General features: G+C 41.9%; 3 protein-coding genes and 1 long non-coding RNA gene across 10 annotated transcripts; 2 read left to right on the top strand and 2 right to left on the bottom strand.

The window, feature by feature from the left end:
• Window positions 1-10,081: 10,081 nt before the first annotated feature.
• TAL1 (TAL bHLH transcription factor 1, erythroid differentiation factor) lies at window positions 10,082-24,159 on the bottom strand. Of its 3 annotated transcripts, none has more exons than XR_014014298.1 (5): window positions 22,700-24,159; window positions 18,825-19,262; window positions 17,412-17,506; window positions 13,047-13,721; window positions 10,082-12,750 (listed from the first exon to the last, which is right to left on the bottom strand). XR_014014298.1 is itself a non-coding variant. In XM_081223156.1 (5 exons), exons 3-5 carry the CDS (start codon window positions 19,259-19,261, stop codon window positions 13,267-13,269), a joined length of 987 nt encoding a protein of 328 aa, XP_081079282.1. In that variant the 5' UTR covers window position 19,262; window positions 22,700-23,323; window positions 23,789-24,159; the 3' UTR covers window positions 10,082-13,266. The 3 variants fall into 3 exon arrangements, 2 of the variants coding, with proteins under 2 accessions (XP_081079282.1, XP_081079283.1); XM_081223156.1 differs by having other exon boundaries at window positions 10,082-13,721; window positions 22,700-23,323; window positions 23,789-24,159; XM_081223157.1 differs by lacking the exons at window positions 18,825-19,262; window positions 22,700-24,159 and adding an exon at window positions 18,358-18,690 and having other exon boundaries at window positions 10,082-13,721.
• A 16,231-nt stretch (window positions 24,160-40,390) lies between these two features.
• STIL (STIL centriolar assembly protein) lies at window positions 40,391-105,261 on the bottom strand. Of its 4 annotated transcripts, none has more exons than XM_081223887.1 (19): window positions 105,247-105,261; window positions 104,816-104,919; window positions 94,254-94,756; window positions 92,099-92,185; window positions 88,634-88,741; window positions 86,493-86,605; window positions 85,986-86,173; window positions 84,795-85,042; window positions 82,162-82,245; window positions 80,535-80,621; window positions 74,741-74,891; window positions 71,912-72,021; window positions 65,761-65,875; window positions 63,652-64,620; window positions 57,897-58,062; window positions 56,477-56,708; window positions 51,297-51,510; window positions 49,544-49,794; window positions 40,391-41,812 (listed from the first exon to the last, which is right to left on the bottom strand). In XM_081223887.1, exons 4-19 carry the CDS (start codon window positions 92,140-92,142, stop codon window positions 41,023-41,025), a joined length of 3,870 nt encoding a protein of 1,289 aa, XP_081080013.1. In that variant the 5' UTR covers window positions 92,143-92,185; window positions 94,254-94,756; window positions 104,816-104,919; window positions 105,247-105,261; the 3' UTR covers window positions 40,391-41,022. The 4 variants fall into 4 exon arrangements, with proteins under 4 accessions (XP_081080013.1, XP_081080014.1, XP_081080015.1 ...); XM_081223888.1 differs by having other exon boundaries at window positions 51,297-51,507; XM_081223889.1 differs by having other exon boundaries at window positions 65,773-65,875.
• Window positions 105,262-105,574: 313 nt separating this feature from the next.
• CMPK1 (cytidine/uridine monophosphate kinase 1) lies at window positions 105,575-139,138 on the top strand. Its single transcript, XM_081223138.1, has 6 exons — window positions 105,575-105,895; window positions 131,337-131,483; window positions 135,220-135,372; window positions 136,624-136,700; window positions 136,944-137,040; window positions 138,058-139,138. Exons 1-6 carry the CDS (start codon window positions 105,725-105,727, stop codon window positions 138,097-138,099), a joined length of 687 nt encoding a protein of 228 aa, XP_081079264.1. The 5' UTR covers window positions 105,575-105,724; the 3' UTR covers window positions 138,100-139,138.
• On the top strand, window positions 105,907-128,809 carry LOC308609504. Of its 2 annotated transcripts, none has more exons than XR_014014295.1 (3): window positions 105,907-106,251; window positions 125,736-125,858; window positions 128,601-128,809. It is a non-coding gene; the product is annotated as an uncharacterized lncRNA (long non-coding RNA). The 2 variants fall into 2 exon arrangements; XR_014014296.1 differs by lacking the exon at window positions 105,907-106,251 and adding an exon at window positions 119,426-120,425.
• Window positions 139,139-144,179: the final 5,041 nt, after the last annotated feature.

Here is a 144,179-nt window from a genome sequence, read left to right as displayed (position 1 = left end):
GGCGAGGAAGTGCCATAGGCAGTCTTGCATTTCAGCAAGATCTCTCCAACCACAGCTTGAAGAATGGGTTAGATAAGGCAGGAAGCTGTAAGCAGGCTGTGTATGGGGGTAGGGGAGTAGGGGCGCGGGAATCCAGGAGAGAGATGGTGTGGCAAGGCTTAGAGCAGTGCATGGAGAAAAGTGGGAGGATCAAAGATCAATTTAAGGGGTACAACTGGCAGGCTGCGGTGACCGCATGGATGCAGGGAGGAAGGGCCTCCAAAGAAAAGAGTTAAGGCAGCACCCGTGTCCCCACCTTGGACAATGCTTGGATGTTGGTGCTGTTTTTTAAACCAGAGAATACTAGAAGAGAAGCAGTGAGGAGAGAGCATGTATTCCTTCATTTAACAAAACATTCAAAGTGTCTGTTCTGTGCCAAGCACTGTTCTAGGCACTACAGCTACGCAGCCCTGCTCTGGGGGAACTCACATGTTAGTGGATAAGACAAGCAATGAGCAATGAAACATATCCGGGCTTCTAGTGCAGGCAGGCTGAGTTCGCAGGGCCTGGGGGACATCTCAGGATGCAGCTAGGGGTGTTGGTCTGGCGTTCCTGAGAGAGATCTGAGCTGGAATTAGAGGTTTAGAATTTAGCAGCTCATGAGTGGTGGCTGAGGCCTTAGGCAGAGATGATATGGCCATGATAGGGAAGGATGAGACATCAGGCTGGGACCCAGCCTTAAGAAATGCCCTAATTAATATGGGGACATGTGTATGCATATGGCTGATTCACTTTGTTGTGCAACAGAAACTAACACAGTATTGTGAAGCAATTATACTCCAATAAAGATCTATTAAAAAAACAAACTAATTAATTAATTAATTTTTTAAAAAAGAAAGAAATGCCCTACTAAATGGATGGAGGGTGGGTCTCCATCTGAACTGAAGGGAAGATAAGCCGCACATACGGCCTTTATACCCTTACGATCTACAAGCATCAGGCATGCCTCACATTTCAGGGCCTTTGGAGTCATGTAACTGATTTTATTTCATCCTAACTAAAACTGTTTTCTTCCCTTGTTACTAATTTTGCCATTGGTCTATTAAATATTTGGAGAAGCTGAGCTTTCAGCCTGAAAAGGAGCAGCCTCAGAGGGCTCTGTCTCCAGATCAGAGAGCGAAGTTGTGCTCTGTGCCCTCTGAGCGCCGAGCTGGGGATGATGAGAGGAGTCACACAGAGGCTGGGTTTGGTTCAGGGAGAGAAAGCCTTGTCTAAAAGAGCTGTCTCGAGATAGCAGAGATGACTCTGAGAGGTGCTCAGCTTCCCATCACTAGAGGTGTGCAAGCAGGAGCTGTGAGCTCGCAAGGGGGAGGTAGAGCACAGCAAGGGGCAGGGGAGGGATGCATAGACTCCATGCCTAGTCCCTGGGGACCAGGAAGTGTGAGTTGAGGGTCAAGACCATCACCCACCAGTAGTTTTGTGATCTGAACAAGTCTCTTCATTTCTCTGAGCCTTCGTCTCCCAGTAGTGCTGCAGCAGATTGGTTGGAGGATAATGCACCTGAATACCTTGTAGCTTTAGATACTTGATAAATGTTAGGAGCTCTCAGATCTGAACAAGGTGTCAAGTGTTTGAGCTGTACTGCCCTGTCCCAAACCGCTCCTTTTTCAGAACGGAAGCACCAGCAGGGTGGAGAGGGGTACATTCTGCTGGCCACAGGTTCACCACCTCTAACTCGGTCTAGAAGGAACCACACCCAAACTATCGGGCCACTTCATGCTTGGAGCTTTTATCTGAAAGGTCAGACTTTGACCTTCAATATGGAAATAACTTTCAAAGGCTGCACGCAAAAGTTAAACAAAATGCAATTGCAATTTCACAGTTGGGAAAAGAAAAACATGGGTTTTTTTGGGGGGCTGTGGTTTAAGGGAGGAAATACATGAAAACATTCATTGGTGACCTGGGCTGAGTTTGTGTTTGTTTGTTTGTTTGTTTTCTCTTCCTGTTCTTTTTTTAAATTATTTTTTATTTATTTTATTTGGTTGCACCGGGTCTTACTTGTGGCAGGCGGGCTCCTTAGTTGTGGCATGCATGTGGGATCTAGTTCATTGGGAGCTCGCAGTTTAACCACTGCACCACCAGGGAAGTCCCTCTCTGTTCTTTCCAGATTTTCTATAACAAGGAATGTTTGTTTGGGGCGGAGGATAGGGGGCAGTGGAGAGAGACCTTGTAGTTTAAAAATAAAATAAAATGTGCATTAAAAAGGCAAAATCAAGTTACTTTTCCAAATTTTTACTGATGCCCTTAAATAGCCCAAAAGTTAACCCAGAGCCTTTCTTTGCCAAAGAATCCATCCCTGGCCAGGCAGGGCCACTAGAGTTCTGTGGAAGAGCCCAGTCTGTATATTATCTGGCTAACTGGAGGCTCCCCCCACCATACTCTTCTACAGAGGCCTCTCAGGTGCCAGGACACACACAGGAAGTACCTGGGTCCTGCCATCCAGCTCAGTTCATGGTGACAGAGAGGCATGTCCCATCAGTGACGCTGCCACTTCTGGAAGGAATGCTTACTGTGGGCCAGGCACTGTACCAGGCGCCTCACAACAGTATGAGGGGAGTGTTATATCCCTGTTTTACTGACAAGAACACTGAGGTTCAGAGAAGTTAAACGCGTTAAGTAAATGGATCCAGAACTTGAATCCACATCTATTTGATTCTAAAGCTCTTAAGCATACATTACAATGCCTCCTCACATAAACAAAACAAAACCAAACAATACTAAAAAGCAATGAGCTCTGTGAAGGAGGTATACAATTAGAACCCCAAAGAAGGAGCTATTAAACACCTCTGGGAAAAGGAAGAATCAGGGAAGACTTCCAAGAAGAGGTGACATTTGAGTTGGGCATTGAAAGATGAATAGGAATTTACCAGAATGACGTAGCACACAACCAGACAGAATGGATGTTCAGTAGATATTAATTTAATCAACTAATAGAGATTTTAACTGAATTTACAGATGAAATAACATGATGTCTGGGATTTGCTTCATAATAATCCTCTTCAAGGACAGGGAGTGTGGGGAGGGATGAAGGTATGAATGAGAGAAGAGTACCCATGTGGACAACTGTTGAAGTTGGTGATGGATTCCTGTCATTTATTATATGATCCTCTCTATTTTCATGTATATTTGAAAATGCCCACAATAAAATGATGGTAATGATCCATTTGTGCCCACTCACCCCAAGGATCTGATGAAATAACTCAGTAAACATTTACTGAGCACCTGTGTACCCCACGCACACACTGGGCCTGACAGAGGCACCAGTGACACACTGTCCCAGCAATGACCAGCTCACAGACAAATAGGGAGATGAGGCCAGGATTCAAACATGGGCAGATGGCAGGCAGCACCCAGATATGGTTCAAGGGGCTCTGTGAGTTCAGAAATAGGAGAGACCCCGGTCCGGGGCGGGGCGGGGGGGTGGACCAGCAGATGCAGCCTCAGATAAAGTTTAACACACAGAAGTGTTACTGGTGGTGGGAGTCTACAAGGAGGGCATCTCGGGTTTATACAAAGGCTTAGAGGAGGGAAAGTAAGGATGGATGTGGAACACTTGGGGAGCTCAACAGGCCCTTAAGAGAGTTTGGAGGAGAGAGAACGGGGCCACATTTTTCGCTCGGATCTTAAACTAGCCTATTTTTTTAGGATACTCCCCGGAAAACACAGCTGGGGGGTGGGGCACAGGACCATAGTTGCTCCCCCTTCCCTCCCCGAAACCCTGTCCACACCCCCAGAGCACGGGGAGCCATCAAAGTGAGTGACGGCAGGCTAATCACGGCCACTTGGGTGTGAGGAGGGTCCCTAGTCTCTCTCTGAGGACCCCAGCATGGACAAGTGCAAGACAAAAGCGGTGCCTCCCCCTCCTCGCCTGCCACTGCCTTCATTAGCATCAGACAGAAAGCCTGCCAGCCAGCCTCCCCGCTTAGCCGCAGCCGGGCGACTGGACCGGCAGCCCAGCTTTGGCCGAGCCCCAACCGAGCAGATGTGAACCCTGAAGGGGCCTGTGGCCAACCCTGGCCCCCCTCCTCAAAAAATAACCAAGCCAGGCAATCCCCACCCGGCTCTGCCCACCCCATAAGCCTCTCCTTGCATTGCCCCACGGAACCTGCTGCGGCCGCCAAAAAGCCAAAGGGAGTCCAGTAAGCGTATGATCCCTGAATGACAACTCCTAGGGCGATGGAACCTGAGGATCGTAGAGACATCAACTTCTACCTGTCATTAGACTCACGGAGTCGAATCACAGCATGTCGCCCCTTGTTTGGACCGCTGTTCTAGAATGCGTCATTGCTCAACAACAGAATTGCAGCCTCAGGACCTAGAGTCTTGAGCATGGAAGGCAGGTAGCAGGCATCATAGCTGTGAGGTCCCAGGAGGTCCTGGGAGAGATTGCCTGGGGGCTTGGGGCTGGGAGTGCCAGTGTCTGTCTGGATCCCACCTATTCAGGGGTAGTGGGGAGGGGGCGTGAGAGTGATGAGGAAGCCTGATAGCCCATTGAAGACGGCAGCTCGCGGGGGACTGATGGAGAAGGGGCGGAGCGCTGAGAGAAGGCACTGGGGCTGCCGGTGTGGGAACGGCCAGAGGGCAGAAGGCCTGGCCCCAGCCCCCCTCCCCCCGCCGAGATCCCGCAGAGCCTGGGACCCGGGAGCATCACAGGTCCCAGGCTGCTGGGGGTGAGCTGGGGAGGGCTGAGGACCCTGGGCTCCCGGGTCTCAGCTGGCTGGGCTGTCACCAGGCATGGGGTGGGAAAGGGTTTTCTACCCTGGTCCCGTAGCTCCACTGGGTCTCAGAAACGCAAGGGTCTTGCAGGGGGCAGGGGGTGGTGGCAGTTATGGGATAAGAAGGGGGTGGGGGCCAATTGAGGGAGGGGGTGTTATCTTCAGATCACCATCTGCAGAACTGAGACTGAGTCAGGAGAGATTGTGTCTCCCCCGTAACAGGGACTCACAAAATAACATATAACAAAACCTCCCCCCAACAGTGTATGGGGGGGCGGCCCTCCTCTGATTGCTCCTCTGAGTAGGCTTACACTAACAGCCAGGGACTGGGTGGTGTCCCTCTCAGTAATCCCGGCAGTATCCAGGGGCTCATCTGCATTGGGGTGAGGGAACGGGATCCCAGCTGGGCTTCTCTCTCAGCCGCTCGACCTTGGCCAAATCGCTTAACCTCTCTGACCTCGGAGTTTCCTCATCTGGGAAATGGGAGTGACTGTCCCCTCACACCGGGTTCTTGGGAGGAGTCAGTGAGATGGCAGAGCTGAAAGCACAGCCCTTCGGTATAAACTGCAGACACTGAGCACAGGTGAGGCTGACCTTGGCGACCAACATCTTCTTCCCAAGCTCCCCAGGTCTGGGGCCGGGGGAACCTTGGCCTCGCTCTACCAAAACCGGCTCTTCCCTGAGGGGATGGCAGTTTAACAGGTCTACATTAAGGTTAATTCAAATTAAACAAAAGTAGAAATTCAGTTATGCAGTTGCACTAGCCACCTTTCAAGTGCCGGAGAGCTGCACGCTCTGATCGAGCGGCTTCCATACTGGACAGGGCAGATGGATCATGCTCAGTTCTGTTGGACCGCACAGGCCTAAGGGGGTGAGACAGCTCCAGGTTGGGGGTCAGGACAGCTGGGTTCTAGCTCCAGCTTAGTTCCTAGTTCATGCTGAGTTTAGACATTCCCTTTGCCTCTTGGAGCCTCAGTTTCCCCATATGGCAGCCTATCCCACACTCTGTGCAAGGCAGAGCAGAGTCAGTGCTTGATGAGGACCTCTTGGTTGATCCTATTGCCCCGCTGCCTTGGATCAGGCCCACGTGGAAACAGGTGGTGGGTGAAGCCCTGCTCCTGTGGATGCTGAGGGAACCATCTGCCCACCCACAGGCTCTGGCAACTCCAGAAAACACCCTGGAGTTCCGAGCTTGTCAGGCCAGTCTCCCTGAGTCTCAGCGTCTCAGACAGTTGTCTCCAGGCCAGCAAAGCCAGAGCCAGGAGGCAGGCCATGCAGAGGGCCAGTGTGTATCTCTCCGTGGGCTTACACAGGCCTGAGTCAAGCCTGAAGACCCCAAACTCATCCCTCCTAACGCGGAGAGAGGCCCAGGCAGGCAGGGCCTTGGACAGGAGGCGGCCTCAGGGGCTGGTCCAAAGGGAAGGGGAGGGGAGGCACGGAGAGCAGAGAGTCAGAACCACGCTATCAGCACTGCCCGTCCTCCCCACTTCCTCTCTTCGAACGGATCACATCCTGTTATTGTGTGGACAGAGAAGGCCAGGAGCTGGGGAGGGAGGCAGGGCTCGGACCAAGCGAGTGGGGAGAGAAAGGAGGAGCCAGAGGGAATGTCCTGGTGGGCATGGATAGCTCCAGCAGCCCAGCCCTGCCCCAGGTGGCCTGGACAGGAGTAGGGCCTCCAGGACGGAGGACCAGCATCCCTGGAGCAGCTTGCATCTGCCATTGAGAGAAGATGCTGGGGCTCGGGACAGGCTGCGGGAACCTGCAAAGGCACCTAGAAGAATGGAAATGACACGGTCTCTAGGAAGCCTTCCCCAGCCTCCTCCCAGGCTCCTTCAATTCAGCAAACATTTACTCTGGGCCTCCACTGCCAGAGCCAGGTCTCCCACACCCACTGGTTTTCTCTCTCACAGCACTTGCCTCCAGGGTTGTCATACTCTGGATCTCTTCCCCTACATCTCACTTCCACCCATCCTGCAAGCCCCCTGAGGACAGGGACAAGGAAGATCCCTTGCTGGCTCCCCAGCATTGCCCAGCATGGGGCAGGTCCAGAGGAATTCCTGCTGCTGTGAATGATTAATGTTCCCACTTCCCCTCTGCCCTCTTTCTCTCTTCTGCCATTCCAAATACAGCCCTATCCCAAACCCATTTCCAGCGAGAGTAATGGTTCTTTCTACAAGACACAAGCACTTACATATATTATTGAAGTCCCATGACAGTCTTGTAAGATACGTGTTAATAACTTCATTTAACAGATGAGGAAACTGAGACTAAGAGAGATTAAGTGATTTACCCAAAGTCACACAGCAGGCACAAGAAGCGGCAGCCCTGGAACTTAACCCCAAAGGCCAGGCTCTTTCTGTGGCCCTGCTGCCTTTCCTGCTCAATCCCATTCCTGTCCTGCCTCTCCCTCCCTGAGCTGACACCACATCAACTGTCCTCACTGCCCGCGAGCCTGTCCTCAAGCCGAGCCTGTCTGTAGCTATCGGCAAGCTCTCCAGCGCCCACACTGATTGCTCATGGTCCTGGGCAGATTGCTGGACAAACCGAGCTGCTATCTGCCCCCCGCCTAGCACAGGCCCACCTGCTCTAAGAGCACTAACTACCTATTGGCTATTTCTTCTTCCTCTCCTGAGGGGCCCTGAGCACTGGCTCTGGATCAGACCTGAATTCAAATCCTGTGTAATCTTGGTGAAGCCCATACCCTCTCTGGGCCTCATTTCCTCCTCTGGACAATAGAGAGGGTGCCTGGGTGATCTTGACTGACTCCTGTCCTTACAGTCATGATGGCTGAGCCTCTACTGCTGGACACTGTGCCCAGCACCATGGCCCGTCCCCAGCAGTCTGGTCACACAGCCGGAGGGGGAGAGCTGGTTGCTGGGGAACACTTAGTTGTTTTGCAAGCTGGGGAAAGGGGAGTGGGCAGCATGGGGAGGTAAGGCTGCTATGAGCGGACCAGATCATCAGCTTCCTGATCTTCATTATCCCCACCTCACCCCAACCCGGATCCAGTACGAGAACCAGGCTAGGGGGGCCCAACCCAAGAAAATACATACCCCACCTTCCTATCCACCAACCAAAGCAGCCCAAGGTCCTCTGCCAGCCCAAAGGGGCAGAGCTGTCCGTCTGCCCCTGACCAGCCCAGGACCATGGTTTTAGGCGGAGGGCATCTTTGCAGTAATGACCCAGCCTCCCACCCATCCACCCCTCTACCCTTTCATTCCACACTGGCCTCAACACCGAGCTGAGAGATTCCATGCAGGGGAACCTCTTCATTCAACAGATGTTGAAAGGGCCCCATACCGGGTCTGACACAGGGCGCTGGAGGCGAACAGACAAATCAGGCACGGCCTCACCTTCAAGGAGCTCGGGTTTTAGTGGGAAAGCAGATAAGTGGACAAGCAGACAGAGAGTGAAGGAAGGCCTGTGGGGACACAAAAGAGGCAGCTGACCCCAGTGAGTCAGGACAGTCTCCTGATGCTGAAGACAACTTACCTAGATGGAAGGAGGGTGAGAACAGAGGATGGATAGAAACCAAAAGTGCAAAAACTGGACAGATAAAAATAATTGTAGCAGGAGCAGAAAGGCTAGTGAAACAGGAGCAGAGAGAACGAAGGGTGGGGTGGTGAGAAATGAGGCCGGAGAGACCATTTGGGCGAGGCCCTGTGGCCGCCCCTCCCCCTCACAGGCACAGCCTGTGGGGGTGGGGGACAGGAGGCCCGGCCCTGCCCTGCCTGCCACTGTCCATGGGATGTGTGGCCCTGGGAAGATTCCTCTCCTCTCTGGCCTCAGTCTCCCCATCTGGAGATGGGGCACCAGCCAGCCTGGGCAGTTGATGGCCTCGTAGTCTCTGCCTGGTGGTCACAGAGCTGACGGGCTCTTCCTGAGCTCTCTGGACATGGACTGCCTCTCTCTCTCCTGAGAAAGGTCCTCCTGGAAATAGGTGCTCCTCCCTTCCGATTCTGTGTCCATGACAGTCAGACTGTTGCCTCCACCCCTCCCCTGCTGCTGTTCTCACCAATGCCACCAGCGGCTTCCACGTTGCCAGATCCAGTCAGCACTCTCAGACCTTTTCTTGCTTGCCCTCTTGGCTGCCTTGGGCTTGGCTAACCACTTCCCCCAACACCCTTTGGCCTCAGCCTCTGACACATCACACTCACACTCTGCCAGTAGCTCTCCTACTCCTCTCACTGCCCCGCCCTGTCTCTCTCTCATGTCCCTTCACCATGCTGCTCTCACCACCAGCGCCAAGACCTGCAACCCATTCCCACTGGTGTCCCCATCCCATGACTGAGCTTCACCATCTCTCTGCCCAGGGACCTCCTTGCCCTGGGCTGTCGAGAGGCACATTTGGCATCTTTCAAAAGCCAAGGAGCTTCCCTACAGGCCAGAGCAGTATCCCCATGCCCTGTTGTGCCTTTGCCCTCCTAGCAACGGTTGGAAGCACCCCCGGAACAGGGGCGGCCAAGATCGGAGCCTGGCAGGATGAGCAAGGCTCACCCCAAAAGAGCCAAAGTTATCTGTGGGCCCCTTGAGCTCCCCACTTGGCACATCTTCTTCCCTTAATACTAACCACCTTCTAACCTACTATACAATCAACATATTCATATGGCTGTGTGTGTCTGTGGGTTACTGTCTCCCTCCTAGAATTCAAGTGACACAAAAACAGGGATCTTGGTTTTCTCCACTGCTAGATCCTAGTACCTAGAACAATACCTGGCCCAACAGGGGCTCAGTAAATATTTGCTAAATGAAAGAAAGAAAGAAGGATTGGTACTTCGTTGGAAGTGCCTACCTGACCTACTGAGGTTCCCGAAGATCCAACGGTCTGCATGCAGAGGCCTCACCGGCATCCAGAGTCCCTGCCTCTGAATGGTGGCTCTCTGCCTGAGCCTCCACTCACTGCTCCCGAAGCCTCAGCCTCTGTCACTGAGCCCCACGTAAGACCCGCACCCCCAATCCTCAAGAGCAGCCTCCACTGAGTCACTGGGGAGCCTGGGGCCATCCTCTGGTGAGAACTTAATCTGTCCTGAACCTATGATAAAAGCCACTGCCCCGGCCACGGAGCTGAACCCGACACGCAGAGAAGACTCTCCGGGCCGAGGCCCCATGCCCGAAGTGTGCGTGCACAGCACTGAGAAGAGGCCCCCCTCCGTGAGGCCTGGCAGAGGAAAAAAAACGGAAACCCTAAGGGGGGAGCCTCAGGGTAGAAGGTGGGAGCCCACCCCGGGAGAACCCATTTCAGGGGAGACAGGTTCGTGCCACGCCTTTCCTTTAATGTCCCAACTCTCAGTCCTAGGGGTGCAACATGCAAGCACGGAGTCTAGGCCCCTTTGTAAAACTTTTATTTAGAAATCTTCCCAATATATCCTTATATATATACACACATCATCACCACATGGGTTTTGTCGCTAAAGAGTCACACGCCCAGTGTTGGCCTCTGGGCTGTACAAAGGTCAAGGTACCTGGAGCGGTTACTCCTCTTCTGCAGAAAAATGCAGAGACCAACGCAATGCATCACGTACAGTACAACATTGACGGAAAGTGCTGGGCCCGCCCGCAGGAACGATGCGCTATGTACATGGGCTGGGGGGCAAGCCTTCGGCGGGGGCCACGTACCATTGACATCACAAGTACGACACGACCACCCCCAAAGGCCGAGACCGTTGTCGGCTGACTACCGATGCTGTGCCCTTTGTTTTGCTTTCGGAAAAGGATAAAGGTTGTACCATCTTGTCGTTTGCCACTACAAATAAAAGAATACGAATTTGTCTTAAAAGACGTGATTCCCTCCAGTCATTAACAATCATCTTTGTCCTCCTCATGTTTTTTTACATTTTTTCCTTTTTGTACAGATAGTATTCTTGGATGGAGAATGTTCATGGGTGAAGAGGAGGCAGAGGAAGGAGAAGAGTATGGTGGGGGGAGGTGCTGGAAATGAAAGTGAAAATTATGGATCTTTTCAAGTTCTTAACAAAGACACGAAGCTTTGCCCACCCCTATCCAGGCCTGTCTCCGGTAGCTGCAGTACTTTTTACATATTCTGCCTCTGTTCCCATCTCTCTTTTCTAGCCTCCCTCCTGTGCCTTGCTTTGGAATGAGACTGAAATGAGGTCAATCTGGAGAGATAAGGATAACCTAGATAACTTGGGATAAAGTGGTTTAGAACCTAAATTACCCAAATGCTATGCAGACAGGCAGACTGGCCCACTGCCTAGGTCCCGGACTCAGGGTGGGAAACCCCACTGCAGGAACGGTAGTGAGGGGGACAGAGTTCCGTAGGGTCTCAAAATGCTTCTACTTTCATGATTCCATTCAGTCCACACCACAGCCCTAGGAGACAGGCCAAGCCAGGGTATTTACGAGAAATTGACCATCAGAGAGAGAACTTTTCCAGGTCACACTGCAAGTCTGAGAGAAGAGGAAGCCAGAAGCTGGAGTTCCTCATAGAATGTGTGATCCATCTCCTAAAACCCATCCACCTATGCTCACCGTGGCCACTTTTCACTCCCAGCTCGAATTAACCCACCGGAAGCAAACACAGTCTTAGGACCTAGAACAGGTGCTCCATCTTTAGACAGATGGGATTTTTCACAGGAGCTTCCAAGTATCAGAAAGGAATGAATCCTAATGTTCATCAAAATATGATTGGGGGAGGCGCTGAAATGGGACCGAGCGAGTGCTACAAGGGTTAACCATGTTGCTCCCACCCCCACGAACTGGACCTCTCACAACTTAAAAGGAAGGGGAGGAGACCAGGGATCATTCCCCACGGGCATGTGGCTGTCCCCAAGGTCCTGCCATGGTGAAGGCGAGCCACCAGGCTGGAGCCCATAAGGTGTGAGGGCCTTTCCCGACAGCCGCGGCGATGGTTCTTCCACATTGCTATGGACAGGGCAAAGTCAGAGCATTGTTTTCCCTCTGGCCTCAGAGGCAGAGCCCGGTCAGAGCCGGCTGGGGTGACTTGAGGGCACAATGACAGGTATGTAGGACTTGTGTGCAGTTTGTTCCAGGGGCTTGGGGTGTGGGTCACAGGCAGGCCTCGCCTTAAGAAAACCATGTCCCACCATCTGGATTGACACGGGAGATCAAGGAGGGGGCTGCAGTCCACTCTACAAAAGGATTCTCCACTTTACCAAGGGACTTGTGGCAGTATTTCCTTAAAAGGTGAAGATAAGGATTTGATTTACAAAGACATCATGTACAACTTTGGGTGGGGAGCACTCCTACCGCATCACGCCAGCCTCCCATACACACCCTTGATGACCAAAATTTGTGCACTCAGGGATGCCGAAGGTTCTGCTAAGTGAACGTCAATGTGTTTGGGTCTCTGCCAGGGCTTGGTCTGTCACTGGGCTCCCCGGGCCCTAGAAGTGGGGCTAGATCCTGGGTCATATCAAGACCTAGAGATCCCACAAATACCTGAAGTCAAGCGAAATCCCAAATGCCAGGAATTCATAGGACAGAGTTTGTTGTCGATTCAGTTTCAGGACACAGACCAGACCATCAGCAAACAGACATCCTGCAGCAGGGAGGCCCCTCTGAGGAGCTAGGAGAACACGAGATGGGGCCGCATGTCTACTCTCAGCACCAACACACACCGATCAGCACACTGGCATCTGCTCCCTGCATGAACAGCGACGTGTCGCTGAGGACGCAGGCAGGTAGCTCTGAGACACCACCACGATGTGAAGCCCACGTGCCCCAAATAGCTCTTGCTCAATTTCACTCTCATCATTTCTCCTTTGTCTGCCTTCGAACAAAGCTCACAGGGCACGCTCACAGCCGCAGACTCAGTCCCCACAGCCACAAGGATGAGGAAGGCAAGTCTCAGTGGGGAGAAAGCAGAGCTTCGATCCCCAGGGCAAGAAGTAAGGGCTTCTGGGTTTCTGACCCTCTGGCCCAGCTAGTCGAGAGCAGGCTGTCCACTGGCTGTCTTCTTCAACCAGGCCCTGAAGAAGGCACCTCGAGGCTTGTGACTCTCTGCAGCACTGGCAAGCTGGATGGACCAACAGGGGCCTGGGTGAAGATGGGGCTCAAGAAATGGGCAGCTATTGGGTACCTGTATATTTGGATAGTGTGGCCACAAAAGCCACCCCAGAGAGCTTGGGAGGGGCTAAAGGCAAGGCAGAGGCTGCCGGACGCCTCAGGAGAGAGCTGACAACCCCAGGTCTCAGCCAAGACAGGGCTCCTATGTGCCAGGCCAAAAGCAATGCCACTCCAGCCTCTTACTTGAGAAGTCTTAGGGATTTGGAAATGGGGGAAGACCGTGCCATCTTCATAAAAAGTACCTACCACTTTGCTCCATTTTTCTGTTCTCCTACTGAGGCAGGAAACAGGAAAGCCAGCCCCAGAGGCAGCTGGGACTTCCCACAGTTCAGACATCAAGGAAAGCTCATCAAAAGTCCATGCCCTGCTTCAGAGCTGCCCAATCCTCATCCCACCTGCCCTAAAGCCCATGGTGCCCGTGGCCTGAGGGCACCCTCCTGGCTGGTCCTGGGTGGCCCCAGACCCATCACCGAGGGCCGGCTCCATCCGCGGCGGGCAGCATGGCAGGATGGAGGCTGCGGGCCGTGTGCTTGGGTGCCGGCTCTTCCGTGTAGCTGTCCGGGCTGGCTGCCCCGTCCAGGGAGCTGCCACAGCTGGAGTTCGGGGACAGCACGTCCTGCAGGAGGTCATCTGGAGGTGCAGCGCCCCCTCCACCACCACCCCCTCCACCAGCCCCCACCGCAGGGTCCTTGCCAGGTTTGGCCCGCTGGCTGCCCTCCTCCTCCTGGTCATTGAGCAGCTTGGCCAGGAAGTTGATGTACTTCATGGCCAGGCGGAGGATCTCATTCTTGCTGAGCTTCTTGTCTGGGGGATGCGTGGGGATCAGCTTGCGGAGCTCAGCGAAGGCCCCGTTCACATTCTGCTGCCGCCATCGCTCCCGGCTGTTGGTGAAGATGCGCCGCACGACTTTGGTGTGGGGACCTGGAGGTAGGAGGACAAGGGTTAGGACAGTGGGTTGGGGATCCCCCAGGGCATCTTCTCCTGTGGGGAAGTGGAGAAGCCATCCACCTGGAAACTTGGGAAACCTAGAATGCCCTCTTTCCTTTTACTCAGAAAACTCTTTACTTGCCCTTCCAAACCCTGTTAATCTGTTTCCTCCTCTCTGAGAACTTCCCTCAACCCCTCCAGACACATCTAACCAACCACCATGGCCCTATAATCCTGTGATCTCCATCACTCTTGATCATCACTGTATGTTTCAATGTTTGTCCCCCTCTCTGAGCTGTGAGACATTTGAGGACAGGAACCATATATTATTCATTCATTCATTCATTCACTTGTGCTAAGAGGCCATATGGCACTAGTTAGAAAGATTAAACTCTGGAGCCAGACTGTCTGGGTTCAATTCCTGACTGTTACTCCCTAGACAGTAACTCTGGGCAAATTACGTGAACTCTCTGTGCCTTAGCATCATCACCTGTAAAATGGAGATACTACTAGTAACTCAAGTCGTAAGATTGTCTTGTGAATCTAACAACTGATACAGTTAAGGTACTTAAGATAATACCTGGCTCTGATGAAACATTCAATAAATGTTAGCTATTATTATCCATTCATCAGTTATTTACTGACAATTAGGCATTAAGGAATAAAGGTGCACAGAGTCCCTGCCCTCGTGGAGCTTACATGTTAATGGGGATGACAGATGATGAACAATCAGCAAACAGATAACAAACAAACAGGAAGCTGAATGTAAACGAAAGATGGAAAGGAGCTGCCATGTTTACCTGAGGTGGTTGGGGACAGCCTTTCGGAGGAGGTGACATCTATAAGGGAAGAACTTAAGGCCGAAGAAGAGCCAGCCAGACACAGGAAGGGAAGTTGGAAGGGCATGTGTACATGCCCTGAGCTGGAAAATGGCTGAAGCCAGCCCGGATAGATTAGTGTGGGTAAGATCAGAGTAGGCTGGGTCCAGATCCCATAGGGCCCTGCGGTAAGATGCAGGGATTTTATTCTAAGGGTGATGGAAGCACAGAGTAGGTAGGAGCTTAATAAATATCTGCTGACTAACTGATCATGCTGGCAGGTACGGAATGGAGGAGAGAGCAGAGAGTGGTGGGGAAATGACCTACACTGCGGGCTGTCTCCCCCAGGAGAGGAGTGGAGAGACAGCCATGCACAGGCATGGCCTGAGGCTCTAGGCAGGTGTCTGAGGTCTGCCTCCGTCTCCCCGTGTCTACAATGCACTGATCACAGACTAGAACAGTATTCACTAGCGCTCATGTACTAAGACTTGCAGAGCAGGGGCAGACACCAGCGTGCATGTATCGAGCATCTACGGTATACAAAGCACTGCACTAAATGTCCAAGCGTGACCTGGGATTCCCAAAGCCAGGAAAGGCCGAGGAGCACCCCGTTAGTGCTCCCAGGCTCCTGGGCTGAGGCGGCCGCTTCCTTCCGCAACCCTGAGGCACAGAGCCAGCTCCTGGCAGTCCTCAGGAAACTCTGAGCACTGAAGGAACTGCCAGTACTGGGATGGTTGCTTGCCCTCTTCTGATGACCCTGGAACCGGATCTCAGAACGTGGAAAGCTGGGTAGGAGAGAAGGCATCACCTAAGACCCATTGCTCATTTCACAGCTAGGGAGACGGCGGCCAGGACGGAGGCAGACCTCGCCTCTGCAACCCAGCTCATCCGTGCCGACACTTCCCTCTTAATCATCTCTGTCTTACACATATACACACCGGTCTTACACACACACACACACACACACACACACACACACGATGTTTCCCCCAGGGAGAATCACTCATCCTCTGCCCACAGTGCTTCAGAAGCTATCTTTCCAAACCCCAGCAGGCCCCAGCCCAGCTGACTCTTTGCCAAAGGCCAGACCCAGGCTGGGAAAAATACAGCACACCTGCTGGGCAGTCCTACCCTGGGTGCCTCAGAGGAAATAACTTGCTGTTCTCCGGCCTCCAGGACAGACAGAGGGGAGTCCCTCAGCTGTGCCATCAGGAGGACCACTGCTCTGTGGCTGAAGCTGGCTGATCTTGAGGGAGCTCCTAGGTGGGGGGAGAGGCATTATGGCTGCTGTCACAGTTAGAGCTACACAGACTCCAGAAGCCGTGCCTACGCCAAGCCAGGCCCTAAAAGCACTTTACCCCATTGCGTTCCTTCAACAACCTGTGAGGAAGCTATTATTCTCCCTACGTTACAAATGAGAAAACCGAGGCCCAGAGAAGTTCAGCAACAGGAATGCACATCGAGTCCTGGCTTTAGACCTTGTGTTTGCTCCACTTTTATGGACTCTTTTCGGTTAAATCTCTGATTTCAAAATCCTGTGGGCATATCCAGCACCCCTCCACCCTTCCCTTCACCTCCATTTCCGTCTATTCCTCTCTGGTCCTTTCCAGAGAACCACCCACCTCTCCACACCTTCCTCTTTCCTGAGTCTGTACCTCCCTCCATGTCCTCTGTCTCATGTTGGCAGGGCATAGAGTAGGTGCTTGGTAAATATTGGCATCATTTATGGGTAATCGCCTCTCTACACTCCTGCACTCCCCCCAAACCCTCACCCCTTGCCCCTTCTTCCGTGCCTGATTTCTGTCGTCTCTGACCTTTGTAGAAAATGCCTCTTCCCTGGGGAACTTCAGGGCTGGTCTTGCCTACTTCCTGTTTGGTACACCCACCTCCTGTCTCTAACCTAGCAGCACTGACACTCCAACACCCTTCCCTCCCGGCCCTACACCCCTGTGCCCCAGGCTGGCTGGGTCTTTTGAGATCTGTTCCTTGTCCAGATGCTAGCTTGCCTCCTCTCCAGAACACCACAGAGGGATCCCCTCCAGAAGCCCCAGCTCAATATACATCCCTCCCACCAGCAACTTGCAGAAATCCCAGTCTGGCTCCAAGGCCTCAGGCGTGCACCAGGAGCTCCAGGAAGTCCCTCGGCTCTGAAGAGCCTGCTCTCCTGCCCCCTGGTGCTGGGCCCCATCTACTACATCTAGTCAACCTTGGGAAGAGGGAGGGGGTCCTCCAAATTTCCCACTCATCCAACTCCTTCCCCCAAGTTCGGGGCCAAAGACTACTCAGGTAGTTCACATTAAAAATGCTGAGGCCTTTGGGGTGGGGGGGAGGGAGGAAGCAGGGTAGAATCTATGATGTCAGGAAGGGAACTCCGAGTCTCAGCTCAGAGTGTGGAAAAGGGGACAAGAGGGCCCCACTTTGCAGGGACCTGGGACAAGACCCTTAAAGGTGCAATTCCAGGCAGGGAGAAGACTTCAGACTCCAAAGAGGACTTGGGAGGAGATACAGAGAATCCCTGGAGGTCGGTGCTTAGAAACACTGTGTGTTTCTGCCCTCCCCGGGGGATCCTTACCAACTGTAGGAATGGAGCTAGAGTGGGGACTACAATTCACCGTGGAGGTTTGGGCTAAGCGCCACAGTGTGTCCGCACTCTCTTCCCAGGACTGTGAGTGTGGCAACCCCCAGCCCCACCCATGACCTCCCCTAGTCCCAGGTCAATAGGGCGAGGGCTTCAACAGCTCCTCTTGGCTCCAAGAGAGCTGCCCATCTATGTGAGACACCTAGGGAGTAGTCCCCGATGATCCCTCCTTCAGGGTTCTAACAGCTTGAGGGAGTGAGTACACAAGTGGGGCGGGGGTAGACTCACCATCAGTAATCTCCATCTCATAAGGGGAGGGTCTCCTCTTCACTCGGTTGTTGGTGGCAAACATAGGGAAGGCATCTGGCTCCCCAAAGAACCCACTGTGGGAGGGAGCAGGCAGATCACAAGATCACATGTGGGTGGAGGGGAGAGAGGGGCTCCATACAGATCCTCCCCACGTGTTCTTGAGCCCCCGCCCCAAAAAACAAGGGCAACCCTGGTCCCTTCACATCGGAACTGCGGATAGAAGGAGCATGAAACACACACACACACACACACACAACACCCCCAGCCTCTCTCTGTGGTGAGACAAACAAGGGGAGGGCGGCCACACACCCCTACACACACACACACTCAGACACACACACACAGAATTAATGGTGAACACATGGAGCAAACACAAAAATGAACATACACCCCCCACATACAAGCACACAATCCATAGACACCTCCGCTCCCAAACAGGTGCTCACACAGGCAGACACGGCCTTCACACCTGGCAGTGTGCAATTCCTGCACCACATGGGGGCACCCTGTCCCTTACCCCCAACTTCACCCCACCTTCACTCCAGCCCCATGGGGCCCAAGGACAGACAACAGACAGGAAACCCTGACTCAGCCCCAATGACATGCCCCCCCATCACCCACTCGACTCTCCGTAGCTTCTTCCTCCAGTGTCCCACAGATTCACCGACTACCCCCCACTGTCTCTCCCTGCCTCATCTTCCTGTCCCCACCCCAACCGTGCCTCCTGCTCTCCACCACCTCAGTGGCCCCAGCAGGGAAATGGATACCCTCACACCAAAGGGAGCACAGGTCCTGGCCAGAGATCGCAGCTAGGGGCAGAGGAGCTCGGGAGAGGAGGGAGGGATCCATTCCCCAGGCAGGCGCTGGCGGGGAGTTTCAGAGGAGGGAGCCCTCTTGCAAGCACCCTCAGATGCACATCTCTTACCTGTCCACCGAGGGCTGCAGCTTCCAGAAGAATTTCACAGCGGAGCGCATTCAGACACACTCCTTCCTGGTACTCACACTCAGACTCCTCCGGTCCACCCCACCACCACCACCACCACCACCAGGCAGCGCCCCGCGCGCGCTTCTGCTCACAGCCAGCCACATGCCGGTACTCACCCTCTTCGGCTTCCAAGCTCCCAGCACGCCGCGTTAACAAGGCACCTGCACACCGCCCCCCGCGTGCGCACACATACACACACACACTAGCAGAGGGCTCGTTCCTCACTTGCACGGGGGCTCCAGGCAAGACTTTTCCGACCCCGGGTGTAAAACTTCCCCCTCTCCCCCTCTCTTCGCACGCTCAGCCGCACTGCCCCGCCGGGAGGAGGGCAGCCAGCTCCCGACGTGCGGAAGGAGAGCCCCGGCGCCCATGCCTCCAGCCCACCCGCCCCTCCCGCCGGCCCTGACCTGCCGAGAGAAGCCAGCGGCTGGCTGAGGCTGTAGAGCAGCGCGCGGCCGGGGGCGGCGGGGGCCGCCAGCGAGGGCGGGCTCAACTGCACCATGCGGCCGTCGCCGGGCAGCTCTGCGGGGGCCGAGGCGGGTGCGGGCCCAGGAGGTCTGCACAGCTCGGTGGTGGGTACCCGATGGCGCGCTTCGGCAGCCGCCGCGTCGCGGCCCTTTAAGTCTCGCGCGGCGCCGCCCCCACCGGCGGGGCCGCCCCCCGGGCCGCCGCCGCGCGCGCCCAGCTCGATGACCGGGGGCTCCGCCGGGGCCGCGCGGCTCGTCTCCTTGGCGACGCCGTTCAGCAGGACCAGGTGCGGGGGGGCCATGCGGGCCTCGGCCGCGTCCCGTCCCTCTAGCGGGGGGTCACTGCGTGCCGCCTCGCTCGGCGGCCGCTCTGTCATCCTGCGGGCAGACAGACAAGCGGACATCCGCTCTGACCACCGCCCCCAGCCCATCCACGTGGGGTGGGATCGGAGCGGGGGGCGCGGGAGGGGGTAAAAGGCAGAGAGAAACTCACGCACCGAAACGTGAGAAGAAGCGGACAAACTTAGCGCCACGTGGACACACACCCGCCCGCAGTGCTGGGGCAGGAGGGAAAGGGGGCTTCTGGTTTGGGAGAAGAGAGGAGGGTGCCCGGGAGACAGAGACTGAGGGCCAAAACGACAGAGGTGGAGAAGGACGACAAAGACATTGGAAGAAAAGGAATACAGCCAGCGAAAGAAAAACAGGGGGGGGGGAGGAGGAAGGAAATGTAGAAAGAGGCGAGAAAGAAATATCACCCCGTGCTCCTGCTCAGGCCGCAAGGGAAGAGGAGGGAACAAATCCCCGACCGTGTTCTTCCCGCCCCCCTTTTGGTTTTGGCGGGGAACCTGTCGCGCGGAGGTGGGGTGCTTTTCGAACCTCCCTTGCCTTTCAGCAATACCTGCCCCCAGCCTACCGCCACACACATACACCCAGAAACCTGGTGGGTGTGTGTGTGTGTGCAAGAGGGATCAGAGCTGGCAGAGAATTATCCGGAGGAGCCAGCTCTCCCTTTCAACACATATTCACCCCTGCGGGGGCGGCGTCCGTCTACACTCCGCAAATCCACCTGTATTCTGTGTAGCCGCCAGAAACCCCAGTGGCCCTTTACTTTTACTCCTCCCGGGACTGGATATGGGACATAAGGAAGGGAAGATGATCCCGGCCATACCTCCCCATACACTATATATACCCCCCTTCTGCTCAGCTGAACTCAAAAGTGAGGTGGGGTCTAGAAGGGAAGCCTGCCTGAGGCAGTGTGAAGCCCCAACGTTCAAAGGGTGCTCCTGAAGCCCCAGGGGTCTGGGCTCCCATCCAGGAGTGTGGGGCGAAGGGGTGTCATGATGGCTGCTGAACTCCTCCAGCACTCCCCCATCCCCCTCTCCTACCTCGGTGTTGTCTTCTGGGAAGTGGGAGGAGTACCTCATATATGCATTTAAAAACACTGTGCAAATGCTCAATAAACATTATTATAGACTGGGAGACTGGGCCAGCAAGGAGACTACCTTGCCCAAGGTCACACTCGCCTGTTTGCCCCAGAGCAGGACTAGAACTCCAGTCTCGCTGTCTTTGTTATCCTCCCATATACACCCTCTCATATATCCTGCCCGCCCCCCTCCAGCCAAGGACAGTCCTCTCCTCCTCAACCATACTCCTGGGTGACCGCAGGCAGAGGCTCCACTCCCCACTACCTCTCCCTCCAGTTCTTCCAAAACCCGCCACACACACACACCCCACCCCGCAAGAATGAAAACAGAAAAAGTATGAGACTCTGTGTCCAGAGTGGGGGAAATGCTTGTGAGTTTTCATAAAACAATAAAAATATAATCAACTCAACAGGCTTCATCAGATGTTCAAAATAAGGTTTCTGCTGTTGGAATTATATAATTGGCGTATTTTGTAACAGAAAACAAATACACAAAAATCCAACTCAGCACCAAGCAGAGTCCGTCTGATCATTCCTGGCAGCCATTCTGCCACTGCACCACTCTGGACTGGAGTCAACCTGGGAACCATCCTGCCACCCCAGAAGAGAGACTGGACCTTCTGAAACCTCCTCAGGAGCTCAGCTCAATTGCCACCGGACACACAGCTGATGGAGAATCACCATTCAGATTAAGCTCCTGCCCTAGCTCTGCCAGCCCCACGGGCAGCGCCCCAAAACGACAAAATTCCCCCAGACCTGGTGTACCCTGGCTGCAAAGGCAGTAGGTCCGCAACACTTCACTGGAAACGAGTTTATGTTCCTGGTGGAAACAATAGGTCTGTCTGTATCCACAGAATGGGACCGACCGTCAAGACACTGCGGCCACTAGAAATGCACCAGAGGTATACCATTGGAGACTTCCTGGCTCCCCTGCAACAGTGAAATGCATTAGAAATATACCGTCCTCTGGCAAAACATACAAGCCCCAAGGAGCTGGCTCCCTACCTTACTGTCCCCAGGCACTGTTGTGCGCCCAGTGACACGTGCTTAAGTCCCAGCTCCTAACCGAGTGACAAACGGTTCACTCAGCAATTGCCAGAATGAGCTCAAGCTCTCCATATGACACATTTGTACCTTCTGATTAATTCCGAGACTCTGAGTAGGAGCAGATCCCAGAGGGGCAAGGGGAGCACGTATTTCAGATGAGCTGACTCTGGCCCCAAATGCCCTCTCCAGATGCCTATAAATATCTATATCTCTGAGCCCCCCCCACCAAACCTATGACTGGTCCCCAGGGGTCTGTGGTCAACCTCTCCCCGCCCCTCCCAGGACCTCAGGAAAACCCTGCCAGTTCATCTGCCACCAGGATCACCCAGGCCAGAGGGCCAGGCTCTCGAGGAAGCTGCCAGAGAACTCACAAGCACTTTCAGTGGTTGGTGACTAAACCCCATCACTTGGCTTTGGTTAAGATTATTAAAAGGAAAGCCTGAGTGATGTTTATTTGTTTTTATTAGGGAAAATGAAGAAGCGGGTGAGAAGATTTCAGATTTCGAACCGAACAGCACTAAACTATTGGACCATTACAACTCCTCTTTGTGCAACCAAGACCCAGCTCGAAGCCCCCTACACAGGCTCATCTCCTGTTGCCAGCCAGCCAGCCAGATAACTTCCATGTGTGTCTGAACATGACAGGGGAACCCGAAAGCTCCTGGGGGGCAGGCACCTGGTCTCCGGCAGCTCCCAATTCCCAGCAAGGAAAATTTCTTATGTGAAAACAGCCTCCGCCATGCCCCGGCTGGAGCCACCGCCTTAAACACAGCCTCTGGTCCCTGATACTGCATCCACACCCGCATGACCCACTGGGGGAGCCCCAAGCCTGCACGCAAACCAAAATCGCCCATGAACAGAACCACTTTCCCGCTGCTACTGGAGTGGAGGGGTGTTTGAACGCAGCCCCACCCTAGGCCTTAGGCCCCAGCCTGGGCCCACCCGAGTTGGGACTGCGTTAGCCAGGATGGCTGCGGCCTCCTTCCTGCCAGAGCCCCGGGCGCACACAGCCTGCGCTATCCGGATATAGCCGTCCCAAAGTTATGAGCCCTGTGAAACGTCCACAGAACCAGGACAGAGGGGGACCTTGGGTGAGGGGGGACTAAGTCCAACTAGCTGTTTTCACCCAGGGCCAGGAAAGGGCCCTGCTGGAAGCCACAGTGGCACAGAGGCCACAGTCAGTGGCAGAGTCAGATCCCGGATTCCCAGCTCTGGGTTCGTCCTCCCCTCCTCCTCCCCAGTCTGAAACTGGACTGTCCTCTGTCCCAAGCTTTCCCCACCTCAGGCCAGATCCCAAGGCCTTCCTGGTGACTGTTTCCACCAGGACTATTCCCCAAAAACTCACCTGGGGCATATTTAGAGAGAGCGGCCCCTCTGAATAGGATCTCCACTCCTCCTCCGGCGGGAGAGGGGCGGGAGCCGAGGTCCAGGTTGTGGAAGGGGGTCTTTGCTTTCCCCCTCTCTCACTGAGAGACCGGCAGCTAGGCCGCGGTGTGGTCCTGGGCGGTCTGCCGCGCCCAAAGCGAGTTTCCAGGAAAGATGGGGGTGGAGAGAAAGAGGGAGGGCGAGAGGGAGGGAGAGAGAGAAATGGGGGTCAATGGCTGGGAATTACCTCATGTCCTCGCCAACCCGCCCCGGGAATCGCCAGCAGCTTTCCGCCCCCAACCTGCAGGTGTTTGAAGCCTCCCCCGCACCCCCGTAAAAAAGAACCCTACACCTGACCAATCAGGAATAACTATCTAGTCCAACAACAACAACCCCGCCGCAGACTGCCCGGAACGTTATCGGACCCTCCAACCGGGATGTCTGGTTCAGTGTGGCCGTTTGTTTTCTAAGCAGACTCGTCTACGCCGTTGGCTCGGGAACCGAAGTCAGGCCGGAGCTGTGGCCACAGCGCGGAGTCGTCCGCAGCCTGGCATGGGTGGGTAGGGGGATGTGTGTCCGAAAAGGGGGATCCAATCTTCAGACCCTGGCCGGTGGGACAGAACCTCTGAGGACCCCATTCTCTCCATGACTCTCACCTGCCCACCTCCAACCCAAAGCGAAACCAGAACCCAATTCCAAAGGCTACTTTCCCGTAGGGGAAGGGATACAGTCTGAACGGCGCAGATCCGAGAGAAAGGGGTGGGTGGGGGGATATCTGATGTATCCCGGTCCCTTTTTTTCTTCCTACAGATTAAGGGGGGGGGAAGAGGGAGAGGAGGAAAAGAAAGAAAGGAAAAGAAAAGAAAGGGAAAAAGAAAGAAAGGAAAGGCCCTCGCCTTTCCCTCAACAATCCCTACACAAGATTTTCGATTTATCGGTATTCAGATCATCCGAGAAGGGGAGAATTTTAGTAATTCTTTTCAGCAATAAACAAGGAAAGGAGGGAGGGTAAAAATAAATCCAGTACTGCTTCCCAGGGGGTAGGTAGCGGTAGTGAAATTTGGTTCACCTTTTTTCCCCTCCCTCCGGAAGGTTTGTTTAATTTGTTTTGCCTAAATTGTCCAGTTGATGGTCACACATCGAAGTCTTGGATTAATTGCTAAGGCCACCTCGTTTTTGCCCCGGCTTTAGTGGAAATACAGTAATAATTATTCCCTGCGGTTTCAGTCCAATGCGGGAGGTTTTCTTTCTCCTCTTCTAATCCAAATGAGGGGGGAGGTGTGGGAACAAGGAGGAATCCAGTCATGCCCGGTGTCTGAGGTCGGGTTTAATTTTTGCTTTAGGACGGAGTCTCTGTGTTCGTCCCTCTCTCCATTTTCTCTCCCTACCACAAACCCAGCAATTTAAAAAACAGCGCTGGTGGGAGGAAACCCGCGCTGCTTTGTTATGGCCCCGAAGAAGCTAAAAAGGACAAGCCGCTTCGCTCCTGGACGATTATTTTAATTAAAATATGATGATGATAATGATGATGATGGTGGTGGTGGTAGTAGTGGTGGCGGTGGTGGTGATGATGATGACATTGGCAACCACAATAACTGGCAAAACAAAATCCTTTCTTTCGGAGCTAGGGCAGCACTGACCCCGTCCCTCCATGAAGCCCGGTCCCGGTCATCGATGTGACGGGTACCTGACCCACGCGGGAATGTCGCTCACCCGGGGAGGGGGTAGAAAAATGTTCCTTGGAGATGATCCCGAAGGTCCCCACCCGAGGCGCGAGGCCTGGAGAATGCGCCCATTGTCTTTTTCGGGCCTCTCCCGCAGACCCCGGCGGCCGTACCCGCGAAACTGACCAGAAATGGACGAAGCCTGAATGCGGCGGGAACCGAAGCCGGCGGCTACCGGCCTGAAGGCGCTGGCCTCCGCGAGCGCTGCTCAGCTTCCAGCCTGGAAGAGCCTCCCACTCACTAACAACCCCTCCAACACCGAGGCACAGAGTGGCCTCTGGACAGAGCAGCCGCTGATCGGGCTGCTCATCCAAGCCAACACTGGCTTCCGAATACATCATAATTTGGAATAAAACGTGAAATCCCTCTCCCCGCCCCCATGCCGCCTCCTCAACTTGCGCATCCATCTCTCGCTCGCTCGCCCTCCCCTCCACCCCCCAGCGATTTACAAACGCACTTCCAAAGGACACCAGCACACAGGCACACAACCCGGTGCGGACAGGGCCACACGCGGTCCAGCCCCATAGAAGCGAAGCAAAGTAAGCACAACCCAACACTGCCCCACAAGCCGACTCGGTCAGGCCCAAACATTGTCCAGCACGACACAACGAAATCGATCAAACGCAATCGCTCAGGGCCGCACAACCCAACGTAGTCAGGATCACACACGCCCGACACAACAACGAGACCATACAAACACAATCGCAAAGGCCAAGCGACCCAACACACATGTCGAGAAGGCAAACGAGCATAACTATATACAACGATGAAAACGCAGAAGGGCCTCGGAGAACTCAAATCTACACCCTAAAGAGGGCAAACACCATCACACTTGGACACACAACCTATCGCCTAGAAGACCACACTCAGAAGAAGTCAACACTGCCCACAGCTCACACACTCACTCTCACAATCCCACCGCATGCACACAACCACCAAGGAGAAATGAAAACCAACCACCGCCTCGCGCATTTCTGTATATTGCGTAAGGAAAAGGGGAAGGAAGGGAGTCTCCGAGGCGGGAGGGGCGGCGGCGGCGGCGGCGAGCTCAAGGGCGTCGGTGGAAAATGCCCCCCATCGAAAGAAACCCAGGGAAAAGGAGCGAAACCTCTTCAGCGAGCGGGCAAAAGAGGGAGGAACTGGATGGGGGATTCCGTGGGAGGTTGCAGGTTGCCTGACCCTAGAAAAAGGCCAGAATGCTCACGTTTTGCCGCTAAGGGGGTACGCGTGTGGCCATTTTGAGGCCTGGTCCTTAGTGCCGAGCCCTCCCCCAGCCCCCCCCCCTCCAGTCCCCACCTTCCGCGCCGCGGCGCGCCCGGCTCCTCCACCGCCGCGCTCTAATCCCGCTCACGTTCTAGGCCTCGTTAGCATGGGCCGAGGCGCGCGGGGGCCGTGTGTGCCGCGGAGATAAGGCACTGCCGCGGGTCCGCTCGCCCCCGATAAGCGCCTCGGCCATTACGGGCCAAATGATTCATTTTAATTTGGCAATTTCACCGGAGGGAGTGGGGACTGGTTGCGCGGCTCTGGGACCGTCTCCGTAATGCGCCACGGAGAGAGTTGGGCGGGCGCTCTGTCTAGGACCCGGCGGGTCCAGCCTCATTACTGATCCCGAGGCCTCTCGGGAACCCGGGCTCCCCACAACCTCAGTCCCTCGGCCTTCCAGACACATTTCTCCAACGACTTGCACCCCAGCAAGACCACAACACCAAAATGATCACATCCAACCCTTCCTTCCCTGACATTCATTCATACCAGTGTCCTGGATACCCGGATTTCAATGGGCAGTTTCTCTTATCCCAGAAAGCTCCCCAGCTCCCCAAGACTCTCACCCCCTTCAACCCTGGCTCTTTTCTGTTCTAAAATGGAGCCTGCTTGCCTGAATGTTGGGACTGAGGTCACACCCAAAAGGTCTATGGAGGCAGAACTGGTGTCAACGAAGAGTTTAAAATATCCATCCTCCTGAGTTTCAGGCTGAGCCCAGAGCTGGGAAACATCCCTCCCCTCATAATTTAACATTTTAATCTCGCTACTGAAGCAGTCTTCTGAGCACCGTACAAATATTGACTCATTTCGTTCTCATAAACAGTCCTAAGAGGTTGGTGCAATTATTCAGTTTACAGATGAGGAAACTGAGGCAGAGAGAAAGTAACTTCCCCAGTGTCACATATCTAGTGAGTGGTAGAACCTGGGTTTGAGGGAAATCTGGCACCAGAGTCCTCTGGAGCCCAGCTAGAGCCTAGGCTTGGAGGATGGATCTGGGCTCAACTCACTGCAGGAGCTGAGATCTGTACTGTGTCCTAGAAATCTGGGTTCAGTGAGGGGTAGGCAATGGGCTCAGCCCATGGAGGGTATCTGGGCTCATTCTTTTAGGGTGGAGTCCCAAAGTCACTTAGGGACTTCCCTGGTGGCACAGTGGTTAAGAATCCGCCTGCCAATGCAGAGGACACGGGTTTGATCCCTGGTCTGGGAAGATCCCACATGCCACGGAACAACTAAGCTCGTGCACCACAACTACTGAGCCTGTGCTCTAGAGCCGGCGAGCCACGACTACTGAAGCCCACGTGCCTAGAGCCCATGCTCCGCAACAAGACAAGCCACTGCAAGGAGAAGCCCGTGCTGCTCGCCACAACTAGAGAAAGCCCCCGTGCAGCAACAAAGACCCAACGCAGCCAAAAATAAATAAATAAATATAAGTCACTTAGTTCCAAACCTGTTTCACCTCAGAGAGCTGTTATGAGGACTATATAAGATGATCTTTAAAAGGTGGTGAAGGCAATAATCTGTGGAAACTTACCAGCCTGGAGCCCAGCATGACATCATGTGCACTTGCACACAGGAGTTCTGGTCTATCCTTATAGAGAAGGAAATTAGGTCATGAGGAGATGTGACTTGACCAAAGCTTCCAGTGACCTAGAGGAAAAGCCAAGACCCAAACTCAATTATCCAGTTCCCAGTCCACAACTCTATCCCCCATGCCAGGCTGCTTTGTCCTTCTAGCACCTCTGGTTTTGAGCTCCTTTTGGCGCCTGAGAATTCACAGACTGAGTCCCAGTCGAGGACTGAGCCCAGAGTGTGGCTGCAGTCTGAGTCTGGCCCCTCCTTGGCCATCAGGAAACTCTCCGCGAAGATACAGTTAATCCAGTGCAGCCTGTTCCCTCTGTTCCTCTCATGCTCTCTGGTGGAAGTCAGGATGCCATGTGGATACAGGTAACTTTTACAGAATTCCACGGGAGAAGGGCTACCCATGTCCTGAGGAAAAGAGTCTAATTCCTGGACTTGCCACAAGGCCTCCCCTGGCCCAGCCACACCAACTGCTCAGCAGGGACTCAGGGGACCGACCTCTGTGGTTTGCTCAGCCCCATCTCATACTCTCTCCCCGCGGCTCTAGCCACACATCACCCACCGCTATCAAAGTCAACTCACCCTCCATTTTGTGTCAGCCTCTGCCTTACCGCACCCTCTCCTCTCACATCCATCCTTCAAGACTCAGTCTTTCTGCTCTATCCTTCTTGAAGTCTCTCTGCAACGGGGGTTGGTTTTCATCTCTCTCTCCTCTGGTCCCTGTTGTCTTTGCTTGGTTGCATCACTAAATATAATTCTGAGTTCAAAGCCCAGCGCTGCCATCCTTGGGCTGTGGCACCACTGGGCCAGTCATTTCACATCTCTGAGCCCCTCCAAAAAAGGAGAGCCCATCCAGGGAATGCTTCTCTGAGAACTGATGCCTGGACTGAGATCGGAGAGTGTGTTCTGAGGGTAGGTAGAGGAGTGAGCATTGAGAACCTTCCAGGTAAGCCAAGGGCTGGAACAGAAGGGCTTGAGGTTCATGAAAGGCATAGAGAAGAGTCTAGTACTGGCTGGAGTAAGGCTGTGGACAATTCACAGAATTTGGGGGGGGAGGCGGCACCATTTTGTTCATTAGGTTAGAGGGGGTGCGGAACGTCCTATAAAAGATCAGCTTTGCATTTCTAGAAAGCTCTTTGGCTGCACGGTGGAGAAGGGGTATGTGGGGTGGAATGAGGTGGGGATACCAGTTCTGAGGCCGATGCAGTGGTCCAAATAAGGGGGATTGGAGCGTGGACTAGGGTGTCGCCAGGAGAGACGGCAAGAGGCAGATGCAGATGACATGTATTTAGGATACAAAATCGGGTTTATAAGAATTGGGTTTGAGGGATGAGGGGGAAGGAGAAATCCAGGAACCCTCTAGGTTTCTGGCTGTATTTGCCTAGATGGGAGTGTTATTCCAGGTGATGGGGGCTTGGAAGCCAAGGGAAACGGAGAGGGATTCTGCATTTGGTTTTAAATTTCTTGAGTTTAGGTGCCTTCGAGGCACCTACAGGCTGTTGGACAGGCAAGGCTTTTGTCAGCCCTGCCCAGCGGGGAGAGAGAGACGCGAGGGGAGGTGATGTTCCCCATCCCCCTCTATTCTCGAAGCTCCAGATTCTGACAGTCTGGCAGCCATCCTGACCTGTTCCCCAACTCCCTGCCTGGGGTTGGGGGCTCGTGACGTCTACACCCTCCTCCCTTTCCCCGTTTCCGACGGTCGATGGAAAAACGGAAACTGCGCGTTGAGCCGAGAGCCGCCCGAAATAGCGTCTGGTGCCTGTCGATCAGCGCGCTGTCCGAGCGTCCGGGAGCGAGTGACGCTGCCCACGGCCCCGCCAGGAAATGCCACCCCTCCTCCACCCGCCCCAAGCAGGGGCCTCGGAGGGGCAGGAAACCCGGAGCTCCTGGGCTGGGGATGTCGAGGGGGAGGGGACGTGGGGACCCAGACTTGTGCGTCTGGAGTCTGGTCCTGGAGGCAGCAGCCTGGAGAGAACAGCCTAGCCCGGCTTTGGGGCTTTGGGCCTGAGGGCGTCGTCGCCACTCTCCGACCTGTCCCCTACCCCCACCAAAGGCCGGATTCTCCCCCAGATTCGAGGCTTTAAATTTTTTTCAAGTGTTTCTGCCTACCCTGTCTCTGCGTCCTAGGCAATCTCTGAGCTTTCTCCCCAGAGCTTGTCCCCTGGAGGGATGCAGTGTGTGTGCACTGCTGTGGTCAGCCAGGTTTGTTTTCAGTACACGTATATGGTGGTACTATGTGCCAGGTGCTGTCCTAAACACCTCATAAATATTAATTTCAGTTAATCCTCACAACAACCCAGTGACTAGGGACTACCATTACCTCCATTATTGTAGGTAGCCCGTTGTGGCACAGAGAAGTTGAGCAACTTGCAGAGAACACCCAGCTGGTAGGTGGTGGAGTCAGATTGCACACCTAGGGAGGCAGAATGAGTACAATAGTCAGGCAGCCCTGAGTTCCCACCCTGCTCCCCAACTTGCCTGCTGTATGTTTCCAGGAAAGTTACTTAATCTCTGCGTTTCACTTTCCTCATCTGTAGAAGGGAGATGATAATTGTCTATACATCATACTGTTCTTAGGATTATTTTTAACAGTAAAAACTCTGATCTGAGATGTCATTGTTTCCCCCTTCTACCTCCATATGACCACTGTCTCCATTCCTTGCCCTGGAAGAACTTTGCCCCCTCAGTAAGCACATCTGAGCCCAGAATTCCAAGCTTGAGATGCGGGGAGAGTCATCTCTGTGCTGCCAAACCCAGCGCTGCCATCACAATGCTCAGGGACGGAAAGGACTTCACTCTAATTCAGTTGTTCTCAAAGGGGACCATCACCATCACCTGGGAACTTGTTAGAAAAGCAAATTCTCAGGCCTCACCCCAAGCCTGCTAAATCAGAAACTCTGGGAGTGAGGCCCAGAAATCTGTGTTCTAACAGGACAACCAGGTGATTTCTGATGAGCACAAAACTGTGAGAACCACTGCTCTGGTTTACAACCCTCATGTCGCAAAGACCAATGTAAAAGAATTGAATGTATTTAGAAAGCACTGTGCTTCCCAATGTTTTGAAGCCATTTCCCTTTCCCTAACCCATGCTTCGTACAGGAGCATCCAGAAGACCAGAGCTGCTCCCCAGACTTATAGAGCCGATAGTACCTAAGTGGGTCTGTCCTCACAAGGCGAGAACCCCACACAGCTCTGCCATCAATGATTTTGCTCCCAGAACTGTCAGAAAAGGACAGAAGAACATGTGTGCAGCCACCAGACCTCTCGCCAGCAAATAGTTGTTACTGGTCACCCAGATGGGGCCCTGGCCCTTGTGTAATGTAAATACTTGTGGGTGGGATCCTTGGATCGATGAGGGGGACTATATGTGCTGAGCACCTGCTGTGTGTGCCTGCATTGCTCCTGGCTTCTGCCTCTGTTGGTTACTTCATCCTCCACAATAACCCTGCTGGGCTGCTAATGTGACCCCAACTTAAGAGGTGAGGAAACATCTTACCCATGTCAGCTTGGACCCAATGTCCTTTTCATTCCTGTTGGCTATAAGGAAATATTTGCTACATTGGGAGAACTACTTAAAAATCTCGTGGTATGTCCTGGTTTAAATCCCTTGTGACCCTAAAGAAGATAAACAAATAGCCAAAATGTCATGGGAAGATGTGCAAACTTGCATTTGGGAAATGCAAATTAAAACTACAATGAGATACTATGATACATTCACTAAAATGGTTAAAATTTAAAAGGCTGACAATCCCAAGTACTGGTGAGGATGTGGAGCAACTGGAATTCTCATACACTGTTGAAGGGAGTGCAGAAATGACTCAACCACTTTGGTGGATCTTTAGCAGTTCCTTATAAACATGCAGTTTATAAACATACACTGACTTGGGAGAATTGAAAAACGTATATCCACAGGACCTCTTGTACATAAATCTTCATAGCAGCCTTATGCATAATAGCTAAAATCTGGAAACAATCCAAATGCCCAGCAACAGGTGAATGGATAAACTGTGGTACATTCATGCAATAGAATACCACACAGCAATAAAAAAAGAACCAAACTACGATACATGCAAGAATATGGAATCTCAAAAACATTATGCTCGGTGAAAGAGGCCAGACACAAAAGAGCATATTAGTGTCTGATTCCACCTATAGGGAACTCTGGAAAAGGCAAAGCTAATCTATAATATGACGGAGCTCAGATCGGGGTGGTGGGAGAGGGAAAATGACAGCAAAATGCACAAGGGAACTTTCTGGGTAATGAAAATATTCTATATCTTGATTGTGGTGGTGATTATATAAGTGTATGCATGTCAAAACTCAAGAAATTGTACACTCAAACTGGATGTGTTTTATTGTACATAAATCATGCCTCAATAAAGTCATTTATAAACCTTTTTTTGTGGCCCAGTTTCAATCGTATCTTGTCCAGGGAGCCTTCCCTGGTCAATCCTGCGTGGATATTTCCTCTCATCTCTTGCTCTTCTGATGAGCATCCCCGTGAACCCTCCACTACAGTCCAACTCGTGCTGCTCAGGGCCAGCACAGGAGGCATTCGTACGTATCTGGGGACACGAGAGGAACTAAATGAATGGTTTTTAGAAAAGTGACAGAGACATCTGCCAGGAAGTAGTGTCATTCCCTCTGACCCTCAGTTTCCCCATCTGAAATAGGGAAATGTAATGGGGTGAGAGGACCACAGGATCCCTCTCTCCCTTTTATCTCTTATCATTTCTTTCACTCTGCCTCTCATCTCTGCCACCTCTATCTCAAGCTTGCGCTCTCTGTCTCTGTCTCTGTTTCTCTCGCTGGGTCTGCTCTTTTTCCTGCCTCTGGTCCTCACTCTCTGTCTCTGTCTTAATCTACTTCTCATCTTTGCCTCCTTCCTCTTTTTTTGGTCTCTGCTCCGACTCTCACTGAGAACTCCAGTTCCCCCACAGGTACCCATACCAACAGACATCTCGGTTCCCTTGTCATATTTCTAACAAGTCAGACCTGATAGAGAGTTATAAGCTGGTCTGTCAGTTGTTCTGGGCCAGGGTGAGGGGGTGGGTGATGGAAAGGAAGGTGGAAAGGGAAGGGGAGAGTTTATAAAGTCACCATTTAAAGACACACATGGGCCTACGGGACTCTGTCACCAGCTCTGAGTCACCAGGAAAACACTGTGGCAGGAGCCCTCTTGTCCACATGGCCTGGGTCCTGTGCATGCAGCCCGGAACACTGCCACAGGGCAGAGCCTAATGGTGTGGTTAAGCATATGTTACTGACTGTTAGGTCAACCTAGGCTAGAGTTCCTCCTTGGCTACTCAGTAGGTGGTGTCCCTATGCAAGTTACATCACTTTTCTGTGACTCGGTTTCCTCATCTCTAAAGTGGGGGTAAAAATAACATATGATTCACAGGATTGTTGGAAAGATTATGAGACATATAGAAAGAACTTAGCACAGAGCCTAGCACCATCTGATACATAGAAGCTCTTATTTTTTATGAGAAGCCTCTACTTGGCACCAGCTCTGTATTTAGACCTAGGGATCCTAAGATGGAGGAGACAGACACACAAGCAAAGAATTATAGTGCAGCTTAATCAGTATGCTACTAGGGCGGAGTGTGCAAAGTGTGCTGGGAACCCAGGAGAGATTGTGTGTGTGTGCGCGCATGTGTGTATGTTTATTCTGCCAGGAAGGATAAGACCTGACTTTACAGAACTGGTGTCATCTGTCTTGCTCTGTGAGGTACAGGGGCAGATGACAGGGAAGAGTAATAGCAAGTACAAAGGCCCAGTGGTGGGAAGTGAAGGGCACAGATGGGGACAGCAAGCAGCTCAGTGTGACTGGCTCAAGTGATCCGCAGGGACTCCGTGGTAGATGCAGCGAGAATGGGGGGCCAGGGCTCTCCACATCGCATGCCACCCAGCTCCATTCGTTCATTTTATTCCACATTTGCTAAGCGTCTAGTTCGTGCCAGACAACATCTTAGGTGCCTGGGTGACAGAGACAAATAAGACATGCTCCCCTTTCTTAGACAGCATGCCCTGCCCTAGGGTAAGAAAGCTGGGCTCCTTCTCATTCTGTTACTAAAAGCCGTGGTGGGGGAGCAATCTCCTGTCCTGTCTGGAATTCAGTTTCCTCATCTGCACAGTGGGCACAGCCCCTGCTTGTTAGTCCATTTTAAGCAAACACTTTTGGAGTGGGAGTTCTGGACCCCGCGCTGGCTGCAGGGGATGGGAGAGGACGCAGAGCGCAGCTGGGCTGCCCGCAAGGAGCTAAGGCTCACCTTTAGGAGAACGGAGAGGAGTCGAATGAAATCATGTCCATGATCTAGGCCTTTGGCAGCACACAGTTGGGTACCTTGCTTCTCCTGGATTAGTCCCATCACTGTCTTGTTTTCCCAGGACCGTGCGCTGGGGCCCTGCTGCACAGGGGAGGCAGGAGGAGGCGGGGACAAGGGTGAACACCAGGTGAATCTCCTGGAGGAAGACAGAGGGAGCCAGGGACTCTGGTTGGCCTGGGACTTCCAGCAGAGCAGGAGTTCCTGCCTCCAGCTCCTTCTCCCGTGGCCCTTAAACCTCCCTGCATCGTGGTGCCGACCACATGCGACAGGTTTCTGTGTACCCCAGTGGGGGCCTCGGAGACAGGGACCATGTCTGGTTTGTCCATGTCCCAGCCTATCACAGAGACAGAGCAGGAGCACCACAAATGTATTTTGAAGAAATAAGAGCGACAGAGACAGAACTGGAGAAAGAAATTGAGGGAGAGAAACACCACCCAGCAGGAACCTGGGCCATGAACTTAGAGGAAACAGAACTGGTCAGCCCTCCAGCTTCTAGGAAACAGCCCCAGAGAACGTGCAAGTGCCCGTGTGTGGCCCTTGTAGGAGAGAGAAATGGTTCCGCCATTACATAGGCTGTGGGTCGCAGCCCCTTCCTGGGTGGCCCAGGGAATGCAGGCCTTGATGGGGGTGGGGCACTGGACTCTCCCTGGCTCGGTGGTACTCTCCATGCTGGGGGTGAGGGAGGGGAAGGAGACGAGAGTCACAGCGCACCCCCTGGAGGTGATTCTGGGCGTTTGGAACAAGTTACTCACCAGGATTGACTCAGCTGTGGTGCAGCCAGCATCTGTGACCTGGTATCACCTTATCAAGGTAGGAACAGGATCTTTAGGGAATGGAAACACATGCTTCCCTCAGCCCTCTGCTCTGAGGGAGGAGGAGAAAAAGGAGAAGAGAAGCCAGACAGGCCTATATTCAGACACTGGCTTCCACCGTGTGCCCCTTGGGCACAGCACTTTATCACTGAGTGTCCATTTCCTCTCAGGGATAGTCCCCATAGAATGCGCGAGTGAAGAGCGAGGGCTCTGGAGCGAGATTGCCAGGGTTTGAAACCTGGTTCTTCACATTGGCTGTGTGACCTTGGGGAAAATTACTTAACCCCCCTGTTCCTATTTCCTACTCCCTAAAATGGGGGATAATAGGAGTATCTACCTCATATTGTTGTTGTGAGGAATAAGTAAGCTAACAATGTAAAGGGTTTAGTACATAGCAGATGTAGTCAGTAACTGTTAACTATTGTTCTTAAGTCACTGAGTTGTTATGGTGATTAGATGAGAAAACAAATGTAATTGTGCTTTCCTCTGACCTGAATGATCCGCAAGGCAGTAAGCAAACTGTACTGACTCTGTAACAGGCAGTTTCTGATCTTCAGAAAGATCTCTAAGAATAATCTTGTCTTCCTTTCCCCCATCATATGCTCCTACCACAGTCCTGAACCAGGATCTTGTCTCTTGCTGCAGGTCTTTTCCTCTGCTTTTGTTCCAGTTTTCTGTGGTCATGAATACCTCTGTGACTGCATGAGAAACTGCACATTTGCTGCTGTTACCTCGCAGGGCTGGGTGAGGTCTAACGAGACTGAGTAGGCCTAAGACAAGTGTTCGATGAGTGGGATTCTGCACATATGTCCGTGCATGCATAGATGCATCTTTACAGTGGCAGGGTCTACCAGAAACCTTCTCTTTCTTGGTTTTGCTCCCAAGGGTCTAGCACAAGGTCCCAGACATAGTGGGGACATTCAACAAACCTTGTCCCTGTGACTCTTCATTGGACAAGGCAATCATACATGGTCCCTGCCCTCAAGAGGCTCCCAGCCGTGGGTACTCACAAGCAACATACAAGCTGGCTGTAATCATCTGGAAGAGGACAAAAAGAGGACCAGAGAGAGGGTAATGAGAAGTCAAGAGAGGAAAAAAAAACACTCTCACAAGAAGATTCTGGGAAGGTTTCCTGCAGGGTGGGGAGGAGTCGTGGAGCGCGGGAGCATCTAAGCTGCGTTTTGAAGAGTTAATAGGGCTTTGAGCCCATGGAGGGTGTGGAGGCAAAAGGAGCAATTGGAGTGTGTGTGTGTGTGTGTGTGTGTACGTGCCCGCGCGCACACAGAGCCTCTTCGTTCCTTTATGGTAGAAAGGGAAATGGGGGGTGGGGGAGGCGAGGCTAGGTTTGATGCTTGGTACCTGATTTACTGACTCAAATACCATGGCATATGACAGCATGCTCTGGGAGACTGGAGTCCTGAGTTCCAGCCTGAGCTCTGTGCTTACTGAGCTGTGTGACTTTGAGCAAGTCCCTTTTCTTGGGGCCCCGATGTCCTCATTTGTACAGTGAGGACCAAGTGATTTCTGAGGGCCCTGCAGCTCTGAATACCTGACATCGCCTTTTCCATTGTTTTTAATTAGTTCCTCTTGTCCTCCTGGTCCCAGACCTCCCGTGAAGAGGCAGGACACAGGGCTCTCCCCAAATCCGTCCTTTTCCTGGAGTTCAGCCTCTTACCAGGAGGTGGGAAAGCAGGATTTCCTGTGAGGATGTTTTCTGTGATCCAAACAGTTCCCGTTTGGGGAGCGGAGAGGAGATAGGGAACATCACCCAGGCCTCCAAACCCTAAGCCCCTTTCTGTGGGTTTGATGTTTTCTTCCACACTGGAGTTTGAGCTCCTTAAAGTCAGGGAATGTATTAATTCAGAGCTGGAGAAAGAGATGTTGGTACCTCTTAGAACAGATATTATTACTCAACATTTTGGTGGTGAAAACGGAATTCTTTTTAAAGTGTTAAATAATTAGGTATTACTAAAAGTAAGGAAATCTTTTCCTCATCGATGACTGTGGAAATCCTTCAAAATGCTTCAAGGTCCCATTCCAATGCTATCTCTTGCAGAAGGCTTTCCCTCCTCTGGACTTATAAATCACTCCTCACAGCCTATTTCTGCATTAACATTTCGTACAATCACAGAATGTTAGAGATACATGGCTAACCCCTTCACCTAAAAAACTGGGAAATAAACCTAGTGATATGAGGTGACTTGCCCAACGTTATGGAATTTTGAGCAGAGGGACAAGAGGAACCCAAATGTTGCTGACTCCTAACTCAGTGTTCTTTCTAGATGTGTATTTTTTCCCTTCCTATCTTTGGTTTCCTGCCCCCAACCCCCTCCTCCAATGCTATACCTATTCAGATCTCCATGCTTTCCAACAAGCTGTTCCCTCTATCAGAAATATCACATCTTCCCCTTCTCTTCCATATTGCTCCTCTAAGGTTTTGGAAGAACCTGGAGCATTTGCAAAATAACCGTCCTCTTAATATATCCTCACTTCATATAGTTTTATGATAAGCCCTGACCTCACTGTATTGCTTAATGTTTGCATGTGTCTCCCCCATTGGATCGAGATCCTACAGGACAAGTTGTCTTGTTCATCACGGTATGCTCAGCATCCCAGCCCAGAGCCCAGCAGAATCAACATTAGACACCTGCTGAATGACTAGGGGTATAAAAGGTGCCGGTGGGGAGAGGAAGAACGGAGGGAATGGCTGCTGCTGGGCTGGATGCTATGAAGGACTAGGTTGTTAACTATAAATGTGTGACCTTGGCCCACTTATACCTTATTTGTGTCCGTCTCATCATCTGTAGAAAGAGATTGATGATGTCTGCCATACATACTTCAGTTGGGTTTTGGTTGTGAGGATTATATGAGGAAATGTGTGGGAAAGCACTTTGAAGAGTGTGAAGCAGTCTGCAAATCTAAGACATTATCACTAAATTTATTTTGCAGGCATAAAGGTCTCTGTTAGTCTTGGAGCTAGGAAAGGTTCTGCCCTCAAGAGTAATGTCTAGGGGCTTCACTGGTGGCACAGTGGTTAAGAATCCGCCTGCCAATGCAGGGGACGCGGGTTCGAGCCCTGGTCCGGGAAGATCCCACATGCCATGGAGCAACTAAGCCCGTGCACCACAACTACTGAGCTTGCGCTCTAGAGCCCACGAGCCACAACTACTGAAGCCCCGCATGCCACAACTACTGAAGCCTGTGCGCCTAGAGCCTGTACTCCACAACAGAAGCCACTGCAATGAGAAGCCTGCACACCACAACGAAGAGTAGCCCCTGCTCACCGCAACTAGAGAAAGCCTGCTCACAGCAACAAAGACCCAACGCAGCCAATAAATAAATAAATTAATTAATTAATCTTAAAAAAAAAAAAAGAGTAATGTCTAGAAAACAAGGGCACAGAAAACTCTTTTGCTCCTCTAATTTCCTGGAGCCGTTACAGTACTCAGTAGCGGTTACCACGATGTAAAATCATTGACGTGAACTCTTTAATATTAAGAGCTGGGGTTCCCTTCTTCAGGACTGTTGACTAAAAAACCAGTAGTTTCTGGTCTTGGCTAAAGGGCAGGGGGACTTCTTGGCAGAAAATAAGGCCAGCAGCTTGGAGGACAGCACATACCTGAAATAGCACTGACTGTAGTATTCAAAATCATTCATTCAGCTCAAGATCTGTGTCTCGTAGGAAGCTCTTCCTGAATTCCTCAGGCCTCAGATAAATTGCATTTCTCGGTGGCTTAACAGGAGCTTGAGCTTGAATCTCTGGTAACAACTTATTTGTGTAAGTTACTTCCCTAAGGTCAGTCCCTCAACTATGAGGATGACAATCACCAGCTGGGCTCAGCCAGGAGGCGTAAATGAACTAAGGAATATGAAGTGCTCTGCACAGCGCCCTGTGAGCATGTAGGTAAGTCTTAAAAGATGGAAGGTATCGTGATTACACTGTTGTGGCTCCTCATAGTCCGAATCACTTGTTTTGGCTTTTCATCATACACTGTCTCATACTGTTGTGCCACTGTTTCCAGTGTGTATCTGTTTTCCCTAGAGCCTTTACAGCTGGCAAAGGCAAGACTTACGTCTAACATGTCTACATCCACTTCTCTGGAGTTTATTTAGCACAGGCAGGGAAAGGCAGAGGACAAGTGAGCATAGAGTAATTAACCATCAAGGGGCTCAGAGGTTGAGTGAAGGGACATCTGATGAAGGGGGTGGAGGTGCCGACTGGCCAGGACCTAGACTAATAGGTTTCTTTCCCAGGTAATAGAAGCTCCATCACCTCCTTACTCCATTTGACGTAGCGCCCACATATCTATAAACAGTATTCTGTGGGACTGGATGAAAGAAATTCAGACAAATGTCACTTGAGAGGCAATCATCTCCAAAGTCTTTTCATCCAACTTTTCCCGTATTAATGCTTTTTCCAAAGATGCTGAAAAGCTATAGTAGATACTAATTTGTCAAATAACTTCCAGAGTGAGTTCTCTTCTTAGAGAACTTCTAGAGAGGCTTCAGTGATGGTCCCTCTTCTCTGGATGTTAGTAGGAGACATGTTTTGTTGAATTAATCTGCAGTCTAAATTCAGTCTCCAAAACTGCTTAAGTGTCTTATCAGAGGCCTTGAATTAGATGTGCTAACAGCAGTGATGGAATTAAAGCCTTGGGTTCAGTTTTTATTGCTCAGATAGAGAGCTTCTTGTTTGATGTGAAAATTACAGGATTCCCAGAGATAATGGTATAGTTAATGAGGCTGTCAGTGAGTCAGCATTCTCTCAGTTTTTTAAATAATATGCAATATAAATTGTACTTACACTCACTTCTTGGGTGAAACACTGAGGGCTAAAGTTAAACAGAACACACTTGAAGTGGCGATGACAATTCCATTACTTAAAAATTTACTCCAGTGAAACCTATAAGTGGATTTTAAAAATATTTATTAAAATAACCGAAGCCCCAGACATTGCCTATGGGAACAAAGGTAAACACAGAAAATCACCATCAGTGACATTTCTATATCTTGATTTTAACCTGAAAGAGCAATGTAACAGGGAAGTGTACACTAACTGGTGCCTGGCTCCAGTGGGGAACAGCAGAGAGCATCATGTTGCCATACTTTGGCCAGCTAAGTATAAATTGTTTCATCAGATTATTACCTTAGAAGGCCCCAGCTGGGTATCTAGAGACCCAAGGTCCATTTCTTTCCAGTTTACATATCAAATTTTGATATAAGGCAATGACGTCTTCTTAATTTAACTTCAGAAGGAGAGCTTTCTCAAGTGAATGAGGACTTTTTCATTTACATTCAGAAATAACAATTTAAAACTTATTTTTTAAGAAGGTGAGGAAAGGAAGCAACTACTGATGCACTAAACAAGTTGGGTGGATCTCAAGGATATTATGCTGAGTGAAAACCAATTTCAAGAAATTACATACTATGATTCCATTTATATTAGTATTCTCAAAATGACAAAACTTCAGTGATAGACAACAGATCATTGGTTGTCAGGAGTTAGTGTTGGAGGGAGGCTGTATTTTAAAAGAGTAGAACTGGGGAGTTTCTTTGTGATGATGGGACAGTTCTGTATGCTGATTGTGGTGGTGGTTATGCAAATCTATAAGTGATAAAATTTCATAGTTACACACCAAAAAGTAAATAAATGAGTGCAGCAACTTGTGAAACCTGAAAAGTCTGTGGTTTAGTTACTAATATTGTACCCAATGTCAATTGCTTGGTTTTGATCATTTACTATAGTTATATATTATCATTGGGGGTTGCTGGATAAAGGGTACACCTGAACTCTCTGTATCATTTTTGTAATTTGGGGGGAGTCTAAAAAGTTTTTTTTTTTTAAAGTGGAGAAGGATATGCTACAGCAGAGGACAAAGGAAAGCAGTCAATCTAGACATTTTTATTAAGTTCCATTAAAAAATATTAAAACATCTGAAAAACTCACAAAGTTTATAAAACACACTCATACTCAATAATTTTATTATGTGATAGCTAGTGCTATATGTTGAAAATGTTACATTAACATCAACCCACAAGAGTGCAAAAGTTTTACTTCCACGGTACTTAACAAATATGCATCTTAAGACAACATCTATACTCCTTGTATAAAAGATCTTGTTACTTTTAAAAATAAAACTTTCCCCTTAAATTCAATAAGGGCTGATTTAGCTAATTTACTCAGGGTCATGATAACTTTATATTCTTTTGGTGATACTGGGTAGATGCAAAATGCTAGGAAAACAGACTTACTTTTCAAAATGTACAGTATAAAAGAGCAATTCAGATTCATAGTTGGATAGCATCTGCTTATCTAAATTTGTTGAAATAACTGATCTCAGGATTTGTTTAAAAAAAAAAAAATCCAGTGATGCTGAACGCCACTATTTGAACAAAGGGCACTTAGCCCTCCTAATAGCCAGCCATCTCATAGACAATCAGGTCATTTGTTCAGCTCTTTGCCATCAGCTGTTACCAAGAAACAGAGTGATGCCTAGAATGACTAGGAATTCCAAAACTATCAAAAGGCTCTGGCTTCCGTAAGTATCTTCAGGAGACATCTCATCCTCGTATCAGGAGGGCGGGGGAATTAAAAGTTTAAAATAGTTTTGGCAACTGTCTGAGACGCTTCACATCTAAGAAGGTGCCTACTGAATTCATACTATTCATTTGCTTTAAAGTATCAGAAGGTTTCAAACTTTCAGGAAAAATCGGAGCGTCCCTTACATTTTCTTTCTCAGGATGTTGGGTGAACTCTGCTTTTCCAGTTCGGAGTTTCACTGCAGGACTTGATTTAAGGTTCTTTAATATGAAATCTGGGTTTTCATTCAACTGTGGTGTTGCTTTTGGCTGCACAACTTCATTTGTAATATTTCTCAATACTGGCATATCTGTGTGGATGCCCATGGAGTCATGGTTACAACAAGTAGTTATCTCACAAGCATTCCTAGAAGGCTCTTTCTGACAATCAAGTTGTTCAGCTATGCATGTAAGGTTTTGATTCACTAAATGTTCACTCTTGGTATCTGTATTGTTTGGAGGCTCCTCTTCATCTTCACTATTGTCACTGCTTTGAATCAGTCCATATCTCTTCATGTATTTTTTGGTTGCAAATGACATGTTGTTTGGTGAAATTAAACTAAGGCCCACTGTGTTTCTGTCTGTATTAATATGTAGAAGACTAAAAGATGGGTCACAGTTATTTTGGTTTGATCGAGTGAGAGAGAGTTGTGACAGCTGATTTTCATTTAAATATTTCAGAGCTATAGCATTTGCCTCCATGCTCAAATCCACACCGTTGGGGCTTAAGCCACTCATGCCAACATTACCAAATGACATGCAGTTTAACCCAGAGATCACTGCTTCAGGGCTGATGCATGCCAACACACTGAAAGACAGAACAGAGCAGGCCATCATTTATCTTATTCTGAGTACTAAACAGTGTAAATATAAATATGTTCCATTCTATGAAGGTAACAGTAAGTCTTCAGCTTTAAGCTTGATGGTGCTTTTTATCTGAGAGCTCAGACATCTAAGTCTTGATGATCCATATACATTCAAGGAGTAACTATGATAACCTAGAAGGTAATCCATGATGCAAAGACTGAAAGTGGAACACAAATTAATTTTCCTAAATTTATATCAGTTATGGTTTTAAGACCAAATAGAAGACCCGAAAATGTAAAGCTTTTTAATATTGGTAAAATAAAACAAAAATAAAATCAAACAGAAAACACATCTGATAATATAACATTACAAGATTTGGTGAGTAGCTCAGAATATTACATTGTTCATAGTTGAAGAGATTCCATTTGTAATGAATGAAAAATATCAACCAGTCTCTGGTTATGGACATGTATGCGTGTGTGTGTGTGTATACACCAATTTTCTTTTGTTAGATATGATCCTCACTCACTTTGGTTGGTTGATCTCATTAACAGTAATCAATTGACTTGTCTTTTCCTGTATATCACATATACAGTAATAGCTGCTAACTTTTATCGATGCCTTATTATGTGCCAGGCACTCTGATAAACATTCAGTGCCTCATTTAATCCTTGCAGAAACCTTTCTCTGGGAGGTTGTCCCTATCAGGTATTTCAACCTTATTCTCCATTACAACAATTCACATTTCCCTTCCCCTACTTTTCTGTTTTCTCCTCGGCATTTATGGCTACCTATATACTTAACTCACATTTTTTATTGTCTAGCTCCCTCATGAAAATCCATGAGGGCAAGGGATTTTTTGTCTCTTTCCCCCACTACTGCAGTATCCTTGGTGCCTGGAACAGTGCCTGGCACAGGGTAGATTCAATAAATATTTACTGAATGAATAAAATAGGTATTATTATCTTTATTTTACAGTTGAGAAAACTAAGGAATAGAGATTTTAACTAATTTCCCTAAGTTGAACAGCTAGTAACTGGCAAGCTGAGCCCAGGTCTGCCTTACTCTCTGGGGCTCTATAACCACTGTTTCACTATACTGTATTCAGCAATTTGTATTTTGCTATCAGAGTTTTTCTATTCCCTAAAAATCAGAGTCCTCTGTGTACTATTATATTATATATAATATATATATAATATACAATATATTATATTATTATTATATTCTAGTCAAAGAATATGCTATGACTTTCCATACCATCCAACGAAGAAATTCAGCTGTTTTATACATGCCAGCCACTGCCTGCATCCCTACCCTCACAAAGCCCAAATAACTATCAGGTATTTTTATTCTCACAAGTACCTGAAATTTTGAAGAAACTATTTTCAACCATCAATATCCCCTAAAACCAGTGATGTCATTACCAAACAATGGAAGAATGTGCTTAATAATGCTGTTCTTTATAACTACCTTGGAATTCTTCCTCAACCTTCTTGGTATTTACTGCTTTGGAGACTGTCTTAATAAGATGGAAGAGACAGTACCAATCTATCTAGATACTATTCTTTTATGATATATTCATAGTGCTAATATCTTCTGAATATAAAGTCATTTTTCTACTTTCTTTGCCTATTTCCTCAAAATTATAAGCAATTTGCATATTAAATCAAACTTGTACATATTAAAAATATATAATATCTATAGATAATATTAATGTAAATAATATGAAAAGGCAAATAAAAACTTCTAATTCAAAATGTTAAATATTAAGAAAAAGTAGATCTAATTTGAATTAGATCTTTTTTTTTAAACCATTTTTAAAAATTGAAGTATAGCTAATTTACAATGTTGTGTTAGTTTCAGGTGTACAGCAAAGTGATTCAGTTATTTATATATATATTCTTTTTCAGTCTTTTCCATTATACGTTATCATAAGATATTGAATATAGTTCCCTGAGCTGTACAGTAGGTCCTTGTTGTTTATCTATTTTATATGCAGTAATATGTATACGTTAATCCCAAACTCCTAAACTCCTAATTTATCTCCTCCCCCCATCCCCTTTGGTAACCATAAGTTTATTTTCTATGTCTGTGAGTCTATTTCTGTTTTATAAGTAAGTTCATTTCTATCATTTTTTTTAGATTCCACATATAGGTGATATCATACGATATTTGTTTTTCTCTGTCTTACTTCACTTAATACAACAACCTCTAAGTCCATCCATGTTGCTACAAATGGCATTATTTCATTCTTTTTTTATGGCTGAGTAATAACAGATCTTTTATAGAATGGTTAGAAGATCTATATAAATCCATGAAACAATCAATATCAGTTCAAAAGGTTCTTCAGGTTTCAATGTCTAACACAGCTAGCTAGTTTCGATTTGGGGTCTGGAGGAAACACCATTACTTTGAAAACAAAACAAATCAATAATACTCAGAACAAATGCATATAGACACTAGGGTAATTAAGATGAAAAGCAAAAGTAGGCCATTCCACTAATCAAATTCTAAAAGCCTTGATCACAGATATACTATATTATAATCTCATTAGATATGCAGTCACAAAAGGATGATGAGAGTCTATTTATGTTTAAATATGAGTCACATGCCAACAATTAAGGGAATTATTCCAACTTACTTAAAGATGAAAACCAACCCTGACTATTGTCCTGTTTGAATCCCAATTAGTTACCTCCTACTTATCCTACATAGGGTTTTCAACTAGAGAAAACATACCATTTTCAAGTAGAGAGCAAGGAAATAACTAGAGAGACTGCTAAGGATCTGTTTTGAATTCAAAAGGTCACTCCAATTGGGAATATGCCTGTAGAGGCTGCTGCCAGTCCTCCATCTTCCCTACAATTTCTAGGTATGTATGGGACCTTCTTTCATTGTTTTCCTGTTTTTGGACCTTCTTAATCTGCAGTGTTATGGAACAGGAAAGCAGAAAGGAAATCTTCCTTCCCCTGTCTCAGCTACTCTTCTGGCTGGAAGATATGCTCCTGCAGTCCAGAACTGGAACATGAAATAAGTTTTCACATAGGTACAATGACAAAGGTAGCTGGTTTATAGAACTAGGACAACAACAGGCATTACAAGGATTATAAAGATGACTTTTCTGGAATACCAAACTATAATTTATACACTATTTCTATAGGAAAAATGTGTCTTAAATTCTAAACAACTGCCTTATGAACTTGCAGCACACCAACTATATTATACCAATATGTGTTAAAAGATAACAACACAAGGCCATAAATACTGACAATAAGTATTACAGAGGTACTTATAAAAATAAGGCATTCATTGTAAACTTCAGTGATGACCCGAGTAGTTTGGATTTCCTTCCTTTATCAATCCATGAAGACCCACCAAATGTGGTAGAGGCAATGAGGATTCACAGATAGATAAAACTCATAATCTTGCTGGAAAGTCTATCACAAGAAATTGCTATATAATTTATTAGGAACAAGGTACTCTGTGAGTACAAAACAGCAATATTCTGGTGAGGGGTCCCAGAAACATTGACAAAGGAGGTGACGTCTGAGTTCAGCTTTGAAGGATAAGGATTCTGGCAAGCAGAAAGATAAAAAAGAGCATCCCAGGTAAAACTAACAGCAAGGAACTTTGCAAATGCCAAAGATGGGTAAACTGGAATTTCGTAGAGAGTGGTAGGAGATTATACTAAAAAAACTAAGTTCAAGACAAACTGTGAAACAATGTGAATTAATTAGGTAGGCTTTAGATAGTCTTATGCTTGGAATCTCCTCTCAGCCTAAGACTACTGACAACAAAATATGACTTATATGTGTTAGAGAAATAGTTTCAGTGCAGTCTCATTTTCAATCACAATGATATATAGAACCCATTAATAATGCATAAAATATAAATTAAAGATAATTTAAGAATTTTTGGTCTAAATTAGCACAGATCTTTAAAATGGTCAATTTTAATATAGGGTAATTATAATACAGTATGAAAATATGCTAGGTACCTCTCCTATGTGCTTCCATGATATACTATATCCTTCCTTTTCATAGCAGGTATCAGAGTATTTTATAATTGACTATTTATTTGTGCATCTTCTCCACTGAACTATAAGATCTATGAGGGGAAAGATGTCTTTCCTAGGTTATCTTGTATACCATGATATTTCTCATAGCTGGCTCACAGTAGCAGCTCATTATATATTTATTGAAGTAAAATGAGTAAAAGTATTGGTGAACTACTAATACATATAGCTGGTAGGAAGGTAAAAATCTTACTCTTTCAGAAAGCAATGTAGTGACGGCCTTAAAATTTTCCTACCATTTGACTTAGTCTTTCCACTTCTGAGACTTTATTCTAAGGAAATAATCCTAAACCTAAAAAATGCAATCTTTGCAAAAGGATGTTTATCATAGCAATATTTAAAATAGTAAGACACTGAAAACAATTTGACTCAGTTCTGACAAAAGGGGAAGGGTTAAGTAAACAAATACTATGCCCTACTTACTGGTTTATTAGTTCCCCATTAAAGACGATGCTTAGAAGATGTTACAACAACTTTGAAAACATGATTATTTTCCAGTGTAAAACCAAAAACACTTTTTTGGGAGGGTATATACAGTATGGTCAAAACACAAAGCAGCAAAATATACACCACCGTTAAGACCCCACCAAAAAATTAAACAAGCAATAAGCATAGAGCAAAATAGTAAAAAAACCAAAACCAAACAAAAAAACTATGGACTTTGGAGTTAGAAGAGTAGGTTTAAAATTACAGGTGTGGGGGCTTCCCTGGTGGTGCAGTGGTTGAGAGTCCGCCTGCCGATGCAGGGGACACGGGTTCGTGCCACGGTCCGGGAAGATCCCACATGCCGCAGAGTGGCTAGGCCCGTGAGCCATGGCCGCTGAGCCTGCATGTCCGGAGCCTGTGCTCTGCAACGGGAGAAGCCACAAGAGTGAGAGGCCCGTGTACCGCAAAAAAAAAAAAAAAAATTACAGGTGTGGAGTCTTGAGTAAATTGGTACTTAATTTCCTCATCTATAACACATGTATAATAATAGTATCTATCACATAGATTATTGCAAGGATTAACTGAAATAATGTTGTATAAAACTTCAGCACAGTTCCTCATACATTATGAGCACTCAGTAAATGGTTGCTGTTAAAATTATTTTAGAAAAATAAAAGGAAATACAAAAGCAAAATTTTTAATAATAAATGAAGTTGGTTGGTATGAATATGTTTTGTTTTGGTTTTTTTGGCCTCGCGGCTTGTGGGATCTTAGTTCCCCGACCAGGGATCGAACCCAGGTCCTCAGCAGGGAAAGCACATAGTATTAACCACTGGACCACCAGGGAATTCCCTTGAATATGGGTTTTTCCTTGTCTACTTTTCTAAATTTTCCAAGGTTTCCAAAATAAACTTATATTACTTTGACAATGGAAACAAAACAAATATCAAACTCTATTTCCAAAGCTCTACAATATTTTACACAATTTATAACATAAAGCTTTTTAAAAAAATGTTTTCATGTGAAGATACAGCTATGTCATTGTAAAATTTTAGCCAGTTTACCCCTCTATGGAAATGATTAATTTAATATATTGTTTTGAACTGAAAACAATTATTTTCACATCAGCTTTTACTTCCTTGAGAAAATCATCTTACATGAAACTAAAATCCTATCTATGAATATATATCTATGGATTTTTCAACTTATAGGTAATTGAATTTTAAAAATGGGAACAGCCCACAATATTAAATGAAAATGTCTATTTTGTAATGGTAAGTAAAGAAAAATAAACAAAATTATATATATAGTAAAACAGCAACTATGTTTCCTAATTTTCTTTGGGTGTTATTAGTTCAGATGATATTTTCTTCACTTTGTAAAATTCCAACCCTGAGCATGTATTATTTTTATAGCATAAATTTATAATATAAACTGTCATTTAAATAAAAAGCAGAAGAATGTGACTACTCCACACATCAAAAGGCTTTACTTTCCATTTCATTATAGGCATTTAAAAACAGAATCAAGACATTAAGACATTAAAACAGGGTGGCCACTATGAAGAAATACATTACTTAAAAACTATTCCCTACAGGCAGCCATACCAAAACGTAAGGGTTCCACACAGATAGCAGGGTGATTTATGCATTTTAACAGATGTATATAGCCTCTATCCCAAGAGTATTAAAATAAAACCTTCAAAAATGCTACACTCATTCCTACCCTGCTGGTAGGCATACAAACAGGTAAAACTATTTTGGTGGGCAATGGCAACATCTATCAAAACTTCAGATGCACATATCCTTTGATCCTGCCTATTTCTAGGAATTTATCCTACAAAGACACTTGTACAAGTATATGTAGAATGATGTTCATTTAGCATTGTGTGAGATAAGAAATAAGAGATTCAGCCTAAAAATCCATTAATAGAGAACTCAGGTTCACTATATTATAGTACATAGGCACAACAGAATATTATGCAGCTGTTTAAATGCGTGAGAAATAACTGCATATACCTATAAAGAAAAGTACCTAAGATATAACGTTAAGCAAAAAACCCAAATTGCAACACTTATCACACAGATACATACTTGAACATGCCTAGAGCATTTCTAGAAGAATACCAAAGAAACAGTTAAGAGAAATAACCTAGGAGGAGTCAGACTGAGGAGTCTGGGAAGTGGGGGCTTTTGCATTCTACCTGATATTCTTGCATGTTATTTGATATTTTTTTAAATCATGAAATTGTATTACTTTTGTAACTAGAAAATGAGATCAAAAATAATAGAAAGCACACTAGCCTTAATAACATAATTTCCAGATTTTATCCTCTTTAAAAACAAGTATGTGTGGAGGTGATCTTTGATGAAGAGGAATCTAAACAGAACATGGCCAGTTGGAACTGGTGAGCAATAAGTAAGGTTCATATAACTATATTCTTTAAAACACATTTCTACAAAAAGGAATATTTTTTTAAAGGAAATAACCTTTTTAAAAAATTTATGTATTTTTGGCTGCATTGGGTCTTCGTTGCTGCGCACAGGCTTTCTCTCTAGTTGCTGCGAGAGGGGGCTACTCTTCATTGCGGTGCATGGGCTTCTCATTGCAGTGGCTTCTCTTGTTGCAGAGCATGGGCCCTAGGCATGCAGGCTTCGGTAGTTGTAGCACACAGGCTCAGTAGTTGTGGCTCGCGGGCTCTAGAGCGCAGGCTCAGTAGTTGTGGCGCACGGGCTTAGCTGCTCCGCGGCATGTGGGATCTTCCCGGTCCAGGGCTCGAACCTGTGTCCCCTGCATTGCCAGGCGGATTCTTAACCACTGCGCCACCAGGGGAGTCCCACAAAAAGGAATGTTTTTGCCTTTTAGATGGCACAACTGCATTAACTGTACATCCAGTAGCTGGCGCAGACCCCATCACCTCTGGGAAAACTTTTCCAGACATCAAAAATGAGCAAAAGCTCATTTCTCTTTCTATAAGACTCCCAGAGCATTTTGTTGGCATCTTTACCCAGGAGATATCCCCCAATATCCCTCAAATTACTTAGGTATATAACCTTCTCCTCTACTAGAAAAATCTAAAGGGTAGAAACGATCTCTTATATTTATCATATAGTAGACCCTGAAAAAAGGATAAGCCAATTGAATTGAGTGGCAAGCTTATACCTTTTCTCATGAAACAGCTGCAATACATTAAAATTTTTCTTTATCTTTTAAAACAAATTTTAAACTTACCTGGCATGATCCACTTTATGTACATTTTTCTTCACTTTAGTAGGAGAATCAATTTTTACTCCAAGGCTTCTTAGTTGCTTAAGGGTTGCATTAAGAACACAATCTTTGTCCACCGGTCCTGAATCATGTTTTTTTTTTTTAGTATGGTAAACATTCTGCATTCTGGTGCATTCGTGACTGATAATTACTGCTTTGGTAGATGGCTGTTCAGTTTCCTTGCAGGAGTTATTCAATAGGTGGTTCCCTTGACCCTGATGAAAAAAGAAAAAGGACATATTTGAAAAATCACTATTAAGAGTCTTAGGAAACAAAAATGCAAATAATAGTGGTAAGTAATGCCAGAGAAGAGCAAAATATTATCCTGCTAAATTCTACAAAATATCAGATACATTTGCCAAGTTTTATGGGGTTCTTATAAAAGAAGCCCATCCTAATGAATGAATGACTTCATCAGATCCTACAGAAAACTTAGAATGTTTGTTCAGAATTTGTTCATTTTAAAACCAAAAGATTTAAAATCATTTGAGTAATATTTCAAGTTTTTTTTTTTTTTTTTTTTTGGGTTCGCGGGCCTCTCACTGTTGTGGCCTCTCCCGTCGCGGAGCACAGGCTCCGGACGTGCAGGCTCAGCGGCCATGGCTCACAGGCCCAGCCGCTCCGAGGCATGTGGGATCTTCCCAGACTGGGGCACGAACCCGTGTCCCCTGCATCGGCAGGTGGACTCTCAACCACTGTGCCACCAGGGAAGCCCTATTTCAAGTATTTTTAAGGATTTATAGTAAATTCTTTATAAACAAGTTTAAAATCATGCCTTCATTTGAAAAATGATGTTTCAGAGTTATAAGTTTGATCTTTACGTTACTTTGAGAATTTGACTCCTCTCTTTTCTCGCTTTGAATGAGAATGACCTGTGATCCTATCTCTGCCTTCCTGACATTAAATCATATTTCATTCCCTTGAACACACGGCTGCTAGCACCAGCCTAGGACCTAGCAGGCAAATAACAAATACGTGTTAACTCATGAATACTTAGGGCCCTATGAAGTATGTTTAATTAGCCTTCAATTATAAATGGAGAAATCAAATGTTCCAAAGTGTACAATTGGTAAGTGACAGCCACGGTCATTCGACCTTCAAGTCCCAGTTTACATTCTAGCTTTTCCAAGATGACTGTTTTCTCCAACCAGAATTACCCCTTTTTATTGTGTGTTGCCTTTGCTTACAGCACTTCTCAGCCTGTACTATAGTTATTTGTTACTGGTATCCATGGGTTATTTCCCCTAGGTTTTCAAAGGCAGAGACGGTCATATTCATCTGTATATTATCCACTTAGTTCATTTTCTTAGACTAAGCTAAGTATTCAATAAAAATCTGCTTATCTGAACTAAAGTCAGTAAATATTATTATAAATATTCTACTACTTTCCAATTTTCAAGTTTCTTGCAAACTCTCGCTTATTTTTCTGGTACTAACTTTAGTTTGAATTTGGCATAATGTCAACATATTTTTAAAATAAGGTATTTTTTTCGCTGGCTATCTAAGTATCTGATGACTGGCATGCTTACAATGAGTTACTGAATTTAGGTTATCATAATTTATGAAAAGCTAAAAGAAATAAGTGATATATCATTAATTTGGGGAAAATCTTTTTATATCAAGGTCCCAATCAGTTTAAGGATAGGAAAGGCTTAACTCGCATACCCTAGACTAAATAACCATCTCACAAAAGATGAAAAGCTTTACATTTTCTTACCAACACATCCTGGAATAGTTTCTGGTTATCTGATGGTTGATGAGGCAAGGGTTGCATTACTTGCTTAGGTTTGGGTTCCCCTGATGTTACAGAGCTATTAGTGGCACCCTCTGTTGGTCCACTTTGGAAGCACATGCTTACACTCTCTGCCAGCAGAGGATTTGGAAAGAATACAGGCACATCAGGTTCTTTTCTCACAAGTGGAGAAGAGCTGCTTGAAAGGACATATATAAAGTAAGTGTTAGTTATCAAGGTATCTTTAATGTATATTTGAAGTGCAGTAACTTTGGGAGAATGGGGTAAGACTCGGCAGCATTCTGGTTTGTACAGTCAGCTCTTAGTGATACTAGATAAGCATTTTATCTTTATAGGCTGTATATAAATGGTTAAGATGGTAAATTCTATGTTATTTTGTTTTACAACAACAAAAAAAAACAAGCAAAAACCTTAAAAGGTTTATTAAAACAAACACAATTCCTTATACTGTCAGTCAAAGCTCTGAAATTTGGTAGTCAACTTGGCTTTTCAGCCAATCTCTTTCAATGCCTCCTGTTTTATTTTATATTCTGAACAAACTGGATTACTAACAGTACTCTGAATTCTGCCCATAAATTTTGTCTACAACAGAACAGTTCTCAACCTTGGCTACATATCAATATCACTTGTAAAGTTTTAAAAAATACAACTGTTTGGACTTCTCCCTTCAGAGATTCTGAATTGGTGAAGGGCCCAAATTTACCTGTATTTTCAAGTGCCATTGAGCCAAGACTTACTGTTCTAATGCCTTTAAACTGGCACACTCTCATCAAAATCCTATCTACTGTTCGAGGGACATTTTAAAACTTTGCTTCCTCTATGATGTTCTAAAACCTTAACTGGGTATGTCCTCTTGTTTCTTTCAACCCCCATTAGCACTTCCTTTTATCTCTTAGGTCACATATATTCTCATTTATTATATAGTTTGTTCATTGTGTCTGGGGCAAATTTCTTAATCTCTCTGGGCCTCAGTTTCCTCATTCATCTAATGGGAAAAATGATATCCACCTCCCTGGGTTGAAAAACATGAGACAGGATTAAAGGCGATACAAAGTACCTAGCATATGGGTGGTCCATAATTGCTAGTTCTCTTCATCTCCTGCTGCTATCCCCTTGCTTCCTAAATATCACATTGAACCTTTATCTTCAACCATGTTAACTAATTTCACTTTAGTGAAAATACCAAAACTCAAATGTAGAAGCAGAAATCCAGCCTTTAGAGATTTTATGGCTTTTTGGGAAAGTACTTGTACTGAGCAGGATTTTTATCATGCAAACATTTGCAAAAGCACTTTATTTTTAAGGAGAGTCCATGTCAGTTACTGAGTTTGCCTTATTTTACCTTTAGCTAAATGATGACAATAATTAGGTACTAATTCTGGTACTATTCTATGTGCTTTAAATATATTAACTCATCTAATCTTTACAACAATGCTGAGATAGGTACTACTTTCACTGTCTCCATTTATAGACAGGAAAACAGAGTCATCCAGACATTATGAGACCTGCCCATGGTCACACTGCTGTGATTCAAATCCAGGCAGTTTGGCACCATGCTCTTAATCACTCTACTATATTGTATTTTCAAGAATTTAAAAATATGTGTCTTGGTGTCTAACCTACCAAACAAAAATAAAAGCTAAAAAAGAAGACAAGAACCAAAACATTAAAGATTTCAAATTTAAAAAAATTGTTTAAAGATGATTCTAATATGGCAAGTATTAGTAGGTATGTCCAAAGCACAACTTCTCAAAAAAAAAAAAAAGCAAACTTGTGTCAAAAGAAATATCATCAAAAAAAAAAAAAAAACATCTACCACTCTTCCCTGGGAAAAAGCAACCAATTACCATATATGCTGCAAGCCAAAAAATTTATCTTTCACAAACTGCTTTAACATTAGACTGATTCAGCAAGACATCCAAAGGGGGCAGGGAACCCAGGTGGCCAAGTGCCATGTATGAATACTTAGCACTGGGAACCACAGCATGAATCAGACCAGATGTTTGGGAAGAATCTCCTAAAGAAGCACCAAAACCACCATATACAACACTGGAGATACTATTTAATCCAAGTCGTATATTATGCTGAACAAAGATCAGATTTACATCTGTTATATGTTGGAATCAACAGTTAGTTAATTGCCCTGAAAAAGCAATTAACTGCATTCTATCAATGAACTCAGATCTGTTTCTGAAGTTAAAAACCACAATGGCTTGGAGATTTTTTTTTTTTGATGTGGATCATTTTTTTTTTTTAATAAATTTATTTTTGTTTATTTATTTATTTTTGGCTGCATTGGGTCTTCGTTGCTCCGCATGGGCTTCCTCTAGTTGCAGTGAGCGGGGGCTACTCTTCATTGCAGTGCACGGGCTTCTCATTGCGGTGGTTTCTCTTGCTGCAGAGCACGAGCTCTAGGTGCACGGGCTTCAGTAGTGGCACACGGGCTCAGCAGCTGTGGCTCATGGGCTCTAGAGCGCAGGCTCAGTAGTTGTGGCGCACGGGCTTAGTTGCTCCGCGGCATGTGGGATCTTCCCGGACCAGGGCTCGAACCCGTGTCCCCTGCATTGGCAGGCGGATTCTCAACCACTGCGCCACCAGGGAAGCCTGATGTGGATCATTTTTTTTTTTTTTTTTTTTCTTTTTGCGGTATGCGGGCCTCTCACTGTTGTGGCCTCTCCCGTTGCAGAGCACAGGCTCCGGATGCGCAGGCCCAGCGGCCATGGCTCACGGGCCCAGCCGCTCCGCGGCATATGGGATCCTCCCAGACCGGGGCACGAACCCGTATCCCCTGCATTGGCAGGCGGACTCTCAACCACTGCGCCACCAGGGAGGCCCTGTGGATCATTTTTAAAGTCTTTGTTGAATTTGTTACAACATTGCTTCTGTTTTATGTTTTGTTTTTTTGTCCATGAGGCATGTGGGATCTTAGCTCCCCAACCAGGGATCAAACCCACACTCCCTATATTGGAAGGCAAAGTCTTAACAAGTGGACTGTCAGGGAAGTCCCTGGACTGGAGACTTTTTAAAGTTCTGACTTAAAAACTATTTCAGGGGTAAAACCTCCTAATTCCTGATAGTCTACAGTTTACAGAAGTTAGGGAGAATAAATAAGGATAACCACAGTTCATGCCTCTCTGTTCTCAGTTTCTATAATTATTCCAAATAAAATGTGGACTTATTTTGGGGCTCACCTCAAATTGCTCTTCCTATCACTGAACGTTTATGAAGGAGTGAACATGGGGAACCAGACACTGGGTCAAGTCCTAAAGATACAGAAATGAGTAGGATCCCTATCCTGTAGGAATTCAGTATAGTCGGGGAGACACATATACAGATCTTTTTAATACACTTGTGGTACATATTATGAGTACTTAATTGAATTGTAAGGTTAAGACATATACTCTACTGAGCAAAGCAGATAAATATTTCTAGTTTTCTGGAGGGGTGTATTTATTGTTTTAATCATTATTGTAATCAGAATAATTTAAAATGTCAAATATTATCAAAAGGCTTATAGTTTTAAAAAGTAATCAACTGCCTGCCCCATGCCACCCCCACCACTGAATTCACCTCTTTTAAAACTGTTTCATGTGATATTACCCTGTAGTGTTTTAACCTACATTATTGCTCTACCTTTAACACTTATTCTACACCTGATCCCTTCCACCACAGTCAATTCCAAGGCACCTTCACCTCACTTGGTCTTTAGTGTATTAACGAGTCTCCCTACTTCCACCCTTAATCCTCATCAGTTCACTTGCCACAAAACAGCTAGAATGGCCTTTAAAAAATGAAAATCATATCATACCAGTCCATCATTTAAAATCCTCCCTGGTTCTAATGAACACAAAATAAATTCAGAACTCCTTTTTACAACCTACAAAGCCCTACATAATTTGGTTCCTGCCTGTTATCTCTGACCATATTTCCTGTGCTCTCTCAGTCACTAAGTTCAGCCACAATGGCTTTCCTGCTTGTTTCTGGAACTCTCAAGCTCAGGCACACCTCAGGGTCTACACTTGCCATTTCCTCCACCTGGAACACTCTGCCAGATATTGTCATGGTTGGCTTCTTCTCATCATTCAAGCCATTGCTCAAATGTTACCCCCTCAGGGAAGGCTTCTTTCACCACCCTAATTAATAATGCCCCTTCACTCCCATGCCACTATCCCAGTTACACTCCACTTGGTCACCCTGGTTTATTTTCTTCAGGCAGTTGTCATTATATGAAATTATATGATTTCCTGCTGATGTGGTTACTGTTTGTCTCTACAACTCATGGAAATTCCATGATGTCAGAAGCTTTGTCTGACCTACTGCTCAATCTCTAGGGCCTAGTTCTGTGGCAGCACATACCAGAAACTCAAAGAATATTTGTTGAATTTATTTCCAAATTTGCTAAGGATCTAAATTACTTCACAATCCTTATTTTTTAAATGAAAATTTCATAATGAAAAATTTCAGACACAAGAGAGAATAGTTTAACAAATCACTATGTACCATCACTTTTTAAAATTACCTACTCAGTCTATCTTACTTCAACTATACCCCTAGCCATGTCATCCCCACCAGCTCATTCTGAAGTATATCTCAGGTAACAGGTTGTATCTCTCAGAAATAAAGACTTAGTTATACATATATAATTGCAATATGGTAAATCTTTAAAAATTTACAAAATTCAGGACCCCAGCTCCAACTGGGATCTAGTGTTATCAGAATCTCTACAGTGAGGGCTGAGCATACATATTTTTGAAATTTTCTTCAAATGTTCTGATTCAGCCAGACTGTTTTACACATCCAATGACTGACATCTGGGAATGGTTCTAGAAGGCTCAGAATTATCTGTTACAGGGAATTCCCTGATGGTCCAGTGGTTAGGACTCCTCGATTCCACTGAAGGCAGCACAGGTTCAATCCCTGGTCAGGGAACTACCATGCCACGCAATGCGGCCATAAAAGAAAATTCAAAAAAAAAAAAAAAAGAAAAGAAAAGAATTGTCTGTTACATAGGAATCACATTAGGAAAGACACCAATGAAAATACTTTTAGAAAACAAACAGTTTCTGAGTTAGAGTACCAGAAGGATATTAGAATTTAAAAAGAAAAAAATAGGTAAGATGAATACTGAATCAAAGAGATCTTACTTGGATATAGAAAGTTGCTGATTAAATTCTTCTTCCACAGCAATGTTGCTCTCTTCAAAACTGGGAATATCAACAGCTTTTAATGAAGATGCACTACCAGGAGTACTTGTGACTTCATTATTAATATCAACAGAAAAATTCATGTCCTCACTGGAAATCTTGGTATCATCTTGTCTCAGCTGAGATTCAGGCTCTTGATCATCACCTGCCGCATTCCAAAACAAGCTGGCACCTAGACGTTAGATGAGTTAACAGATACTGAAACAAACATTCACTTATAAAAATAATTCTCTGACAAACCTCTGTTAAGTAACACTAGCTATATTAGTTTAACACAATTACCCAGAACTGTTTTCAGATTATATTTTCTTGAGGTAAGTGAAAGGTGAAAAGAGAGAAAACTGGGGTACAAAGGGAAAGAGGACATTCTGGGCCCTACCTCTTCAAGAGGTGTGGCTCTCAAATGATGTGTTTTACCTATCAAGGTTCAGAATATGATTTGGGGTGTATGTGTGTTTTGAAAACTGCTGTTCTGAAAAACAGGAGAAAATATATAAAATGCAAATCCCTAGGCTCTCTGATTTTGATTCTTAAATACAATATTTATGATACTATATTAGAGATGTATCAGACATACATAATATCAGGCAAGTATTTAAAAATCAAATGTCGGGACTTCCCTGGTGGCGCAGTGGTTAAGAATCCACCTGCCAATGTAGGGGACACGGGTTTAAGCCCTGGTCCGGGAAGATCCCACATGCCGTGGAGCAACTAAGCCTGTGTGCCACAACTACTGAGCCCGCGTGCCACAACTACTGAAGCTCGTGCGCCTAGAGCCCGTGCTCCACAACGAGAAACCACCACAATGAGAAGCCTGCACACCGCAACGAAGAGTAGCCCCCGCTCGCCGAAGCTAGAGAAAGCCCGCGTGCTGCAACAAAGACCCAACAAAGCCAAAAAAAAAAAAAAAAAGGCCTTCTATGTTGCTTACCAAATGAAGTAGACATGGCTTTGTGAAAGATGCAGTAAAGGCTCTCCATGACATAGTAATGTGTAGAGTACTAGACAACTCAGAACCCTGTGTTTTCCCACTGAGCCCTATTTTCTCTACCATCTGTTCTGCCATCTCTCAATTCCACCAACAAAGATTCTACATTCCCTTCAAAGCCCAGAATCAATAACACTTGCAGATGAAACCTTCCCTGATCCCTCAAACCACAGATGACTTCTCTCATTAGAACTGGGGGTTCATCTTGAGAAAGCAGCAAAAACAAACAATATATTATGTTATATGGTTTCCAATCTGTTTTCAGGTATAGTTTTCAGAAAGAGTAAAATTACACAAAGACTTAAGTTATACTCTCATCACCTTGGTTTTGACATTATGTGTACCATGTACAAATTTAAAAAATGAAATTACCTGTGCTCACAGCAATGCTTACACTTTTCCTCATGTGCAAAGCAGGGGGAGACTGTGCTTCCATGGAAACCAACTCCATTTGTCTGGCAGCTTGCACTGTGTCTTCAACAGTGGTTGTCTTAGGGGAACAGGGCTGCAGAGACTGTGCTTCCAACAAACGCTGAATCTGTATCAATTAAAAACATACTTTACACTGACAGTGAAGTAATCAACCAAATTGGCATAAGAGTTTAAAAATGAATTACAAAGTGCCCCCGTTATAAATAACTGACTTTTAACTATATTTTCTCACATTTCAACTAGATTATACCATAAAACTTATTCAATGTTGAACATCATTGTCATTAGTTATTAAGAACTTAAGTGGGCTACCAATAAATTTAAAAGTAAAAACATATAGGTGTTTAGATTAGCATTCATAAATTGACACTCACTTAGAAAAACCTTAATGTTAACACTTCAAACATTTTATTCCTATTTCACTTACAAACCAAAAGTAAGATAGGAGGCATACTCTAACTCCATATACCAAATTTGAACAATTTTTTACACAAGATTCACCTTATAAAAGTTAACCAGAATTGCCCGCATTTGGTCATGCTGAAACTGGAAATATTAATAACAGTCTCTAACACTGAGTGCTTCCTGTTTACAAGACACTACAATAAGAGCTCTTATGTATGATTTTTACAATGATCCCATGAAGAATGTACTACTATTAGGCACACCTTACACAGAAAAAAACTTGAGGCACTAAAAATAAAGTTACTTGCCCAGGTCACATAACTAACAAGTAGCAAAGCTGAAGTTCAAACACCAAAAGCTTCCCCTCCTCCTTTTAAAATTGAGATGTAATTCACATACCATAAAACTTATCCCTTTAAAGTATACAATTCCATGGTTTTTAGGATATTCACAAAGTCTGCATCCATCACCACTATCTAACTCTACAATATTTTCATCAACCCCCGAAAAATCTCTGTACTCACTAGCTGTCACTCTCCATGGCCCCAGAACCTAGCCTTTGGCAGCAACTAATTTACTTTCTGTCTCTGTAGATTTGCCTATTCTGGACATTTGATATAAATGAAACCAAACAATATGCGGCCTTACATCTTGCTTCTTTCACTTAGCATAACGTTTTCAAAGTTCATCTGTGCTGTAGTACCTATCAGTACTTCATTCCTTTTGATGACTGAAATATTCCATTGTATAGATAATGTCACACTGTGTTCATCTATTCATCAGTTGATGGACTGATTATTTCATCCTTGGCTATTATAAATAATGTTGCTATGAACATGTGTATACAAGTTTTTGTGTGAACATATTTTTTCATTTCCCCTGGATATACACCTAGGAGTGGAAAAGCCTCCCTTTTTAAACTCTGTAATTTTCTATTTCCCTGTAAGTTATACTGTTGTGTTCAACTCATTAACTTTAGTAGATTAACTTTATTAATATAGGAAAATAAGTATTATCAATAATTGTTGAGATCAGCAGAAATACGACCTGCATTAATAATACGAAGTGGCATATGTACTTATAGTGGTTTGGAGCATGGGCTTTAGTGTCATGAGGACATTAAGTTTAAATCCTACTCTGCTACCTTTTGGAAAAGCTATTTAGCTACTATGAGCTTCAACATTACCTAAAACTAAGGTTGTTGTGAGGACTAAGAGATAAACAAAATAATTGTAATTTGTTGAGTGTTTACTATAGCCTCATCCTACAGTAAGCACTTTATCTAGACAGACAGGTGTGTGTGTGTGTGAAAATATATACATATACATATAAATTCATTTAACCATCAAATCTATATATAATACCAATCAGTGCTCCCAATTTACAGCTGAGAAAAGTGAGGTTTAAAGAGACTGCCTAGGAAGTACTCGATAAGAGATTTATTATAAAGCTACAGAGATAAAACTGAATGGTAATAGTGCTGGAATAGACAGGCAAATCAACGGGGAACACAGTACAGAAACAGATACAAACACATGATACTTTCATTATACAATAAAAAATGCATTTCTAAATCATTAACAAAAAGATATATTATTAAGTAAATATATGGAGTCAGTCATCTAAGGATTAAAAATAAAAAAATCTTTTATCTCATATACCAAAATAAAGCAACAAATATAATCCTGGGGGCGTGGTGGTAATGAAGACTAAATTTTTTATGATCTTAAAGGAATGAGGCTCTTCTAAACACAATACAAAACCCAAAAAGAAAATGACTGATAAATCTAATTATGTCTAAGCTGGAATATTCTGTACAAATGATTAAAACACAAAACACTTAAGACAAACTGTAAGAAATACCACATACAGATGATAAAGAACCAATTTCCTCAATATACAATAAGCTCTCATAAATTGATTAGAAAAGGACTTAATAGAAAAATGGGTAAATAACACAGAGACTTTATAGAAAGAAAATACAAATGGCCAATAAACAATAAAATGATCACTCATAATAATACAATGCAAATCAAAACAGTTTCTATTAATAAAGACTGATAATAATTTAAGAGTAGATATGTCCAGTATTGGAGACATGGGAACATTTTTGAAGTATTAAATTGGTATAGCCTTTCTGGTGGCCTTTTTCACTCATTCAAGTTACAAAATATGTATTAAACAACTGTTTTAAGTGAAGTACTATTCAAGGTGCTAAAGAATACAGTGATGAATCTTTTAAGCTCCCTGCCTAGAGCTCCCTAGAGACAAAAAACTAATACATGTAATTAAGGCCTGACTGAATGATGAGAAAGAGCTAGCCATTAGTAGAATTAGAAGAATGTTTCAGGCAAAGGGGACTAGAAGCTTAAGCACATAAAGTGGAAAGATGTTTGTGTTTTTGAAGAACAAAAAGCATACCACTGAAGCTGAAGTGTAGTCAACATGGAAGACAGTGGCAAGAGATGAGCGAGGAGAGGGAGACAGAAGCTGAACCCAAAGGGTTTTCAGGATCAAGGTAAGAAATTTTGATTTTATTTTAATTGCAATGGAAAACCATTGTGTTTTAAGCAGGATCCCTAAGATCTGACTTGGGCTTTAAAAAGATGGCTCTCATGTTTCCAACTGCAGGAAAACATGAGGGAACAGTACTGGAAGCAGCATGTATGGAGAAGAGAAAATGATGGTTTGAATTAGGGTGGTAGCAGGAAAGATGGTAAAGAACATTAAGTTCAGGATACAGCTAGAAAAGTAAAAGCCTTGGTGTTTAGGCATAGGATTTTGGCCTGAGCAGCAGGATGAGAAGTGATGTCATTAACTGAGATAATAACAATAATGAAAATAATAGTAATAGTTAACATTTACTGAGCACTATATGCCAGGCACTATTCTTGGCCCCTACCTAGTAACTCATTCAGCCCTTAGAACTCCATTCACTTATGTATATTCCTCTTTTGTGGATGAGAAAACTTAAGTCAGACACATAAAGTAACTTGCCCAAGATTGTATAACTTATGTCACACCAAAATTGGATTAGAACCCAAGGAGCCCACTCTCTTTAACCACTACACCAAAATAAGACTTTGAATATTAGAAGAGGAGCAAGTTTGGGTACCTTTGAACATTTAAATATGTGTTCCCTTTGACTTCAAAATTTTACTTCTAGAGATCTATGCCACAGTGGTACATGCATATATACAGGAAGATACAAGCATAAGGGTGTTCACTGCTGCACTGTTTGCAAAAGCAGAAACTTCAAACTGCTGAAATAATTGATAAGAGACCAATTAGACGATTTCTTGTACATAACAAGGGAATCCTATGCAGAATAAGATAGTTCTATAGAAACGTATATAGAAAATGTTATGATACTCTTTTTTTTTTTTTTTTTTTTGCGGTAGGCGGGCCTCTCACTGTTGTGGCCTCTCCCCTTGCGGAGCACAGGCTCCGGACACGCAGGCTCAGCAGCCACGGCTCACAGGCCCAGCCGCTCCGCGGCATGTGGGATCTTCCCAGACCGGGGCACGAACCCGTGTCCCCTGCATCGGCAGGCGGACTCTCAACCACTGCGCCACCAGGGAAGCCCTATGATACTCTTAAAAAATTTAAATAGGGACTTCCCTGGCAGTCCAGTGGTTAAGACTTTGCCTTCCAATGCAGGGGGTACAGGTTTGATCCCTGGTCGGGGAGCTAAGATCCCACATGCCTCTTGGCCAAAAAACCAAAACATAAAACAGAAGCAATACTGTAACAAATTCAATAAAGACTTTAAAAATTGTCCACATCAAAAACATCTTAAAAAAAAAAAGTTAGGGCTTCCCTGGTGGCGCAGTGGTTGAGAGTCCGCCTGCCGATGCAGGGGACACGGGTTCGTGCCCCGGTCCGGGAAGATCCCACATGCTGCGGAGCCGCTGGGCCCATGAGCCATGGCCACTGAGCCTGTGCGTCCGGAGCCTGTGCTCCGCAACGGGAGAGGCCACAGCGGTGAGAGGCCCGCATACCGCAAAAAAAAAAAAAAAAAAAAAAAAAAAAAATTTTAATAAGATGTTACCTTAAAAGTTTTAAAAAATGTTAGCAAAATACTATGTGAATTTATCATAGAAGCATTTTCTACATCATCTTTTGTGTTCTCCAAGTATAATGACTCATAATCTACACCAGAGCCAGTAGTCTATAATTTACATTTTAAGTATATAAATCCCAAGTACTAAGATTTCTAAATAGCTTAGAAGACCTTTTTAGCTGCTATATCTTTTTTTAAAAAAAAACGAGACCAAAAAGAAAGAAAGAAAAATTTCTTTTCAATGTGAAATATTTAGTCACATTAAAAATTCTGCCAAATGTTTATAATCATTTGTTAAAATCCAACTTACATTTTACAATTTCAGAGGATATACCTGGGTTTAAAAAAAACAGCAAAGCTGAATTTTTCTTGGGTGTCTTATCTAAAGCATTTAAAGCAGAATTTGAAAAACATCATTGTCTTGTTTTTGCAAAATGCAAACACTATGACCCCAATTTTATAAAAGATTAAAAAAAATCACAAATCCATTTTACATATATTAGTATAGTTATAGGGTCATGGAAAAAACTATGAAAGAATCTATTTCAGGTTGTTTCCATTGGTACTAGGGGGAAAGGAAGGAGTGGGGGGTTTGCAGTAGGTATGTGGAAGAAGGGTGTCAGTTAGCAAAGAAAGAAAAAGACACAATACAATGAAGACTAAACTGTGCAAGGATATAATTAAAAGACTAAGAACTTTGTCATAAAGGCCTAAAGAAAGAAAGCATTTCAGAATAAAATGAGTAGAACAAGCCTAGTATAGATACACAGAGGCACTACATGTACTCTGTAAAGGTACACTGGCTAAAGGTTAGTTTACACACTATAGGGTTGACAAACTAGAGAGTATCAGAACCTATTGTGCAGGCTTTATATTTAGTTGTATCTAAAGTTTAGTAAATTAGACTTCTCATTAGAGGCAAAAAGTGAAAGAAAAATACAGTTATGTTGTAGGTTAGGATATGCACAAGACAGAGAAGAGAGGACTTGCTTTCTAGGCCTAGTTCTACTCCTAACTAGCAATGTGTCATTGGGTAAATTATTTTTTCTCTCTAATCCTCATTTTACTTACCTGTAAACAAGAGGGACTAGAATTCAGTTTCCAAGGTCTCTTCTAGCTCTGACATTCTACAGTTCTACTCCATAAACTATAATTACTGAAGAGTTGCCAGTTATTTTTTCAAAACCCTATTAATACCAAGAATTTAACACAAGAAAGCTAGCAAACCTGTGCCTGAAGTAATCGCAGCTGTCTGTCTTGCTCTGTGACGAACCTATACGCATCCGGAGATAGTCCCATCATTCCATTATCTGACCCAGTCTTGGGTGTGTGCACACATACTGCACAAGGCCATGGGTTACATGAGTCCACGTGTGGAGGTAGTCTTGCCACAGGCAATGGTTCTACATTGCTGTGGGAAGAACAACCCCCCATGTTTCCCTGAGGTCTCAAGGCTACAGGACTACTTGAGGAACAGAATGCATTATGATACTGAGCTGGACATCCACTTGGATGAAGTAATGAATGTTTTTGAAGGGCTTCAGACTGGAGGTCTTGAATGGATCCTACTGTATTCATTCCTTGCCAAGAATTTATTGGACTATATTGAATACGGCCATGATCCTGAAAACAACTGCAAACATTTGTGGAATAGTAAGATGGTGGGGGGGGAGTAGGTATCTGAAATTCCATCGGTCTTCCTGAATTATGGGGTGAAAAAACAAAATTGTGTGGGTGGGACTGTGGGGCAAAGGAAGACTGCCTGGAATTAAATGTGGAGGATCTTACAGGATACTCTTCTTTGTGTACATTTCCAGCAGAAACTGTTTGAAGCTTTTCAGATGCCTCAGGAGATGGTCCATTAAAAGAAGACGGTTTAACACTGCTCCTGATATGGGGGTTCCCTTTCTTACAGGCAGATGGCTGTCTTACTTTGCAGTGTCTCAAAGGAGCAGTGTCCTGATTTAATTGATTTGGTAGCCCTCTCAAGGAAGGCTCTCCAGCTTCAGCTTCTGGGTTGTGTTTCTCATCATAAAGCTGGGGTTGCAATGATTCAAAGTGTTCAGAAGGGTTAATCAACAAAGGAGGATTTTCATTATTCACCATTTCCAATGGGTTAGGTACAGGGTTTGATTCTATGAAGTTGCCATCCAATACAAGTGAAAGTTCAGGAACTGATGGCTGGATCTTAGAAACCTGTAAGTGGGAAAGACATTAAAGAGGAAAAAGTACCTTTTAGGATAATGATATATGCTTCATTTTCCTTTGATTAGTATTTTCCAAATTACATCCAGTTATTTATTAAAAAGTGTTTATTCTTTATTTAGACAGTTTACAAATATTTTCTGGGCATCTATGTGCTACTACTAGAAATGCAACTGTGAACAAAATAAATAAGGTCCTTGCCCTCACAAACTTATTTAACAATGAAACTCCTTTCATTGGAACACTGATTAATGTTGCTTAGATCACAGAACACAATATGGGAAGCTATGTTATAACAGACTTTTTTTACCCTCTCTGCAAAAAAAATTATCAGACCTGATGCTTCAACACATCTAGTAAAGAATAATATTTTTGCATCTTAAATAAGGGTCTTCCAATAAGTATTCAGAATATTCTACTAAGTGAAATTATTCACTGCTATTCTTTTTACTGATACCAACTAAAAGAGTTGGAAGAGAGCCAAAAAGAATAAACTACTAGCTGCGGCAAAGTTGGTTATAATTTAATATTAATTTTAAAAAGCCTTTCTCATTCCTTTTTCTTCTAATAAGTAATTAGGACACAACAATTCTAAAATAACCCACTAGCTGGCCTCAATAAAAAAATTATGACAGGTTATTAGCAATCTCCAAAAGGAAGTAGAATGTTTTCTCAGAATATGGTAATAAGAAACAATGTTGAGCTCTGGTTAATGTACAGAATGTTGAGTCTATATGGGTTAAAAGCACCAGATTCTGAAACTAAACCTCCTAAATCACTAGGTTTACCAAATCCCAAACTTCCTGATTTCCAGCTTTACTACTTAATAGTTATGTAATCCTAGGCAGGTAACTTAACCAATCTGTTCCTCAGTTTTCTCTGGGAATAATAATTATATATACTTATTACAATATGTGTACATATTCATATATATTATTACATATAATAATTATATGTACCTGTGAGGAATATATATATCTCTTTATATATAGTCAAAGCCATATACATATAGATAGCTATAGATATCTTAGAATGAACTTAAGGAAGTTTTAGGTAATATTATTGAGTGCTTTAACATGAAGAGACTTTTAGGTTTCTAATCACAAAGGTGAGTTCTAAGATCAGTGGTACCTTCTGACTCACTGGATGAGGACTAGGAATTGGTCTTGGAGAAACATCTTCATCTTCAACACCAGAGTCATGATCACTTATTGGCATTTTCCCTGGAGGTAACTTTTGAGAAGACCTAAAGAACAGAGGGGAGAAAATATAAGTCTTCAGTAATTTAGTTTTCATTTGTTCTTTCTCTCTGAAGCTGAATAAAGTCCTTTAATAAGCCACAATAGTAACTGGATCATTTAATTTAGTATCTGACAACCAAAAATTATTTTACTTTTTTAGGCCAGTGCCAGATGATCAGGAAAGCTGAGCCAGTCAGACTCATGCTTAATAATCTACCCTCTTCTCCTAATCATGGCAAGTTTAACCCAGTTATTCTTTTTAAATTTATTTTTAATTGAAGTATAGTTGAATTATAATGTTGTGTTAATTACTGCTGTACATCAAAGTGACTCAGTTATCCATATATATATATACATACATATACACACACACACACACACACACGTGTGCACACATACATTCTTTTCCATATTCTTTTCCATTATAGTTTATCACAGGATACTGAATGTATTTCCCTGTGCTATACACAGTAGGATCTTGTTTACCCATTCTATATATACCAGTTTGCAGTGATAATCTCAAACTTCCAACCCAACCTTCTCCTGCCTCCGTCCCCCTTGGCAACAAGAAGTCTGTGCTCTATGTCCCTGATTCTGTTTCTGTTTCACAGATAGGTTCATCTGTGTCATATTTTAGATTCCACATATAAGTGGCATCATATGGTATTTGTCTTTCTCTTTCTGACTTACTTCACTTAGTATGATAATCTCTAGTTGTATCCATAACCCAGTTAATCTTAATGTCATAATAAAGCAATAGTTACTGAGCATTTTCTGATTAACCACTTAGGGGAGTATAGAAATTAATAAGATACAGAGCTTGCCACCAAAAATTTATTATCTGATAAGAGAGATGTATACTCACTGTATTAAACATACTGCATTAAACACTCACTGTGTTAGAAAGAAAAATCAAGTAAGGAATTACATTCTCCTATGTACGTATATCTGTGATGGTAAAATACTCTGAGACATTAATTGAAATACCTCCTTCCATTTAGTCAGTTGAAGTTATTGTGTCACAGGTGTCATGTCCCAATAGAACACAGAAAAATTTTAAGTGCTGGTACTGAGTTTCAAAAGCTGAAATTAGAGTTTAAGACTAAAATTTGAAAGACTATATGCATCCAGTTTTTTTCCATCCTAAACTAAATGAAATCTCAATAAGATGAGGTAGGGAAGACAAAGAAAAGCCAGAAGGAAGCTAAGAGAGCTTAGATATTAATGGAATTCCTAAGAAAGGGTCCTGTCTCCTTAGCAGAACAACAGAAACCCCCAGGTAGATATGGAAGATTTGACAGCAGAATAGACCTTAGTCCCAAACCCTGACAGTCTGTAGATGCAAACACAGAGTTCTTTCTGTGCCAAGGTGCTGCAATGAAACAATCTCACAAAGCTCTCCCCCCACACCCAAGAAGAACATGGAGGATACAGAATGATATTCCATATGCCTCAGTGCAGCATGGACATGACCCAGAGAGCCAGTGACCTGAATAGGGTAAGGAGGTCGCAGCAGGATCCTGCACAAACCAACTGCCAAAAACCAGATGCAAATGAAAACACCTCAGGGACTTCCCTGGTGGCGCAGTGGTAAGACTCCACTCCACGCTCCCAATGCAGGGGGCCTGGGTTCGATCCCTGGTCAGGGAACTAGATCCCACATGTATGCCTCAACTAAGGAGCCAGCAAACGCCAACTAAAGAGCCCGCAAGCCAGAACTAAGGAGTCTGCCTGCTGCAACTAAGACCTGGTGCAACCAAAGAAAGAAAGAAAGAAAGAAAGAAAGAAAACACCTCAGCAGATGGCTGAGTGGTGTGGATGGGTGATAATCATGTTACCCCACATCACCAGTAGTGGCAGAGCATCAGTCCCCTCTAAATTACACATAACCTCAGAAGAAAACAGGATAAACAGACCTTGAATTAACTGAAATTTGGCTTCTATAACTGAGCAAAATGAATAGGGGCTCAAAATAGAAATTAACTTCAATTACTTTTTTTTTTTTTGGCTGTGGCACCACGCGGCTTGTGGGATCTTAGTTCTCCAACCAGGGATCAAACCCAGGCCTCAGCAGTGAAAGCACGCTGTCCTAACCACTGGACCACCAGGGAATTCCCTCAATTATTTTTAAAAAGAAAAAAAGTAGGGGACTTCTCTGGTGATCGAGTGGTTAAGACTCTGCACTTCCAATGCAGGGGAATCGGGCTCGATCCCTGGTTGGGGAACTAAGATCCCACATGCTGCACCAAAAAAAAGAGAAAAGAATAAAAACAAAAAGTTACATTTTTGGTACACCTGAGTTTGTGGCAAGGAATTGATATTTGCTACATACTTACTTATGATATACATATACAAATATACACATAGATACACACATATAAAATTTCCCAACGCTGAGCAATAAGATCCATTTCTGAGGGACTTCCCTGGCCATCCAGTGGTTAAGACTCTGCGCTTCCACTATAGGGGGTGCAGGTTCAATCCCTGGTCAGGGAACTAAGATCCCACATGCTACGTGGCACAGCCAAAAAAACACAAAAAACAAAAACCAAAATATATCAATTTCTGAGCTTTTTTAGCACCTAAGACAAAAAAACCCCTTAATGTTGTATAATTTTAATACCAGTTATCTGGGTGAGATAAACATTTTATTAAAATTAGAAGCTAAAAATAACTGATCCTTATCAAAGGTTTGGTCAGAGTTGAAAATAGACACGGCCGGACTTCCCTGGTGGTGCAGTTGTTAAGAATCCGCCTGCCAATTCAGGGGACACGGGTTCGAGCCCTGGTCCCAGAAGATCCCACATGCCGCGGAGCAGCTAAGCCTGTGTACCACAACTACAAAGCCTGCGTTCTAGAGCCCGTGCTCGGCCACAACAGAAGCCACCGCAATGAAGAGTACCCCCCACTCACTGCAACCAGAGAAAGCCCATGCACAGCAATGAAGACCCAATGCAGCCAAACATAAATAAGTAAATAAATAAATTTAAAAAAAGAAAATAGACACGGTTTTTCAACAATGTTAAAGAAATTGCAAGTGTCCCCTTAATTTGGCTTTTTCTTCCATAAACATTCAATAAAATCTTGAATAAAACCTTAAAACTTAAGACAACGAAGGTGGTCCTGCAAGTCTATAACAATATAGTTTTCTGCTGATCTAACCTGTTTCAAAAATAACTTAAGGGCTTCCCTGGTGGCGCACTGGTTGAGAATCTGCCTGCTAATGCAGCGGACACAGGTTCGAGCCCCGGTCCAGGAGGATCCCACATGCCACGGAGCGGCTGGGCCCGTGAGCCACGGCCACTGAGCCTGCGCGTCCGGAGCCTGTGCTCCACAACGGGAGGCCACAACAATGAGAGGCCCGCGTACTGCAAAAAAAAAAAAAAGGTCAAGCTAGGGACTTCCCTGGTGGTCCAGTGGTTAAGACTCAGTGCTCCCAATGCAGGGGGCACGGGTCTGATTGCTGTTCGGGGAATTAAGATCTCGCGTGCCAGGTGGCGTGAGATTTATCTCACCTAGAGAGGCCGCGATAGTGAGAGGCCCACGCACCACGATGAAGAGTGGCCCCCGCTTGCCACAACTAGAGAAAGCCCTCGCACAGAAACGAAGACCCAACACAGCGAAAATAAATAAATAAATTGACTCCTACCCTCAACATCTTCTTAAAAAAAATAAAAATAAAAATAACTTAAAATGCCCAAAGATAGAGTATACCTCAGACATCTTTCTAATCCCCAGAACCTGTGAATATGTTAGTGTAAAAGGAAAAAGGGAGTTTGCAGATGTGATTGATTAAGTATCTTGAGATGTGGAGGCTCAATGTAATCACAATGGTCCTTATAAGATGGAGGCAAGATGGTCAGGCAGAGAAGGAGATATGAGGAGGACAGAAGTCAGAGAGAGATTTGAAGATGCTTATGCTGCTAGCTTTGAAGATGGAGTAAGACAAGGAATGCAGGTGGCCTCTAGAAGCTGGAAAAAGGAATATGGATTCACCACTAAAGCTTCCAAAAGGAATGCAGCCCTACCATCACTTTGATTTTAGCCCCAAAGATCCATTTTGGACTCCTGACCCCCAGAACTAGAAGATAATAACTTTGTATTGTTTGAAGTCACTTAAGTTTGTGGTACTTTGTTAGAATAGCAATAGGAAACCAATATGAATAAAGTCATAATTCCCATTTTACAGATGGGATAGTGATGTTTACAACCAAGACTTGAACAAATATATGTCTTACACCATAACCGGAACTCACAACTATTATGTTATGTAGCCTCTATAAATAGTTGGCATAGCTGGCATTTATTTTAAAACTGTATCATAGTTAACTTCCACCTACAGAATCAAGTGTTAAGGACAGATGAATGAATGCTATTAAAAAAAGGTCAAGGGCTTCCCTGGTGGCGCAGTGGTTAAGAGTCCACCTGCTGACGCAGGGGACACGGGTTCGTGCCCCGGTCCGGGAGGATCCCACATGCTGTGGAGCGGCTGGGCCCGTGAGCCATGGCCACTGAGCCTGCGCGTCCGGAGCCTGTGCTCCGCAACGGGAGAGGTCACAGCAGTGAGAGGCCCGCTTACCGCAAAAAAAAAAAAAAAAAAAAAGTCAAGCTAGGGACTTCCCTGGTGGTCCAGTGGTTAAGAGTCAGTACTCCCAATGCAGAGGGCACGGGTCTGATCGCTGTGCGGGGAATTAAGATCTCGCGTGCCAGGTGGCGCGGCCAAAAAAAAAAAAGGTGAAGCTATTTTCTCAATAATTGCAATAATCTATAATGAACGTTATATCTGCTTGTTTCTCATGCAAGATACTAAACAGATAGTATTAAAGAGGCCCAAAGATAGGTTAAGGTTATAATCAAAAAGTTGAGAAAAGGACAAATCAGTTTTAAGTGCATGTTAAAAATAACAATAGTTTCTGAGCTACAGACTCAAAGAATAAACCAGCATTCCAAAGTAACTTTTAAATGAGGTTATTAAATACTTGGTAAATATTAACTTAAATTAATGGACCTCTCAAATAATACAGAGAGTTCAACACTCCATTACTGAACTATAAATTCCATGAGGAAAGGGATAGTGTCTGCATCTGTTTTTAATACCACTATATCCCCAGCTCTTAGCACATTATCAGGCACATAGTAAAATAAATGAGAAAGCTGGAATAGGGATATAAAGGGTTAATTTTATGTGTCAACTTGGCTAGGCCACAGTAGCCAGATTTTTGGTCATACATTATTCTAGATGTTTCTGTGAAGGTGTTTTTAAGATGAGATTAACATTTAAATCGGTAGACTCTGAGTAAAGCATATATAATCCTCCATAATGTGGGTGGGTCTCATCCAATCAGCTGAATGCCTTAATAGAACAAAGACTGACCTCCCCAAGAGGAGGGAATTCTGCCAGCTGACCACCTTTGGACTCTAACTGCAACTTTTCTCAGGCTGCCAGCCTACCCTGCAGATTTTGGCCCTGACAAGCCTCCCCAGCTGCACAAATCAATTTCTTAAAACACATCTCTCTCTATGTATATATATCCTGTCGCTTCTGTTTCTCTGGAGAACCCTAATACAAAGGGAATATCTACTTTACCATAAAAGGTATATATGGACTCAAAAATTCACAACCATTATTTAATATTCTCCAAGTGCATTTGCTTTAAAAGTTTTCTTTTTTAGGTAGAGGAGTTATTTTTTATAGTAGTTTATCTGATAGGCCTAGGTTTAATACTACAAGGAAGGGAAGAACAGAAGGCAAACTAAACAAAAACAGGATGCTTCTTCTTAAACAAGATAATGTCTTGACAAATACTTTTGTTCCCCTATGTAATAAATCAACTCAAATGAGAACCATATTAGAGTTGTCACTTCATTAAAATTATCATCCAACTTCTGAGTATGAAGGAATGCATTTAAAGCAAGGATACCTATGGTATAAGATTTACACATAGTTTCCTCAGAAATAATTAGGGAGTTACTTTAATTACTCACCAAAAAACTAATAAAATTAATTTTAAAAGTACACATGATAATAAAATATCTTTTACCTCTTAATTGAAAGATTCTTGGAAACTTTGTTAAAAAACTCTCTTTCTGCATTCTGGCCTTCAGCACTCAGTTCAAAATAGACTGGGTTTTTGTCAGAAGGTTCAACATTCTGAAATAAAGTAGGTCATACTTTGAGATGTGACTTACATAAACACCAGATAATTCTATTTAGATGACAAGTAGCTCTGAAACACTGGGGGAAAGGCGACTTCTGATTTCTGTAACTATAATCTTTTTTAAAAAAATCATTCTTTCAACTGAGATATAATTGACATATGACATAATACTTTCAGGTGAACATAATGATTCAATATTTGAATATACTGTGAAACACACCCTACAATAAATCTAGTTAACCATCCATCACCATGCAGAATGATAAATTTTTTCTTATAAGAACTTTCAAGGACTTCCCTGGTGGCACAGTAGTTGGGAATCTGTCTGCCAATGCAGGGGACACGGGTTCGACCCCTGGTCCCGGGGGTATCCCACATGCTGCGGAGCAACTGGGCCCATGCGCCATAGCTACTGAAGCTACTGTGCTCTGAAGCCCGTGAGCCACAGCTTCTGGGACCGTGTGCCACAGCTGCTGGAGCCTGTGCGCCTGGAGCCTGAGCTCTGCAATGGGAGAGGCCACCACAATGAGAGGCCTGCACACCGCAACGAGGAGTGGCCCCCGCTTGCCGCAACTAGAGAGCCTGCGCATAGCAACGAATACCCAACGCATCCAAAAAGTAAATAAAATAAATAAATTAAAAAAGAAGAACTTTCAAAATACAATATAGTATTATTAACTATACTCACCATGCTGTATATTACATCCCCATTACTTATTTACTTTATAACTGGAAGTTTGTACCTTTTGACCACCTTTGGCTATTTCGGCCACCCTCAACACCCCCCCCACCTCTTGCAAACCACCAATCTGTTCTCTGTGTCTGTGAGTTCAATGAAATGTTTTGTTGTTGTTGTTTAAATATTGCACATATAAGTGACATACGGTATTTGCCTTTCTCTGTTTTATCTATTTCACTTAGCACAATGCCCTCAAGGTCCATCTACGTTGTCACAAATGGCAGCATTTCCTTCCATTTTTTACAGCTGAATATTTTCCCATTATATTAATATAATATGATATAATGTAATATAATATAAGATAAATTACATTTTCTTTATCCATTCACCCAACCATGGACACTTAGGTTGCTTTAATATCTTGGCTATTGTAAATAGTGCTGAAATTAACATGGTGGTACACATATCTTTTTGAATTAGTGTTCTTGTTTCCTTTGGATAAATACCCAGAAGTGGAATTGCTGAATCATATGGTTCTATTTTTATGCAACCTTTTTAAAAAACTATCCGTCTCTCTACTACATAAATGAAAGTAAAAACCTAATTACCTTTACTATGTAACTTACTCAATAACCAGGGATTCAGTTAAAATAGTAACTTTAGGGCTTCCCTGGTGGTGCAGTGGTTGAGAGTCCGCCTGCCGATGCAGGGGACACGGGTTCGTGCCCCAGTACGGGAAGATCCCACATGCCACAGAGCAGCTAGGCCTGTGAGCCATGGCCGCTGAGCCTGCGTGTCCGGAGCCTGTGCTCTGCAACAGGAGAGGCCACAACAGTGAGAGGCCCACATACCGCAAAAAAAAAAAAAAAAAAAAGTAACTTTAAACTGAGCATACAATCTGAAGAATAAAATGAGTGAACGATATATGTCTCTAAAATGGAAATAGACCTCATTTAAGATGATTATGTGTATAATTAAAATACAAAAACTTGATTCATGAATCAATACAACCTATAAATGAAATTAAAGGCACAAAATAAGATCTGAGTGGTAACACATGGTTATTTAGGGATAGTAAAAAAATTTTTTTAATTAATTTATTTATTTTTGGCTGCGTTGGGTCTTCGTTGCTGCACGTGGGCTTTCTCTAGTTGCAGCAAGCGGGGGCTACTCCTTGTTGCAGTGCACAGGCTTCTCACTGCGATGGCTTCTCTTGCTGCGGAGCATGGGCTCTAGGCACGTGGGCTTCAGTAGATGCGGCACATGGGCTCAGTAGTTGTGGCTCACTGTGTCTAGAGCACAGGCTCAGTAGTTGTCGCGCACGGGCTTAGTTGCTCCGCAGCATGTGCGATATTCTGGGACCAGGGCTTGAACCCGTGTCCCCTGCATTGGCAGGTGGATTCTTAACCAATGAGCGACCAGGGAAGCCCGAGATAGTCAATATTTTTGTAAAAAAAAGCAGAATTATTATTTATTTTTGGCCTTAGAATGTTTTTACATAATGACACTTACGGTTTCAAAGATCTACTTTTTCTGTGACCATCACCTAAATGTACTGGGTTGGCCAAAAAGTTCTTTCAGGTTTTTCCATAAGATCTTACAGAAAAACCCGAACGAATTTTTTTGCCAGTCATATTAATCTATTCTGATTCCTAGGGTTATATATTATAGACATTGACTTTTAAGTATGAGAAACCATTTGTTATACCCATACATTTAAAAATTAACAGTCAGGACAAAGAAAACACTAAGATCACAAATTAACTCTCAATATCATAAAATGATACAACATATACATTAAATTCTTGATATAGTCCTCAAAGGTTTTAGGAAAACATGAGAAAGTTACTCTGTAGATAACATTTGATCCTGCATTAGAATTTGGTTCTGGAGGTATGGCCTAAAATTTACAAAACAAAATTAACCATAAATGAATAAAGTTAATATTCAGTAAGATTGATTATAAATAAAGCCTAATAATTTGAGTACAACCCTGAATAGTCATAAGTGTGCTAGGTAATCAAATCACTTACTTTGAAAAGATGTAATGTTTCCTTACTAGTTAGTAGCTGGAAGCGAAGGTCAGATAACCTGCCATCACAAGGGAGGCATTCATAAAACTCAGGATCCTTATGTGTCACAGAATAGAGAACTATAATGAAATTTCCAGATTCTGAAAAAACCCTGGATTAAAAAAATGCCATTTAATTAAAATTTACTGAGAATAACAAGAGTACAGTCAAAGAATTCTATGTGAGTCTCTCAATCTAGTTAATAGACTAACTAAACAGTCCAATTTTTGGAAGCAAACTGAGAGGCAAGTTTATGCTTACTTTTCCCTGACCAGGGATCAAACCCATGCTCCCTTTAATGGAAGCGTGGAGCCTAACCACTGGACTACCAGGGAATTCCCTATGCTTACTTTTTAATGTTACTAATTTTTAATTTTTAAAATACATTTATTATGGAATACATATTCCTTGTAAATACTTCAAACAAAAACAGGAATGTATAAAATAGAAAACCATCCCACTCCACTCTCCAGTTTACTGTATTTACTTACAGAATTTTCCCCTAGGCATATGCAAACATTTTATACCATTTAACAAAAACAAGGTACTATACACACTATTTGCATTTGTTCCTTTTTTTTTTTTTTGAGGGAAAAGAGAAATAACATTTAATTAAAAGCACACAACGTGATTACTGGTATATTTCTAAACCACATATTCAATAGGTCTGTGATATAGTTTTTTTTTTAATTATTTTTTATTGGAGTATAGTTGCTTTACAATATTGTGTTAGTTTCTGCTGTACAGCAGAGTGAATCAGTTATACATATACGTATATCCCCTTTTTTAGATTTCCTACCCATTTAGGTCAACACAGAGCACTGAGTAGAATTCCCTGTGCTCTACAGTAGGTTCTCATTAGTTATCTATTTTATACATAGTAGTGTATACATGTCAATCCCAATCTCCAATTCATCCCACCCTCTCCTTCCCCCCTTGGTATCTTTAAGTTTGTTCTCTACAACTGTGTCTCTATTTCTGCTTTGCGAATAAGTTCATCTGTACCATTTTTCTAGATTCCACATATAAGCGATATTATACAATATTTGTTTTTCTCTTTCTGACTTAACTTCACTCTGTATGACAGTTTCCAGGTCCATCCACATCTCTGCAAATGGCACTACTTCGTTCCTTTTTATGGCTGAGTAATAGTCCACTGTATATATGTACCCCATCTTCTTTATCCATTCATCTGTCGATGGACATTTAGGTTGCTTCCATGTCCTGGCTATTGTAAATACTGCTGCAATGAACACTGGGGTGCATGTATCTTTTTGAATTATGACCTTCTTCAGGTATATGCCCAGAAGTGGGATTGCTGGGTCATATGGTAGTTCTATTTTTAGTTTTTTAAGGAACCTCCATACTGTTCTCCATAGTGGCTGTACCAATTTACATTCCCACCAATAGTGTAGGAGGGTTCCCTTTTCTCCACACCGTCTCCGGCATTTATTGTTTGTAGATTTTTTGATGATGGCCATTCTGACTGGTGTGAGGTGATACCTCATGGTAGTTGTGATTTGCATTTCTCTAATAATTAGTGATGTTGAGCATCTTTTCATGTGCCTCTTGGCCATCTGTATGTCTTCTTTGGAGAGATGTCTATTTAGGTCTTCTGCCCATTTTCTGATTGTTTGGGTTTTTTTGTTATTGAGCTGCATGAACTGTTTGTATATTTTGGAGATTAATCCCTGGTCAGTTGCTTCATTTGCAAATATTTTCTCCCATTCTGAGGGTTGTCTTTTGGTCTTGTTTATGGTTTCCTTTGCTGTGCAAAAGCTTTAAAGTTTTATTAGGTCCCATTTGTTTATTTTTGTTTTTATTTTCATCACTCTAGGAGGTGGGTCAAAAAAGCTCTTGCTGTGATTTATGTCAAGGAGTGTTTTGCTTATGTTTTTTCCTCTAACAGTTTAATAGTGTCCATCCTTACACTTAGGTCTTTAATCCATTTTGAGTTTGTTTTTGTGTATGGTGTTAGGGAGTGTTCTAATTTCACTCCTTTACATGTAGCTGTCCAGTTTTCCCAGCACAACTTACTGAAAAGACTGTCTTTTCTCCATTATATATTCTTGCCTTCTTTGTCATAGATTAGGTGACCATAGGTGCATGGGTTTATCTCTGGGCTTTCTATCCTGTTCCATTGATCTATATTTCTGTTTTTGTGCCACTACCATACTGTCTTGATTACTGTAGCTTTGTAGTATAGTCTGAAGTCAGGGAACCTGATTTCTCCAGCTGTTTTTCTTTCTCAAGATTGCCTTTGCTATTCGGGGTCTTTTGTGTTTCCATATCAATTGTACAATTTTTTTGTTCTAATTCTGTGAAAAATGCCATTGGTAATTTGATAGGGATTGTACTGAATCTGTAGATTGCTGTGGGTAGTATAGTCATCTTCACAATATTGATTCTTCCAGTCCAAGAACATGGTATATATCTCTCCATCTGTTTTATCTTTGATTTCTTTCATCAGTATCTTACAGTTTTCTGAGTACAGGTTTTTTACCTCCTTAGGTAGGTTTATCCCTAGGTATCTTATTCTTTTTGTTGCAATGGTAAATGGGATTGTTTCCTTAATTGTATTTGCTATTTATTATTTGACAATCTTGGATTTCTTTCCATGTCACTATTCTATATTATACCTTAGACCTCCTTATTCTTTTTTAGTGACTATCCAGTATTACAATTTATAGATGTGCTATTATTGATTCACCTAGACTTCTAAAAGTGTATATTTTATTCACAATATTTCACTACTATAAACACTGATAAAATGAACAGTCACTTTATTATTCACTACATGACTGAACAAATATCTGTAATGTAATCAAGAGTCCTTAAAATACACACCAAAACCCACTATTTAAAAATACTTTTAGTAGTTGTCTCTACTTTGTAAAATGTTGAATGAAGGATAATTTGGGGATATATTACACTATTAACAAAACAAAGTAGTGAGGGTTTAGGAGGCAGAATGCCTATTCTGCTCAATTCCTCTCTCTAGGGTCAGACAAGACCACTGATCAGAATGCTGTGAAGTACTAACCTAAGCTATGCTAAGCAGTGCTGATGCCTCCCTGGTTAAAGGCTGGCAGTAATTAAAGAGTCCAGGTATCAAAGAAATTCCCTAACGCTTCATATTAACAGAGAGAGCTTCAAAACTAACTTCACCAAGCATTTACTATCAATAAATAATTAAAGCAAGACCAGTCACTGATAATAAAACTTAATATTACTAATATGCTAAAATGAATAATTAATTTCTCTTTTATTGAAAATAAAACTAACTATATTATATAATTAAAATAAAATGTAAAAAGTAGAACTGTAGCTTCTGGAGAAAAAACAAGAGATTTTCATTTCAATAAAAACCCTTTCTAAGCAAAATAGAAAAAAAAATGGATAAATCGGACTTTAAAAAAAGCCTAGGAAAAAATATTAACCAAAATGAAATGAAATGACAATCTGGGGGAAATAAATTTTTGCCACATATCTATACCAATACAAATACATATACGTATGTACACACGCACATTTTTATAACATATTTATATACACATATATAAAATCTTTGCAGCATACAACACACATATTTTAAGAAATATATACTTCTCTGTATACTTTACATATTATATAAATGTATATATACAGAGAGTGAAAAAGAAAAAGAGAGCTCTTACAAAGCAATGTGAAAAAGATACACAACCCAATAGAGTAATGGCAAGAGACATGATTAGGAGGCTCCCAGAAGATGAGATTATAAAACATCAGATTTGCAAAGATCAAAAGCCTAATAATGGGGGCATCCCTGGTGGCGCAGTGGTTAAGGATCTGCCTGCCAGTGCAGGGGGCACGGGTTCGATCCCTGGTCCGGGGAGATCCCACATGCCATGGAGCAACTAAGCCTGTGCGCCACAATTACTGAGCCTGCACTCTAGAGCCTGCGAGCCACAACTACTGAGCTCACACCCCACAACTACTGAAGCCTCCGCACCTAGAGCCCGTGCTCTGCAACAAGAGAAGCCACTGCAATGAGAAGCCTGCGCACTGCAATGAAGAGTAGCCCCGGCTCCCCACAACTAGAGAAAGCCCACACGCCCCAACAAAGACCCAACGCAGCCAAAAATTAAAAAAAAAAAAAAAAGTCTAATAATGGCCTTCCAGTTACCTCTCTGAGGTCTTGTTTTTCCCTTCCCTCACTCCTCTCCAGCCATGTTACTTCCTTGCTATTCCTTGAAGATGCAAGGTGATCTTTCACCCACAGCACTGTACCCATCATCCTGTGATACTGCCCCAGACAGCCACATGGCTTATTCCCCCATCTCAAGTCTTTGCCTGCCTGACTGCCCTATTTAAAACTGCAACCGTACCTGCTACTACCATAGACACAACATCCACCTCCCCTGCTTATTTTTCTCCACAGCACTCATCACCTTGTAAAATACTCTTTATTTTACTTATTTTTTCTGTTTACTGCCTATCTCTGCAGGGTCTTTATTTTGTTTACTGTTTATTGCCAATATCATGAATAGTGCTTGGTACATAGTAGGTGCTCAACAAATACTTGTTCCACAGTGTTAGTGAGGGGATGGAGAAAACAGGCACTCTCAAACACTGTTGGAAAGATTATAAACTGATAGTCTTTGAAGCACAAATTGGCAGTATCTACCAAAATTTAAAACTATTTACTATTTGACCCAGAAAAACCACTTTTAGGAATTTATTCCACAAATATACTAATATATACAACAAAGATGTATACACAAAGTTGTCCGCAAGCAAAAGGAGTTTTTAAAATATAGTATATATTATTTACTATTCAGTTGTAAAATATGTGTATTAAATCTGCATGTGCAAAGATTTAGTAATGATTTCCAAGGTATAATGATATAAAGAAAAAAGCAACAGAGAAAAGGTAGAACAGTTTGATTCCATTTGTGATTTAACTTTTACAGACCAGGGAAGGGTGTTATTTGTTTATGCACTGGTATTTCAAGAAGGAAGCACAAGATACTCCTTTAACAGTGATTGTCTCTGGGGATAGGGTCTGGGGAAATGGGGTGGAAGAGACATTTTTATTATGTATCTTTATATATGTCTGATTTTTTGCCATGTACTTATACTGCCTTTTCATTAAAGTTTTTTTTAAAAAGTGTATTATAGCCACCAAAGCAGACAGAAACAGACTCTGGAATTTTCATTTAATAGATGAAGAAAGTAAGAGGCAAATAATGGTATCATGTACAAAATAACAAAATTAAATGAGGAGTTGAGGTTAGAAATAAAGTTTCCCTATTAGTTCCAATGTTTGTGCTTTAGTTCCAAGAACATTAAACTTCATCTCAAATGTTTCTTAAGGTACTATCAGTAGCACAGGGTAACAATAAAACACTTGAAACAAATTCAAACTCATTTTCAGTCCCTTCAATGAAAATTAATCTCTTCTTTATAAAATAGGATGCTAGAGTAGATGATCCCTAGGGGTTTTTTTCCACTCATAAAAAGTATGTCTTTTGTGTTACAGTACTGTCATTAGGCAAGGGAATTCCTTCATATTTCCAAGTATAGCACAATGTCACCTTTTTTGTCTGGTTTTATTCCCATTTAATATAATGCTTGACTTCCTTAGTGTGCCTGTTCTTCTGGTTTCTAAGTATTATAAAAGGTTAAGGCATTGCATGAACTTTAAATAACACCAGTAAATCATGAATGAAGGTAAAGATCAAAATAAAACCCTACAGAAAAAAATATCACTTACCTTTCTTGAATAGAAGAACTGAACATGTATCGCAAGCAGCAAGCCCACACCTGAGGACTATAGATATGTATAATTCCAGACAGCCAGCTAAAACAAAAAATAGAAATTAAAAACTATAGTCATTTTACAAATTAGTACTTAACATTCTTTAGATTATGTTCTTCTCAAGGTAATGTGGCAGAAATTCTTGGCATTCACTGGGAACAGATTAAAGGGCTCATAAATAAGCAATCTATGAACATTAAACCATGCTGATAATTAAGAGGGAGACTATAGATATACCTATAACCATAGACAGATTCAGAGACAGAGCACCACTTTCTGTCCTCTTCCACTGAAATGATGGTAAAACTGTGGGAAAGAAAATGGTTAACAATAGAGGTGAAAGCAGAAATCAATTAGAATCAATTAGTCTGCACTAGAAAGAATAGGCTGAATTAGGGGAGAAAGAAGTTAGCAGCCTAAAACCATAGAGTTATTGAGAGGATTTAACTCTATAATTATACAGGTAGGCTGAAAAACAGAAAACTCTTTTTAAAAAAAATTTTTTTATTATTTTTTTAAGTATTTATTTATTTATTTATTTTGGCTGCACTGGCTCTTAGTTGCAGCATGCAAACTCTTAGTTGTGGCATGCATGCAGAATCTAGCTTCCCGACCAGGGATTGAACCCCGGCCCCCTGCATTGGGAGCACAGAGTCTTACCCACTGGACCACCAGGGAAGTCTCAGAAAACTCTTAATAGATATTCACTTAGCAGCAATAACACACAGCCACTACCAGGACCAGAGCAAAAAGACTGTAAGGAGATTTCATGGTCCACAGAACATTTCTGTACTCTCATTTTTTAAGTCTGTGCATACTGTTCCCACATATGGGTTCCCTTCCCAGTCAATCCTCCCTTCTATTATCTACACACTTAAAGGTCCAGCTCAAGTTTGCCTTCTCTAAGAAAACGTCCCCTATCATCTCTCTTGCAAACAGTAATAGTGCTCACTGTCTAAATTGTTTATTTCATAGTAAATCATATACTTTCTACTATTTATCTTTCTATGTGGGAATATTTGAATATTTTATCGCCTCACCTTTAATTATTAATTCCTTGAGGAGCTTTAAATCCCAACACAGTATGAAACATAATACTATGTATAGGGTAAGCACTCAATAAATACCGAATTAATATAAATTTCTGACTGAATAATCTATCTAAATGTCATTAACCACCAACTCGAAAAGAGATCGCCATAAACACTAAAGAGAATTTCTGCAAAATTGCCTGGCAGTGAATTTTAAACAGTGTTATCCTGAGTCCTGAGTTCTTCAAGGTGCCTTAAGGACAGGGGTAGTGAATAAGGTTAAAGAAACAGGGCTCTAAGGCTTCAACTTCAACCAGAAGAATTCAGCTTTGTTTTATATACTGGAATTCCTCCTAAGATTGGACAAAAATCTTGTTTTAACTGATTCAGCTGTTAAAATAAGAAAGCTTAAGCATCATTGGCATTTATGGTTTTATAAGGTGATGCAAGTATTAATGACATATTCATAGTACAAATGATTCACATGCTTATAATATACATTTGAATACATATATGGCTGAAAAGGTTTTCATAAGTAATGCAATACTTACATTCCCACTAATGGGAGAGAATAAACCTTGGGATCAGATTCCAGCAAAAGTAACAATTTGCGTGTCTCATCCATGGTAAGATATCTAAACAGAAGACATTCATGTAAAAACAATTGGAAATATGCACTTTTACCTAAAAGAGATAATCTGAGTGCTGAAGAAGTATATTTTAGGCAGAGGAGAGGATTCAAATGAATAATTTCTCTTACATACACATGCATACAAAGAAAACAGTTCAAAGTGTAGAAAAAGATTCTAGTAATTATGAGGATGACATGGAAGAGATTTAATATCTTAAAATTTCTATGTATTAAAATGGTCATTGAAGATTACATACCTTTTGAAAAAGTTTGCTCTAAAAGTATCAATTTTTTTAATCAAAAGTATTAAAATCAAGGCTAACAATTTCAGAACCAAATAGGTTTCCCTGGGAGAAATGAATTTCCTGTTGCTGGAAGTATTCAAGCATGCAGGTGACTTGACAAGATTGCAACAGATGTGACTTCTCACTGAAGGAGGCTGAAGTAGGTGAGGGATATTCAATCTGCCATGTACTATACTCCTCCAACTGCTATCAAAGAATTTTGCAACCATCATGATAGAACCCCAAAGCTCACTTTTCCCTAAAAGGACATTATACTACATTTATACTTCGTTAATATAATATGCTTATTACTGACAATAAGTTTTAAGAATATGATAAGTACAGTACAACTGTCAAGAGTTTACTGTTATGGCTTTAAAACACAAAAGTAAAAACAATGCCATTTGTGATATAAAGTCTTAATAGTATCACTGGGTATACATTTTATTGCTATAATCACCCTAAAACACAAAGATGATGAATTTATCAAGCCATGTGACAAGATGATTAAGCCTGAGTTGGCACGAGATTTATGTATCAACAATGACACTTACACCTGCTTTGAGAGCTCTTCTGCCTTGACAACCTGATAAACCAGCTTAGGCTTTCCATGATTTTCCCAGACAATTTGGACACACCTTCCTGCTTTCCCTGCACTATATATAAAACCCTATTACGTTTATCCACATCGTGTTTACATGATAATATACTTAGTGGACAGTAAGTATGGTTTTTTAATCTATTTAATGCCAGTGTATAACACAATACTATTCCACAATGGATCCTAATAAATATTAGGGTAAACAAGTGAATGTGGTCAAAGAAAAAGGCAAACGTCATAAATTAAATAATTCTAGGTAGAAAGGGGCAAGAGGAATAGGTGATTAGATAGAATATTGAACATCCTGGGTTACTACTGGCATGCCAAGGGGTCACAAAGGAATAATTCAAAGAAAGGTAAATTCATGCTTCACTAGATGACACAGGTACTAAGGAAAATAAATTTTTTGGTTAATTTTAACACAAATTTCTATGTACCAATTGAGAAGTATTTTATTACTCCAAGAGAATTAAATGTTCAATTTAATTCAAACACTTTTTAATCACTAACACCGTCGACCATTCCATGATTTTGGAATATAGCAACGCTTTTGCTTTTGTGCCACCCCAACCAGAAAGGTGCTCTGATCAGCATGTGGGGACTTTCTTGCTGTTCCAGGGACCCTCTGAAAAGAAAATCCTTTTTCTTATCCTCTTTTGAAGAGGCATTTTTGGTAGACAAGACCTTAAGTTGAGTTTACCTTGCCAAACATTTCCAGCTCTAGAGACGTAACAGGAACTAGGGTGGAGTCAGTGGGAAAGGAAGCCAGAAGTGAATTGCTTAGACTTTAAAGCAGTTGGTGCTTACATTGTCTGACTTAGCTCAGTAGACAATGGATAAAGAAAGTGGATGAGGATTCAGGGAAGCAGCCCTGCTGAGGATCAGAAAGCAAGCAATTTGGCTTACATTTCCCAAGAAACTAAGAGTGTTAATAGGAAGCTAGAGAGAATGCTGCTTCAGCTATGTGAGGAAACTCCACCCTCAAGTGGTTGACAATTTGGTAAGCAAGAGTATCATACATTATAATTTAATAATCTCCATTATCTGCAGTGCTCATTATTCACAAGTAAAACTGCATATTATAGGGCTTCTCTGGTGGCGCAGTGGTTAAGAATCTGCCCGCCAATGAAAGGGACACGGGTTCGAGCTCTGGCCCGAGAAGATCCCACATGCCGCAGAGCAACTAAGCCCGTGCACCACAACTACTAAGCCTGAGCTCTAGAGCCTGCAAGCCACAACTACTGAGCCCACGTGCCACAACTACTGAAGCCTGCGTGCCTAGAGCCCATGCTCCGCAACGAGGAGCCACAATGAGAAGCCCACGTACTGCAACGAGGAGTAGCCCCTGCTCACCACAACTAGAGAAAGCCCGTGCACAGCAGTGAAGACCCAACACAGCCAATAAATAAATTAATTAATTAATTAATTAATTATTTTAAAACCCCTGCATATTATAAATACTTCTCCAGCCTCCATTAGGCTCATTATCAGAAAACCATATTCAGCAAAAATTAACAATTTTTTCACCTTCCTCGGTTATTTATCTAGCTGCCACAGATCTCAGGCATGTAAACTGACCAAACAATTATTTCATATTATGTGAATAACATGAAAATATACTAATGTGATGAATATTTAAAATTTTGGATGAATAGGTCTTTTACTTACCCATATTTATAGGTACCTTGAACTTGAGAAATATTCAGATTACTGCTCAAGTTTCTTGCCAGAGCTGTTGGAATAATGGGGATGGGCTTCACAGGTGTGCATTTAAAGGTATTTGCTAGAGTTACTGCTGCCCAATCCAAGTCAAAATCCACAGTGTCCAAACTCTCCCTGGAAGTGATATGAGCTCTTAGGGAAAGCAGTTTACCACAATCCAAGGAATCTTTGCTACACACATGATGCTGCAGAGCCTGAGGAATCAATATTATACAATTATTTTAAAGCTTTGAAATTTGTCCTTATCTCTGAAGGTTTTGTTTCATATATCTTACATTAACAAAATTAAACAATTTCTGATTTGCAACATTTCAATTCTCTTATTTCTTCCATGTGACCAAAAGGTTACATGAATAATTATGTTAAAGCAAAAAAGATTTATATACCAAGCTCCATCACATATTTCCAACCTACATGTCCCAGCAGCATTTTAAACTCTTACTGGAGAATGTCGCTTTCAATAAATATTTATTACGTGGGTAAAAATGGACATAAATTAACTTTGACTGTCTCAGCGAATCTAAGGTCCATTCCTCTCCGATTCCTCTCCAAATTGTCAAGTTAGTTCTTCCTCTGTAGTTGCTCATGCAGACTGTGCCCCTTCTGGTCTCACTGCCACCACTCTGCTATAGGCTAATACACCCCCCATCTAATACACACCTGACTACTGCAATGGCCTAACTATTCTGACTTCAGTCAGCCCTCCCTATCACATTAACCATCCCTGATTTAACAGTATTTCCTCTTTGCAGAAATTTTCAATGAAAAACATGGCCCATTAGATAAAGTTCAAATTCCGTAGCCTGGCAGACAAGGCTCTCTATGATCTAAACAAACTAATACTCAAGTCTGACTGCCCACAAATCCAGCAAAAATCTCCACCCTCAATGTTACCCTGAGCACATCTTGCACTTTCCTATCTTGGTCATGTTGCTTCCTCTTCTGGAATGCTACCCATATTACCTACCTAGGATTTCTGTCCTCAGAAACCATACCTAATTGCATTTTAGGTCAACATCATTTAGTCAGAAATTAAATGAATACCTATTAAATATGGGTTTATTAAAATATAACACAGTACACATAGTTTGATTCTTGTGTTGAATACGGAATAATCACATTATCAACAAATTTCACCTTAAAAGCTGAATTGAAGTCATCTGCATTGTGCACTATTATTTCTCTTGAACAAAGTCCTTGAGTATGAATTTTGCATGGGATCACAAAGTCCCCAGGAAGAGAAGCAGTAGGGGTTCTTTCTAAGCATTCAGGTACCTCTCGACCAGGATCAAAACGATCTATTGTCAATGTCACACTTTCTTCATCTGAAGAACAAAAATTGCAGTTATTATATAGCACGCCAATTATGAAATGTGAAATTAATCAAGCAAGCCTAGATTATAGGAAAGCATTTTGTTCATACTAAGAGTACACAAAACTTTCATTTAAAAAAAATGACTTACATATATATTTATCCACCTGACCAAACTGTAAAGTCTATGATGAGTAGTGTCAACTTTTACTCATCTTCATAACGTTGGTATACAGTAAAGAAAATTAGCCAAAGTACATTACAGTAATTGACTGAAACAGTAAACATAAGATCTATTATACTCATAAAAATAATTTTTCAAAGTATATTACCATCATCTACTGTGAGAGAACCAAGTAAAAAGCATGGCAAGTTTTCTTTATTCTGCTTAGCATGACGCCAAGCAAGTCGGATGGTCTTTTCAGTTACCACAAGCTTTGGATTTCTGAAAAATAACAAAAGTCTTTTACGAATGTGGTGGATCTGACAGCCTAAAAAACCTTCCTGCCATGAAATGTTTTCTAAAATATAATACACATCTTTTAAAATGTACAGAAAGATCACTGTTGGGAAATCCTAGGGTCAAAGGCAGCGGGTAAGGAGGGCTACCTGGAAAGCAGAATTGCAATAAGCAGACACTGAAGTTATAGTTGTTCTCCAGGCATTCATAAAATTCTTAGTTTTATGAATTTTAGGATCAAGAACCTATGAGGCTTCCTGTTTTTGTAAACAAAGTTTGATTGAAATAGTCACATCCATTTGTTTACATATGATCTATGGACTTCAGATACTAGCATTACTGAACACAGAATATAAATACAATTCACATGTTTAAAGAAATATAAAAGGGACTCTAGAATATGAGTAAGGAACAAGATACTATGAAAAAAGACCAGACAAATTTATTATTCTATAAACTGTGTGTATATATTATAAATAATCTTTCACATATATAGCATACTCCCACATTTAAAAGCCTAAATGAACAGATTAGATGGCAACTAAGCACAGCTAAAGAGAAAATTAGAAGAGCTGAAGAACAAAAGAAATTACTCAAAATGCAGCAGAGAAAGATGGCAATAGAAAATATAGGTTAACAGACATGTAGAAAAGAATAAACAAGTCTGACAAATATTTAAACTTCCACAAGATACTCTCTGTTTTTGTCAATGATACCACCCTTCTCTGAGAACTTAAATACTTTTTTTTTTTTAATTTATTTTTGGCTGTATTGGGTCTCCGTTGCTGCACGCAGGCTTTCTCTAGCTGTGGTGAGTGGGGGCTCTTCGTTGAGGAGCACGGGCTTCTCGTTGCGGTGGCTTCTCTTGTTGCGGAGCATGGGCTCTAGGCACGCAGGCTTAGTAGTTGTGGCACGAAGTCTCAGTAGTGGCTCGCAGGCTCTAGAGCGCAGGCTCAGTAGTTGTGGCACATGGGCGTAGTTGTTCTGTGGCACGTGGGATCTTCCCGGACCAGGGCTTGAACCTGTGTCCCCTGCATTGGCAGGCGGATTCTTAACCACTGCACCATGAGGGAGGCCCTTAAATACTTTTTGACTTATAATTTTCCTTTAGCTCCTCTATTCAGCTGATCATCAAATGCTATACATTTCTTCAAAACACCTTGTTTCATTCTTTCCTCTTGGTCTCAACACTGCTACACTGCTCTAAACCCTTATAAGAGCTAGCATTTATTGACTACCTTCTATGTCCAGGCACTGTGCCAACTGCTGCTTTACAGCCTGTCTCATTTAATCCTTACAAAAGTACTATGAAACAAGTGTCATATCCCCATTTTATAAATAAGGAAACGGATCCTTGGTTACTTTACTGAGGTCACATAATAAGAAAGAGTAAAATCAGGATTTGACTCTCCAGGAAGTCTGACTCCAGTTACACCACCTTAAACCACTACAGAGTAAATCTACGTTCCTTGGATTACAGAAAACCATCTCGCATTAGGCTGACTCTAGGGTCTCCCCACTATGATCCATCCTTCTTAGAACTTTGCTTTTAGCAAGTAACTCTCTTATATATAAAATCTCAGTGGATCTCTACTTTCTATTACTTGAAGACTAAGTTTCTATGTCTTTCTTTCACGATCCTGGCCATAACCAAAATATTTTATGCTCCTTCTAATATGGTCTATTCAACTCAAAATCAATCTTCTCAGTGTTCTTCAAAGACACCATGTGGAAGCATGACGAAAAACTCAGTTTTTATTATATTTTGTCTCTTTTGAATTCCTATAATACTTAGAACTTTAGATTTGCAGAATATTTTAACTGTGAAATTAAGATTACTTCTCAAAAGCACAAGGAACAGATTTAAGAAGCAGCAGAAAGAATACTTTTTATGAGGGGAGCTCCTGAATAGAAAAGTTTAAAAAAACAAGTGGGTCACTGTAATCATTGCCTTACATATTCTTTTGGCTCCTGTTTAAACTGGTTTGATTTGGAAAAAGAAACGTTTTATACCTGTGGTAATTGAGATGTAAGTAGATATAATCTCCAATTGGCATTGGGTTCCAAAGTGCACATTTTGATGGAGGGAAATAGAAAGGCACCATCCTGCTTGAAGAAAACCTTAAAAAAATTTTGTTTTAAAAATCAAAGCACAATGAAAAACAGTAGAAGTTTTACAAGAAACAGTTTAACTGTAAATGATAGGGTTTTCAGATTACTTTTGTAATTTTAGAAGACTTGAAAAATATTTTTAAAAAGGAAAAAGGAAAGAAAAATCGCTTGTAACTCTACTAATCAAGAGAATAAGCACTCAAAATTTAGGTATGACTTTCTGTCCTTTTTATCCTATCCATATATATATTTATATACACGCGAGTCTTTTTAAAAAGAACTGGAAATACCAATTCTATAAAATCTTCTTTAAGTAACTGAAAAATGAATATAAACCATGAATTTACATTTAAATTTAAAATTAATATCCATCCTTCTGAACTGATTTCTAGATGATTTCTAGATAACACTTAAAAAATTATGAAAAGCACAAAAACTTTTCAGGGTTTTCGAATTTGGTATCTTGGGCCCTATCACATAAGTTTTTTATGTTATTGTTCTGTGTTTTTTGGGGTTTTTTTTGGCAGCGCCACGTGGCATCAGGCACCAGGGATCGAACCTGTGCCCCCTGCAGTGTAAGCGTGGAGTCTCAACCACTGGATGGACAGGGAAGTCCCACACATAAATTTAATTAGTGAAGCATCAAAAGGACATCATTAATAATTCCTTCACAAAGATCCCGCAAGCAATGTAAAGCAAGGCTTCAATGTTAAATCATATAGGATATCATCACAGAGTTTTTAATCACATGTAATTAAAGCAAGAAAGCTCTGACAGTGAGCTACCTACAGAAGTGCATTTGCATGGTAGTAGATTATGAAATAGTTGAACTGAAAAAATATTTATCATATCATGCACTAAGAATATCTTGCTCTAGATCTTACTTTCATGTTACATCTGATAAAACTTCTCAACTAAAATATTAGCCCCAGGGACTCTCCTAGTGGTCCAGTGGTTAAGAATCCGCCTTCCGATGCAGGGGATGCAGGTTCGATCTCTGGGTTGGGGAACTAAGATCCCACATGCCTCGGGGCAGCTAAGCTCCCGTGCCCTCAACTAATGAGCACTCGGGCCACAACTAGAGAGAAGCCCATGCACTGCAGCGGAGGATCCCGCGTGCCGCAACTAAGACCCAGCACAGCCAAATAAATAAATAAATAAATATTGGGGGGAAAAAGTCAATTGCAGTAAAAAATATATATATATTAGCCCATTTACTGATCACCTACTATGTACCAGGCATCCTACTGGGAACTTTACATATACAATATTTCTCACTAAAACTGTTCCAGAAACACTTTATTGTCCATTTTATAGATAACAAACTGTAACTAAGTAGCAGAGCTGGAATTTGAATCTAAGTGTGGCTGATTTCAAAGCTTATACTAGTAGAAACTGAATGGGGTAGTGCTTTATCCACCACATTCTTAGCTATTTGCTTTCAAATCTTTGATTTGAGCTCATAATATCTATAAGGATTTTTAATCTCCCTTTTTTGAAATGAGGACACAGTCTGAAATTAAGAAATTTGTTCAAGGTCACAAAGGTAGTAAGTGACCAACTGTCAAGTTATCTATGTCTCTATATCTAATATATTTATTATTTACCAGTTGGTGAGAGGCAGTATGATATAAGGGTTAAAAGCAAAGCCTGGAAATCAACTGCTTAGGTCTGAAACCTGGCTTCAAAATTTGCTGGCTGTGTGACCTTGATCAAGTTATTTAATGTCTCCGTGCCTCAGTTTCCTCAGCTGTTAAACAGAATAACATCGGTATCTCCTGGTAGAGTTATATTGAATATGAGTCAATATATGTAAAATGCATTCCTGGCTTATTTTAAGTGCTCAATGTTAGCTATTTCTTTTTGCTCTAAGTAGTCCATTGTACCTTTAAAGCCCAACCTACACTACTTCAGGTTTACTTCCTTGCAGTACAGAGTAGAAATCATTTCAGGTTTAAGTATCGGCTATACCATTTACCAACTATATAACTTTGGGTTGGTTCATCTCTCTGTGCTAGTTTCCTCATTTTTTAAAAAAAGAGGGGGATAATAATAGTACCTACTCCTCATGGGTTTGTTGTGAGGATTAAATAAAAATAATGTATGCAAAATGCTTAGCACAAAACCTGGCAGAGCAAGAGTTCAATAAATGCTGTTATTAGTCTTTTTCTTAATCTAAGGTATACAGGTAGACTTCAGAGGCAAGAGAGACACAAACGCCCTGAAATTGGGTGCAAAATGTTGCATGTATGTACAAAAGTATTTTTCCTTATAGGGAATGAGATTAATGGCTATCAGATATTCAAAGGGGTCTGTAACCAAAAATAATTCAAAACTGCTGCCCTAAAGCCCATAGATTACTGAAAACCAGAGTTCAATAAATGAATTAAAAAACTAGAGTTGAATATACCAGGAATAATCAGTTTAAATCACACGAGTATATTATCTTCCCTAGAATGTAAGGAATGGATTTGACCCAATAACAAAATTAAAGAGAAGAACAGAGGTTGACAAATTTTCAAAGAATAAGAGGTAGCAACAGGACAGAACAGAAGGGCCAAAATTAAGCAAAAGGAATATGACAGTCTCTTTGGGTCATGTTTCCCATTGTCTTCATCAAGAACATCTGGCACAAAGAAAAATAATACAGAAAATAAAGGTAACTCATGGATGCAATTCAGTTTAGAAGAAAAAAATTCACACGTCAGCATTAATTGTTCTTCTCTGGGGGAAAAAAGAATAATAAATGATCCAAAGAGCCAAATAACACAAGCCAATTTGCCTGGTCCTCACAGTAGTGACAGATTGAGAAAATCAGGAGACAGCTGACAGCAAGCTCCTCCTTCCTATACCACTTGAGTGGGCAAAGGCTTAGGGACATGGAGGAAACTTGATACATCCAATGTGAAATTTTTCCCATCAAGGAATTAGGGTTTAGAAGAAGGAACTCAACCACTTTCCCATTTGTCTAGGATGTAAATAAATATGTATGTGATCATTAGCCTCAAAAGTTCAGGTACTATTTCATCAATAAAAAGACCCTCTGTGAAACTAAAATAAGGGAAGGAGGAAATGAGACTAATATTTACTGAGTGCCTACTATGTCCCAGATCCTTTAGTTCAGTAATCTTATTTAACGCCTCACAATTATCTTCTGTTAGAGATTACTGTCCCCAATTTACAGATGAGGAAACTGAGGCTTAGAGGAGTTAAATAACTTGATCACGGTCACCCACCTAATAAGTGGTAGAGCTGGGATACAGACCCAGATTTTCCTGGTTCTAAAGATTATTTTTTCCCCTCTATTCCAACCCAAGTTATATGAGCAGCTGTGAAAGAAAACATTTTGTAAAAATATTTCTATACCTGGTATTCATCTGGGTCCCTGTGAGAGGATACGTAGGCTCCATGATAGTTGGTGAATGATTTACTCAATTTCACATGCTCAGGATCCTAAAGAAGTAAAAAGAATATTACTAATGAGTGACAAAAATGAAAAACAAAAGGAAACATGATTTAACCACATATTAAGAAAATAATAGACAAAGTTAGGTTACTTATGTGAAGTGTCTTCATCCATAATCAATAAGATAAAGTGCTTGTGGATTCTGATCATTTTCACACTTTACAGTATTCAGTATAATTAATGTTAATATTTATTCTAGGCAGCAAAACCCACCAATATATCTATTCATTAAGGAAAGTACAGATTCTGCCCCAAGATCCTTATATGAATTTAGTGAGCTGGGTAGGGCAGTTGTATTTTGGGCATGAGATTTTGACCAAAAGCCTCATATCCAGAAAACCACAAAGAAGCAAATAGGAACAATTTGGGCCAGATGTTTATCAGGTCTATAATAAAGTCAACGAATCTTCAATCTTGTGGAGATGGGAGGCAAATGCTGCATACCCACAAACTAACTTGTATCAGTGCCAAGTCAGTGGTGTTTCTTTGGCTCCACATACCCTCTCTTGGTAATCTCATCCACTCTCAATTGTTTCCACACCTATCTGGATATACCAAACTTTAGGCTTCTCCCTCTCTTTTGAGTTTAAAGCCCATATTTCTAATTGCCCACTGGATATCTAAATCTAGATATTATCTAAGCAAAATACAAACCTCAAAGTCCTTTCTTTACAGTTCATTATTTGCTATGTCTTTTTATTAAATCTTAGAGTTAATCTTTAGGCCCTGTACATTCTACTTCAATTCTGCAAAAATGAATTGTTTAAAGCAAGATAAGGAAGGAGAGAGTTACTCATGCTGGTGCAAAAGTCATTTTAGAAGAATTTTTTAGTTAAAGTCAGGAGCTGGAAATATTTACAAGAACAAAACCCTATTGAGAGTGCCCTTGTAAGGTTGATAAAAAGTCCCTTTTAGAGGTATCTGGACTTCACACAGCTTCCAGGCAATGCATGTTTTAAACTCTAAAGTCCTTCTATGCTACTTGGTTGTCATGGATAACAATATTCAGATTGATAGTTGTAACTCTAGGAAGTAATAAAGTGCCGTTTTTCTTCATTAAACAAGAGTCTTAAAACTCCATATTTGTCTGCTCTTCCTTTATGCATTAGGGTAAAAAGATAATGTTGACCTACTCCTTATTTGAAAAAAACACACGAGACAGTTTATTCTGAAAGTAACACACAAGCAATTAAAGCTAGAGAAACATAACACCTATACCTAGCAAAACATATTCTCCTTGGATAACAGAAACCATCAAGTCATCCTTACCTCTTCCTTTCTCCCTCTTCCCCGATGTAAATTCTGTCTTTCCATTTCTGCTACCTGAGTTCCTGACTTCATCAGCTCTCACCAGATTTACTGAAATGTCCCCACAGTGCTGCTAGAAGGGTTATTTCTACTGATCAAGTTATTCTGCTTGAAGAGTTGATGGCTCTTCTTTATGTACAGAATAAAGGACCTTCAAAATCTGGCCCCACCCTATTATTCCAAACTTAACCCCTATTCACTCCTCCAACAACACAATCAAAGTGAACTACTTGCAGTTCCCGAGTATCTTTGCACACAGGCTGTCCCCTTTACTTGGAAAGCTCTGGTAAACCCCCATCATCCTTCACAATCCAATCCGAATGTCAACTCCTCTGTGAAACCATTTCCTAGGCACCATGGTGGTGTTACTACCGCCTGTGTTCACATACACAGCATTTTCACGCTTTGTTTATACATTACTTCCAGTAGACCATGAACTTCAAACGTTAACTGATTCCTTACTACGTAGCTGTCCGAGCACACAGGGCTTTAGTCAAGAAATTTTCACAGTAAAAACTTTAAACGGCACGTTATCGATTCCAAACCACGTTCACACACCTACGTACAAACGATTCCCAAGGAATTCATGGTCCCCTTAACTTGTTTCTCCTACTAGCTTCCCTTCACTTCATTAGTCCAGGCTCCTGGAGGCCTGAACCCACCACTGGGCCCTGAGTGTTGCCCACCCTCCTTCCCCCCGTCCTGCTGCCGCTCCTCAGGGAAACCGAAGCACATATCCCCACTCACCTCAACCTCCGCCGAGTCGAGGTTTGTTTGTTGGGCCGGAACAGAGGTCGGCCCCAAAGAGCGCCTCCGCCGACTCCGCCCCGCCTCTGGGACGTTGAGGTCGCGGGAACCACGGCGGCAAACAGAAGCTCGCGAAACCGAAGTCCGCGCCGCGCCTGCTGACTGGTCAGAAGCCCAACCCGTCAAGGGAGCAAGGGCGGCGCCGAAGGCGTCACGCACGGTCGCCGCGACACGCTGGCGCTCCAGCCAATCAGCGCCCCGCACAGGTCCCAGGCCGACCAATCCCAAGCTCCCGTGGAGAAAGGTGGGCGCCACCCGCGCTCCAGGATTAGGTTCCGGAGGATTTAAACACTTCAATTTCGTAAACGGTTAAGTTCCGGGGTGGGGCGGGCTTTGCGCACGCGCAGTGAAAAGCCCAGCCTGGCGCATGAGAGGATGGCAGAGGAAACCGGAAGTGCTCGTTGCCTTGGTCTTCGCTCGGCGACTAGAAGCGTACCAAATCCCTTGATTGGACAAAAAGAGAGGGGAAGTTCGATTTCTTCCAGTTTCTTTCCTAAGAATCGTCCTCTCCTCTCAATAACATAAAAAAATTTTAGTTCCTTCCTGTTTGGGCAGAAAAGAACGTGACAAATTTATAAGCCATTTATACTTATCTCCACAACGAAAAATGGTATTGTGTATGATGTATGGTATTGGTATTATATACAGTATTGGTATTATATATATAGCATATGGTATTAGTATTAGTGTGATGATTTATAGTTATCTCCACAAGTATTGTTGGTAATACTTCTCCATTATCGTATTCGATTGTCCTAACAGTCAACGTAGGTATTACTATCCCTATTCAACAAGGGATCACACAGCTAGTTAGTGCAGAGTCCAGATTCAAAATGTCAAATGTCACTTACGTTTCTCTAGACTTTTGTTAGTTTCTTGAGCAATATGGGAGTGTCTTGAAGTCTGCGCTGCACTTGTAGGCTGTCTTGTTCTGAATATGCATCCACCCTTTTGACAGAGTGAAAACACTATCCTGAAAAATGTATCAAACTAGCCAAGAAATATATGCTCCATAGAGTGTCATTCTCTGCTTTCCTGGAAAAATTCCTAGAATCTAGGGCACACATTTTAAGAGAAATGCTGTTGAGTTCCTCAGCTCTGGTGTGAGAATAGGAAGAGCCTTAGCCAGTGATGCACGTCTGACAAAGTTGGCTGACCTAGTGGGGAACTCTGGAGCAAAGATTGCCCATTGGAGGAGTCCCACATTAGGCAGAAATGACTAGAACCCTTGCTGTGCTCAGTCATTGCCTGGAGCTTCCCATAAAGAGCAAGCACAAAATTAAGGCAGATCCAGAAGACCATAACAAGAAGCTGTCAGCCAAGTGTACTCTGCGCAGCTAATTGTCAAGTTCTTTCTAGAGAGAGATACAGGTGGCACACTTTGATGGCTGCCATGCTTTACATTAAGTGCAAAGGCCCTGGGGTGAGAGTTTCCTGGCATCTTCAAGGAAGAGCAGGAGGCCAGTATGTGCTGAGCAAAGTGGGTTAGAAGAATATCAACAGCTGAAGAGGGAGGAGGTGTTGGCAGATCAAATAAGGCATTATAAGGACTTACCTGCACTCTTCAGTTAGATTGGAAGCCAATGGAAGATTTTAAGTAGGAGAATGACAAGATCTGATTTTAGGTTTTAAAAGCATTACTATGGTTGCCACATAGAGAATAAACTGTAGGGAGCAAAGACAGAAGCAAGGAGACCAGTTAGAAGGTTGCTGCAATAACGTAAGGGAGAGATCGATGGTTTGAACCGCAATGGAGGTGGTGAGAGGTTGCTGGATTCTGTGTATAGTTTGAAGGTAAACTCAACAGAATTTGATTACAGAGTGAATTTAGGATGTAAAAGAAAAAACTTCGTGTGGGCCCCTCATGATTTATGTTTTCTTTTAAGAACTACTTTAAAATATCTGAGAGAGAAATGTAAGATGATATGAATTAGACAAAAAGGAAGGGGCAAGCATAACACACAACTCTCTATTCCTTAGGTGTAGGCTGGGCATATTGACATCTTTCCAAGGTGTACAGTATGTAAAGGAGTGGGGAAAAGAGTAACTTTACAGTGGAGAAACCTGACCATCAGTATTTCAGCCAGGTGATCAAGGCCAATAGTATGTATACTTGATATGCTGTGATGAAAATGGCACTTTACCTCTGTGGTCTTTCTTCCAATAATCTATAAATCCAGACTTATCCTGAGAAAAACATCAGACAAATTCCAACAGTGGGGAATCCTATTAAGTATCTGAACTGTACTTCTCAAAACTGTAAAGGTTATCAAAACAAGGAGAGTCTGAGAAACTAGCTAAGAGGAGCCTAAAGAGAGAACTAAATGTAATGGGGTATCATGGAACAGAAAAACAAGACTGGGTTAAAAACTAAGAAAATGTAAATAAACTATGGATCTTAATAACAGTGACCAATATTGGATGGTTAATTGTAACAATGTACCATACTAAATATAAGATGTTAATAATAGGGGAAAGTGGGTGGCGGGGGGGGGTATGAGGAGACTCTACTATATTCTCAATTTTCCTGTTAGTTCTGTTCTTAAAAAAAAAAACTCTGTTTAAAAAAAAAGAAAGGAGGGGGCAAGAGGAGAGTTGAAGTATATGCTAATTTTTTGAACAACAGCAATAAAATAAGATAAATGCCTTCTTTTTTGCTTAATAATAACTCAAAAAGACTTCAATTAAACATTTTGTTACCACTGGACTTCTAAGCAGGATATACATTAAATGCTATGGATAGAGTAGATATTTTTTGAATTGAATGAAAAGTAATTACTGATTTCACTTTTGGATTGGAATGACTCAGCCTCATATTTAGGACAACGTGGAGGAGTCCAAAGGGCTTATTCCTTAGGTATTAAATTTTTTTTTTTGAAATATGGTATGATGTAACAAGCATTGGCTTTGGGCATCTGGCCCCAATTCTGCCATTTAAACTCTCTAAGATTGATTTTCCTCATTTGTATATTGTACATTATCATAAAAGAGTCAATTCATAATAAGTGTGAAAGTTAATTAAAAGGCTGCCCATATATTATTAGTCCAGGTATACTGACAACTGACAGTGTTAATAAATTAGCAACACATTGCTGTACATACATAGAGATTAAGGGAATTGATTTGTTAAATTAGAGAATAAGCTTAGTGAAATAAAATCTACAAATGTTCTACCAAGGATCTACTACACATTAAGCTTTGTGCTCGATGGCATAGGGAATTGGAAGGACATGACAAGCAAAGAACAAGGAAGGCACAATTTTATGGGGGGTAATAAGAGGTAATTATCCAAAGCAAATATGAATTATTGTTAGATTACAGGCCAGTTTAAATAGACTGAATATATACTGTGCTATTCTTTGATCCTTGCTTATATATATTTATGTCATTTCAGGACACCATGGAATTGCTATGGCTATTGGCCCCTACAGAGAAAAGCTACCAGTATTATTTTTCAAATTTCTAAGCACTTTAATTTGCTTCACAGAGAACCATTTCCAGTATGTCATACCTTTTTTTTTTTTTTTGCGGTACGCGGGCCTCTCAGTATGTCATACTTTTTAAAAAATGTATGAATTTGTCGCATAAACAATGCTACAAAGAAAAAAATGTAAAGGGAAAAATTAATCCAAAATTCTACATTCTAACATATCAATTGTTTTCATTTTTCCTTATTCCCTTTCAGTCCCTGACCACGTGACATACTCTTTATGATTAGACCTGGTAAATGTTCAGTGTTATAAACCCTGATGTGCCTGCTAATAGGCTAGTCGTGGGAATTAAAGAGCTATTGTTTTCACCAGGAACAGGGAAGTTGGAATCAGTTACCGGTTCTGCCCTTATTTACTAAATTTCTCCAAACACCCAACTTTCTGTTTCTGTATTTACACTTCTGAGCTAAGCTGGACAGCTGCTTTTTCAAAACAACTACAGCTTTGCTTTTAAGGAACATCATATTTTTAAGGGGGACTGTTAATCTGTTAATTTATGCACAATTCCTCTGAGACTCAAACCTCTTGGGAGAGGTAATAATAACAATTTATGTGTCAAGTCATTTCGACTTATTTTACTTATTTATTTATTTATTTTTTTGCGGTACGCGGGCCTCTCACTGTTGTGGCCTCTCCCGTTGCGGAGCACAGGCTCCAGAGGCGCAGGCTCAGTGGCCATGGCTCATGGGCTAGCCGCTCCGCAGCATGTGGGATCTTCCCGGACCGGGGCACGAACCCGTGTCCCCTGCATCGGCAGGCGGACTCTCAACCACTGCACCACCAGGGAAGCCCCTATTTTACTTATTTTTTAGAGCTTGGATTGTTTGGAATAAAGACTAGAATGAGCAAATAATACACATCGGTAAATTCTCTGTAAGTATTGGCCACACTGATTTTTTTTTACCATCATCCTGATTTTGCAGACAAAGACACTGTAGGCATAACCAAACTACCTAGGCTTGCAAAGTTAACAGGCAAAAACACTGTAAGACCTGCCAAAGACAATCTCCCTTCACTGGTCAGGCTGCCATTCTGCAGTATGGACTGAGCTTAGCTGACAGTCACTCCCAGGAGGGTAGGCATATTGTCTGTTGCCAGATTTGGCACATCAGCTTTTAAAAGACCATGTTTCTTTTAACCAATGCTCTCAGAATCTTTGATAAAAGCTCCTTTGATAAAGCAATACAGCAATAACCGTGCAAATCTGAATAACGTGAATCTTCATTTTAGAACCTCCATTAAGCATCAGGCTGTGTAATGGGCTAAGCATACCTCCAGGAAATAGATCACAATATAACAGATGGCTATGAAGTCCTGAATGGAAAGCATATGGCCTGCCACCCACCCACCTGTGCCACCCACATGCCCTATCTTTGCTCCATCACCCAGACTGATCCTAGAAACCAGTTCCTAGGTATACTCAAGAAAAGTATTTCTGGAATTACAAGGAAGTAGTTGCCAAAGACCATTGTAGATAGAACTTGAGTGGCAGCAACCAAATTATATATTCTGAATCTTCCAAGAACCTTGGAGTTCCCTTAAGAGAGAAAATCACGTTGTAATAGTAAGACATTGTTATGTTGTACAAAGAGTAATCAGACATAGTCTCTTCCTTCAAGGAGCTCTAAATCTAGTATGGAGATACATAATACGCCACAGTGTTAGGCCAGAAGTAAACAAGGAACGGAGTGAGTGTGGTGGTGGTGGTGGTGGTAGTGGGTGTAGAAACACAAAAGAGGGGCACCTAACCCAGTCTTGGGAATTTAGAGAGAGCTTCCCGGAGGAAGTAAAATCTGAGCTGAATCCTGAAAAATGAACAGCACATACCAGCAAACAGGTGTGGTCAAGAGTGGGAAAATGAAAGTATGGGAACATATCTAAAGGACAATTATGATAAATAGGACATAAATGGTGACAAGGCCCTACTTCTCAAGACCCTTGAGAGTTCACTAGGAACATAGCTATACTCTGGGAACAGTATGCATACACTGAATATATGCCCCAAAGACCTAACGTACTTGATAAATAAACTCATATGGGTAGGAGTGGGTTTTGAGGATAGCTCTTGTTATACATCTTTCTGAGATCAGTCTTCTCATCTGTAACAGAACTTACTTTGAAGGGATTTTGTGAGTATGGAACTTTTTATCTCATAAAGGGTCAGTGATATATAGAAAGAATGCATATTTTGAAGCTATACATGCTAAGTTTGAGTTTGACTTTGCTATCTACTGCCTCTGTGGCCTTGAACAAAGTACTTCCACTTCCTGGTTCTCTTTTTCAATCTGCAAAATGACAGTACTAACTTCACAGCATTACGAGCATTTCATAAGGCAAGGCTTGATGTTTAGCCAACAGACAACTGGTGAGATTGTGCTGGTGGTTAAAAGTGAATTATTTCCATATGAGTTGGATATAGCTTCTCCCCTGAGAACTTTGAATGCCCTCTTCCCCTCTCCTGGGACACCTAGGACCTCCTCAAGACCCCACAATTAGAGGACTGATGCCTGGCACAGCAAATCCCCAGCACAGAAATCTCTATAAATATTCTGATTGTACTGATTATTTAAAAGTTTGAATATCATCCAAAAACTAAGTAATATAAGTGAAATCCTTGGCACATAGTGGATATTCAATAGATATTAATCAAATTTATGTAATCTATGGATTCAATCTATGGATTTAGGTAGGAAATGGCCCTCTACCATTTACAGGTGACAGCCATTTACTCAATATATTCTTATTGAGACATTTTCTTATTGAGGGTCTGATTGTTTGCATCTAGGTGGAACTCATTGCTTCTCTGCCACCTCCAAGGAGTAGGAGCACTGATATAAGGCTAAGGCAAAATGAATTCTTTGGGGACAAATGAGGACCAAGGTGCTAAGAGTTAGACCTTTCACTCTAGACAAGCAGAGGGGTTAAATGTTCAAGCATCAGAGTAGCACCGTGTCGTTTACGGATCCTAGCCACCTTGGCTTGGCTCCATGGGACTGCCTGGTGTGGTAAACAGGTGTCTTGGGAAAACACTCCCATGTGTCTCCTCTCTCTACCCACAGCACCACTCAAACCGAACACTTCTGGTCACCAAATGTGCGTGCCGTTTGGGCTGGGGGTGGTGTTCCCACGCCAAGCATTCCTTGTTGTTGTAGTCCACTAAGGTTTGCTACGTAGGAACAGATAACCAGAATAGGCCCAAAGAGCCAACAAATAATAAACTGTCCTTTTGGCCTAGTCTTGTTCTTTCTGGAAATAACTTCCTGGAAAACCCTTGGTGGATGTGGGTATCTAGGTTTCACTTTTTTTTATATCTTTCTTCTTTAGTATTTTCCTCAGTTGCCTAGCATGGTTGGCAGGAGATGGGCAAGGTGGAGGATACTAAGGACTTAGCCTACTGTAGTCAAGTTCTCCAGGGAGTCAAAGAGAGAAAAGTCACTACATATTGCTCTAAGTATACAATGAAGTTTTGAACCCAGACTCCTATGTGGAATCATTAGTACTGGTGGACTCTATCATGGGAGCCAGAAAGACTATCTTTTTGTTTCTCTCCTAACGCACGTGAAAAGGGCACAAGGCTTTCACTAAAAGCCAAAGAATAGCTTCCTAGACCCTTTTCCACAGACCCCCATCCCCTTAACATCTTTCAACTCTGGCAATTATGCCATAAGAGGTACAGAAAAGTCACTTAAGAGAACATGCACAATGGAAAAGAAGCAAATTTGCTTCAATATGGCCCTTTTTTTTGTACTCCTACTACCTCTTTATAATATGACCAGTCATTCTTACTTTCATCTGACATGTCCTAGGTCCTCCTCCCTGGTAGGTGGAGGATTTGGAGCGTTCCTCTGAGCTTGGATTGGACTTCTAACACCAGGCATTCTGCTAGGCCAGGGGGCAGCAACTATAGCCTGTGGGCACCTGTTTTGGTATAGACTTACAAGCTAACAATGGTTTTTGCATTTTTAAATGGATGAAAAAAATAAAAGAAAGAATGACATTTTGAGACACGTGCAAATTATATGAAATTCAAATTTCAGTGTCCATAAAAAAAGTTTTTTGGAACATTATCACATTCATTTGTTTATGTATTGTCTGAAGCTGCTTTTTACTATAATGGCAAACTTGTGTAGCTGAACAGAGATGGTATGGACCACAAAACGTAAAATACTTATTATCTGGCTCTTTACAGAAAAAATTTGCAGATCCCTATGCTAGCTACCCAGGACAAGCCCTCAAGAGGCATAGTAGCAGCAATTGTATAACTGTCCTTCTTCTCATCAAAAAACTAAACACAGTAGGATGGTTTGAGGTCATCTACATCAAGGCTTTCATTTTACCCTTCTCTCCATTTCCTAGTTGAAAGATGAAAAACTGAAGTTCCGAGGTCCACAGGAGTTTCTTAAGGTTACAGCGATTTATTGGTAGCATAGGGACTTAAACATAGGTCTCCCTGCTCTTAGTCAGATGCCCCTGCCTATTAATCCTCCCTGAGTCCTAATTATTTGTTGTACTAAGTGGGAAGAGATCTTGGATCAGGAACTTACTTTCTTACCTGTTACCCTTTGGTAACATGAAGACTTTGGACTTAGGAACTCTACAGTTCCTTTCAACCTTGATGTGCTCTGCTTTTTAAACGAGATAATGCCAGCTCTATAGCAACAACAACAAGCTGAATTCCAGCTCCTGCTGCTTACTGGCTGGCTGTCTTCAGACAACTTTTGGCTTTGGTTTCATCTGCAAAATGAGTATAATAGTAACACCTATGTCACTAAATTGATAAGATAGTAGCTATGAAAGGTGTCATAAACAAGGAAAAAAGGGATAATTTTGAAGCTAAATGAATAATAAGTTATTAATAATAAGACTCCTCTAGCTATGATAATCAGAGATATTCTACTCCTTCTTCCATGATGGGAAGGGAAAGGTAGAAATGTGGAAAGGAAGAAAGCAGGAACTGAAGGGAGAAGGGATTAGAGGGGCAAAGAAAGAGGGTGGGGAGAAGAAAGGAAAAGAGAAGTAGATGGGGAGAAGGGGAGGAAGTTAGAAATGGGAAAAGAAGGGGAGGGGAATGGAAATAAGTAAAATAAAAAAGAGTGGAGGGCTTCCCTGGTGGCACAGTGGTTAAGAATCTGCCTGCCAATGCAGGGGACATGTGTTCGAGCCCTGGTCTGGGAAGACCCCACGTGCCACAGAGCAACTAAGCCCGTGTGCCACAGCTACTGAGCCTGCGCCGTAGAGCCCGTGAGCCACAACTGCTGAAGCCCGCACGCCTAGAGCCTGCGTTCCACAACAAGAGAAGCCACCGCAATGAGAAGCCGACGCACCACAACGATGAGTAGCCCCCGCTCACCGCAGCTAGAGAAAGCCTGCGCACAGCAACGAAGACCCAACACAAACAAAAATAAATTAAATAAATTAAAAAAAAATAGTGGAGGAGTTGGGGCAAAAGATGGGGAAGAGGCTGAAAATACTGTGTGAGGGAAGAGGAAAGGGGTAGTACAGGGAAAAGGAGAGTGGTGGTAGCCAGACAGGAGGCTGTACCACTGTCCTCTCCTGTTTGTATCCCTTCCTGGCACTCTGCCCTCAACAACTTAGTTTCTCTCTTGTAGTCTCTCTCTTCACGCCAATATTATCTCACTTAAACTTCTACTTGGATAATAAATTGAACACCCCTGCCTCTCAGTTCTAATAACAGGGTGTGCGTCTGCTTCACTCTTCCACTCCCATGGACTCACCCTGGATCTCAGCATCAGCAGAAACTCACAATCTCTGATATCTCAGTCCAAATATCCCACTCAGACCATCAGCATCTGTACTGCCTGCCTGCTCATGTGCTCAAGTACTCCAACCCAACCATTCTTTGACATCAATACTTCTAATACCTTGGCCCCTTTCCTGGCTTCCCTCCACATCCCCATTATCAGACCTCACATGCCACCATTTGCTTTTCTGTATGATTTTGATTCTGCATACATCATCATAAACATTCTCTTGCAAACACTCCCTTAGTCTTCTCTCCCTCTGTTGTACTTCCCTGGCAAACCCCCAATCCCAGATGAACTCAACAGTCTGCCTTCTCTCTGCCTGCACCTCAACAGTCAAATATCTTCAATTATTTTAAACCTATGGTCTCAAAAACCAGATGAGCTCTTAATACTTCCCAGAAGTCCTACTGATTAGTTTTCTTTAGAAAAACATATTTTCCACTCTCAAAGATGTCTACTTCATACCTTCTCTCTCCTCAAATATCCTAGTCCCTTCTCCTTCCCCTCAGGTAATATTGCCCTTTCTTTACTGAGAAAATAGAAGTTATCAGACAGGAACGCTTCCTACCTTCAAACCTTCCTGCGACTCTACCCTTCTTGTAACTCCTGTTACAAATGAACATCTTCCTCTCTAAGACCTTTTAAGTCATCTAAGGCCCTCCATGTGCCCTTTGGACCTGCCCATCTGATTTTTCTTCTCAAGGGGTTACCTTTCTTCCTTTCTGTCAAATCATTCCTAGCGGCTTAAATACAAGCTTGAGTACAGCATTGACCAATAGACCCATTTTGTGATGACAGAAAGGTTCTGTATGTGTGGTGTCTAATACAATTTCCACTAGCCATATGTGACTATTGAGCTCTTGAAATGTTGTTATTGTGACTGAGGAACTGAATTTTTAATTGTTCTTAATGTAATTAATTTAAATTGCCACATGTGGCTAGGGGCTACCATATTAGACAGCATGACCCCTATCTCCCATCCTAAATGAACTTTGCCTTGACCCTTATTCTCAGTATTGTTTTCATTTACTCATCTCCTATCCACTTCTTTTTCAATCGGGATTCAAATTAGATATATTGTATGATTTGCTTTGGGCAGAACTGTAGAGTTCATAAGTCTCCCTGCTGCCAAATCCAATTTATCTGTACTCAGTTGTTTTTAACAGTGTTCACTAATACACCACCACAATCCCACCCCAAACACTCTCTTTGCTGGAACACCACATTCTTCTGGTTTTCCTCTTACCTTTCTGGATCTGCCTTCTCAGGTTCCTCCTCCTCTCTCCAACTTTTAAAGGTCTGTTCACTAAGGCTCATTCCTTGGACTCCTTTTGTTCTCAAGGTTTTTCCCTAATGCAAGGGGCAGGGAAATGGAGTTATAGTTAAAAGGGCTTGCCGTTGCAATTAGAATATAATCCAAACTCCTTTTCTTAACCAAAGGGCCTGACTGATCTGCCGTTAGCCAAACTCTCCCACCTTTCATTTCCTCCTTCATTTCACACTGCTCTAGATCTCACTGGCCTTTCAATTGCTCTAACAGTTGAAAGTTTTAGGTTTTTTGCACTCGCCTTTTCTCTCTTTGTGGGACACTCTATCCCAGTCTTTGCCTAGTTTTGCTCTTTGCTATCCTTATGCCTTCGCTTCTATGTCACCTCTTCAGAGATCTGACTACCTTACCCAAATTACATTTATCTCTTGTTATTCCTCCGTTTGGTTCCTTCAAAGCCGATATTGCTATTTGCATTTATTTATTCGTGTGTTGACTTGTTCAGGTCGGCTACCTGGCCTCTGGAAATTTAAACTTGCGAGCAGGGACAATGGGCTTTGTTCTCCCTTGGGTCACATCCCAGACGCCAGCAGAGGCCCGACACCAGGAGGCTCAGGATAAAGGACCCGCGAACCGAAAGAATCAATGAGCCGGCAGAGGGGCGGGGAGGACGCGAGCGCGGCCCCGCGTGGGGGACGTAGGGGCGCGGCCAACGAGCAAGCAGCGGAAGCCCGCCCCTTCCGGCCGCGGCGCGGATGCCTCGGCAGCCACGGCGGCTGGGCTGCGGCTGGCGCCGGCTCGGCCCGCCCCCTTTTCCGTGCCCCGCTCCCGCTCCAACGCCTGCCGGGCCGCTGTCAGTTGCATCAGCGTCCCACCGAGCCACGGTGCATGCTTCGCCGCTGCGGCCGCCGGCTGCTGTACGTCCTAGGCCTTAGCTTCCCGCTGCTGACCGGCCGGCCGCTTTTCCTCTCCCCGCACCGCCTCATGAGGCCGCAGGTCGTGTTCGTCCTCGGCGGTCCCGGCGCCGGCAAGGGGACCCAGTGCGCCCGCATCGTCGAGGTGAGGCCCGGGCAGCCGGCGGCTCCCTGTGCTTGACCGGACGCCGGGCCGGCTCGTCCCGCAGCGCGCGGCTGTCCGCGCCTCCCCCACCGCCCCGGAGCCGCGGACTACGAGTCCCGGCGACCGGCGCACCGCCGGCGTGGCGGTGGTTCGAGGGTCCGCCGGCGCGCGGCATGTCGGGACTGGTAGTCCACGTCCGCCCGCCTCGGGGGGACCCAGAAAGGAGGGGGGCCGCTTGGGATTGCTTTGTTCCTGTGCCCCTCTTTCCTTACATTTTGGGGACCAAGTTCGTCTCGAGAGTGGGCTGGGAGAGGGATCCCGGGAGGGTCCGCTTCCGGGGACCCCAGCGCGCAGAGGTCAGTGTGTCGCTGGTTGTGGGGCGGTCGGAGGTGGCAGTAGCGTCGATTTGGGTTAGAGGCTGGGTGCGCCCACCGCTGCCTGAAGGGGAGACCGTTTTTTCCACCACGCCCATTCCTGCAGGCCCTCTAAACTCTGAACCGTCTACTAGTCTTTATCCTAGAAAGGAGCCCCGGGCGACAGGACGTTACTTTAGGTGTTCTGAACCAGTCCAAGTCAGTACCAGCCCTGAGGCTCAGCCCGGGTTTGTGTGGTTGGAAAAAGCCGTGGAGTATGAGATCAAACTTCAACCTCTGACCCGGCTGCCAACTTACACTTAGTCCATGGCCAAGTCACTTCCTCTCTCCGAGTCTCGGTTGCCCCCACTAGAACAGTAGAGGCTCTGCACACAGATTTAAACTCAGTATGAAATGCCTCCCAAGTCTAAAATGGTGTTACTTTTTTTTTCCCCCAAAGCGTGGTAAGGTTAATGGTTCAGTTCCGTTAACAATTTTCGAACAGATACGTGGTTAGCTGCAGTGTGGGTGAAAGGCTTATTGGAGAATCTGGGGAGTGTTTGGGAGAGAAGGAAAACAGAAGATATCTAGAAACAGAAGAGGAGACCAGTAGTGCTGTAAAACACCAAAGAATCCTTGTGAAACTCGGTGACCAGCAAAAGTTTTGACCCAGAACTTCTAAAATAGTTTCCTCCTTTTTTCCAGGATATGGCTTTTATTAGCTTTGGGATTTTACTCCTCACCCAGGCTCATACAACCCACTCCTGTCCTATATTTTATTCTCTAAAGAGCATCCAGAAAAAGTCGGATGGTAACATCTTCATTATGTGTTTTACAGCTGTATTTATAATTGTTGATCATTTGTGAGACTATAAGTGGAGCTTATACAAAAAGATACATAAATATTTTTCTCCTTATTTTTGTTCGTTCTTTTCACTTTTTAAAAGACATGACAATTGGATGGTTTCAGGTTTTTGTTGTATATATGAAATAACTCTTACATGTAAATAGCATAGTAGGGGAAGGAGAAAATACTTTATTTTTGTTTGTTTTTTGTTTTTATTTTTATTGAAGTATAGTTGATTTACAATGTTGTGTCAGTTTCAGGTGTACAGCAAAGTGAATAAGTTATACATACACATATATCCACTCTATTTTAGATTCTTTTCCCACATAGGCCATCACAGAGTATTGAGTAAAGTTCTCTGTACTATACAGCAGGTCCCAATTAGTTACCTGTTCTATACACAGTAGTGTGTAAATGTTAATCCCAATATCCCAATTTATCCCTCCCCCTCCCTTACCCCCTGGTAACCATAAGCTTGTTTTCTACATCTGTGACTCTATTTCTGTTTTGCAGATAAGTCCATTTGTACCATTTTATAGATTCCACATGTAAGAGATATATGATACTTGTTTTTCTCTGTCTGACCTACTTTACTCATTATGACAATCTCTAGGTCCATCCATGTTGCTACAAATGGCATTATTTTGTTCTTTGTTATGACTGAGTAATATTCCATTGTATATACAAACCACATCTTTATCCATTCCTCTGTCAAGGACATTTAGGTTGCTCCCATGTCCTGGCTATTGTAAATAGCACTGCAATGAACATTGTATCTTTTTGAATCATGGTTATCTCTAGATACATGCCCAGGAGTGGGATTGCTACATCACATGGTAGCTCTGTTTTTAGTTTTTTAAGGAACCTCCATGCTGTTCTCCATAGTTGCTGTACCAATTTACATTCCCGCCAACAGTGTGGGAGGGTTCCCTTTTCTCCATACCCTCTCCAGCCTTTATTGTTTGTGGATTTTTTGATGATGGCCATTGTGATGTGTGTGAGGTGATACCTCACTGTAGTTTTATTTTGCATTTTTCTAATAATTAGCAATGATGTAATGATGCTTTTTAGCCATCTGTATGTCTTCTTCGGAGAAATGTCTATTTAGATCATCCGCCCATTTTTTGATTGGGTTGTTTGTTTTTTTAATATTGAGCTGCAGGAGCTGTTTGTATATTTTAGAGATGAATCTGTTGTCGGTCACTAATATTTTCTCCCATTCTGAGGGGGAAAAGACTTTACTAGAGTCAAACAGATATGGGTCCAAACCCTAACTGTTCCATTTACTATCTCTTTAGTCCCAGAGAAGTTATTTTACCTTGGGTTCCTCTGTAAGAAGGAAGAAATAATACCTGTCTGGTATGGTATTTATGAATATGAAGTGAGGTAAAATATCTGGCATGTATAGATGCAAATAATGTTTTCCTCTGTTTTAGAGTTCCTGTTCTTAATTTATGAGATTGGTTGTTTTTACTTTGAAGTGCACTGTAGTTTTACTTTTTAAAAATTGGTTTATGGGGCTTCCCTGGTGGCACAGTGGTTGGGGGTCCGCCTGCCGATGCAGGGGACACAGGTTCATGCCCCGGTCTGGGAGGATCCCACATGCCGCAGAGCGGCTGGGCCCGTGAGCCGTGGCTACTGGGCCTGCGCGTCCAGAGCCTGTGCTCCACAACGGGAGAGGCCACAACGGTGAGAGGCCCGCGTACCGCAAAAAAAAAAAAAGGTTTATGACTGATGTATTGGAATGTATTTAAATATTTTGCTTTTGAATCATAATGTGACTTTAAGTGTTCACACCCAAACTGATAATACCCATATTACTCCACTGGGTTAAAAATAATCTCCACATTCTGTAACTAGTATTTATTCTTTACTCTGTTTGATAATGGTGGATAATATTTTAAACCTGTTAATTAAGAATTATAAGATTTCCATGATGAGATATGTTCTAAAATGTATTATCTTATTCTTTAAGATTTCAACACTTATATGAGCTTAAGTTCAACTGTTTTCTTACAATTCCAAATAGCTTATAATCCAGCAGTTGCTGTCTTCTAGTGGATTAAACAATGGAATGTCCGTGGTCAGTTAAGTCAGAGGATTTTTTGTTTTGTTTTGTTTCTTTTGTGAGTCTCTTGCATTTTGACTCAATGTTTTATTATACAGGCAAATGTAAGCTGAATCCCAAACGATTGTAATTTTTGGAGCTAATTTTTTTTCTGTAGGGGAAAAGTTATATAAATCAAGGTTAAATTCCCCAACTATCATGCCATTACTAATTTAGCTAACAGGGTACCTGAAATGTGGCTGAAACAGAATTGTTTCTTTGGGAAGATTACATTAATTTCCAACTCAGGCCACCAGAAGTACATCTTTGGACCCTTGCTACAGAACCTGAGAATATCTGGCCCTCTAATATCCTGGGACATTGCAGTTATGGTTGAGGGTGTCACCACAGGGAAGCTGTTGCTTGTTTTTTTTGTTTGTTTGTTTTTCTAGCTGTGAATTCTACCTGTGCTACTTGCTCTCCCAGACCTTGAGGAAGAAAAGGCAAATCTGATGCAGCATCTTCTGAAAGTGTTGTGAACTGGAAAGGAAAGGTTTTAGGGAGGCTTTGAGATTGAATTTTGCCCATTTAGTTGAACTGATCTTTTTCAGTTTTGTTTTAGTTTCTAACTAATTTTTAAGTCTCTTCTCATACTCAAATTTGTTTTTGAAAATTAGCCATTTTCTAAAGCAGTGCAATCAGGAGTCAAGTGCTCAGAGTGGAGTTATTTTTGTGGAATAACTTGTGACTAAAAAATGATGGAAGATGATACTGTGTCATTTTTGAATTTTTTAAATTAAGCTTTATTTGTATTGTTTTGGCCCAAGAAAAATTATGGTGCCATAACCTAAACTTGTCTGAAAATAACAACCACAGTTTTGCATGTGTTAGCTGGGATATTTAAACCTACTCTCTTTTAAAGATGGTGAACATTCTGCTTAAATAAACAATTGTGCTCAAGTTTATATGCATGCCAAATTGCTTCTGTAGCACCCCAGAAGCATTTTTATCATCTTGTGTTTTAACTTCCTCCATGACCTGTATGGGTAACTTATACATTGTATCCTACCTGCTATGCTTAGAAAGTTTTGGGTGATACTGACTTTAAGTATGTAGAAATCAGAAATTTGATTTTATCTTTTTGTCTCTAGTGTTGAACATTGTGCCTGACGTATAGGTGCTTAGTAAGTATTCTTTGAATGAATATATAGCACACCAGTTTGTCCTGAAGATGTAAAAAAATTTAAAATTCGGTCTCCAGGGGGCGCCCAAGGAGCAGTTAGTACTCCCAGTTTCAGGACCAGAAGTATTTGAATGAAACCTCTGTCTTACTCTGATTTCTCATGTAACACTTCAGTTTACTCTCAGTGAATAAATGGTATAGTTGTAAAAATCTGATGAGCATTCTAACATTTTTAAGCTCCTGATTACAAATCCCTAAAGCAGACTACCACTCATTAAAGAAACGAGATAGGAAGATCCACTGGACATTAAGCTTGCTTCTGAACAGGCCTTTCTCCTTTTGGTGGGATGGGCTGGAGTAAGAGATAGCTTTTTTGGGTTTTTTTGGGTTTTTTTAAGTTTTTTTTAAAAGTTTAAATCATCTGTAAAAGAGAGTCCACAGAATCCTCGACTCTCCTGAAGCACCACCCTTTCATTAAGGTAATAGTAATGTGGGATTTTTGTTGTTGTTGTTAAGAACTTGGAGGAGGGGAGAATATGTTCAGATTATTTACTATTCTTTTGAAAACTTCATTTTTTTCTTTCCATTTTAAGTCACAGTAGTAATACATATTTGTTGGTGACCTCTAACCCTGAGGTCACCAGTATTAACTGTCCGATATTAACTCTTTCTCAATATTTTTACAAATAAAAGTGCATATAGTTACCTTTTTTACCTCTAAATGGGATTATTCTGTGTTTTTTTTTTTTACTGAATGTATCATGGCTATCCTCTCAGGCCTCTACACATAGACTTAACTCATTTTTATTAGTAGCTGCAGAATAGTCCATAATATGGATGTTACCATAGCATAGTTGTACCATTCCCCCCTTTGATGGACACTCAGGGTAGTTTTCAGGAAATTATTCTGCTATTGCAAACAGTGCTTCAATAAATTTCCTTGTAAATATAATATTGCATATGGATGCTTTTATTTTTGCAAGCAAAATTCCTAAAAGTAGGATTGCTAAGTCAAAAGATAAGTGCATTTTTAATTTTAATTGATAGTTGTTTGATTACTTTTCAAAACCATTATACTTACATTTCTATCAGCAGTTGTATGCTTTTTTTTTTTTACTAGCACTGGATGATTATCAATCATTTTAATTTTTTCAAATTTGTTCATCTCCTCTTCAAAGTTTTTCTGAGTAAATTACTCATTTTTTCCAAGAAGTCCATTAAAGTGAAAGGCATAATTAGACTTTAAAAAAAATTTCCCTTGTCGTTTATTCAGAAAACATTCTTTGAGAGCTAGGCACTGTGATAGTTGCTAAGGTGAATAAGACACCCTACTGTCAAAAGTTTACAGTGGGGGGCTTCCCTGGTGGCGCGGTGGTTGGGAGTCCGCCTGCCGATGCAGGGGACACGGGTTCGTGCCCCGGTCCAGGAGGATCCCACATGCCACGGAGCGGCTGGGCCCGTGAGCCATGGCCGCTGGGCCTGCACATCCGGAGCCTGTGCTCCACAACAGAAGAGGCCACAACAGTGAGAGGCCCGCATACCGCAAAAAAAAAAAGTTTACAGTGAGCTGTGGGATATGGAAGTTAAACAGTGACTATGACAGGACAGAGTGGTAAGTCCTATGACAGAAATAAACACACAGACCATTTAGATAAGTTTGAGTTACAGCTCAGTGGGTCAGGGAAGGCTTCCTGGGGGGCAGTGATATGTATGAGCTGAATTTAGAGGGACAGTAGGAAAGAAGCAGCCAGGAGATATGGGGGAGTGGAGAACACTTAAAGCAGAGTTACCCTTGCATAGGGTAGTTGGAGGTTTCAATTCTGAGAAAAGGCTAAGGAGAGTAAATGGACACAAGTGAGATTGACCCAGAAAACACTTCCTAAATGCAAACTATTTGCTCTGTGTTGGGGGATACTGCCTTCTAGAGGTTCTCAATTTAGAGTAGAGATAAGACACATACTTAATAGAATTTCATGAGAAAAGATATGAAAGATTTTTGCAAATATTAAAGTTTAACATTAAATTGTTTTAAAATTGTTTATCAGGAGTTCCCTGATGGCCTAGTGGTTAGGATTCTGCGCTTTGACTGCCACGGCCTGGGTTCAGTCCCTGGTCAGGGAACTGAGATCCCTCAAGCCGTGCAACGTGGCCAAAAAAACAAAAACAAAACAAAAACTGTTTACCTTTTAGATTTGCCACCCTAACTAGATTGTAATGTCTTCAAGGATGGGGACCCTGTCTTTTGCTCCTGTTCATTCTACTGCATGGTGTTTGAGGTGCCTACTTATCCTTCAGATCTTAGCTTAATACAGAGATTCCCAAACATTCTCAGTTCATGGTCCCCTTAGTGTCCCAGTAATTTTTTTCACAAACACCTTAGTCCAAAATAAGTTGTGTTTATTGAGTAATTGGATCCAAACAATACTTAGTAAGTATTTTCTAACAACTTAGTAGCTGTTTAAAGAAACAGTACATATACATCAAAAGAAGAAGCAGCAACTTTATTTCATTCTTATGTAACCACAATCACTTACTAATTGGATGTAAATGCCTGTTGACACTGCCCAGTTTCTCATACCTTGGAATCAGGTTAGACGCTTCCATACTCATTTTATTTTCCACATTAATTTTCACGTGGTACTTATTTTTATCACAGCAACTGCCCACCAAAAAGTCAGCATCATAAAGATGTGTCTTCGAAAAGAATGTGCATGATGTAAAGTTGAAATTGTGAACTACCCTGAGCTGATAGTTCACGTGATATCTAATAGATGTCCAGTGTTGCTCTGTTTCCCTTAAAAATGTAAGCCCAGGGCACCCTTGTGAATTCGCTGCAGTGCTCTAGGGTACTTTGGCATTCAGTTTGGGAACCATGAGCTAAAAATGATTTCCTCAGTGAAACTGGCCCTCACATTTCTAGACTAGGTCAGACTTCTCTATTATGTGATCTCAAAGCACTTCAAAACATCTGTCCGTTTGTTATTCTTTTGTCCTTTCAGTTTTTAATTCTGTTGTCCTTTATAACATTTATCTGTTTGTAGTTCACGTTTAATTTCATGATTATTGGATTGTCTCCCTCATTACGCCATAAGCTCCATAAGGATGAGAACCTTAGATTTCTAAATTTACTCATATCTTCAGTGTCTAGTACAATGTCTAGCATAAATTGATGCTCAATAAACATTTGTTAAGTAGATTTTGAAGCCAGTCATACCTGGATTTCTGCCATTTAGTGAGTTATTTAAATTTTTGGCTCTTTGGTTTTCTCCCCTGAAAATTTGGGATATTAATCTACTTTACAGGGTGATTATGAGGATTAGCCAAGAGAATCCATGTAATAAAATGTCTGGCACAGTGCCTGCTGTGTGTTTGGCACTTCATATATGTTAGCATCTCTCCTTGCCTATTCTGTGCTTATCTGTAAGTAGTCAATGAAAGAAATATCTTGAGCAGCGTCAGTAGCTACAGTTCGGTGGTCATTCTTAGTAGACTGAAGAAAAATTGATTTGCAAGGATATGAACAAATGTCAAAGTGTCATACCAGTGTATTGTCTACTAGGCAGTATGTAGAGTTCAGACTCCGGAGTTAGACTGTCTGGGTTTGAATCTTACCGTAACACCTACTATGTGTGAGATCTTAACAAAGGTTTAGTCTCTCTATGCCTCAATTTCCTCATCTGTAAAATGGGAACAATAATATATAGTATCTACCTCAGAGGGGTGTTGTGAGGACTAAATGAGCTAATGTATATAAAGTACTTAGAGCAGTGCCTGGCATGTGATAATTCCTATATAAATGTTAACTATTATTTTTATTATTATCATCATCATCGTACTTTTTCTGTGTTAGTTTTGCCTGCCCTCCTGCCACCCCTAGCTTGACCTTCTTCTGACTTGCTTAAGATTTTGTTCCTTCCTGATTTATTCCTTCGTACTTTGGAAGCTATACAATCTGTTTTTAGTGGTTACCCTAGAAATTTTAAGCACACATATTATTTAACTTAAGTCTAATATTAATATTTTTACTCTCCCCCAAACAATACAAATACCTTAGGACACTTAACTCTATTTTCTATCCTATTCTTTTTTTTAGGATTTTAATTCTATATTGACTTCTTTTTTAATCCCCACAAATGACCTGTTAATGTTTTATAACAAATGTTTGTTTAGAATAACTTACATACATACCATTTTCTTTACTAACCATTTATTTTTGCACCTCAGATCTTCCTTCTGAGATCATTTTCTTTCTTGAAGTATATCCTTCAGAAGGTTCTTTAATCAGTATGGGCTTGTGGTTAGGAAATTTTGCTGTATTCTTTACATGGTAGGTTCTTTTTTCTTAGTTCAAGCACGTAGGGTATCATCCTTCAGAGGTCCTGACTTTATGTGGAGCTCGTTGATCTGACCTCCAATCCTATTTAGGTCTCAGTCTTTGTCTCCTTTCCCCTCTCTGTGGCTGATTAAATCCTGGGCTCTAGCCACCTGTGATTTGGGGATGGGGAAAGTCCCCAGGGCAGCCATAGCTCCAACACTCTCTCGCTCCTCTGGCTTTGTGCTTTCTTTTCTTTATTTTTCTTTTTTTTTTTTTTTTTTGCGGTACGCGGGCCTCTCACTGCTGTGGCCTCTCCCGTTGCGGAGGACAGGCTCTGGACGCGCAGGCTCAGCGGCCATGGCTCACGGGCCCAGCCACTCTCGCAGCATGTGGGATCTTCCCGGACCGGGGCACGAACCCATGTCCCCTGCATCGGCAGGCGGACTCTCAACCACTGCGCCACCACGGAAGCCCTGTGCTTTCTGGATTTATCTGAATTTGAGTTACTCCTTTAATTTTTGGCCAGCTCAGTCATACATTAAAATAATAATAATAAAATTATATATTAATAAATATACAAACATTAGAGATTATATATATATATATATATATATATATATATCCAACTACATGGGTATGCTGTGCTGGGAGGGGTTCCTCTCTTTTTTAATAAGTTTTTTTTATTTATTTATTTATTTATGACTCTGTTGGGTCTTCGGCACGAAGGCTTTCTCCAGTTGCGGCAAGCGGGAGCTACTCTTCATTGTGGTGTGTGGGCTTCTCATTTCGGTGGTTCCTCTTGTTGCAGAGCACGGGCTCTAGGCGCACGGGCTTCAGTAGTTGTGGTTCGCGGGCTCTAGAGTGCAGACTCAGTAGTTGTGGCGCACGGGCTTAGTTGCTCCGTGGCATGTGGCATCTTCCCGGACCAGGGCTTGAACCCGCCTCCCCTGCATTGGCAGGCGGATTCTTAACCACTGCACTACCAGGGAAGTCCTGGGAGGGGTTTCTCTAAATGAATGTATATATTCCACCCCCATCAAAATTAGACGCCTCTACCTAAGTCTGCCCTAGCTCAGAACACCTCTTCAATGTCAGTTCTTCCCCTTATCCTTATTCCTATTGAAATCTACTTGATTTACATCCTTTGGATTAAAGTTTTAGTGATGGTAATCGATTAAACACCACATCCTAGTTAAGATGCTAATAGGAGAGGACTGTAGTCACGAAAGACCTCCGAAAGTCACATAGGAGTACAGTATTTTAATGGTTGTCCTTCTGAATTGAAATTGAGAGCATTTCAGAGAAACCACTCTAGTAGTGGGACTTTTAGACTAGATAAGAGAGAAAAGGTGGAGACGGGATAACCATCTTACTCTTTGTGTCATGTTAGCTTGATCACACTGACTCCTGCTAACCTTAAAGCTTGTACTTTTAGCCCAGTTGCTATATGAAAATGTATTTATTCTAACATTTCAGTTAAATTAAGGACATTTTTATAGACTGAACATGTGATAAGAGCATTTAGAACTTAATAGAGAACAGGTGTGACTGAACATACTGTTTGCCGACAGTTTCCTGCTGCTGGTGAACAAAGCTAACCAAACAGCACTTCGGTAAAGGAAGAAGCCCCAGTTATTACGTACCATTCTTAGAAACTTTCACTTTGAGGAACTGGGTCCCCCAAAAAACACATGTTCCATGCTTGGTTTCCATCCGTTTTCTCCAGAAGACCGGTAAGTTGGTTCCATTTATCATTAGGGAATATTCTATACCAACAAGCAATTGAATATGCTTGGTTTGGGGCTCTACAAAAGACTGCTTCTTTGCTCACTTTGTGTTTGGAATTTCCATGATGTATTAGTCATTGATGTTTGCCACTGAAAAGTTCTATGTGTTTAATTTAACCTATAAGACTTTAAGTATAATTAGGTAGATAATAACATAAATTTCTGTCCTCTTGGTGTCTACTGGGAGTAAAGAGACAGTCCAGAAGATGTTTTATTGATATTATATAATTGGGAATTGACTTGATGGTTAATTTAGGTTTTTAAATTGGAAATTTTTATTTGCTACTTATTTAATGATTGTTGGGTGAGGCAAGTGGAAATGGAAATGGTGTCACAAGTGGAGAAAGGCAAGAACGAAGCAAACGAAGGATGGTCAGAATCTGGCTGAATGGTGGGTCAGATATGCCTGGCTCTGTGTGTGGGTAAAGTTCCTGATCTTCTCTCCATGCTAGGATACAACAAAATGATAAAGTCCATGAACTTGGAGTCTCCTTTTTAATTTCCACCAGCCGATTCTGTCATGCAAAGGCCATAGTAGCTTGATGGCAAGACTGTATTTCCATGTCTGTCACCTAGGAATTCCCTCAGAGGCCCACTGTGGAATAATCGTCACTGAGAGTCAGGAGACCTGGGTTCAAGTGCCAGTTTCCTCTCTGCTAACTAGCGAGTCAGCTTATCTCAGTTTCCCCTTTTGTAAAATGAGAGGTATGGAAATAGATGGTCTTGCCAGCCCTAAAACAGTTCTGTATACTGAGACTTCATTGTTAGGTAGTATTGTAATCCTGTGTAGTCACATTCAAGAGGCATGTTGTCCAATCCTTATGAATATGTGTATCTTCTTTGCCATTCTATGCTGTATGAATGGGAGCACCAAGGAATTGTATTTAATAAATTCTCACTGTATTTCATGTTTACATAGAACTTCAGAGTGATAACAAAGAATGTGTAAAGGTAGGAAAAGGAATAGTTTTTTGAAGTAGAACAATTGTGTATGTATGAATTTTTTTTAATTAAAAATATTTAAGAAATGGGACATTGGAGCCAACTTTCTCACAATATAGCATAGTAGTAGAAACATTGTAGACTTTGAAGTCAGTTGTTGGTTCACATCTCAGTCTAACACCTGTGGCTATGTTGCTTAACTTTTCTGATTCTGTTATCTTCATTTGTAAAGTGATGATAATAATGACAACTTCACTAGGTTGTTATAAAGATGAAACAGCATAATGCTTCTACAGTGTTCAGCACAGTACATGGCACTCAGTAAATGTGTAAAGGTTAGCATTATTTTAGAAAAGATCTACAGTGAAGAGATCAAAGAGTAATTTAGATTAAAGTAGTTTTGGGGAGCATTGTATTCCCATTGTTTACTACAGCATAAGGAAATGATTACCCACACTAATCAGTTTACAGATTTTTAAAAACCCAGGATGGTATTTTAGAGTTTATCAAATAAGAAAGGTCCTTCTACTTAGAGAAAATGTTTGGAGTTTACTTAGATTTAAAAATCCTAGAAAGGGCAAGTGGATTTAAGGAACAGTTTATAGTATACATGCTCTTTATATTCAAAATAGGTTACTAGTTGCCAGATGGAGCTAATGACCTAATGATTGGATAAGTTTCATAAGTTAAGCCTGAATAAGTACCTTAACTGTCCTGTTATTAAAAATATGCATACTTTTACTTTTGGTTACTTTTTTAAAAAAATATTTATTTATTTAATTTATTTGGTTGCAGCGGGTTTTAGTTGCGGCTCATGGGCTCCTTAGTTGTGGCATATGAACTCTTGGTTGCGACATGCATGTGGGATCTAGTTCCCCGACCAGGGATTGAACCTGGGCCCCCTGCATTGGGAGTGCAGAGTCTTAACCACTGCACCACCAGGGAAGTCCCACTTTTGGTTACTTTTTAATTATACAAGTAGTACACGTACATTACAGAAAAATTAGAAAATACAGATGAGTAAAAAGAAGAGTGTAAAAATTACCAGTAATCTTACCATACAGAGAAAACGACCATCAGTCAATATTTTGGCACATATTTTTCCAGAGATTTTTTTTTTTTTTAGTAGGGTCATACTCTGGAAACCTGCTTTTTACTTATAATAATATCACAAACGTATCACCATGTTAATAAATGCACTTTTACCACATAATCTATATGATATTGTACTCTGTAGATTACATACATTATTTAATTAATTGATTCCTTGTTTTGGAAATTTTGTTTCTGATTTTTCAGAAGTTGTATTCTGTGTTTTTTAAAAAATACTTGGAGATATAATTTATATACCATACAACTCATCCATTTAAAGTGTAGAATTCGGGACTTCCCTGGTGGCACAGTGGTTAGAAATCCGCCTGCCAATGCAGGGGACACGGGTTCGAGCCCTGATCTCGGAAGATCCTACATGCTGCAGAGCAACTAAGCCTGTGCACCACAGCTACTGAGCCTGAGCTCTAGAGCCCGTGAGTCACAACTACTGAAGCCCGTGAGCCACAACTACTGAAACCCGTGTGCCACAACTACTGAAGCCCGTGCGCCTAGAGCCCGTGCTCTGCAACAGAAGAAGCCACCACAGTGAGAAGCCCACGCACTGCAATGAAGAGTAGCCCCCACTTGCCACACTAGAGAAAGCCTGTGCTCAACAATGAAGATCCAACACAGCCAAAAATTAATAAATTTATTAAAAAGAAATAAAATTTAAAAGCATAGAATTCAGTATTTTTGGTATATTATGTTATTAATTTTTAAAATTTTGGTAAAATATATCATGAAATTTACCATTTCACTTTAAGTGTACAGTTCAGTGGAATTAATTGCATTTACAACGTTGTGCAACCATCACCACGATTTCTAAAACTTTTCCATCACCCCAAACAAAAACTCTATTAGGCAATGATTTCCCATTCTTCCCTTCCCCCAGCTCCTAGTAACCTCTAATCTACTTTTTGCCTCTGAATTTGCCTATTTTAGGTACTTCATGTAAGTGGAATCATACATTTGTCTTTTTTTTTATGGCTTATTTCACTTAGCATAATGTTTTCAGGTTTCATCCATGTTAGCATGTATCAGAACTTCATTCCTTTTTATGGCTGAATAATGTTTCATTGTGTGTATTTATTACATTTTGTTTATCCATTCATCTGTTGCTGGATAAGGGCTGCTTCCACCTTTCCGCTATTGTGAGTAATGCTGCAATGAACACTGGCATACAAGCATCTGTTTGAGTCTTTTGGGTATAGAGCTAGGAGTGAAATTGCTGGATCATATAATAATTCTGACTTGTTGAGGAACTGCCAAACTGTTTTCCACAGCAGCTGTACCATTTTACATTTCTACCCGTGATGTGTGGTTTCTTTATCCTCACCAGCACTTATCATTTATGTTTGTTTGTTTGTTTGATTATAACCACCCTACTAGGTGTGCAGTGGTATCGCATCGTGGTTTTGATTTGCGTTTCCTTAATGACTAATGCTGTGAGCATCTTTCATGTCTCACATGTCCTTTTTTTTTTTTTTTTTTTTAAATAACCATCCTGAAGGGTGCACTGACATCTCATTATGGTTTTGATTTGCATTTCCCTGATGACTAATGAGGAACTTTCCCATACTGGCCATCTGTATATCTTCTTTGGAGAAATGTCTGTTTGAATCCTTTGTCCTTTTTTTTTCCCCCAGAATATTGCATTTAAAAAATTGTCTTTTGCAATTTTTAAAATTGGGTTATTTATCTTTTTATTGCTAAGTTGTAAAGTTTTAAAAATATATTTTTGGTACAAGTTCTTTATCCAGATACATGATTTGTAAATATTTTCTCCCATCCTGTGGGTTGTCTTTTCATTTTCTTGGTAGTGTCCTTGGAAGCACAGAAGCTTTAAATTTTGATGAGGTCTGATATCTTGCACTTTAGAACATACAGTATGCTTTCTATTGCCTGTGGTGCAGAGATTAAAAGATTGATAAAGTGAGGCCAGAACTGTAAAAGAGGTATAACTGGTAAGTGTATTGTCCCTGGGACTGAGAGTTGAGGGTGGAAGAGAGAGGAGATAGTGGTAGATGGAAAGGAAGAGTGGGAGCAACAGATTCTTGTTACTTCCTTGACTGATTCCAGGGCATAATTGGCTCCAAGATAAGTCAGGCTAGAGAGGTGGGAGAGGTTGTCCATTTTGCAAAATGGTTTCCAGCATTCTTTCTGTTGTGTAGTCATGGCAGGAAAGAAAGCTTTCCATAAAAATTTCCCATAAGCTTACCACTTTTTAGGACATTTCCTTTGTGTGAAGAAGTTAGATTCTAATCAGGAACCAGTAATCCCTTATATCCTGTTCTACATTATGTAAATGGGTACAGTTGTCTATGGTCAACATTGAATCCCAGGCTGGGCTAGGATATGATGGCTATACCATCAAAAATGTATATTCGTAGACTGACTTTAATTTTAGATTGAGAAAAATGTAATCACGAAGGTAAATTTTACACCAAAAAATTTTGGAAACATATACTATTTTTTAAAGCCAAATATTGATTTTCCTCACACTTTCTCCTATTAGCACAGGTTGATGGACAAAAAATGAAGATGATTCTTTGTTGTCTAAGCTAGATTAATTTTCTCTTTTTAAAAAAAAAAGTCAGTTGAGAGTGGTTGGCACAATAAAGTTCTGAAAGTGCTCCAAGGGGTCATTCTGGAGACTAGAAGTAGTGTGGGTACATTGTCTGTCATGGAGGTGTCATTTCCAGAACATCTTGCTTATAATTTTGAACTCTAGTGTCTAGAGTAAGGCTTCACTGAAATATGTTTCCTTTTAAACTTTTGCTGCTGTGCCTTTTGGATCCTCTCAACTGAGTATGTCTCTAAATTTCCATCTGTTTCTAGGCTATAAAACTGGACTGTTTTCTGTCTCCTTCTATAACTCTTGACTTCATGCCCATGCAGTGTGTTTCAGTGTTGCTATATTATACTTTTGTTTCTCCTTTGTTTAAGGAATGGATCACTTTCCAGAGAAATTTTTACCTAAACATTTGACTTGATTTTTGCTGCTATTCTCTACAGTGGTTTAGTTTTAAATTTTAAATAAGTTTGTGATTGTGCAGGTACTGTTTTTCTTTTTTCTTGAACTTGGATAATGTTGGTTTGTTTTTTTTACACCATTCCATTACACACATTATTGATGGAGTATATTCTTTTATTTATTTATTTATTTATGGCTGTGTTGGGTCTTCGTTGCTGTGTGCAGGCTTTCTCTAGTTGCAGTGAGTGGGGGCTACTCTTTGTTGCAGTGCGCAGGCTTCTCATTGCGGTGGCTTCTCTTGTTGCAGAGCACGGGCTCTAGGCACGCAGGCTTCAGTAGTTGTGGCTCGCAGGCTCAGTAGTTGTGGCACACGGGCTTAGTTGCTCCGTGGCATGTGGGATCTTCCCGGACCAGGGCTCGAACCCGTGTCCCCTGCATTGGCAGGCAGCTTCTTAACCACTGCACCATCAGGGAAGCCCTTAGATAATGTTTTTTATGTAGGGATTTTTATTCCTAATGTGAGGCAGTTCATTTTGCTGTTCTCTTAGGATTTGATATTAATAAAACACTTAAATCAACAATCTTACTTTGTGATGCTGTATAAAAAGTAAATAAATAAATTAGTTAAATTAAATTTTTAAAAAACCCAGTCTTTGTGATATTTGCCATTTAGAGATGTGTGGATAGAATACATGCTTTTTTTAAGTTAAAAATTTAGTAAGTTTATATACATGTACATTGAGATTCAAACAATTCAAAAGTACATAAAGTAAAAAGTGAAAGTTCTCCTTAACCTTAGCATACTCTTTTTTTTGGTTGCTTTGGGTCTTCATTGCTGCGCACGGGCTTTCTCTAGTTGCGGTGAGCAGGGGCTACTCTTCGTTGCGGTGCGCAGGCTTCTCATTACAGTGGCTTCTCTTGTTGTGGAGCACGGGCTCTAGGCGCGCGGGTTTCAGGAGTTGTGGCACACGGGCTCAGTAGTTGTGGATCACGAGCTCTACAGCACAGGCTCTGTAGTGGCGCACGGGCTTAGTTGCTCTGCCGCATGTGGGATCTTCCCAGACCAGGGATGGAACCCATGTCCCCTGCGTTGGCAGGCGGATTCTTAACCACTGCGCCACCAGGGAAGTCCCAGCCTACTCGAGTTATGTAATCACGTTATGTAATCACGTACCAACGTTTTTGTGTGTGGCTTTTTGGTCCTCTTTTGATGTATTTATACACAGATAAAAATGCACGCACACAAACGTTGCCTATTGTTTTTTTTTTTGCTTAACAGTGTATCTTGGATAGCTTTCCATATCAGAACATGAAGATAGTTCAACTCCATTCATAATATATACAATAATCTATTTAACTATTCATATATTTGTGGACATTTAGATTTTCTGTTTACAGATGATGCTGACATAAACATTCATTGCATATGTCTTTGTGCACATGTGCAACTATTTCAGTAGCACAGCTCCTAGAAATGGAATTACTGAGCCAAAGGGTATGCAAACTTAAATTTTATTAGACTCTGCCCTCTAAAAAGGCTGAACCAATTTACACTCCCACAAACTGTCAGGATGCTGGTTCTTCCCCACCCCCACCCTTGCCATAGCCAGATATAAGTCTTTATTTTAACCAATCTGATGGGTGAAAAATGAAATCACATTGCTTTAATTTGCATTTTCATGATTACCAGTAAGGTTGAGCATCTGTTCTTTTCTCTGAATTGTTTCTTCTTTGCCCATTTTTGTACTGAGCTTTTTTCTTTGTTTAGTAGGATCTCTTTGTATACAACGTATATTACCCTATCACCTTTGTATGGTGAAAATATTTTCTCCCAAGCTGTTGCTTGTCATTTGGTTATATCTGTGATAAGTTTTTATTGTTCACGTGGTCAAACATAAATCTTAGCTGTTTGGTTCTTGTTTTGGAGTGTCTTTCTCTATCTCAAAATTATCTTCCCCTGGTACTATCCTAGGGTTGTTTTGTTTTTGTTTTTGTTTTTTGCTTATATTGTATTGTTTTAGAACTCTAATTTACCTGGAATTTAGTTTTGCATATGATATGATGCAAGAGTCTAATTTTTTTTCAGATAGGTAGCCGGTTGCATAGTATCATTTATTAAATAGTTCATCTTTTCCCCATTGATTTTTAGATGATGACTCTATCACTTATTGAATTCCCATTTACACTTGGGTCTGTTTCTGGACTCTGTTGAATTTCATTTTTCCATTTGTCTATTTTTATACCAGTATCATGCTGTTTTAATTACTGTAGCTTTATAATATTTTATGCCACCTGGTAGGACATGTTCCCATTTGTAGTTGTTAATATTATTTTCGAATTTGGTCATTCTCTCACATTTACCCTTCCTGATAAACTTGAGAATCAACTCATCAAGTTTCATTAAAAAATAAATAATCCCAGGTGAAGTTTGATTGCGGATGCAATCAATTTATAGATTAATTTGTGGAAATTTTAAATATTTACTGTATCGAATGTTTCTGTCCAGGAACATAGAATGCCTTCTTTTTATGATACTGATTTTAAGTGTTTCTAGTTTCTTCTTATAATTCTTACATATTAGTTTTAGATTTATCCCTAAATTTAAGTTTTTAGTACTGTTTTGAATAGGATTTTTTAAATTGAGGTACAATTGACTCGAATAGGATCTTTTAAAATGTATATTTTCTAATTAGCCATTGCTAATTGGTTGGAAGGCTATTGATCTGTTTGTTTATAAGAAGATAGTAAGCAAGATAGATACATTCTTGTTCTCATAAAATTTTTAATGTACTCAAATACATCTGTGATGCCAGTTTTTGGAGCCTGTGTATTGGAGGGTATTTTCATAGTGAATTGCATTTTCATGTATCATATCTTCCTTGTTCTGTAGTTATTCTTTGATTTCACTCCTTTATTGCTATGTAATTGGTAGTTTAGCCAATGATTATCTTGGACTTTGCTCCAGGAAGAGCCGATATGAGTTAGTCTGACTCCTCCCTGACCCATCTGAGTGCTCTCACAGTAGGTCTTGAATCTAGTAGCGTAGACCACGTTTTTAGGAGTATGTTCTTCATACTCCTAGTTTTAACAGCTAATAATGATATTTGGCTGTGGCTGATAGTGTAATGTAGTATAGATATGATTTCTGGTAGTATAGATATTATTTCTGTTTTACAAATGAAGAAACTCAAGTCTAAAACAGGTTAAATCAATTTCCTAGAGTCACACTGGATTGTGACAGAGTTTAGTTATAAAACCTTATCTCTGGCTTCCCTGGTGGCACAGTGGTTGAGAGTCCGCCTGCCGAAGCGGGGGACACGGGTTCGTGCCCCGGTCCGGGAAGATCCCACATGCTGCGGAGCGGCTGGGCCCGTGAGCCATGGCCGCTGAGCCTGCGCGTCCAGAGCCTGTGCTCTGCAACGGGAGAGGCCACAACAGTGAGAGGCTTGCGTACTGCAAAAAAAAAACCTTATCTCAAATTATTAGTTCAGTGTTCTAAGTTTGTGACTTCATGCATGGTTCTTATGTTCTTCTGATCCTTGCTGAAGCCTCTGTGTTTCTCTAAATGCATTTCTCCATTTGTTTGATAATGTTGCAGGTGCTCAAATTTTATGTTTGCATATATTACTGAATTCAGTGTTTGGTATCCTTTGCACATTTTTCTCGTGTTGATTGGTAAATCCAAATAAATTCTAGTTCTTAAAGAGAACCCAAACTGTTAAAATGTTGTGGTTATTTTGTAGTGAGGCTCTTTACAAGTTGTATTCCCAAGTAGTTATATTTCTTAGGGTGACTTTCTTACTTTTGGTATTCCCTGGGTAAATGATATTCTCATTTTAATGTTACTTACCTTTTTTAAAAAAAAAATAAGTACAAAAAAAAGAAAAAACAAACAAAAATAAAAAATAAGTACAGTTGGTACTGTACTGCTTAGTGTTTAAGAAAGCTCTCTTTCATAAAGTGAATAGAGGCTAGAGATTCATTTGAGTGGTTTGATGTATATCCTCTGAGTGTTCTCACAGGAATTGAATTAACTGTGAATTCTAGGCTCTTAGGCCACCTGCAACAGTATTTGTGTTGTAGTGATGTGAGTGTGTTGCTTGTAGGCTCTGCAGTGACTATAAGAATTGATCATTTAATTAACAAGATGAGATGAGTGTTTCTTAAGATTAACAAGACCTCTGTGCCTATCCATTAATGTTGGAAATTTTCGAATTATTGCCTGTGAGCTCCTGGAATCCCTGGAGGCTTCTGGGCCTCATCTCCATCTTTGACTATTTTCCATCCCTTTCTGTTATAGGGAATGTGGATTGATTCAGAATGGCTGAGATGAATTAAAAGAAGTAAAAATACTGGAAATGACCAACTGGAATGAAATTGGAGTGTGAAAATTCCAATTCACAGTTGCTATAGGGGCCATTTGGTATGTAAAACAGATGCCCAAATCCTCGGTATTCTGAGAAGTCTTCTGCAAAATGTCAGAGGGATATTGCGGCCTTACACAAATGAGAAAACAGTCTATTTCATGGCTTCTAAATCACCCTTTCTTTAAGTTTTATTTATTGTTCTACCTTCTTGTCATTGCCTCTGAAGAATCACCTCTTCCCCAAGCAGACAGTGCTGGTAAAGACTGAATTCCTTAGGAAAAGTTAATGCAAATATGAAAAATTGACTTTATTAATTAATAGTAGGGCTCAAGTCACTGTAAATATGTAAGTCATTATTTCATCCTTCGTAAATATAACCTATTTATTTCCCCAAATTAGCACATTGCCTGGCACTTTATAGAGACTTAATAAATATTTATGGACTTAAAATAAGTTCCATGTATTGCCTGAATTGAGGTTTTCTTACATGAAGAGCAAAACATTGAGGAAAACAAAATAGTGCTGTAATTGTCTGCAGTTGAATGGATTATATCCCTCCTCTTTTCTCCTTTGCAGGATATAAGCTTTTAAACTATCACTCTTTAATTAGAGAAAGAAATATGCTTCATGTTAATTTGGAGTCTGTCTGCTAAAGATTTTGCCTAAGAAAAGATTTAGCTTGGTTTATAACTTTCATAGTTTATAGTTAATATGTAGATTTGTAATTAAATAGGCATGGTCAAATGTGATGTATACATTTGGAAATACAATGAGGGCACACTAAAAGTGAGATTGGAAATCAGCTAGCAATTTAAGTCAGATATTATATTTAACCTTTTCCCCACTGTCTTCTTTCCTTCCTATGCCTCCTTTCCTCCTTCCTTCCTCTTTTCCCTACCCCTTCCCTTTCTCTCTATCCACTCCCATTCCTCCCTCCTTCCCTCCCTCCCTTCCTTTCTTTCTTTCTTTCTAACCTCTGTAAAATGGTAATTATAAGAAAAATCCTTTTTCTAACCCTCTGTGGGTAAAACTGGAAGGAACCTTAAACAGTTCACCAATTTTAAGCATCTGGGCACTGTACAGCAGTTCTTACAGTCAAAAGTAAGTTCTCCAAGACTGGCAGATAATGTTACTGGAAGTGCTTATCAGACATCTCAGAGTAATCGGAAAAAGTTCTGTTGGAAATGCCTTTTGAAATAAATGATAGCCTTACATGAAGTGTTGCTGGGTGCTGTAAGCTCTAAAGCCATTGTTTGCAACAGTGCCAAACTGGTGAGTCTGGATGGCTCCGGATAGCATTTCCAGGTGTTATGCTGAAGGTGCATTGTTGACAATACATAATCAGAATTAGATTTTTAAGTTTCACTAATCTTACGGGGAATGCAAAGTAACTTAGTCTTAGATGTTTCATAGATGTGTCAGCTATTTAAAGGACACCAATAGTTTTAATTCAGTTGCTTTAAAAATATATTTATATCTGCTATCTCTGCTGTGTTCCCTCTATGTAGCTCAAGGCTCAGTAGCAGTCCAATGGCATTTCTAATTGCCATACTCACAGGAGGAGGTGCCTGGCATGTGGATCTCCTCTGCCCCCAAGGACTTGCCATTTACGCATCATTTGTACCTTGAACTCTTTTTTTTTGCTATTGTTTTGGTTTTGATTCTTTTTGCTGTTGTTTTTATTCACATAGAACGACATTACCTAAATTTAGAAAGGAGGAAAGAGAATTGCTAAGGGAGAGAAGTTAGCAAGATGATTTGAGATTTGATACCGTAAAATTGTCAACATTTGCTTAGTTGCAGTAACAGAGTGCTGTTCTGTACTTGTTGAGAATATGATGCATTTTTCCTCCCTCCAAGTCTTAGTGTCTAATTCACAGAAGTTATTGAGTTGTTTTTCAACTTCTTAAAGGAGAAAATGAAAGTAAAAAAATTTAGACGGTTACTCTAAATGAATTTATACATTTGTCACTAGAAAACTACTATTTTTAGCTGAATAGTGGCTTGTAATTGTAGTTATTATAGTTTATAGTGTTTATAATTTGCTGTGGTTTAAATGTTGGTCTTAAGACTGTAATTAGTGACCCACTAGATTTTAATTGCTAGGAAATTTCAGAGAATGTGAAAAAGTTTGGGTTAAGCCTGGGAAATATCCATTCTTGCTTTCCTCAAAATTGGCATCAGTGACTACTTAATGACAGCAGAATGCTTTGAAAACATGCTCTTTAAAGTCTAGCTATAATTAAATACCATAACTAGTGTGTAAGTGATAGTTGCTTTTTTGTTGTAGAAACTCTGTGGTAAGAGGAAAGCTTCAGCAAAATCCTTAAGAAAAATATAGTATAAAAAAGTAACTGGTAAATAGAGGATTTTAAAAAATGGAATGTGGATGAGAAATAGAAAGACATATATAGATTTGACAGGATTATATTTATTTAAATTCCTTATCTCCTTGGACTTTGCAGATAAGGTTGTTTTCTGTATAATTTTTAAAAAACATATCATTTGTACACTTCTACAATTTACAACTAGTCTCTCTTTTAAAAAAGTGATGTGCCAAAACCCATTGTAATGTAATGTAAGCTTGCAAATTTGAGCTCTTCAATGTCAGGAAACAAACAGTGTGTGTACTAATTTCTAAATTACTAGCTGGGTTTCTAAATGTGTATGTTGTTCATACAGCCAAGGCAGTCTGTACAGAGCAATCTGTATTGTTGGTGTTTCACTGATCATTTGCCATTGTTTAGTACTGTTTGTCTCTGCATTTATTCAATATTACCATGTGCTATAATCTCTAGACCAGATGAGAGCATCCAGCAAGCATAAACTTCCAAGCAGGAGCCAGAGTAAGCAGTGGAAAATGAAGCTGCTGTAAAATTTTGTGGACAGCCGTTGCAAAATGCTTTCTGAAAATTGTACATAGTAAATGGGAAAGTAGGTCACATCTCATTTTTTATAAAGTGTTTTCCATATCCATACCCGTCTTTCAAAAGTTTATACTTGGTGATAAAAGTAGGCATTTAAAAATGGTGTGGTGTGGAAATAATTTTAAAATAACAATTTAAATAATTAAGTACTTTTGTATTTATTTCCATTTTCTGTAAATGATGGGAATGTTTTTAAAAGCCTATTACAACAACTAAATACACTTCTGATCATTTCTTTTAATGCAATGAGCTGTATGCCTAAGAGAGACATGAGTGATACTGTGGTTTTTGTTTATTCTCCTCAAACTTTATATCCAGTTTTAATCAGCAAATAAACTATTTAGTTTGTTTTTCTTTGCTGACTACCTTATTGTTGGCTTACTTTAGTAATAAACAAGAACAAGTTTAGCCAGCAATTTTTAGAGATAGAAAAGGAGTAAAGAATGGCTTCTGCAATCTTAAAAAAAAAGAGAGAGAGAGAGAGAGAGAAAACTCACTGTAGCCTCAGTAATTGAGAGAGTTAAGTTTTGTAAAATGTGCAGTTGAAACATTCTATTCTGGAAGGAGGAGTGGGAGTGTGGGCTGCCTCAAATCTTAACATTGAAATTAAAGATAAAATTTAAGTTATCAAATATTTATGGTACACTTACTATGAATGAGATAAAAACCTATTTAGGGAATCTTAAAAATTTGGGATGAGATGATTGTTGTAATTGAACATTGAATATAGATCTCAGTATCCTGATATTTGAGAGTAAAAATAATCTATTTTATTATTATGAAAATAGATTTTATAGTTCTTTTTTTTTTTTTTTTTTTTTGCAGTATGCGGGCCTCTCACTGTTGTGGCCTCTCCCGTTGCGGAGCACAGGCTCCGGACGCGCAGGCTCAGCGGCCATGGCTCATGGGCCTAGCCGCTCCGCAGCATGTGGGATCCTCCCAGACCGGGGCACGAACCCGTGTCCCCTGCATCAGCAGGCGTACTCTCAACCACTGCGCCACCAGGGAAGCCCTATAGTTCTTTTGATTTAATAAAAGGGAACAAGCTAGTTCATGTGGAGGAAGAAGCTTTTCAGTATTCATAATTGTCTCTTAGATCGTATTGTTTTCTCATTCCAACCACGGGGAAATGGCAGAATAACACTATAGCATCTTATGTGACTTAGTTCAACTATTACCCTATACCCTGACCTAATACATCATTTGTAAATTCTTAATAATGACCATCACAATTGTAATACTACTATACTCCTGACCTTTCACAGTGTATTCATATCTGTTATCTCACTTAAGTCCTTTGATTGGTCTCTCTGTCGAAACCTTTAAAGCCGGACTTCCCTGGTGGCACAGTGGTCAAGAATCCGCCTGCCAATGCAGGGGACACGAGTTCGAGCCCTGATCCGGGAAGATCCCACATGCCGCGGAGCAACTAAGCCCATGCGCCACAACTGCTGAGCCTGTGCTCTAGAGCCCATGGGCCACAACTACTGAGCCTGCGTGCCACAACTACTTAAGCCCGTGCGCTCTGGGGCCCGTGGTCTGCAACAGAGAGAAGCCACTGCAGTGAGAAGCCCACACACTGCAACAAAGAGTAGCCCCCACTTGCCACAACTAGAGAAAGCCTGCACACAGCCATGAAGACCCAACACAGCCAAAAATAAATAAATAAATTTTAAAAAAAACCTTTAAAGTGAATACATATATACACACACACATGCACACACATACATATATGTAATAATATAAAAATGGTGTGTATATATAATATAAAAATTCCAGATTATTTAAGATAAGTATCTTCATGATGGCAAGGAGGTAATTGATGGCTTTTATCTCCTACTACCTGTCAGGCTCTTTGGTGGGCATTTTATATAAATACATTATCTCATTTAATCATCACCACTGAATTATAAAATAGGTATCTATATTCCCATTTTACAGATGAGACCTCTCTAGTCACAACTAGAGAGGTAGGAAATGGACTTTTGAGAGTGGTAAAGATGGAGAGACAGTGATATTCTAAGACACTATTTGATTATGTGTCCACTCTCCAGAGTGGTCAGGAAAGCTAATTTCATGGAGGGCTAGGACTTGTACTGTTTACTGAGAAAGGGAACGAAACAGAAGAGTGGGATTTGTGTAAGTGCTGATGAGTTCACTTTAGATGTGTTGAGTTTAAGGAAGGGAGGATCTTATAGAAGGTGGGTACAGCCAACTGTGGTAAGATTTGGGGGGTTTTGCCTTGAATTATATAGATTTTTGTTAGACATTTCTTTGAACATTATTAATAACATTTAAACTTTGTGTTTGTGAAGGAATATGTTGAGCTGTTAATGCCTTGAATAGTTAAATAAGTTTCGGGTTGATGGCATGACTTGTGAACATTATAGCTACCATATGCTACATAGGTTAAGGATATTTTTTAAGCGAACTGGATTGTATGAAATCTCTCTTCAATTTTTCTTTATTATTTATTTATTATATAAACAAAGCTTGTTTATTATAGAAAAATTAGAATATAAAAGTTACCATGAAGGGAAACAAACAGTAGTCCTAACACTGGGTTGAATGTATTTTGATTTTTTTCCTATGTGTTTTTTCTTTCAGAAATATGGCTACACACACCTTTCTGCAGGAGAACTTCTTCGTGATGAAAGGAAGAACCCAGATTCACAGTATGGTGAACTCATTGAAAAGTACATTAAAGATGGAAAGATTGTGCCAGTTGAGATAACCATCAGTTTGTTGAGGAGGGTAAGGAGTGTGAATGCCAACCAGTTAAAACCAACAAGGAAATGAGAAATTAAATCTGCCTTCCCTTTGAGTAATGAAAAAAATCAGAGTATTGAATTTCTTGCTTGTGGAGGGTGGTCATGGTGTTTGAGAATGGCAGAACTGGAAATTCCACTTTCACCTGGGAAGAAATTGGACAATAGGAAACATTCTCTACCTTGGTCTAGGATCAGCTACAACTGAACATTCATATGTGTACATTTGACCCTTCCCAGCATGCAGACAATCCATCCTCCTTCCATTTCTATTTCTTTTTCCTCCTTTCCCTTTTCCGTTTTCTTCCAGACCTTGTCCCTCCCTCCCTCTTTCTTTCCCTCCCTCTTTCTTTCCCTCCCTCCTTCTTTCCCTCCCTCTCTCCCTCCCATGACCCTCCCATTGTTGCCATTCTCTCAGTCATGTTTCCTTTTCTGGTGCATGCATCACCATCTTCAGTGTGAAATGCTGAGACTAACAGCTATCAAACTAAAATAGGCCCCATCTAAAAACATTTACCTTGCATTTACATGATAACTCTCCACTATAGAGTCTCAAGATTATAGTCATTAATAGATATTTTCACATATAAGAAACGTGAAGGAGAAATGGAAGAGTGAGAACAGCAAGAAATAGTTGAAGCCCAATGGAAAAGAGATACATGAGCTTCTGATTGGAACCAGAGAAACTTGAAGAGTGGCTCATTCACACACATTCTTACCTCTTGTCTCAGAGATTGGAGTAACCTGCTTCCATTCAGAGTAACTAAATCCTCTCTCCTTATTCTCTGGGTTTAATGCCCTTTCTCCACTTTTATGCTCAATTGTGAAAGAATAGTCTACATTTTTTACTTTTTCATTTTCTACTCTTCAGCTCTTTGCACTAAGACTCTATTTCCATCTTCATTGAAACTATTCTTGCTGATATTACCAGTGATCTCTATCAAATCTAGGGGATATTTTCAGTCATTTTTCTTGTAGCCTTTAACTTCCTGTCTTTTTGAAACTCGTTCCTCCCTTGTTCTCTGTGACACCGTTTCTCTTGATTCTCTTCCTCCTTCAGTGACTGCTATTTCTTAAGTCTCCTTTGATAACTCTTCTTCTTCTGCAAGTTTCTTAAACCATGATGCTTCTCGGGGTTTCATCCTTGGTTCTCCTCTTATTTTATACATTTCTTGCTGGATGTTGTTAGCCATGTCCAAGGTTTTCACTGTGCTAATGATCCCAGAATCTATCTATAACTGTAGCACAAATCTTTTTTTCTGAACTCCGGACCTATATTTCTTTTTTTGTTTTTGGCTGCACTCCACAGCTTGGAGGATCTTGGTTCCCTGACCAAGGATCGAACCTGCACCATCAGCAGTGAAAGCACGGAGTCCTAACCACTGGACTGCCAGGGAATTCCCGAGACCTATATTTCTAACTAACTATTAGGCATCCATCTGAATGTCTCACAAGTATCTCAAAATCAACATGTCCAAGTCTGACTGTATCATCTAAAATGTGATCACCCTTTATTTCCTATCCTGGTTAATGGTTCTACCATCTACCCAGCTGCCCAAGCCAGAAATCTGGGAGCCATCCTATGTTTTCCACCTCTTCCTCACTTTCCCAAATCCACTCATGAGCAGATCCTTTCAATTATCTTTCTCTTTATCCTCTTCTATTTATTAACAGTTTTTTTTCTCCTCTATTACTACTGTCATCTTAGTTCAGATCCTCTTTTTTTTAATAATATTGGGAAGAATGCAGACATTATGTTGGGAAATCAATCACTGAAATACATTTTTCATTTTTTATTTATTTATTTTTTGGCTGCGTTGACTCTTCGTTGCTGTGTGCGGGCTTTCTCTAGTTGCGGCAAGCGGGGGCTGCTCTTCGTTGTGGTGTGCGGGCTTCCTATTGCAAGCCCGTGCTCTTGTTGTGGAGCATGGGCTCTAGGCATGTGGGCTTCAGTAGTTGTGGCTCGCAGCCTCAATAGTTGCGGTGCTTGGGCTTAGTTGCTCCGCGGTATGTGAGATCTTCCTGGACTGGGGATCGAACCCGTGTCCCCTGCATTGGCAGGTGGATCCTTAACCACTGCGCCACCAGGAAAGTCCCAAGATCCTCTTTTTTTCTTATTTGGACCATCACTAGAGCCTTATCATTAGTCTTTTGCCTTTAATCCATCTTTGTCGCCTTCTAATTCATCCTTCGTGGTACAGTCAGTGATTTTTTTTTCTAAAGGTGTTGGGAGCATGTTCTTCTACTACTTAAAATTTCTCAGTGGTCCTGTATTGCTTGCAGAATAAAAACCAAATCCTTAGTGCGGTATAACAAGTTCTTCATTAATTTTGGCCCTACCTACTTTCTAGTCATTTCTCCTTCCACTCTCTACATGCATCCTAAGGTTCACCTCTACCAGCTTGTTTCAGACTCATCAAAGCTGTTATGCTTCTTCATTTCTGAGCCTTTAACATCCAGTTGACAACATCCCTGTCTGCCTGCCATTTCATTATTCAGAATTCAGCTCCTCTGCCACCTCTTTGGTAAAGCTCTTCCTGGCAGTTTCCCAGGTAGTTTGTGCTTGCTTCTTTGTTTTATCACAGCATCCTTGCATACCTCAGTATAGAACTTAGCACATTTACTTACACATATTTGTTACTCACTGGACTGTGAGCCTGCCAGGGGCCATGACCTTGCTCTTCATGTTCCCTGATGGTAGGCCTTGAATGAGTGTATGTTGAGTGAGTAGAATATTGATGTACCCCTTCAGATATCTTGTACTACCATAATTGGGATAGAAATGCTATAGCAGAGGTCCAAAAGCATTCTGTGAAATTTTGTGAATATTGGAGAAGCTAGATGCTGGGTTAAAGCCAATCCTCAGATAAAGGAATTAGGGGGTCCTGACAGCCATTGTTCTTCTTGAGGAACCAGGAAGGTTTGAGCACTGAGGGAACTGGATGTCAGTTTGCTTTAGGGTAGAGGCTCCTCTGGAGTTTGTCAAAGGCATGCATCTGTGCTTATCTCATGGTGATTGATAGTGGTAAGGACTTGGAGATTCGAGATCTGCATCTCCCAGTCACATGTTTCCACATTCTACCTAAATTCAGACTTTAAAAGAGGTTGGTGAAATGTGCAATTCTTGCTGTCTTTCTGAATGTATTGTTTCCTTTGCTACCTGTGTTTTGGGGTGGCCAGTGGCATTTCGGTTTAAATTAGCTTCAGTTTAAAAAAAAAAAAGAGAGTATTGACTCCTACACTAATAATTAATGCTAGCAATCTCTTTATATATCCAAAGCTTTTTGCAGTTGGACTTGAATTATTGCAGAGAATCTGAGTACCTGTAGAAGCAGCATACTTCCTACCATAGCAAAATGACTTGGGAAGAGGAAAGGGAAGGCAAGATAAGGGTCTCTGTTAAGCAAAGATATTGGTTAATGTTTATTTTTCTCTTTTTGCTGTTTATAACTTCATGAAAATAATATATGCTTAACTGTAGAAAATTTTAAAACTATACAGAAAAAAAATTGTGTGTGTATGTGTATAAAATGGGGGATACATAACCATAACTCTACCAGCTTGAGGCAAACATGTTATTTCCTTTAAGTCTTTTTTTTCCTATGCACCCTCCATGCTTAATATTTAAAGAATAATAATAAAACACACCCATATTAGCTACCACTCTGCTTAAGAAATTGTATTAATATAGTGTTGAACTTAAATCTTCGCTTTTTCATTAGGAAATGGATCAGACAATGGCGGCCAATGCTCAGAAGAATAAATTCTTGATTGATGGGTTTCCAAGAAATCAAGACAACCTCCAAGGTTGGAACAAGACCATGGATGGGAAGGCTGATGTATCTTTCGTTTTGTTTTTTGACTGTAATAATGAGGTAATGAAAATCTTCATCTGCCTATATGGGCTGTAAACAGCTGATGGTCAACTATTAGAGAAAAAGAAAGTGATTTGTTTCACTTATATTTACATTTTATATTGACAGCAGTATTTTTTGAATTGGTAAGTTGGATGCACAGAACAGCACTGTCTTAAGCTATTTGGCATCAGCAATATTGTGGGCCTAAAATTTGCTTTATTTTCAAAATAACAAGAATTTGTGTTTTGCGTTAAGAATTGACTCATACCATGTTAGGTAATGAAGCTGCATTGTTACTTCTTGAGTAGGCGCTATTATCAGAGAGTATCTTGCCTTAGGATGTCGTTTACTGGAAAAGAAACACACATTTCTGGGAAGTTGGGAAAACTTTCTACTTTAAAGAAACATGTATGATAGCCTGATTTGTCTTCTAAGAGTGAAATAAAAAAAAAGCAGGAAAGCAGTCTTTTTCTTTCTGGTACTTCTAATAACATACCCAGACATACTTTTGAATAACTAAATGAATTTCTCGGTATCTTTTTTTTTTTCCCCCGGAACCATTTAATTAAAAGGGCTGACTCTGTATGACAGCTGTAATATAAACTTTATTAAATTAATGCCAACGGCCTGAAAGAATAAGAATCAGCAGTACTGCCTTGAAGGAAGTTGACTATTCTTAGGTTGAATTGCAAATGTGCCTGTGGTGGAGAGACTTGCTGCAGCCTTTGAGTTGTTTTAAAATGTAACTCTCTTTTTCCAACCCCCAAAAATATGTTTTCACTTATTCTTCAGAGTTAATTTTAGAATGTTACCACAGCTTTATAACTAAGGAATGTTTATTCACGATTAACAAGGGATACTTTATTCAAATGCAAATATGTTAACTCTTAAATATTTGGATATTTATGGAATTATCAAAAAGTAAGCAAAAATGGAACAAAGTTTGATGCATGTAATTCATACCTAATAAGTTAATAATAGATGGAACCATACACATAGAGATCATCTCTTTATTGCGGTTTGAAAAAAAATACACAGGAAAAACTGAGTCATGAATGAATTCTTATTATGCTCTGTACTTATTTAACCTAGTTTATATAAATTGAACCACATGTTTCAACTTTGCATGTTGATTAATGAATTAAACACATCGGGTTTAATGCAGGGTTTTGTTGGTAATCTCTTCGAACTTTCTTCTCTTTTCAGGTTTAAAAGACTGGCAAATTCATATATTTTTAAAAATAACTTTTTATATATTTCTCTTTTTAGATCTGTATTGAACGATGTCTTGAGAGGGGAAAGAGTAGTGGCAGAAGTGATGACAACAGAGAGAGCTTGGAAAAGAGGTACTTTGCAGTTTTTACACATTGCCACCACGTCTCAGTTTGGAACTTGAGTAACAGATTAAACACGTGCCCCATTTTGGACCAGAAAAAGAAAATGTCATGCTTAAATATGTAGAATGGCTTGTCTAAAAAGCTGATAAGGGAGGGAGCCAACTGGGTTTTATTCTGTATTGTCCCCCGATCTTTCCTATAACAGGGGAGAGAAGTATGCTTAGAACTTTGCAATATTTGCTTCTGTTGCAGAATTCAAACCTATCTTCAGTCAACAAAGCCAATTATTGACTTATATGAAGAAATGGGGAAAGTCAAGAAAATAGATGCTTCTAAATCTGTTGATGAAGTGAGTATCCCTAGCCTGCCTAATAGTTAAGTAACAATGTGATTTGGGGCAGGGAGGGGAGCAATATGCAGGAGAAAAAGAAATACCATGACAGATTATTTTGCTTTTCAAAACACTGGAGACTGAATGAAAAGCTAGGCTTTTTCTTCTTTTTTTAAATTAAAGTATGTATATTTTATCAATTTACAATATTGTGTTAGTTTCAGGTGTACTTCTTTTTGAATAGAGTCTAAAATGGGTTTTACAATTTCAGACTTGTTCTTTGTAAAAAGTGGGTGGTGTATTAATTCCAAACCTCTTTTCTCAAGCACTGGAAAATTGGCATTTTCAGAACTGTGATTTGGACCATGATCATTTTTTAAAAATCTGTAACATGAATAGCAAATCATCTAGCTGAAGAGCCCCAGGTTCTTTCATCTCTTCCATCACGTAGCACGTAGCTCCAGAGGTACAGGGTTTCCACGACTCAATGCTTGCCTCTTCCTTCATGAATCTTGGGTCTCTGTACTGTGGTTTGCGGACTCTCAGTGCCCAGCCACTACTAGTGTTTCTTAAATTCACCTAATCTTTCCCTGATTCCCTGAATCATCTTCCCCTGGACCTTTTTTTATCATATAATCATTTTTGGTTTTTTATCCATGGTCCCTTCCTGTAGAGGTGAGGTAATATAGAAGACTTAGTGTTTTAGAATCAGAACTAGGAAGATAAGCCACTTCAGTTTACTTTTACTTTTTATAATATTGGTAGCCTATCAAGAAGTTTGCTTTGTCCTAAAAGTACTAGTAAAATTGAAGCAACGTGTTCATAATTTTATATTGAAGCAACACGTTCATAATTATTTACAGTATTGTACTACTGTCTAAAGTAAAATAGATGAAACTAAGAAATTATAATGTGTTTTTTTAATAATCCATTTTGAAAAGTCATGTAAAATTGACTTTTAACAGGAACTTAGCCATATGGTGTTTTAACAATATTTGCCTTTTAAATTATTATTATTATCCTTTTCCTTTACAGGTTTTTGATGAAGTTGTGAAGATTTTTGACAAAGAAGGCTAACTCTAAACCTGAAAGCATCCTTGAAATCATGCTTGAATATTGCTTTGATAGCTGCTATCACAACCCTTTTTAAGGCAATTTTAGTCTTTCATAATTACATCTCAATTAATGGCTGTAAAGTATGTAGTAAGACAAATTAAATTTTTTATCTTTTTTTTTTTTTTTTTTGGGGTCACAGGAGTAGGCAGTGAATTCGAGTCTAACTTCATCTTAGCTATGGTGCTCACAAAACAAAGAAGGGTGTTAGCTAGTTCTTTGTTTTTATTCAAAAAGAATATCCCTTTTATAGTTTGTGCCTTCTGTGAGCAAAACTTTTTAGTATGTGTGTATATCCCTTAAGCAATTACAACATGTTTGGATTAGGGATTCCCCATGTCTTCTTTCTCTTGCAGGTTTTAAGTTTCCAACCTGTTAAGTGAATTTATGGACCAAATTCTAAGGAACTTTTTGTGTAGTGAGTTCTTGGACAATGTGTTTGGTAAACAAACTCATGAATTCCTAGAAGTATTTTAGTATTTATCAAATAGCTGACCATTTCCTATAGAAAGGTAAGAAAACTTAGGCTTTGTTTTACTACAATTTGTACAAAGTTATTTGCAGGGCATAGTCTTTGCTTCCAGGGGTTGGGATGGGGGCACTGGGGGTTCAGAGCCTGGTGGAATTGTCAGTTTTATTCTGACATAAATCTGGGGTAAGGGGCAAGGATCACATCTAATGACATGTGTTCCTTTTGCTCTATTATATAATGTTATTAATGATTAAACTGATCTTAACAAAATTCCTAGTAGTGGAACCTTGAAATGCATGTACTTAGTAGATTTATGGTAAAATGATTTGGTTAGTGTTTTAGTAAGACTTCGAAGTTTTTTTTGTTTGTTTTCTAGACTAAGCATAGGGTTAGTACAAAGCAGAAGAAATCTAATGGTTAAATTTCCCATTTGTATTTTATTTTCTTGAATACTTTTTTTCGTAGTTGTTTAAGAAGATTTAAAAATTGCACTTTGGTCAGAAAAATAATAAATTTATCTTACAAATGTTTGATTCCCTTCCTGGCTACTTTTATTCAGTATTTTCTTGGCATCATGTTGAAGTATTAAAAGGTACAGAATTCTTTAAAAAGTATAGAGTCCAAAGGAATTTTCTCTTACATTCATTCTTCCTTTAAAAATCTCTGAAAAATTTGTTTTCTCCTTATCTTTTTCTGCCATCACTAATGCAAAGTGGTATCCAAGGTTCTTAATGTGAGATTTAAAATTTTTCTCATTTTCAGCACTTACACTGTTTGGTATACAGGGTTAAACTGGGCAAGGAATTTTGATTTTGTATAATTACATTTTATATTTAAAGTCATTGGTAATAGTGAGGACAACTTATGGATGTTCTTATATTGTAATAGATTTATTTATTTCTGTGTGTGTTATGAAATTCACTTATTAGTGATGAATTTTCAACATACTTGCCATAGAAAACAAAGTATCCATAAGTACTGTAACATATTAGCCACTAAAATCTGTGTTAAGATTATCTTGGTTTCTTGGAAGAGATTGTAATGAATTCTTATCTAGTGATTTAATCTAGCCAATACTGAGGGATTTTACTGGTAGTGGTAGTTCAATCAAACAGCTGTAGTATGAAGCAAGAGTAAAGACCAAGATTTTGAGAACATTCCTACTCACATAAGTGAAGAAATCCATTGGATGGGGATCTAAATATTTATATTGTGAAAGCAAACTTAAGGTTTTTAAGAAGACTGCTGAGACTAGGTTCTTTGCTTCCTTTCATCAAATATCTTTCTGTGGCATTTGAGAGCAAAACCCCAGAAACATAGTAATTGCTAAATTACGAGGCTTTCCTTTTTGTTTGCTTTTTAAGTAGAAAAACATGTTGGCAATATTGAGTTTAGGAGTTGATTGAGTTACATCTGACTTCACTAGTTTTGGTCATTTCATTTATTAAAGATATAGTCATCAATGTATTTTTGACTTTAAAGACCCCAATGGAAGGCTTGCTGTTTTTAAAAAATTAACTAACATTATTTTTATTCAACGATGTTGGATGTGTATGAATTGTCAATATTTAGTGAGTAATCTCAATAAATTTTGCGCTATGGGCTTTGCTGTTTGCTGGTTCAGATTTCTATTCTCTCAAGCATACTGAAGATCAAGAAGTATCATATTTAACATGTGGGTCCTCACAGGGCAAAAGCAGAGTTCAGGATCCAAGAGAATTTTCCGCTCTGTGTATGATGTTTATGCGTCTTGAATTAAGCAGAAAGCATGACTTTATCCTGTTCCTTAAAGAAGTAATCCAGATTGAGGCACAAGTAGCCCAATTCATTACTGGCCTGCAGCATTAATTGCTTGTCTCTTTGAGGGGGAAATTGGCAGCAGGCAATGTGTATCAGGATGCGGGGTTTTTTGTGGCCTTGTAGCTTTGTCCATGTAATTTAAGTGGTTGCCTGACATTCCAGTGGTCCCTGGAGATAATAGTGGTTGACGGTTTTGGCCAGACAAGGTCAGCATCTTTTCCCTGGAGGTTTGGTCCTTCATCTGCAAACATATACTAATTGCACAAGCCACAGTGCTACAAACACATACTCTGCCTTCCAAGAGTTTTCTATCTAAAACTAACACTCTGACGTGGACAGACCTTCAGATGTCTTCTGTTGGCTAACTTCAGCCATTTTTATATAGCTTATTGCAGTTCTCCCTAGCCTTCTTGCATACTTCAGCTTAATTAAGTACTCCTTAATTCTAAGCAATTTTTTTTAAATGAAAGGAAGGAAGTTCATACATTGTGTACCAAAGGAAAAGGTAAAAATGGTCCTAATCACTTATCCCTTTATTTCTTCATCTCTGACTTCAGTGTGAGTACTCTCTTGGATTCAAGTCTGCTTTCCTTTGAGGGGGTGTGGTTATTTTGATTGTGATGTTAATTCTGGACTTTAGCTAAATTCTGCAGGTCATCATCTTTCCTCTTCTGGGGAGAGCTGAAGGACTAAGTTGAATTTCTGGCTACCACACTATGCCCTATGTCAGCCATACCAGCTCCAGGCTATAACCAGGGCTCAGGCTTCTATGGGATCTCTGCCATCCCATTCATTCTTCAAAGACGCTTTTCTTTCATGACTTTGTCCTTCTAAGACTCAGGCATAAGAGAAGCGGGCTCAATTATTTTGTACTGTTCAGTGAGACAGGGGTAATAAATCAGCATTTCTCTAGGTGGTGAAGTTCTTGCAGCCACAGAAAATTGTTTTTTATTTTGTGATACATTTTGAAGTAACTTTATGCAACTTCTTAGCACTGGTCTTTGATGCCCTAACCAACCAGAGGAAAAGCATCTGCAGAGGTGGGTTACTACATCCCAACCCTAATGGTAGATAACCCTAAGAAATATTAAGAGCTGTCTTCCCCACAGTGAAATCAAGCAGTTAAGCAGCATACTACAGAATAGCAGATGTATTCTTGTTTGGTTGAGTAACCACATTTAAAAAGAGAATGTAAAATTTTTAAAAAGCCATGTATGTGAACTTTGGGAACACACATATAGTTGCCTTTAGAAGGCTCCCTGGAAGAAATATGCTTTCGGTGGCAGTGTCTATGAAATTAAGGGGAAAAAATTGCTACAGTGGACTCAGGATGGACTTCCAAGAAAACTCCTGAATTGGATAAGTTTCCCTGCTAGTTGGTAAATACTTGCAGCCCTTTGAGGACTGCGGGTGGAACTGGCTGTCTCACAGCCACCTGGCTCCAAGGGCTTCCTGAGCCAGAGGGGAAAGATGTTGAATCGGTCCAGCAGTTAGTACTGAAAAGCACAAAGCTCTTGTACGTGGCTCACCCTAGATTGTTTATTAGTTTTATAAAGAAGCATTTTTATAAGTGGCTCCAAAGCAGCTGCCAGAACTTGGCCAGAGTACCTATGAGCATTGCAAGGCTGCATCAAAGTGGCTTTGTCAAAATGTAAACCTCTTTTTTTTTTTTTTTATTCTATTATTTAGTTTTGGCTGCGTCAGGTCTTAGTTGTGGCATGCAGGATCTTCTTTGAGGCGTGCAGGATCTTTTCTTGCGGCGCATGGGCTCTTCATTGCAGTGCGCGGGCTTCTCTCTAGATGGGGCGTGTGGGTTTTCTCCTAGTTGTGGCGCGCAGGCTCCAGGGTGCGTGGACTCTGTAGTCTGTGGCACGCAGGCTCTCTAGTTGAGGCGCGTGAGCTCAGTAGTTGTGGCACGTGGGCTTAGTTGCCCTGTGGCATGTGGGATCTTAGTTCCCTGACCAGGGATCAAACCCACGTCCCCTGCACTGTAAGGCAGATTCTTTACCACTGGGCCACCAGGGAAGTCCCAACCTCTTTTAAGTTATCAGGTAATGTGCGCAAAAGGCACAACTGTCATCCTATCCTCAACTGGGATGGTGGTCAAGATGAACACATTGTTTACATTGTTTAAGGGGAAAAATGCTAAAGTTTCATGGCTGACTTTTCGATTGAGTCAATATTCCCACATCAAAATGACCAAGTTAAAACAGCGGCATCAAAACCCCTCTGGTGTTGGAACTTCCCCAGTGGTCCAGCGGTTAAGAATCCACACTTCCACTGCAGGGGGTACACAGTTCAATCCCAGGTCTGGGAACTTAAGATTCCACATGCTGCGTGGTGGGCCAAAAAGTAAAAAAAAAGAACACCTAGTGTCAAATTCTGTGTCAGAATGTCTGTGTCATATCCAATATCAAACATGACTGAGCAGAGACTGTATCTGTATTCCTTCCTCTATTTAGGGCCTTTACTTAGGTCTGGATAAGTGCTATTTAGGGAAAGAAGGTAACTGCTGACTTGAGGCTGCTACTGGTACTGTGTACTAATGGAAGATTCAGAAATTTAGGGGATGGGATGGGATGGGATGAGATGAGGGTAGGGAGAATAAAATCATTTGTATAGAGAAGCAAGAGCTGGTTGAGCCCAGTTCTGCTTCATACATAATGGGTTTCAGGTGTTAAGGTGGTGTCCTTAACACCCTCTATCTTTATTTATCCTGTTGTTTGAGTAATTTCATGGATATTTCTGAGTTTAGGTGGTGTATTTGACTTAGGAAAGGAGCTATTTAATTTACAGTCATCAGCTAAATCATTGTTTTATATGACAGTACACAGATTCTGGCCAGTTGCTGAAATAATAGATGCATATAGGAGGCATTATTACAGTCTATAATCACATTCATTCAAGGATCTGCCATCTTAATTGAGCTAACTGGTCACATTAGCAAGCCACATTTCAGAGATGCTAGCCCTTGTGACTGAGATCAGAGGGTTAGTTACAGGAGATGACAATAGCACTAAAATGATGACATTATAAAAAAATTGGTTGGCCGTTCCTTCAAAATATGTTGGATGCAGGTTTGTGAGGAATACAACAGTATACAACCTTTGGTTTCTTAACTGTATTGTGTTTCTGTAGAGTGCTTTTAATGCCGGCAAACTTTTTTACCTCTGATCTCATTTTGTTTTCCCAACAAGGCAGGCTGCGATGATTCTCTTACTGACCTGTTTCATGGATGATTAAACTGAGGTCCAAGGGGCCCAAGTCAGTTGCCCCACAATCTTTACAGCTATATAGTTGTGCGTCTGGAACCGGAGCCCAGACCTCTGGGCCTTAACACATCTGCCTCCTGTCTTTCTGGTAGTCCATGCCTACCTGTAATTAAGCCCAGTTTTGAAGTGTGACCTCTAATACCCCACCAGACTTCCTCTGTCTCTAGCCCATTACCCACATTTATCTTCTCTATTGCACATATGCATAATTTATGAAGTTTCTTTGTTTACTTCCTGTTGATCTCTGCTAGATTATAAGTGCCTGGAGAGCAAAAATGTTGTCTGTCTTGTTCACCTCTGTTTCCCAGTACCTGCACATAGTAGTCACTCAATAAATATGCATTGTAGTTCTTGATCAATGGAGTCTTTGGGAAAGAAGTTTCTAAGAGGTCTTAGTTGTATTTTTTTATTCTCTTACTGACTTGGCACAGAGTATATTCTTAATAGGTTTTATTATTAATACATTTTATTGGCTATTGATGTAGCAGGGAAGAGAGACT

This window comes from Mesoplodon bidens, assembly GCF_964165515.1.
Source record: "Mesoplodon bidens genome assembly, chromosome: 2".
NCBI classification, from domain to species: domain Eukaryota; kingdom Metazoa; phylum Chordata; class Mammalia; order Artiodactyla; family Ziphiidae; genus Mesoplodon; species Mesoplodon bidens.
This window is presented reverse-complemented; position numbering and strand designations above follow the sequence as displayed.

Bases quoted from the DNA above. Each gene is read 5' to 3' on its own strand.
- TAL1 (XM_081223156.1), bottom strand. From the start codon at position 19,261: ATGACAGAGCGGCCGCCGAGCGAGGCGGCACGCAGTGACCCCCCGCTA. The intron at 17,507-18,824 runs GTCAGGGCCGGC...TCCCTCCCACAG, and splicing joins CCGCTGGCTTCTCTCGGCAG to TGGGTTCTTTGGGGAGCCAG. The intron at 13,722-17,411 runs GTGAGTCTACCC...TCCTACCTCCAG, and splicing joins TGAGATGGAGATTACTGATG to GTCCCCACACCAAAGTCGTG.
- STIL (XM_081223887.1), bottom strand. From the start codon at position 92,142: ATGGAGCCTACGTATCCTCTCACAGGGACCCAGATGAATACCAG. The intron at 58,063-63,651 runs GTTTGCTAGCTT...TAATTGATACAG, and splicing joins TGCGATTACTTCAGGCACAG to ATTCAGCGTTTGTTGGAAGC. The intron at 56,709-57,896 runs GTAATTTCATTT...TCTAACGTCTAG, and splicing joins AAGCATTGCTGTGAGCACAG to GTGCCAGCTTGTTTTGGAAT.
- CMPK1 (XM_081223138.1), top strand. From the start codon at position 105,725: ATGCTTCGCCGCTGCGGCCGCCGGCTGCTGTACGTCCTAGGCCTTAGC. The intron at 135,373-136,623 runs GTAATGAAAATC...TTCTCTTTTTAG, and splicing joins TTTTTGACTGTAATAATGAG to ATCTGTATTGAACGATGTCT. The intron at 137,041-138,057 runs GTGAGTATCCCT...TTTCCTTTACAG, and splicing joins CTTCTAAATCTGTTGATGAA to GTTTTTGATGAAGTTGTGAA.